Here is a 144,179-nt window from a genome sequence, read left to right on the forward strand (position 1 = left end):
TTCTCTATCTTTTGAAGGTGTATCTTTGAGAAAGACTTTTAGTCACATTTTTCACAATAAATCTGCCAATTCTCTCTGAAGATCAAAAATCTCTGGCCTTGGTATTGAGACTGTTAGATTTGGGGGTCTCTAGGTAGCAGAGGTAGGTACCTTTGACCAAATAGGGACCCTTGCGTCTAGTCAGGGTAAGGGGGTACACTCCCAAAATAACCCCTGCTCACCCCCTTGGTAGCTTGGCACGAGCAGACAGGCTTATCTCAGAGGCAGTGTGCAAAGCATTTGTGAACATATACAGTAACCCAGTGACAACACTACAGATGGACACCACACAAGTTGTAGTATAAAAATAAGTATTCTTTATATAGTTTTAACACAAGACCATAATCGACGAAAATCCACAATACTGTACTTAAAATGGTAGAATTAGCTTAGTTCTCTTTAGATGTTAAAATGCGACACTTTGAGTTCAATCATGTACCTTTGGATGCGTAACACTATACAACGAAAATGTTACAAGGAAGGTGATGCGCCGGTTCCTTACACGCAGGAACTGTGATGCATCAGTTTCTTACTGCGCTTCCGTGATGGTGTGACCCGCAACGCCGTGATGCGATGAAGATCCGGTGCGATGAAACAAAGATGGCGTCTTCTTCTTGATGTGACACGATGCGTGCATGCCCGACGGCCGTGCGGCAACTCAACGATTCTTCTGAGCCGCGACAGGCCCTGCGACACTCTTCTCCGGTGATGCGGGATGCTTCGGTGATGCGATGCAACAGCTGCAGCGGCAACACCCTTCTTCAGTGATGCAAAGACAGCGGCTCCAGCAGCGATACTATTCTCCGGTGATGTGAGACGCTTCTGCGATGTGATGCGACAGCTGCAGTGGCGACACCCTTCTTCAGTGATGCGACAACAGCGGGTGCGGCGGCGACATGCTTCTCTGGTGATGCGAGACGCTTCTGTGATGCGATGCAACAGCTGCAGTGGCGGCACCCTTCTGCAGTGATGCGACGACAGCGGCTGCGGCGGCGACATGCTTCTTCGGTGGTACTGGAAATTTCTGATATCCCTCCACCTGGACCTGGGATCAAGGGTGTGCTCACCCTCTCCAGAAATGCCATATTTTTTTACTGATGTGGTACTTAGTGCACTACATTTGGGAATAGTGTCCATAAGAGAATTTTGAGTCGTGGCCAGCCAATCAGGCCACTAAGATTTTGCAGATCCAGTTTTCATTCCCCGAATACTAAATGGACAATGAGGAAACAGCTCTCTCATTCAATGGTGTTTTTTTTATTTTCCAAACAGATTAATTGATCCTTCAAAGAAACTCAAACAAGTGGAATATCCGCAAATTAACAATTTAGATATAGTTGTGAATTAACCCTGACACGCTTTTGTGACAAAATTATTTCAAAAACTACTGAATGGATTTACATCAAACTAAGGCCCAGCTTCTCAAAGGTTTAGCATTGGGTTAGCATTACTTTTATAACCCAAATCTGATGCTTAACCTGTTTTCAGATTAACAAACAAACGCAAATTGATATTTGCATTGGTTTGTATGGAAAAGTAACGCAAATGCTGCTTTGCATTACTTTGTGTTATAGGGGCGTTACATGGGCATTCTCATGCAACCACCCATGCTTTTTGATGCTAAACACTATCCACTAACATTGGCAGACAGGGTTTAGTGCTGAAAAGTAACGAGGCTGGACTTTGCATGTGTGCTGTACTGTGCAACACACATACTAAGTAGCAAAAGCTTTGAAGTGTGTCTACGCATAGTACTTTGAAATGGAAGGGTACCCTTCAGTACAAAACCTATGGTAGATTCAGCCATCCACCCCTAGGGCTATGGCGCTAGGGTGTGTGCCTTGTACACGGCAGCTTAAATCAGTGCAGTCGCTAGGGAGAGTGCCATCTCTCTGTGAATATGGTGCTCTCCTGCTCTCTCACTGTCACGGAATGCTGCTGAGCCTTTTTTCGGTGCTGCAGTGCATTGCCTGACAGCTATGAGAATTTGGGCCTAAAAATAGGCACACCCCTGAGAAAAGTTGGGGATTCATTCCAAGTTTGGTTTAATTCGATGCCACGCTTTTTACTGGAGCGTATCGTCTTATGGGAGTTAAGGAAAACACTCCTTTATTTTCCCCCAGAGAGATCTACATGAAACGTCACATGCCAAAGCAGCACTTGCGCTGTTTAAGGTTTTGTGCAGATTAGTCAAACAGCACCAACATTGAAGAAACCAAAAACACCTTTTGAATGGAAATTAGACTTAACCATAACAACCCAATACCACAACGTTTGTAATTTTCTCAATGTGCTTTTACCTCCCCATTCAGAGTTTCTCAGATTGAAATTGACAATCTAGTGGTAAAGCTGCATGTTTGCTCACGGTTACAGATGACCAAATACACAAATGTAGACACTGGGCGATGGGCCTCACTTCGGCGACAACAGATCAAAATAATATTGATTTGATCTTGAAAGAAAATTACTGTCAAGCTTTCTTAAATATTCTTTCCAAAAGATAGAAAAAAATTAATCAACTCAAAGAAACGAAAACTTTAGATTAAAGACTCTATAGAGAAAATACTTCATTAATCTAATGTACCCATTAACAACTTAAAAGTACATAAACCAGAGACATCAAATTCACATAACAGTTTGCCGCTTAAAAGGTCACCTTCTGGCAGCTGTCACTTTGTACAAATATCTGGTTCATTGGGTATTAGGAGATAATTTTCAGGGGGCCCCCGAAATTTCTACTCCCTATGGGCCTCCACTGGGTTTAACCCGGCACTGTTGCTCATTCGAAGTTGTAAAACTTACATGATTACGTTTTTTTTGCCTTCAAAACTTCATCAAATTTTACCTGATAAAATGTATGAGCCAAAAATCTGTGTGAAATTTGCACAGACATTCTAATGTTATTTTCAGTACAAACACCCATTTGCTCCTGAGACAGGGTTCCTAACCTAAATGATATGAAGGACTAATGTTCTTCAGCACCTAGTTTAGCTATTCAACAGTGAAAGCTCTAGTACTACTTTTACCACTTCCTTAAGTGAAAGAATCTGAATTCCCAACAAGTACTAGTTAGAAAATGTAAAATATTTCATACAATAGCAATTTGCGTCCCTTTCCTCTGACAAATTATTTTTCTCCAAAACACAGCATCCATCAAACTTTGGGGTATATTCACAAGAACGTGTAATAACTACTGCAAGAGTAGCTTAACGCAACTCTCAACATCGCAGCCTATCGCGGGAAAATTACGACGTGCCAACCAAGTATACACAATGTGGCGGTAGCATGCAATAGTCACCAGATAACGTGTCAAATGGCAGCACAAAAATCAACGCCACGCCGCAAAAAGGCAAAACGCGAACGCAAAAAATCATGCGATGAGGCCAATCGAGGCACAAAAAGTAGCAAAAAACAGCCACAGGCCTGCAAAGCCCACGCGTCTGGCGGGAAAATGCACCATAAAAACCACAGTAACAACACGCCAGAAACAAGCCAAAGCACATAGCAACATGGATGCATACTGACCGAGCGCAGAGGCCAACGCGAACCCCACAACCCCCACAGACCACCAGCAAGGAACAACAGGGACGGGAACGGCAGAGGAGAAGAGGGAGAGGAAGACGGGGTGCAGTCCGCAGCAAAACCAGATCAGCGTCATGGAGGTGACAGAACACTACCAGCAACTGGAATGCAGTCGGAGTGCCAAGGAGGCCAATCGAGGAGGCCAAGAGGCGCTGGCATGATGTGACAACCTAAACCAGGCACAAACCCACTGCCAACAGGAAGGCTGCAACGGCGACAGGAGGTGGCAGTTCTGCGCCACAGGAGGAGCTGAAGGAAACCAAGGCCACAGCCATCACTGTGGAGACGGTGCAAGGAGTAGGGAGTACGGACACAGCTCGAGAGGACCTGACACAACATCAACAGGGTGAGTAATGACCAGGGACTGGTGGGACGGGGACAGATGGGCACAATAGCACAATGAGGTGTAGCACACTGCACACCCACAATTACCCTGGATCATGTCCCTCATCCCCTTGGCACACTGCAGAACACACACATAGCAAGAACAGCACACCCACATTGACGACAACGTGGTACAATGCGCAAAGCCGACACTGCAGAACAGAGGACACAACTGGCTCCGCACATGCACAGAAACATGCCTACTACATTTGACAGAGCAGGAAACTGTGAAATGGAAACGTACGCGTACAACCTCACATCCGTCCTGTAGTCCAAATGTACACTGTCCCACAGCAGTATTCAGCAAATCCCAAACAGTCACAATGTACATTGTCATACAGTCTGCATGTAGCCCAGAACAATGCGCCAACATACATGTCAACACAATGTCAACATGCATCTCCCCTTCACATTGCAGAGGGGCACACAACACCTCCAGCAGAGCACAGAAGACAACACATCTGTGATGCCAGAGAGGACCATCACACCTTCGACATCGACGCCCTACAACAGCCCATGGACATCCCACGCAGCCCACAACCAGGACCCGGACAGCCAAGCTACTTAGAGGAGAACACAGGGCCTGTAACAGACCACACAGCAGGAAGCACCCGCAAGCACAGCTGGCTCACGACACTTCACCCACCCACACATGGCACCCCAATGCCATGTGTCAGCACACCAAAAGGAGGTGACCAAACAGGTGTGGGGGGGCTCCGGACCCATGGAAGGCGCACTAGATCACATAACTTGGTGTCAATTACCCTTCTGGGACCACCTACACGCCACCCTGCCATAGAGACACATGCAGATGCACATTCCCAGTACACAACCACGCCCATGGGCCCGCACATATCAGTCACACACCCAGGTTGGCTGTGCGTACGACGGCCCAGGCCACTCCCCTTACGAATTGAGTGGGTGACAACAAGGCTACATGTCCAAGCTCAAACACGATGCCTGCGGTGACATGCCTGCACCCGCTGTACACATCACAATGTAATGTCGTAGGGCCCTGGGCCCTCATGCATACAACAAGACCACAGGGATACATGCATATATTATGTTGAACTGGCTACGGGCACGTGCACCCGGCCCCTTTATTGGCAGGGCCACATGTACAGTGACACCTGTGCTGGATGTGTGTGGGGTGGGTGCAAGCCAGCCCTCAGGTAGTTGTTGGTGCTGGCAAAAAATACAACAGTTAACACAATGAATATGTAAACAGACAACGCCAGCATCACAGGGACAACTGTGGAGCATCATGGAGGTAGCCTGAGCAAGTCCAGAGGGCACACAATGAGCAAACAGAAGTGTCCGTAAGTTGTAGTGCACTGAGGTTGCAAAAGTCTCCGATTGTGTCCCTTCGAGATTTTCCTGATTCAGGTGCAGTGGGATGTGTTACACCTGCATCCTCTTCCTCATCAACGTCCCAGGTCTCCCACACTGCTTGAGGTGACATCACTGCACAACCTCTCCACAGCACATAACTCAATCAGTAACGGACGATGGCTTGCGGTGCACTGAGTCAGTGGCACCTGGAGTGCCTAGCAGGATATCAGTCTGATGATGGCATCTACGACAGGTGTGAGCAACACCATAAGTCTGTCAGGACCACCGTTTCGACTCTTGCAGATGGCGGTTGGAGGTGGTCCTGGCGGTGGTGGCATGTGCCTCCTGCGGTGATGCGACATCCGGGCCGGTCAGGACTCGATTTGTTGTGCGAGCCCTGGTGGACCGCAGTTGAAGCCGGAGGCAGCGGACAGCGCAGGGCCACAGACACATGGCGTTGATGACCCTAAGGCCATCACCTCAGAGGCCATCCAATACCTCAGAAGAAGGGGTCCCGGACATGACCAGCACAGAGTTGGTGGCCCCGGATGCACTGCGGCCGGCACAGGCACCCAGCCACAGGACGGTGACTTGCGGTGCAGTCAGATTGGCCATGCGACCATGATGGCGAGGACAACCCAAAGTCCATGGACTCAGTCGCCACCAAAGTCCAACCAGAAAGTGACCATGTGTCTCGGGGAATAGACATAGTGGCACCAGGGCTGAAAGGGGATGCAGTCTGCATTTTGGCCTGTACAATGACATCAAGTGAGCCATAAATAAATCAAGGCTGAATTCAAAATTGTGTGTGACCTATTCGACCGCAGTGTAGGCCAGGGACAGCGGTCAGCAAGGGCCCACAGCCACATGTCATTGGGATGCTATGCACATGGTTGCTGCCACTTGACCAAAGGGAGTACAGTGAAGTAGACTATATATGTAGAGAAGGATTCCCCTAATTACTTATAGGCCCAAAAGGAGGGGAGAAAGTGAATACATAGAAAAAACCTCTTATCTGACCTTTCCAATTTTCAATAGTAATAACTTATATATAGACAAACCCCAGAACAGTATTACATTGCAGAAACAACTTTCCTCTTCATTTTTCTATTGTTATATTTTTTACAAAAACATTCATATAATATTTTTTACATATGAGTTGTACACCATTTTTAGATATTTTTATAAAGATATTTCCACATGGAGTTGAGTTCAAACAATCAATGAAATTGAGAAGCAAGAGAGTGCTCAGCTCCTTAATTTAGAAAAACAGTTTAAAGAAACTCACTTTTAGACAAAAACACATTTGAAATAACCCCAAAAGAAAAACACCATCACACTGTCATTCTCACCTATCATACTACTCATACATGCCATCAATCACACCACATAGGAAAAAAGCTTAAAACTACATTGGGTATGAGATCCTGCTGAAGATTTTTTTAGTACATAGATTTAAAAGTCTGAAGTGAGCAATGAATTTCTTTTTCAGTATGTTAGCAGATGGTTCTTCTATGGATCTCCCAGATGTGGAGTCACTGGTCTACGCACGTTTCGGAGACTAAATGCAAATTACGTGTCTCCTTCTTCAGGACCAATAGTTAAGGAATTTCTTTATCTTCTGTGCAGCAATGAACAGGGGTTCTCTGCAATAATGTAATAATAATTCATATAAGTCTGGGGATGTCAATTAAACATTTTTGACTACAACTTTGTATATTGGGGCTCATGATTAGAAAAGGCCCATACAATCAAGAGTCTGTATGTATGGGTAACATCATCTTATCATCTCCAACGAAAATATTGCCAAGATCTAAAACCAAAAGAGTATAGTACCCAAGATTTTAGTAACCCGAATGTGCTCTGAAAAAGGTTTACGGTGTACAGATCCAATTTTTTAGTAATGTGCTCAGTGACCAATAGAGGCTGGTTTGACAATCACTGATAGATTCTCAAAATGGAGCAAACAGAGTTAAAAGAGAAAGGAAGATAAGAGATATTTTAAAAAGAATTTTTCCTACATGGAGGGATGCTGTCTCGTTCAAAATAGACTGATCTGTGTTTCAGGCTCGTGTCATCCAATACAAATATTCTTCTAATCTGATTCTGTTTTCAAGAATAGAGATATGGTTTGGTTATCAATACACAATCTTGTGTTTTTCTAGAAAGATAAGAATTATTATATCTTAAGCTCTATTGAGTTAGCCTATAGAGGGAACAGTGTGTCATAACCAATTGAACATCCAGTTTTTTCTTTCTTTAAATGGAAGTAGCTTCGCTTTCTATGAGAGTATCATAATTCCATCTGTAACAGACAATTTCAACAGTGTTTTTATCAGAGATCAAATGTGTATAGATCATTGGATGTTAAGTATTCTAAGTTCTTACAGAGTTCTTACCTATATGGTTTAGACATAAAATTCCACAGAGAGTATGGGTAGAGGCTTCCTATTTTCTCCTATAAGGATTCCTGTTATATAGGGATTTCAGTACAGGAGATTTCATTCTATAATAGGAAGATCATAATAACGATCAAACAGACTTAGAATCCAGCAAAATAGTGTGGCTCAATGTCAATAAACTTTCTTTCAAGTTATTTACCAGAAAATGCTTCAGTGTTAGAGTGCAGACTTACTGAAACAAATATTGTGTTTGTTTCTTATTTCATGTAGTGAATGGCACAGTGCTAGTCACAAATCTCACAGGAACAGTTTGTTTCAGATATATATCTGTAGATATAAGGTAGATCAGTCTAAGTAAAATAATATGGTTATAGGTTCAATTAATTGAGGCTCTGACAAGGATGTTCACTTCTAAACACACTAGATTGGGCATAAAGCATATGGGGGCACTAGACTGATGTTGTGCAACGATGGTTACGTCTCCCACACAAATTGTCTATCACTTGTCCCCTTATAATTTGGGCGCATCTCATATTTTTATTTTTATTTTACGATCCTGCAGTGTGTATGGGTAGACTGCAAGTTAACAAGAAAAAGAGGTACACTAGTACCTCAAATGGCAGAATCCTTATCCGATGTTAGGCGGGGATGGCCACAGAAGGATGAAACCGGGACTTAAGACATGGACAAAAAACGTGCATGTTCTTTGTGGTTTTCTATGATGTGTGTCTTAGTCTCACTCATAATGAGATATCTATTGGTGTGTAGGCTTCTATCATGAGAGCTTTGCATGAGGATCATATGGAAATGGTGCCATCCAAATAGAGCCCATACGCATTTGATCTATATGGTCCACTATGACAGTGGTACTCGCGGTGTCATATCTATCGGTGCACAGGCTTCCATTAATAAGAAATTTAGTGAGCGGTTGTCATTTTCAAATGGTACATGGCAAACTGCCCTGAAGTAACATATGGTTATGGGTCTCTTAACTGTCAATAAAAGCCGAATACCTTGTATTCGTGTAGGAGTGCAAGTACTACTATATCTGAGGGTCTAGCCAACAGTTAGACTGTGTGGAAAAGAAGGGGGCTGTATCCCATATAGAAGGCGAGGTGAAAGATTAGCCTATGGGGCTGAAAAAGTTTATATGGCTGGATATTTCCTTACCTAGTAAATTTCAAAGAGATAACGCCATCCAAGTGTTGCCAGGTCGAGAAAGCCAGACCACTATCCCGCCTGCGTTTTTTATATATAATGAGATCGCGTGCAAACACGTCACGTTCGCGATACGGGGGTAGTTGTCGGCACATGCGCAGCAAACGGAAAACTGTTTCTGTGGTCGCCATCTTTGAATGGTAACCGGAATGGTCTTAGTGAGTCTAAGAGATCCATATGCATGGCTCAAGAATAGTTCTACTGAATCTTTAAGCCAAAAGTTTTATGTTTTAGTAGGCAGGTTCTTCAAATGTACATGAGCTAGCTCGTATGTATTTTTTGTGTGTAAATCTACAAAACGCTGCTGATGTGTTAGTTGACATAAAATTGCAGTAGACATACAGTAAAACACTATAGAATGATGAGAGACAGAAGTGTATTCAAATGTATATATACTATCGCTTGTGTGTTTTTGTGTGTGCATTGCGTACAGCTATGTCACGTTCGCGATACGGGAGTAGTTGTCGGCATGTGCGCAGCAGACAAAGAGCTGTTTCTATGGTCGCCATCTTTGAATGGTACCCGAATTAGTGTTAGTGAATCTAAGAACTCCATATATATGGCTCAAAATCAATTGAACTTGATCTTAACCCAAAGTTTTTTTATAGGCAAGTTCTTCAAATATACATGAGCTAGCTTGTATGTATTTTTAGTGTATATATCTACATGGCATTGCCGACGTCTTGGTTGATGTCAGATCGCAGTTAGCCTGCAGCAAAACACTAAAATGTTGGTAGGAGACAAAAATATTTTCAAATGTATACATACTGTAACATGTGTGTTTTTGGGTGTGCCTCGTTCAAAATCTAGCACCTACGGTGGGGATAAGACAACACATCTGTGATGCCAGAGAGGACCATCACACCTTCGACACCGATGCCCTACAACAGCCCATGGATATCCCACGCAGCCCACCACCAGGACCCGGACAGCCAAGCTACTTAGAGGAGAACACAGAGCCTGTAACAGACCCCACAGCAGGAAGCACCCACAAGCACAGCTGGCTCACGACACTTCACCCACCCACACATGGCACCCCAATGCCATGTGTCAGCACGCCAAAAGGAGGTGGCCAAACAGGTGTGGGGGGCTCCGAACCCATGGAAGGCGAACTAGATCACTTACCTTGGTGTCAATTACCCTTCTGGGACCACCTACACCCCACACTGCCATAGAGACACATGCAGATGCACATTCCCAGTACACAACCACGCCCAGGGGCCCGCACATATCAGTCACACACCCAGCTTGGCCCTGCGTACGACGGCCCAGGCCACTCCCCTTACGAATTGAGTGGGTGACAACATAGCTACATGTCCAAGCTCAAACACGATGCCTGCGGTGACATGCCTGCATCCGCTGTACACATCACAATGTAATGTCGTAGGGCCCTGAGCCCTCATGCATACAACAAGACCACAGGGATACATGCAGATATTATGTTGAACTGGCTACGGGCACGTGCACCCGGCCCCTTTATTGGCAGGGCCACATGTACAGTGACGCCTGTGCTGGATGTGTGTGGGGTGGGTGCAAGCCAGCCCTCGGGGAGTTGTTGGTGCTGGCAACAAATACAACAGTTAATACAATGAATATGTAAATAGACAACACCAGCATCACAGGGACAACTGTGGAGCATCATGGCGGTAGCCTGAGCAAGTCCAGAGGGCACACAATGAGCAAACAGAAGTGTGCGTGAGTTGCAGTGCACTGAGGTTGGGGCACTACAGCTGAGCGTGCCCATGTGAAGAAAAAGTCTCCGATTGTGTCCCTTTGAGATTTTCCTGATGCAGATGCAGTGGGGTGTGTTACACCTGCATCATCTTCCTCATCAACGTCCCAGGTCTCCCACACTGCTTGAGGTGACATCACTGCGCAACCTCTCCACAGCACAAAACTCAATCAGTAACGGACGATGGCTTGCGGTGCACTGAATCAGTGGCACCTGGAGTGCCTAGCAGGGTATCAGTCTGATGATGGCATCTACGACAGGTGTGAGCAACTCCATAAGTCTGTCAGGACCACCGTTTCGACTCCGGCAGATGGCGGTTGGAGGTGGTCCTGGTGGTGGTGGCATGTGCCTCCTGCGGTGATGCGACGTCCGGGCCGGTCAGGACTCGATTTGTTGTGCGAGCCCTGGTGGACCGCAGTTGAAGCCGGAGGCAGCGGACAGCGCAGGGCCACAGACACATGGCGTTGATGACCCTAAGGCCATCACCTCAGAGGCCATCCAATATCTCAGAAGAAGGGGTCCCGGACATGACCAGCACAGAGTTGGTGGCCCCGGATGCACTGCGGCCGGCACAGGCACCCAGCCACAGGACGGTGACTTGCGGTGCAGTCAGATTGGCCATGCGACCATGATGGCGAGGACAACCCAAAGTCCATGGACTCAGTCGCCACCAAAGTCCAACCAGAAAGTGACCATGTGTCTCGGGGAATAGACATAGTGGCACCAGGGCTGAAAGGGGATGCAGTCTGCATTGAGGCCTGTACAATGACATCAAGTGAGCCATAAATAAATCAAGGCTGAATTCAAAATTGTGTGTGACCTATTCGACCACAGTGTAGGCCGGGGGCAGCGGTCAGCAAGGGCCCACAGCCACATGTCATTGGGATGCTATGCACATGGTTGCTGCCACTTGACCAAAGGGAGTACAGTGAAGTAGAATCTTCCTTTATGTGCGTACACGGACAATGTATGATCAAGACTCAGTTCCAAATGTGTGACATACTTGTCCGTAGTAATGGCCGAAGGCAGTAGTCAGCAGGGGACCACACACACCTGTCGCTGGCTCACGATGCACAGAGTTAGTGACCCCAGGGCAGTTGTCGGTAGTGTACGATCACCTCCGTAACGATGATCCTATTCACTCCGGACTGCAACGCGTCATCCTCTTCTGCCTCTCCTTGCGTGTGATGATATGTATTCTGCCTTTGAATAATCTGTGCCCTACTCGTGCGCAGCGTAGGCTGAGGGCAGTAGTCCGCGTAGGCCTACAGACACGTGTGGTTGTAATGCTATGCATAGACTTGGTGGCACCACATCGAAGGGAGTATAGTGACATGAACTCTGCCTTAAATGATGTTCACTGCCATGGTGTAATCAAGATACAGTTCCAAATGTGTGACCTACTTGACCGTGGTGTAGGCCGGAGGCGGCAGTAGGGTACGTCAACGAGAAAGGACTAAAGCGGGCCTGTGTCGTGGAGGCCGTGATACTCTGAGGAGCCTGCCAAGGTCGCGGGCCTCGGGCTTGCAGTTTGGGCACGCACGTGGTGGGCCCTCCTTGACACACGTCGGTGTCGGAAGGTGATCAGTACGGCCTGGCTGCGCAGGGGTGGGCTTGATGGGTTTGGGCTCCAGCTGGCCGGAGTACGGCAGGCGCACAGGATCGCAGGCAACTCCGCTCACAAGGATGGCGTCGGCCTCGTGGCGTGGTGAGAGGCGCCACCCTGGCAGAGACGTTTGGCTTTCTGGAAGAGGACCACACCCAGGACTACGTGCTTTTTATTCACACCCCTACGCTGGCCTCGCGTACGCCGGGCCATTCCACTCACGGTACGTGGGGGACGTAACTGGCAACATTTCCGCAAACTCCCCCACTGGCTGGGGTGACATGGTTGCTTCCACTGTCCACTACACTCCATACGCCAGAGGTGTATGTCGCAATGGATATGGGTGTGTTCTGCATACTGCAGTCTGTCCAGCACATCTCCGCCACTCTTGGCATTGTGTACTTTCCCAATCATGGTTCTCCTGCATCCTTCACACATGCCTGGTTGCCACCTCTCCCCACATTGGGCTATTGTGTGGCTGAGGTGCCATGCCGTTGATGGCTCATGTTCACCGCTTGCCCAGGTTACCATTGTGAGTTGTTCTGTCGTGTCTGGTGGGTGAGCATGTTGTTTTGCATGTTGGTTTTGATTTTGTGATGTGTGCATTGCCAGAGATGTGAGTTGCATGGTTGTGGAGTTGAGGTGAGCAGGGTGTTCATTTGGAACTTGCCAAGGGGCTGTGTATTTCCCTTGGTGCCATCCTGGGAACGCTGGTTGCTATTGGACTGTGGGAGGATGAAGGAATCATGCACACTGGCTGGGTATTTGTAGGCGACATTGGTGGAGGTTCCACGGTGTTGAGATGTTGCCTGCACATTGATGTGAGACGTGTCCTTTCTGTTGCGATAGTTGTGTGCTGTGTCACCAGGGGGCACAGGTATGACATGTGTGCTGTGGATTGCCCCCAACACGTGCGTGCATCCAGCTATGGCGTATGGTCCTTGCTTGGTCCCCAGCGGATCCTGCACATTGTGTTGGACGTATAGGGACTGGGGTACCAGGCTGATGGTGAGGTCCAGGACAGGTGTGAGGAAGTTGGATGTGGATGGCTGTGAGACTCATTCGACTCTGGCGGGTGTTGGTTGGGGGGTGCCAGGGGCCAACAGGTGCAGCACAGCCAGCAGCTTTGTGTGGGGTGGGATATTGGTTGTCTGCTGTGTTGGTGCCGTCGGCCTGTTGGGCGATGTTGGCCAGGATGTGTACGATGGTTGTCCTTTTGTGCCTGTAGTGGGCAATGACACTGTCAGGTGTTGGGTCTGTGAGGCTGGTGCGTTTCCTAGGGGTCCGCTGTCTTTGCCTGTGCAGCCTCTGTGGTGGTCTGGGGGGGGTTCCGGGTGGGTGTTGGGGTCCTGGGGTGGTGGCGGTTGGTGTTGTGGCCCTCTTGGGTGTCCGGACCGCATGACCAGTGGCTCCATGGCATCTGTTGCCCTTCTGATGTGGCTGTGGGCTGGGCTTCCTTTTGTGGTGCAGGCTGTGGTCCGCCTTTGCACCAGGTCAGAACAGGTGTTATTTTCCTGCTGCTAACGCGCCTTATCGCCTGTTTTGTGTTTTTATCGCAGTTCTGGCTGGTCGTTGTGAATTTTGTGGAGTGGTGTTGTCGTGGCTTTTTGCACGGGTACGCCTACTCTGCATCTCATTAGCGAAAGTTGCCGGGGTCATCCATAGCGATGTTTTTTGCAGCTGCTATCGTGGGTAAACTAGTGCTGTGGGCTGTTAACACCAGCTTGTGATTGGGGCGATAAGTTTATCGCAACTTTGGCTGCGATAAAGTGCCGTTAACTCCGCGATAGAGCCTTGTGAGTATCCCCCTTTATTGTATTTTGCTTCAGCCGCAATGTGCCTTGGGGGACACAGTTGGTATTTATGTGAAATATTTTTCCTGTATAGGCATTAAACTTCTTCAAAGATTTCATGTTTCTATTATTTTCGGTGTAAGAGTATAGATGTTTATTTCTTTGACAAACTCAACGTGTTTGGGTTCTGCAAAGTCTGTTATCAAATATTAATTCCTTTTCTCTTTCTCGGAAATGTGTTATTTAGTAGCAGTTATCTTGTGAGTAACAATACTAAATTGCAGCTGATCTCTAATGGATTCTGCACAGTGTATTCTGGTTTAAATAGCTATAATAAAACTCGAAGTCATTGTGGCAACTTGTTATTGTCACACATTGGCAGTCAAAATGAGGAAAACTATTTAGCCAACATTCCATGAAGAAAAAAAAAGTCAGTTTGTAAAGTGACGTCATCCGTTATGATTATATCTTTTTCTGTAATTAACGTAAGGCCACCTAATGTAAACTGTAGAGTCTACTTGCTGTATGTTCTCATTAGTAAACTTCCTTTGTTTTGCTGTAGAGGAAATAGCTCAACCATGACTAACAAAGTTATGCACTGTCATTGTCATATCAGAGTTCAGCATCTATTTGCATTTTAAGTGAAGATATCAACTTAATTTCCAGCAAACCTTTCAACATGCCAAACTCTCACACGCTAAAAAATGAAAACTTCACTTGCTTGACCTTGAAAGTACAGCTTTATTTACTTAAAGTTTCGAGAATGGGACAATCACTCAAGCAACTGCCAGCCAGCACACAAGGCTGGATGGAAGCTATCTCTATTGTACTGTAATTAGCAGGATTATTACATGAGCTAGAGGAGATTCGATGTTGGTAAATTGCAGGTTATGAACATCAAAGGAGGAAAGATTATGATCTTTGATAAGGTGTGGGCAATTTGCAGAAATACAATAACAGAGGGTAATGCACACAGGCACATACCTTCTAGTAGCTGGGCAAGGTTTCCTCCTACCAAATAGGTCAACGCCTCTCCAGAGTTCGATGTCGCTAAACGAATTCAAATAAAGTGGTACACTCCCCCTTCGTCGACAACTGCTGTACTTCAGTCAACCCTCTCTGCCTTTGTCGTCTTGTTGGTAGAACTCGGTTTGGATGGAGAGGTGAATCCCTGCCCAGCCTCGATGGACATGTAGAAGCCCTGTTGACCTTCACCTTATAAGTTTCTCCAAGCTAGGTTGACAAATGTGCCTGTGTGATCTAATGAATAAGACCAGAGACTGTTTCAAGTCCCCTGAAAGTATGTGCAGTAATTCAGAGCTATTCACTCGCCCGTTAAAGAAGAAAAGGGTATGCTTCCATGCAGGCCTGCCCACAATTCTATATCTGAGGCACTGAAAAATAACCAAGGGGAAGGGGGCATGAACATGTAAGTGAAGACAGTGCGGAAGAACCAATTAAATCAGGGTTTAGGGAAATTCATTTGTTCAATGTTTGTTCAAAAGGGTTGCGCTTTTTCTCTGCTGATTTTGGGGCAGATTTACAAGCCCCTTGCGCCTCATTTACGCCATCATTGCGTCACTTTTGTGACGCAGCGGCGGCGCAAATCCTGCGCCATGGTGTGGGGTACTTACAACGTGACGCATCTGGGAGATGCGTCACGTTGTAAAGCCCTGCGCCACATGTAGGCGTTCCTGCGCAGGGGGGGGCGTTCCGGCGCAGGAACGCCTCCTAAAAGTGGCTGAGTGAAATCTACAAGATTTCACTCAGTCACTTTTAGGCCCATGCTGCGTCAAAACCCTGCGCCTGCCTGAAGCAGGCGTAAGGATTGACGCAGCATTAGCAAGATAGGGCCCCCCAGAGCATTGCTGGAGCTGCGTCGCGCTTGCGACGCAACTCCAGCAATGCGCCACATTTACGGCACAGATGCGTCACTCATCTGTGCCGTTTTTGCCCCATGGTGCGCCGCATTGTAAATGCGGCGCATCCATGTTGGTGGAGCTGTGGCGCACATTAACTGGCGCATCTCTGCTGATATGCAGGGATGCACCAGTTATTGTAAATATGCCCCTTTCTGTTTTTTTACTTTAAAATAACTGTGAAACCAAGTGCACCTATAAACATCCTTTACGTTGCAATGATGCCAGAGAGTGGTACTGACCTATTCAAGGTCTTGGACAAGGCCCAGTGTCTGCTGGGAACAATCATGCTTAGTTAGTCGAGTACACAATGCCCACCGTGGCCGGGTGCAGGCTGTGCTCAGGGAGTCCACCGTGGCCGGGTGCAGGCTGTGCTCAGGGAGTACAGAAGGCAGGAGTAAGGCATACAACACATGTCTGATGATTATGAGTAGTCAATGTGTGATTCTTATGTTTGCTTAGCCGATCATAACTGATGTAGCTTTGCACATTTTAGGATTTAAGATTTTTAAGCAAAACCAATGATGTCCCTTCAACTACAGATTACTTCAGAGAATAAGTATCTGTTCAATATAAAACTTGATGTTATGAGATGTTGTTAGACCTGTTAGCCTTGGGATGGTCTTTCCCCAAGCTTTTTACCTGCTTATCTCCTCTTTTTGCTGATTCTTTTGTTGGCCGTAGGACTCTGAGCACTTTATCACTGCTGAGCTGTGCTAAAGTGCATCTGATTCTCCTCTAAACATGATAACATTGGTGTATACACAACTGGCATATTTAATTTACTTGTAAGTCCCTTGCAAAGTGGTAAACCATATACCCAGGGCCTGTAAATGAAATGTCACTATTGGGGCTGCAACACTGATTGTACCACCCACACCAGTAGCCCTGTAAACATGTCTTAGGCCTGCCCCTGCAGAGCCTGCGTTTGCCGTTTAATTGTCACTTTGACTTGGCAATTAAAACCCTTTGTCTAGCCTTAAACTCCTCTTTAATCACACATAGGTCACCTCCAGGTAGATCCTAGGTAGCCCATAGGGCAGGGTGCCGTGTAAGTAAAAGGTGGGACATGTATTTTTAAGTTTTGCATGTGCTGGTAGTGATAAAACCCTAAATTTGTTTTTCACTACTGTAAGGCCTATTCCTCTTATCGTTTAACATTGGGAATTCCTTAAAACTGTAATTCCTGATTAGAAAGGAGTAGCTGTGTCTTCTTTTATATCTTTGGAATGGTAATGATTAATCCTCTTTAATGGTAAAGTTGGATTTAACATTACTATTTAAGAAATGCCACTTTTAAGAAGTGTCACCACAAAAGGGGTTAGGCCCATAAGGCCCAAAGCTTATGCTGTTTTACTTTAGAGCACCAATCAAACAATTGCCTTTTCTGTTTGAATGTTTTTTTTAATTTAACCATGCCTTTTTAAATTATTTTCATATATTTTAAAGGGATTTCAAATGAAAAGAAAAGGAAACACAAATTTTCAAATCACTTCAACAGATAATACATTTAAACAATTCACGAAAGACATTCATAGACAAACAATGAAGTACTTCATTGTGTGCAATAATTCAAAAAGCACCATTTTATATACACCAAATCATTTAACAAAAAAGGCAAATCATGGAACTAGCTGATGTTTCACACCAAAGAAATGCCTGACACAGGGAACAAATGTATACGTGCAAGCTGGGAATAATTTTTCAGTCCATTTACTTCAAACAATGATGTTTATTAATTCACAGTTCCTCCGTGCTTAAAGATGCAGCATCTTTAAGCACGGAGGAACTGTGAAATATCCCCAGCTTGCACTTATAAATTTGTTGGGCTCCTGACCTGGAAGACTTGCTTTTCTGTTGTGCTGCCCTGCAGCCTGCTGCTCTCTGACCCTGCTAAGGGAGAGATGGACTCTTCCTTGCACCCCATAGTGTTCTCCAATGTCTTTTTGGCTTGCCTCCTATTGTTGAGACTCAGGGAGATCAAAGTCTCTACCTCTGCTCCTTCCTGTGCCAGGTTCACTAGAAATGAACCCAGATACTTGCACCAGAGAAATCGCCTCATCTCCAGTCTGCTTGGAGCAGAGCCTGCACATTGACCCTGTTGTGGTCTGACTGACACATCACCTCGACTGCAAGCTCGACATCAACGCATCACTCGTCTGCACTCCGCATCTCTCTGTTGTGACCAGGATCAAGTTATTCTGTTCATCGGGCCAGCGAAGATCTTGTTCCCGGCTTGCGCTCTATTGCAGTCAGCCTACACTGTTGACTGTGCCCCGGTCCACGTTGACTAGATAACACTCAAAGACGCTTAATGCTTGTAAGCACTGGAATGCTTTTTATTCCTAATAAATTCATAACTCAAGGTCTACTAATTGGATTTTTTTCATTTTGTTCTTTATTTAATTATAAAATTCTTGTCTATTTTTCATAACCAGTGTGGAGTTTTTTTGGGGTGTTTTCATTGTGTTGCTGTGTGTGTGTGGGGGTGCGTGGGGGTGCTGCACAAATACTTTACACATTGCCTCTTGAGATAAGCCTGACTGCTCTGTGCCACCCTACCAGAGGATGAGCACTGGTTATCTAAAGTGTGTAACTGGCGTACCCTGACTATGATGATGTTCCCTATTTGGACAGGGTGCATACCTCTGCCAACTAGAGAACCCATTTCTAACAGATGTTGTGGCTGAGATAAACTTTCAGTTTGTAATCCTCTAAACTGGGCAAGATATGGTTATCAGTGCCAACTTCACCCTAACAGACTCCATAACAAAAGCTCTTGTCATTTAAGATTGACTGTGGGTGAATTATGGCTCTAACAGTGCTGCTAACCATAGCTTGCCATTTCAGGGTCTTATTCACTAAAATAAGTTTGCACGTGTAGATCTACTCATGTGTAGATCTACTTCTAAAACTAAGTGTAATTTTCCACTAACACATCAATTGTCAGGTCCCGCGTAGGCCTCTCAGGATCGGTTCGTTGCTCAATGGGGGCCCCCCTATTGACAACCTTAATTCCGAATAGCCGTAAAGGCACGGAAGCTTAAGGGGGTCAATCGAGGGGAAGGAAAGGATGGGAACAGCGGGGAGGGAGATCTGTAAAGGAAGCACAGGTTTGGTTAGACGGATCGCCTGTAGCTGAAAGGTCTTTACACCCACTTGACTCACATAAACAATTCAGTCTACCTGTAAAGAAAAATAACCAGTTCTAGCTGTGACAGCAGAAGGGCGATTAAATATCGTCAAGGCCGCTTCAACGCCAGCTAGCTGCAGTGTGCACAGGGACGTCGCTATTCTGTATAGGTATTCACAGGACACGACTGTAGATACACAACATCACATAAGAACCCCCCCCTTGTTTTATAACAGCAGCAGAATATACCTTTTTTGCCAATATAGGGTATCACCATATACCCACCAAAGAGGGTGTGCAGGTAGGCCTCACTGAGGAAGGAAGGTCTTACACTGTAGCCTAGCTGCCCCTCTACAAACCCCCAGCTAGAAGACAACACAACACACACACAGTTCATCAATACATGTTCAGCGGTGACTTCAGGAAAGGCAAAACATTGTTGTATAAAGAAATTTCACAGCGTGGTATTTAGGGTCATACCACCTGGTAAAGGTCAAGCGTTAATGTCGAGCGCTCCACGCACTCACTCAAGTTCTCTTAAATGCCTGTCACAAAGTCTCACAAGCTTATTCGTTTTTTGGCAGTCTTTGGTATCACGTAGCACGGAAACAAAAACGGAAGCACAAACGTGTGCCCTAAAGGACTCTTGGCGGTGTCACTGACACCCTTACCGCACCCGGGGAACTCCACCACGAGATCTGCAACACGGTCAGGTCAGGCTCCAGGATAATCTGCGAGCAGTTCTCCGCGGTTCCTGACTAAATGGATTCCCGTCTTTTGCGCCGCGTCACTTCCTGTGCGCGCGCGTCGGGCCTAGAGGCTGCTGGGAAGCATAGTTCCTTGGCAGCTTTGGTAGTCTCCCAGAAGCCTCGCATTGCGCGGACATGGTTCGCGGCCCGAGTCCAACGGCCCACTTCTTCCCTGAGGGACAGCGAGAGGGCAGAGGTCAGGTGAGTTTTCATGACAGCACATCCCTCTCCCCGCGACCTCTGCCAGGAGCCAGGTTTGTCGGGATATTTCGCATGGAAGGCTTTTACACACCGAGGAGCATGTACCCCCCTGGCAGGTTCCCAAGAATCTTCTTCCCATCCGTATCCTTTCCAAGATACCAGGTACCAGAGTCTGGACCCCCGCATTTCTGAGTCGAGGATGGCCCTGACTTCGTACTCCGGTTCATTGTCTATCCAGACAGGAGAAGGATTCTTCTTCACCGGGGTGTAGGAAGGTTTCAGCAGCGACACGTGAAATACTGGATGTATTTTTAGAGATTTTGGTAGCGCTAGCATCATAGCCCTCGGGGAGATAACTTTCTTTATCTTGTATGGCCCGATGTACCTTGGGTTGAATATGCTGTATTTCCGGAACCGTATGTTTCTGGTAGATAACCATACTACATCATCCTTCTGATAAGGAGGATTAGGTTTCCGGTGTTTATCTGCCTGGTCTTTGTACACTATTTTAGCTTTAGCCAAGTTTTTGTATGTACTCAGTAGGACTTTTCGAATGTTTTTGGTTCGGGTACCAACTTCCGGGACCACCGGCCCGCTCACTGGTTGGATCAAAGAGGTAAAACGAGGATGGAAGCCATAGTTGCTATAATAGGGTGAGTACTGTGTTGATTGATGTTTGGCGATATTGTAAGCCACTTCGGCCAAACAGAGCCATTCAACCCAGGAATCCGAATTGTCTGCCACATAGCATCGTAGGTACTGCTTAAGATTCTGGTTTAGTCGCTCCGTTTGCCCGTCCGACTGGGGGTGGAAGCTAGTTGATTTGGAGGACTTCATGTGTAACGCCTTACACCACTCCTTCCAGAACTTAGCTGTAAATTGAGGGCCTCGGTCCGAAACGATATTGGCCGGGAGTCCGTGTACTCTTATAATGTGGACCAGAAGTAACTGGGCTAACTGCCCTGCAGTGGGTTCTTTGGCACATGCGATAAAATGTCCCATCTTGGTGAGGCTGTCTACCACTACCACGATGGTTGTACAACCTTGGTCCTTTGGAAGACCCACTATAAAATCAATAGAGATGGTTTCCCATGGTTTCAACGGTGTGGGTAGAGGTTGCAAAAGACCCTGAGTCTTCCCATGGTCCGTTTTGACTTTAGCGCAAGTTTCACAGTGCCGTACCATGTTCGTGGTGTCTTTCACCACTGAGGGCCACCAGAATTGTCTTGCTATTCTTTCAAGAGTTTTTCTGACCCCATTATGGCCAGCGCTGGGCGTGGAGTGACACATCTGCCATACTTCCTCCCGCAATGACTTCGTTGGTACCAGCAATTGATTGCCTTTCATCGGCAGACCTTGGTGTAGCTTCCATTGCGGATGTGCTTTCAACCATTGTCTCCAGTAAGTGGTCTTGATTCCTACGAGTATCCTTTGAAGAAAGTCATCCGTATGTAAAACTCCAATGACCTTCTTTGGTTCCAAAATAGCCTGCTGTTCTTCTGTCGTATGTTCAAGGGGGGTAGTCTGCCTTGATAAGGCATCTGCCTTTCTGTTCTCTGTCCCGGGTCGATATGTCACTATAAAGTGGAAGTCCGAGAAAAACAACATCCATCGCAACTGCCTAGGAGATAACATGCGAGTTGAGCGCATGAACTGCAGGTTGCGATGATCTGTATAGACCGTGACTACATGTTTGGCTCCTGATAACCAGTGCCTCCAATCCATGAAGGCTTCTTTAATGGATAAGAGCTCTTTTTCCGCTATAGTGTATCTGGTCTCAGCAGGGTTTAGCTTCCGGGATAGGTAGGCAACTGGATGTAATTGTCCGGTAACCGCATGTCTCTGTGAAAGAATAGCCCCTATGGCTACATCAGAGGCGTCCGCCTCTACAATGTAAGGACGCTCAGGGTCAGGGTGAGCCAACACCGGAGCGGTAACAAAGGCATCTTTCAAACGTTGAAAGGAATGTTCGGCTTCAGCCGACCAATTAAACTTTACGTTCTTTCGTAATAGGGCTGTAATGGGTGCCACCATGTTTGAGAATCCATTAATAAATCTGCGATAAAAGTTCGCGAATCCAAGGAAACATTGGACGTCCCTCACTGTGGCAGGTTGGGGCCAGGTTTTTACCGCCAAGATTTTCCTGTCAGACATTTCTTGCCCGTTGGGTGTCAGTATTACTCCTAGAAACTCCACCTTATCCACGTGGAACTCGCACTTGCTGAGTTTACAATACAAGTTGTTTCTTCGTTACGCCTCAAATACTTGACAGACATGCGCCCAATGCTCCTCAACCGAGGAAGAGTAAATGAGGATGTCATCTATGTATGCCACTACGAACCTGTCCAAGAACTCCCGCAACACCTCATTCACGAAGTATTGAAAGGCAGCGGGAGCGTTGCACAGGCCGAAGGGCATTACTGTATATTCATACAGCCCATACCGTGTCCTAAAGGCTGTCTTCCATTCGTCCCCCTCTCTTACCCTTACTAGGTGATATGCCCCCTTTAAATCAAGCCGCGTGTATATGACTGCTGTTTTGACTTGTTCTAAAAGTACTGGGATTAAAGGTAAGGGGTATCTATTTTTTATGGTGATATCGTTTAGGGCGCGAAAGTCTATACAAGCCCTCTTTTCTCCGTTGGCTTTAGGGATAAAAAAGAGGGGAGAGGCCGCCGGAGATCTGGAAGGACGGATAAATCCATTCTTTAGGTATTTGTCCAAGTATTCACGTAAGTGGGTGTTCTCGGCTTCGGTCAAAGCATATAAGCGCCCACATGGTATCAAGGCCCCCGGAACCAGATCTATGCGGCAATCGTAATGCCTATGAGGGGGTAATGTGTCAGCCAGCTTTTCACAAAAAACGTCCTGATATTCCGAATACCAAGACGGAAGCTGTACATCCGTTTCTGCTGCCATCGCTACGCTATAGGACGAAATCAAGGCTCTCTCTTTGTCCGTACCCCGGCCTGTACAATGAGCTTTGCACCAGGCCCCACTAAACCTCACCTTTCCTTCTTTCCAATCTATATCAGGGTTATGCTTTCTTAACCATGGGAGCCCCAATATTACTCCGTATTGCGGAGCGTGGAGGATGTTGAACTGCACCGTCTCGGTATGGTCCTGCTCGCATTGCATGAGCAAGGTTTTAGTATTAGATTCAATGGGGCCAGTACTTAATTTCTTTCCATCTACCGCCAGAACCTCTTCGGGATGGTCTTTCCTTACTAACACGAGTCCCAAGCTGAAAGCCACTTCCCGGTCCATGAATAGCCCGGTGGCACCGGAATCAACCATGGCTTCTATAGGTTGCCATCCCTTGGGGGTCTTGAGGTGTATAGGAAGAAAAAGATGGTGTGTAGTATACCCCGTCTGTTTAGATAACGAAGGGACATGAATACCACTCAAGGAGTTCCCTTCAGCGTTCCCTGAGTGTATTAGTTTCCCTGTTTATCTTCCGTTGTGCGTCCGGAGGTTTTAGCCGCTCCAAATCCAGTCTTGGGTTTGGCCAAACATTCCCTAACAAAGTGGCCTTTCTTACCACAGTACATGCAAAGCCCCTCTTTGCGTCTATTGTCTCTCTCAGCTGGTGTGAGCGGTGCCCGTACGGCCCCTATATCCATAGGTTCTACGTGAGCTCCAGCCCCCGCACCTAGGCCTCTGTTGCGGTCAAAGCGCAGAGGGGGTCTGTCTACTTTTTTCCTATCCCCTCTACGTTCTCCTAGCCTATAGTCTAATCTCAAGGCCAGATTTATTAAGTCTATGCACGTGGAGGGTTGGGGGTCAATTTGAGCTATTACGTCCTTCAGGTCGTCTTTTAACCCTTGATAGAATAGCGCCCCTTTCTTGTCCCCGGGCCACTGGGTTTCGGCCACTAGTCTCTGAAGGGTGTTAACATAGGTAACTATATCCTTGGTACCCTGTCTTAGTTCTAGCAGCTCTCTATCTGCTGTAAATGATGCCGCTCGGCGATCAAAGACTGTTTCGAATTCTTTCTTGAACTCATCCCAATCATATAACAGGTGGTCATCTCTCCGAACATACGGCACGGCACGGCCCATTGAGCGGCTTCCCCCGTTAAGTATGATATCATAAAGGCCACTCTGGCCTGATTTGTGGGAAAGGCCTTCGGTTTGCACGAAAAATGTAGCAATACCTGTGTCATAAAGACTTGGACCTTAGTGGCATCACCCTGAAAATGTTCAGGGGCGGCCAAGGGAATGGGAGTAGGAAGCTCTACGGTTACTGGGGTGGTTGTAGAGGGGGTTCCAAACTGGAACATACCCCCGACTGCTCCACGCCCTACCTGGGCATCAAAGGGGTTTCGCTGTAACCGGTTTACTGAGTCCTGTAGAGCGGCCGTCTCAGCCCTAGAGGCTGCTACCTCATGTCGGGAATCAGCTACCTCTTGTTGAAGATTTACTAAGGTGGCCAATACATCCTCTAGGGTGGTCATGGTGACAATGAACCGACCGGGAGAGGTATATTAAGTTTAAGGCAGATTATTCTGTCAGGTCCCGCGTAGGCCTCTCAGGATCGGTTCGTTGCTCAATGGGGGCCCCCCTATTGACAACCTTAATTCCGAATAGCCGTAAAGGCACGGAAGCTTAAGGGGGTCAATCGAGGGGAAGGAAAGGATGGGAACAGCGGGGAGGGAGATCTGTAAAGGAAGCACAGGTTTGGTTAGACGGATCGCCTGTAGCTGAAAGGTCTTTACACCCACTTGACTCACATAAACAATTCAGTCTACCTGTAAAGAAAAATAACCAGTTCTAGCTGTGACAGCAGAAGGGCGATTAAATATCGTCAAGGCCGCTTCAACGCCAGCTAGCTGCAGTGTGCACAGGGACGTCGCTATTCTGTATAGGTATTCACAGGACACGACTGTAGATACACAACAACACATAAGAACCCCCCCCTTGTTTTATAACAGCAGCAGAATATACCTTTTTTGCCAATATAGGGTATCACCATATACCCACCAAAGAGGGTGTGCAGGTAGGCCTCACTGAGGAAGGAAGGTCTTACGCTGTAGCCTAGCTGCCCCTCTACAAACCCCCAGCTAGAAGACAACACAACACACACACAGTTCATCAATACATGTTCAGCGGTGACTTCAGGAAAGGCAAAACATTGTTGTATAAAGAAATTTCACAGCGTGGTATTTAGGGTCATACCACCTGGTAAAGGTCAAGCGTTAATGTCGAGCGCTCCACGCACTCACTCAAGTTCTCTTAAATGCCTGTCACAAAGTCTCACAAGCTTATTCGTTTTTTGGCAGTCTTTGGTATCACGTAGCACGGAAACACAAACGGAAGCACAAACGTGTGCCCTAAAGGACTCTTGGCGGTGTCACTGACACCCTTACCGCACCCGGGGAACTCCACCACGAGATCTGCAACACGGTCAGGTCAGGCTCCAGGATAATCTGCGAGCAGTTCTCCGCGGTTCCTGACTAAATGGATTCCCGTCTTTTGCGCCGCGTCACTTCCTGTGCGCGCGCGTCGGGCCTAGAGGCTGCTGGGAAGCGTAGTTCCTTGGCAGCTTTGGTAGTCTCCCAGAAGCCTCGCATTGCGCGGACATGGTTCGCGGCCCGAGTCCAACGGCCCGCTTCTTCCCTGAGGGACGGCGAGAGGGCAGAGGTCAGGTGAGTTTTCATGACATCAATTGACATCATTTGTCACAAAAATGTGCATGGCAGAGGGGCAAGTTATTGTTAGTATTGTCTAGTTAGCGAGCTGAAAAGTGTGTGCAAGAGGTGCGCTACTTAAAATATTTTGAAGGTGGTGGATAAATTGCAAATTAAAGTTATAATTATATGTTTAGATTTAACGTTTGTGTTGTTTAAGTTTGATATATATAGGGAACTATATTTTTTCTTTTTTGTAAAGTTAGCAGCCCTGGGAAATAGGGTCCTTTTCAAAGGTTGGGAAGGGGGCCATGCAGCCCCACCCCCTTGTTGGTGAATTTCAGCACTGGGGGCGGGCTCTCCAAGGCCTATAATGACTCCGGGAGGGGGGCTGTGAAGACCCCTCTACTTCTTTGATGGATTTCTGCCCCAGAGGTGGGCTCTTCCAGGGCCTACAATTGCTCGGAGGAGGGGGGCGGCATGACCCCCTCCTTTTTAATTTAAGTTTGTTGGTCCCCAGTGCCTTCTCAAGGTTCGGGGAGGGGGGCCCCCCTTCCATTAAGAAATACTTTGGGCCCGGGGGATGGGGTCTCTGGGGCAAAATACTGCTTCCCCTCATAATATATAAATTGGGTTGGGATGTCATCCAAGGGGTCAATAATGGCTCGGGGAGGGGAGCAAGGCACCCCTCCCCTAACTAAGTAAATTGGGATCCGGGAGGGGGGGCACACCCATCTCCCCCAAATGTGTACTTTGGCCCCTGGGAGATGTGGTCCCGGCGCCAAAATTGGCTTGGGGGAGGAAGCCATGCGGACTCCTTCCCTTTTATTTACATTTTGGCCCCAGGGGATGGGGTCTCTGCACCCCAATTAGGCTCAGTGAGTAGGGGCCACATGCTCCCCTCCCTTTAATATTTACTTTGCCCCGGGGGAAGGGGTTCCTGGAGCCTAATACCACTCAGGGAGGGAAGCCGAGTGGCCCCCTCTCCTTTTTAATGAAATATTGCCCAGGGGATGGGGCCCTTGGCACCTAATAAAGCTTGGGAGAGGGGCCACACTGCCCTCTTCCCCTTTATAATGTAACTCTGCTTTGGGGGATAGTGTCCCTGTAACCTAACAGGACTAGGGAGGGAGACCACACAGCCCCTTCCCCGTTATAATGTGAAGAGGCCCAGGAATATAGTGTTCCCGGGGCTAATAAAGCTAGGGGAGGGGGACCATGAAGCCCTCCTCCCCTGTTCAAAAACGGACGTCCGCTGGGGTGGGTTCCCCAGGGCTAAAATAGGCTTGGGGCGTGTGGAGGGGGGCTGAATGCCCACCTCCTCTGTTTAGTTGTATTTGGCCCTGGCGAATAGGGTTCCTGGGGCATTTAATGGCTTGGGGAAGAAGGTCATACTGCCCTGCTACCCTTTTTACTGGAACTGCTTATAGGGATTGGGCCACCGGGGCCATTAAGGGGTCAGGGAGGGGGCTTCATGGCCCCTCCCCTGAATATTTATGTTTTGCCCCAGGGGCCTGAAAGCCAACCCCCCGCTGCACATGCCAAAGGCTGTACGTGGTGTGGGGTTAGCAGCCTGCTAGGCATTTGGCCACATGGCCTGGTGGCGGTCCAAGCCCTGTGTCCAACACTCCTCAGCACATGGCCAAAGGCTGCGCGCAGCATGCGATTACCTGCCTCTGGGGAGTTCAATACAAGGCCTTGCTGCAAACCAGGCCCTGCGGACAAGCCAACTCTGCATGCAACAAAATGCTGTGCACAGTGTGGAATTGGCTGTCTGTGCTGTAGCCAACCCCCAGACTTGCACTGCTAAAGGCCATGCTCTGCTGTAGGTTATGTTATGAGTTACTCCTTCCACTCGTCTCTGGTTTTCAAAGTATATATTTTTTTAAGTTTTGAAGTACAAAACATAATGGTTCCTGTCAATATGCATTCAACATCTTTACAGTACACTGACCAGTTTCACAATGGCTGGCAATCAACCTCTAACTACATTCCAACATTACAACACTCTCTCTCTCGTGCCATTCTTGTGCCTCATACACAATATCTGCTAACATAAGGTGACAAATATAACAATATAGATTTGCAAATGTAATTGAAAATTCAATGTAATACTAGATAACATCTCCTCCCTTTATAACAAAAACAAAAAACACACAAAAAACATTCTTTTAATAAGTGTAGAAATCCTAGTTGTGACACCTACTACTTCACTTTGAATACTACTTTCCATTAAGCTCTCATCCTGATCACCGCTGGATTCATATGACATTGACACAACAGCATTGTATTCACCTGACTTTGAATCAACATTGTGAACTTTCCCATAATCATTTGAAGATATAGAAACATCAACATAATTACTTTGTAAATCACTTTGTAAATTACTACAATTGCCTTCTGTGCTATTTTGTTCATTGTGTTCATGTTTGTCAGCAATTGTTGAATAAACTTGTAAATCTCCAGAAACCTGCATCTTTCTTTTAACAATTTCTTTCTGAAAATCTTCCAATGGAACCAGGTTTCAAATAGCCCACCTTCTCCTATCAGCAAGCTTTACTTAACATTTGTTTACCTGAACAACTTTGTATTGTCTCCAAAAATGGAACTCATTCTTTCTGCCTTTTCTACCCATCTTTTTCAAATTGACCCACATACCACTTTTCAACTTAGCAGTAAACAGTCTCCTATTAGCAACATGTCGAGCCTTCTTTTTCTATTGAGACTCTTTCACTCTGGATTTCACTACTGCATAATTTAAACAATCTTCTGTCAACATGCTTGTCTTGTTCTCCAACCAACTAGAAATAAGTTTGGAATAAGGACATTGTATTGTATTGTATTGTATTGTATTGTATACGTTTTTGTATAGCGCATCTGCCACCCTACGGGTATCCTGGCGCTGAGAGACTGTGATGACATGAAGCAAGCAGAACGAATAGCCAGTGGTCAGGATCGATGCCACCTATTCCTGGCGAAAAAACCATGTCTTAAGTTCTTTCCTGAAGGCCAGAAGCGTTTTGGCCTGGCGCAGCTTTTGGGGAATCTTATTCTAGAGGCGGGCTGCCGCCGTACTAAAAGCCCTGCCACCCATCCTGGCAAGTTCTACTCTGGCGACAGATACCAGGCTTTGGCTAGTGGACCGGAGGAGTTTCTTTGGTTCATATCAGGAGAAACGTTCGCGCAATGGTAACGGGCCAGTGTTGTGTAGGGCTTTGTAATCCGTGACCAGCGACTTGAAATTGATTCTATCTTTAACAGGCAGCCAGTTGAGGTCCCTTAGTGCCAGCGTTACAGATGAATCACGCTGTCTCCTGAGGGCCAGTTTGGCTGCCATAGACTGTATTCTTTGTAAACCCTGTACAATGTAGTGGGGAGCACCCAGGTACAGTGAATTACAATAGTCCAGTCTGCTCAGGATCACACTCTGGACCACCAGGGACCTGGCCTCGTTAGGGAGTAGTGGGAGAATTTGGCAAAGAGCTCTCATCAGGGCAATACAGGTACCGATTGTTTTGTTAGCCTGAGATTGCAGCTGAAGGTCTTTGTCCACCATGACCCCCAAATTACGGACTGTTTTTGCTGCAGCTATGGGGGCGTCCTCCGGTCTGAGCCGGAACTCGCTCAGAAAATGTTTGGACATTTTGGCTGCACAGCAGTGCAGTAGCTCCATTTTCCCAGCATTCAGCTGCAATGAATTGGCCTTCAGCCAGTCAGAGACCTTCCTCATACATGCCTGAAAAGAGCTCAGAGAGACTGCGTGCTCTCCTTCCGTGGAGAACATCAGCTGAATGTCGTCCGCGTAGTTAACCACTTCGATCCCATGAGATTTTATTAAAGGGATCAGGGGCCCTAAATAGACATTAAAGAGGATTGGGCTAATTGCTGAGCCCTGAGGCACTCCATGGTATACCGAGGACCAGGGGGAGACAAATGGTGTCAAGGTCACTGCCTGTTGACGGTCAGTCAAATAGGATTGTAACCATTCCAAGGCACGGCCTGTCACCCCCAAACCTTCCAATCTTGCCAGCAAAACCGCGTGACTAACCGTGTCGAAAGCGGCCGACATGTCCAACAGCACCAACACTGAGGAGCTGCCACTGTCGGCTCGCATTCGAAGTTTGTCCAGGACGGTCGTCAACGCGGTTTCCGTCCCATGCCCTGACCGAAACCCAAACTGGTCCCTATCAAAGAGCAGATTTTCTTCCAGGAAATTAGACAGGGACTTGCTGACCAATTTTTCCAAGATTTTAACTGGAAATGGTAGGAGGGATATGGGACGGAAGTTGGCTGGCAGCGATGGATCTAAGGAAGGTTTTTTCAATAGGGGGGTGACTATCGCCTGCTTCCAACCACTTGGTACAATTCCTTCATTCAGGGATTGACAGCAGATTTGCCACAGATCCGGGAATAGGTCGGGGCCAAATTCCTTCCAGATCTTATGAGGAAGGGGGTCAAGGGGTGACCCAGATGATATCTCCCGCGCTATGCTGTTGAAGGAGTCCTCCGTGGGGGGTTGGAAATAGCTCAAAGAGTTATCTCTCCTGATATTTACGATAGTCGGGGGGATCTCGATGACACTCTGATCAAACCCACCCACAATATTATTGACTTTATCAATAAAAAATGTGGCAATTTCATTGCACAGGATTTGTGATGGCTGAACTGTGCTAGCCAGACACCCAGGATTACTAAGGTCTCTTAAGATGTTGAAGAGGGCCTTAGTTCCATTAGATGCCTGCAGAATGGAACTAGCGTAGAATTGCGACTTGGCCTCCCTAATAGCCATCTTATATTGAGCTTGTATTATTTTTAGAGCTTTTGTGTCTGTTTCTAAGTACAACCTGCGCCAGCTTCATTCGGCCTGTCGGCGAGCTGAACGCAGCACTTTAAGCTCCTCGCTAACCCAAGGGGCCGACGGAGTTCTACGCATTCTGAGATTTTTGTTTGGTATATATCCCTCCAACACTTGGTTAATGGAGTTACAATATCTATTATAGTTCTCTCCAGGCACCTCCTCTGGATCAAACAGGTTCCGTCTTGAGAAAAGAGGGGCTGTGCCCTTTTTGGAGAGCTTAGCCCAGTCCCTCCCCCACCTATAGTTAGCTTGATTTTTCCCTACCGGTTTGTCTCCTTGTAAAGTCATCCTGAACTGTATTAAGAAATGATCAGTCCAGTTTAGTGGAGAAATGCTGAGTACCTCTGTTTCAGACGGGTTGGCAAACACCAAGTCGAGCGTATGGCCTCCTTTATGCGTAGGTTGTTGAATAAGCTGGTGGAGGCCACAGTTCTCACAGGTATGACTCAGGGCTTGTAAGTGATTCCCTAGGTTTCCTGTCTCCCAGAGATTAAAATCCCCCAGAAGCAGCAGTCTAGAGTGTGTAGAGGCCAAGGCGACAATAGTGTCAAATAGGGCCTGATGATTAGAGTCCATGCCCGGGGGCCTATAACAGACCATACCAGTCAGTATTCTCCCCTTGATCTCCTGTAGGGAAAAGCCCAGGATCTCATATCCTGCTATGTCTTTAATCGGTAGTGGGGCACAGTCCCACTTCTTCTTGAAGATTATCCCTACCCCACCTCCTCTCCCCGTCAAGCGTGGTTTCTGAAGAATCTTGTAGCCGACAGGGCATGCAAGTCCTAGCTCCACCGAGGAGTCCGGGTTTACATCTTCCTCTTAGCAACATAAAAGGAGATACTCCTGTAACAGAATGGCAGGTGTTGTGATATACCCACATTTTCTCTCTGACAAATTCAATTTTATCCATGCCACAAGTTAAAGCAGTTTGTATTCCCTCCTTTAGCAACCGTTCGCTGTCTCAATAGCTCTATTCGACCAGGGACTATATAATGAGACAGTGTAACGTTTAACCTAATTTGTTTCCAGAAGCAACTCCATTTTGTCTGAAACTTACTGCACCCCACTATCTGTAACCAATGCCAATGGTGCAACTTCTACAGCAAACACATTAGCCAAAGACTTTACCGCCACCTGAGTAATCATACTACCATACCATATCATACAGTGCTTTGATACCTAATAAAAATGTCAAGGGTTTGTGATCTGTACATAAAGTGAAATATGTTCCTCACTCGTAGGTCTTGGATTTGTTAATGTCACATGCACATGCTAATGCTTCCCTCTCAATAGTGCTTTATCTTCTTTCGGCTTCTTTGAGTGCTCTTGATGCAAGTGCAATGGTACGTTCCACCCCATCCACAGTTTGACATTAAACAGCACCAATGCCACTTACACTCACATCTACTGTAATAGTGCATCCAACCCCCCTCATGTATGCATTTAAGGCTGCAACATTCATCAATATGTTTTTTATATCCTCACAGCCTTTTCCTCAACTTCACCCCACACAAATGTATCTCTTTTTTTCAACATTTTCTTGAGAGGCTCCATAATAATATCAAACCCCTTCACAAACCTGGAATAATAATCCCACAAAGGATTTCAATTCAACGCTATCCTTAGGGGCAGGTGCTTCCCTTAATGCTCTCAGAAGATTCATTTTGGGTATGATTCCCTTCGAGGTTATCTTGTGAACAAGATATTGAACTGAATTTGTGAGACATTTTTGTGATACATTTACACTTAATTTTGGACAATCACAGCCCTTTCTTTTAAATGCTTAATACTTTGCCAAGGATCAAATAATGTTATTTTTCTTTTTTGGCATATATTAAGATATCGTCCAGGAATGCCTGTATCACAATAATATCGTTAAATAGGCAAAATATGAGCTTCTGAAGAATGATAGCCACTGAGGGTAGCCTGAACAGTAACCTCAGAAACTTTTATATACCAAACAGAGTAATAACTGCAGTCAAGATTTGAGACTTCTTCTCTAATGTAACTTGGTGGTATGTTGTCTTCAAGTTTATATTACTAAAGAACTTAGCTCCTCCTGACATTATCAGTAGTTCCTGCATTTAGTATGTAATTCTACCACTATGTTGTTATTCAATGAACGTAAGTCTGCACACAGTCATTTCAATTTCAAATCTTTATTCGACATTTACCATAAAAGTCATAAAAACAACAATATGTACAAATACATATATGATAAAATTGCAAGTGGTCTCTCAGGTCATCAGGTCTACAACAGTCAAAATTCAAAGGCTAGCAGAAATCATGATTACATCATATATATACCTCGTCAATTGTGTCATGATTATTAAGACTGTCTTAATGAAATTTAACACTGCATAACAGATCTCTAATATAGAAAGTTGCTGCAATAATTCCCCTCCCAGCTGTGCTGTCTCCTGTTTGACCTATGTAAAACATGAACAATAAAGGAGGACTGAGGTTCCGAATAAAACAATATAGTGACTTGTGCTCGGTTTAGAGGTGTTGTTACAATGACACAGGGCTAAGTCATGCTGCCAAGCATTTTGTAATTGTAAGGCAGCCTTAAAATGCACAGCATTCAATCTAAAATAGGTAATGTAAAAGTGGTGTGTTGGGTTGATGATCCACAATTAATACGGTTCGAAAGTCCTGGTGACTGACACCAATGAATATCTCATAACCATCTGCAATATCTGGGCTTTCACCAGCCTGATTTCCACACAATATTCAAGATAACCCCGCCTTGCAGTGATCTTTTGTGGGGTGGTATACACTTATATTTCTCAAATGTTCTTTTCAAATATGCAAACCAGAGTATCTGTTTAACCTTATCAAGAAGTAGACAATCAAAAAGGCAAGATCTCACTAGAGCATCCTCCAGGTTCCCCCAGCACTTACTCCACAATAAGAGTGGGCTAAACCAATCAGGTCCTCCACATAGGGTAATCCCAATTCCTCATGGCATATAAATGGGGAGGTACTTTTAGGGACTGCAAGCAATCTGCGGATGAAACTATTATCTATTCGTTGAAGGGCCCCCACATTACAGATCCCCACACATGCTTTTGCACAAATCTAATAACTGCTCAATATTCCTACCTAGTTGTTGTGATCTCATGGTAAGAAGAGATTCCCAAAGAAGCTAGGAACTAAAAATAATCTCTAAATAATTAAAATTAGTTGCCTTCTCCAGGGATATTCCTCCTATGTCAAACTGCTTTTTTGGTATTAGGATGCCCACAGGTCATAACGTATGGTTTAAAGTGATTTACTTTTAAGTCTAGGTAATTCTTATAAGACAAAATATAATCTAATAACACTTGCAGGCCATTGCAGTACGGGCAATCAATACCACATCATCTGCGTAAAGCCGAGTGGGTATAAATTGATTTCTCATCCTGGGCATGTCCTTTCCCATCCCTATCAGATATTTGCTAATCTCATTTATGTATAACACGAAAAGAATGGGGGCTAAAATACACCCTTGTCTCAAACCCCGCTTGGAACTAATTTGAGAGGTGTTTTCGCCATGTAGGCCAATTCAAACTGTTACTGTTAGATCATAGTGGAAGTGTTTTATAGGCTCAAGGAGTACAAAATCGACCCCATCACCTCCATTATTGACCATAGTTTTGATCTATTAACTAGGTTGAATGCACTTGTTAATTCAATAAATGCCATATGCAAATCTCCATTCTTGGCTGTGACATATTTCCCTGCTATTAGATAAAGATTTAAAGATTGTTCCACTGTGCCAATTCCTGGCATAAAACCAAATTGAATATCAGACAAGATCTTGTTTTACTCATCCCAGGCCTATAGCAAGTGGGTGAGGCTCTATCTTCTTTTTTAAAGATGGGGATAACAATGGTGGACATTCAAGTTCCTTGAATAGAGCCCGCCACAACAGTCCTTAATACTTTTGTGAGCATAGGCGCCCATAAATGCACATTGGATTTATAAAGGCTCACAGGGACCCCATCTGGACCTGAAGCTTTACCTGCAGTGCATTTATTTATAGCCAATAGCCGATACAACTTCACCTATTTCTATTGGGATAGTGAGGACATTCGGGTTCTGGTTCAAAGTATTCCCACTATCAGAAATATCAGGAGTTTGTAGCAACTCCAATCCAATCCAATTCAAACAAGCTTTATTCGACATATTAGTCATAAAAGCACAATACGAAAATATTTCATAAAACACCGAATAAAATAGAATACAAAGCCCGAATGGGAAATTAAATTGAACCACAATAAAAACTGTTATTAGCAAAAACATTTAAAAATTTCATTAAAAACTTGGATAGTAAAAATCATCAGCATTTTTTAGGTTTCACTATAAAAGGGGAAAAATATCAGGCAACATTTAGTTAATTCAGACACTTGATTCTACCTAATATCTACTACATTTACTAGATAGATTATATCTTTCCTAGTTCATATGCGGAAGCACAAAATCTTATTCAACCTTATTTGGAACGAAGGGAATGTAATCTTATGGCCCACGACCACCCCAAGGATTTTGCCAGTGCTATAACAATAGGAGTAGACGAGTCAGTATGTAATATTCTTTCTGCTTCGTTACACCTCCTGGTGCCTAGTAGTTTGCAAATGGCACCAGCCAGGCACGACGTGGGGCAACATATCCTGCACAGGCGAACAATAAGTGTGCCAACGACTCTTTGTTAGCCTGGCATACAAGTTATCACCAGATTTAGCCCATCTAGCAGTAAAAGCGCTTAATGGCAATGAGCCTAACCTGAACTGGAAGTATAACTTCCGGTCGAATGGTTTTGTAATTAAATCCCAATATGGCTCTAAACTGGGGGTTAGTTTAGTTTCCAGGAAAATTCCAGTTAGTGAAGATGACTCACTGTTTCTCAATGTATTGTTCATGACCATTTCCCAATTTTTTCTTTTAAAATCTTCTTCGGGGTAAAGAGGGAACTTGTTGGGTCATTCCACAGTGCTATCATGCCAATACTTGTTAAGGTGTCTCTAACCTCCCGTAGCCATTTTCTTTGATGAAAATTGTCTGCCTCTATTATATCTTTGAAACCAGCAGCATACAATTCCAATTCTGGTGTAGTCCACATTCTACGCCAGTATAATAGAGGGCGTAATTTTGCACTGTCTGCAACTGATTTCATACCCAGGTCATAGAGTAGGGGACACACTGGGGTACTTTGTGGGAGATTGGGAATTTTTCTTAGGAATCTATTTTCTACTATAGTGAGCTTAGACAGTTTCTCACAGCCCATAGCTCTGCCCCGTAAAGGGTTGAGCTGATGACTTTCATGTTATATATCTGGAGTACCGGACTGATTGGTTTTGTGAGTGAGGTGTTCTATTAAGAATATGAGTATAAATATAGGGGAAGACCCAATAAACCCTTGAGGGCTTGGGCAACAAATTGGAAAGGTCAGAGTGCCAACAAGGGATTTTGTTTCAGACAAACTATCTAATTATATAATTCAAAGAAAGTTAATTAACAGGTGTATTTGAAAGTTGACACCAATCTACGATATCAATTGTCTCATTCAATCATATAATGTAAAGAGCAAACCACACGGGAAGTCTTTTTTTGTGAGATAAACACAAAATGTTTTTATGTATAAATCAAGTTAAAAGGAGTACATGAAAACTGTTGGTTGAGCAATAGATCATGAACAAAGGGTCAAATCATATCCACATTTCATGAAAAAAACATCTATTCCAATACATTAAACAGAGATATATCTCATTCTTGAGAAAATAATCAACTGTGTATAACCAATATTGTGAAAATAGATGACGGAGTCGACGTTTCGGTCTTGGGTGGCATCACTCCATCGGACCATCTTCAGGACAGTAATATAATAACAGTAATTATGTAAACATAATACAATCAGTTACAATAATGTCAACATAATTGTGCTTTCAGCATTTAATATACATCTAAATTAGACAACCCGTGTGAAAGGAATGGTCCTATTGTTTTTTTCTTTTTAATCTTTTAGCCCTGCATTACAATTACTTGTCTACAGGCTGCTTGTCATTTATTATAGAAGAGACAATTATTTACAAAATAAAGCAAACATTTGGTATAACAGTAAGAAAAACATGCTTACTTCAACAGTTATAGATGATCTCGCACAGTATTTTTTTTACGACACTTATTCTAGTATGGTACGTGCGTTTCTTGCTGTTGCTGCAAACAAAACAAATACACAGCAAGTGGTAAAATTAGTCCCTTATATCTCATTGGTAGTTGTTTACTTTCTAAAGGGATTATCCAAAATTAAAGTCATGCCTACCAGATTTTCTTTGTATTTTCTGACAGCAAGACCATATAGAGGGGAGAATCCTTCCTCACTTGTTTACAGAGACTGCATAACAAGGCGAAGATACAAAGACATTGATATGTGGCTTATATATAGGATATCTCAAAATAAGCCATCTTATCTAAATATCTACAGCGTTAGCAGTCAAAAGATGCAGAACAATTGCTATATGTAATGTTACCAAAGTGCAATTGGTATAGTCCTATCACATTTCAGTAATTAAACTTACTGCTGGTGATGACTTGAATTTTGTTATCGTTTGTAGTCAATTGGTAACAGCACAAACGATCATTTTAAAGAGGCCAAGCTAGAGCCACATCTTATTTGAACTTGTTGTGGGACTCATGTCGTATTAGTGCCCGTAAAACTGATGCATCACTACAATGCTTCTAGTCACTTAGTATAATTCATACCAAAACACAACCTTAGTTGTTTTAATATTTTAAAGGGCTAAAAGTGAACCAATTTCATGCAGGATCTTAAATTTAATGATTCTGTGGAGAACACGAACCCGTTTTAAATGGAAACGTCGCGTTCTCAAAGGGCTGATACAGATGGCGGCCATCTTTGAATGTTTAACTGCAGTTAAAACATCTCATTTGGTGCATAATGAACTCCTATTGCATGTCTAAAAAACATGATCTGCCCAATAAAATTATTCAGTCTTTAACAGGTCTATACCAAAGGATATCTCCAAAATATGTTAAAATCGGTGTACCGAGCAAAACACGGATTAATCCTAATGGAAAGGACTGTACTAACGACTTTTCCTACTTACATGTCTTAGTCCGAAATGGAAGCGCACAGGTCTATTCGGGAAGAAACAGCCTAACATGACTGAAGATTGTTCGACGTTTATAAAGCATAAACTAAGGGGGACGAGGCTTTCCTAATTGAAACCGGAAGCACCTCGGGTTAGAAACTCGGTGTAACTTGGCGGCCATCTTTAACTGCTTAGTTTCGTATGATTAGTGATACGTTCAATCGAAGTGTAGATCACATGAGGGCCTTTTAGAAATATTTCCTAACATAACTAAAAGTCGTTAGGAACACATCGTATAACTATTCAATGTGATAAGGCGGACAGTCCCATTGTCTCACTTAGTTTGACTAATAGTACGTGCGATCAAGATGTTAATTGTAGGGGGGTCTCGTTAAAATATTTTAAGACTCCCAGTTGGTTTAGTTTCATCTCGGAAGATATTCAGAAGTTAAATAATGAAGTTCTGGTTATTTGATATACCAAAAATCCAATATCGAGCTTGATGTTGTTTCATTTGATGGTGTTTACATTTAACACGATTTTTAGGTGATCCGTAGCGACTAATGGGATTTCAACCATGTCAATGTTAAAAAGTCATATCTTTTGTATTAATGGATAACAGTATACCAACATCGAATTTGCAATAAGGTTGACAATACAATTTTGCAAACAATAATATCTTTCATGAACATTACCCACAATAGAATGTTGAGTATAATCATGGCCTCTCTAAGATCCTGCCATCTTTTGTCATCCCATGTTTTCTTGGCCTTTTTCTGGGTACTCCTTTATGTTTGCCTAGCTACTCTCACTGCAACTGGATCACTTACTTAAATAGCTAGCCCTATTGCTTCAGTGCCACTCTACATTCCTTATTAAACCAGTGACTGGCTTTCTGGTTTAGAGCCTCTTTAGGCTTGCCCTGCTTAATAAAGTGTGTGCGCAAAAGGGCAAAGAATGTATTATGGGTGTGGATGGAAAGCTCGGGAGCCGCTTTGTTTACTGCACTAACCTCAAGCTCCGTTATGGCACAGTCCTTATCCTTAGTGATACTAACTAAGAGTTTGGGCATCTCCAATGTCTTCACCCATTTCAAGCATATCATATCATTAGAAGGGACCATATCGCTTGAGGACAGTTCACTACCTGTTTGAGCATATGCCTTATATCTTATTAGTCCCAGGGTCACACACAGAGGGTTCCGATCGCTTTCTAGCCGGTCCCTAACAATCATGTCTCCAAGGGTGTGCCATAGTTTCAGCTAATTAGTAAGTAATCTATTTGACTAGCACTGTGCCCAGTATTAAATGTGTTAATCCCGAATCTATCTGATAGCTATGTTCCATTTGCCGCCCGCAAACCCTTTTCCAGACAGATAGAATTAATTTGAATGGCCACATCCGTCCACTTTTTTATGGGTGCAAGCTCCAGCTTTGGAATGCCCCACTTGGCATCTTCCTCTTCTACAAGATAGCACTTCTCAATGGCAAGGGGCTCAAACAACGAGTTAAAGTCGCCGGCAATTAGGACATTGGATTCTTCTGAAAATAGGTCAAGAAGATCGTCGAGAACCGCTAAAACGTGCGACTTCTTCCCTCTAGTTCCTCTCACGTAAACATTATAAATGTCTATATTCCCTTGTGAACCCATAGTCAATCTAATCACCTGGATGTCATAACTCGGGGTCGAGAGCACCTGGATGTTAAAGCCTAATACCTGACGCACCCAAATTGTGTCAATCCCCCTGATGGACACCCTTTTGCTCCTCTAATGGCTGGAATGTAATAATTTAGGTAGGCTGGACAGAAGAGGGGGGGCTCTGACCAGGTTTCCTGAAAGAGGCCGGTATCATAGCACTCAATAAAGGCATGCCACTTGGGAGAAGTAGTCTTCAAGCTCAACCCAGCGATGTTCCAGGACAACAGGGATTCCCTTAGAGGAGTAGGACAAGGTGACAACAGCCCACTAAATCTAATAGGAGATATGCAGCCAGCCTCCCTCAGGCCCTCTGTCGAAGGTGGAGATACAGATGCGGTGTTCGGAGACCGAACCGGACCTGTGTTAAAAAGCTTGGTACTGGGGGGACTACCCGTAATGATTGTATTGGCTATAGGGGATCCTTGTTGCTTTTGTGGCGGCACTCTCTTGAGTCAATCATTATTGTCCAATGTGGAGCTTCCCGGCTGACTGGTGAGCGACTGCCTGGGGGGATATGTAATCTGGCTATGCGGAGAAGATCATTTAAACTGAATGGATGATGATCCTGGAGAACTAGTTCGAAACTCCAGAGCAAAAAGATTTTCAGCTAAATTTGCCCTGGTCAGGGTAAGCTCAATACCGTCTGACTGGTGGGCTGGAGAAGTGAGCCTAAGTGCCTTGACAATGTCTTCCCTTATCACTGAACGACATTACCAGACATACTGTATCCAATGAATGGCTTTGTTAGTCAGGGAATCTGCATTCTCTTTGCCTTTATTTGTGTCATACATTCACCATATAGATTCTGTGGCTACGGGGCGGGTTGGAGGTGTTCTGTTCGGACAACCTGGTTTGGGAACTATACTGAGGATGTTGAGTATGAGGGGGAGTGCTTCTGCTGTACAATGTCTGGTCCCTCGATGATGCTACCCTATGAAAATTATTGGAATTGCTTACATCAGGATGTGGTAGGCGCTTAATCATAGATGATGGTGTCATTAGCTTTTGCATCTTAGCCGTACCAGAAAGAGAGGGAAGGCCATTAGAGTTAGTGTTAGTGCCCGTGGCAGGGGGAACTGGTGGTCTTCCAGAATTGATGGCCTGGCAGCTCGAGAGAGGATGACTTGCCATAGTGTTAACACTCTCTATTCAAGAGAAATCCTGTTGCGATAGAAGCTTAACCATAGAGGTTAAGTCCTCAATCATAGTTTTCATGGTCCTTACTTCAAGCCGGATTATGTTGACTAGTTGAATCATGTCCTGATACTGGTGGATAGTACCTAGAACTACCTCTTTACTGTTAGCTGAAGGTAACTGTGGTAACTGGGCAGTCTGGGGCCTTTCTTCCCTTTCTGTGTTAGTCAGATCCGACAAGGGCAAAAATCTGTGTGTACGTATGATTGTGGGGTCTATTTGTTGAGGGTTAGACCCAGGCGAGCTGGTAGTCAAGGTTTTTGCTCTCGTTGTGTCACACTTTCCCTCAACATTAGAAATAGCTGGCCCTTTTCTGAGTGGTTTACAAAACATAGCAGGGATAGCTTTATGACAATTTGGGCTTCCATTAAAGGGTTGGGTAGATCTAGGGGGGGACTTATCACAGGCAGTTTGAGCATTAGGCGCTGCCTCTAATATATGCTCTCACTCACTCATGAGGGTGTCAATACGGTCTAAAACACAATTACTACCTCCATGCTTGTTTAACTTTCTGGCCTTTTCCCCTTTGTTACCCTGTCCAGTTACACCACCGACACCCTCGCCCCCATCCCCGCTTCCTTCCATAGCCGTGCTTTTCCCCGTACGTCTTGGTTGTACAACCCAACCAAAACAGCTACAAATGCTTTCAAAACTAAGCCAGATCCAGGGTTATAGTCAGAATAAAATTTAACATGTGTGCACTCAACAGAATGGGACAGTACAAGACGCTTGAAATCAAAAGTTCAGCACAGCTCCTCCGCCAGAGATTATAGTTAGTAGGCAATGAATATGATCAGATAATCAGTATCTCAAAGTCCAGAAAGGGTCCATGGGACAATCCAACTACCAGGCAGCAGGCGAAAGAGAGGTGGCCCTGCCCTAGCTTTTCCTGCCAATGACGGGCAAGGACAGGCCCGCCCTTGGCCCGGGCCCTGCCTGCGCACGTCCCGCGCACGTCCCGTGCATGTCCCACACAGAGAGATGCCCGTGCTGGTTATAAGCGCCTCGGGGTGCTTGCAGGCTGACGTGGGGCCTCCCTGGCGCAATGCTTCCTGGGGGCTGAAGTCCCCCTGTTGCTGTGAGCAGGTCAGTGGCAGAAAGGACGGATTTTTGACCCAGATGAAAAAGTTGTGTATAATGGAACATCGAGTAGTCTGACAAAATCAGAGATTACATTTTCAGAACATCTAGATCTGAAAACAAATGGGTGGTTTACTACTTCCCAAAACGTAGAATTGTCCCTTACCCTTCCTGCCACTAAAAGGTCTTCCCATGCTTTGGTCCTGATCTTTTTTTCCCTCTCCTCAAGCATGATTGTATATAAGCGCCTAGCGTTTCTCTCAACGTATACTGACCACAGTTTAGATTTGAGAGCAGCCTTCAAGATTGTATAGGCATCAGTGCAGACTTTATTGAACCATCTATGTGGCATGGTTTCTGAAAAAACATAACTTTTGGTTAAAAGACTCCGGGTTAACGTTGACCCATTTAGTTCTCAGAACTCTACTTTTTATAGGCTATATTCATAGATCTCTTTTTTGTATGACATTTTAAAAAGTAATGGTGAGGGGATTAGGATTGCTGGAACACTTTGGGACAACTTTAACATTAGACAAAAAAGATGAGAATTCGGCTGATAAGTGCTACTTGTTAAACTTCCAATAAAAGTAGAGCCACTATTTATCTCCCTAGAGAATATATAACTGCTACAAATTAGGTCATACTTCAATATAAGGGTGTTTAATGCTTCATCATAAACCATGGGCTTACAGTGTGACCTATTTTCATCATTACCATCAAACAAACTAAAGAGATGTCTTCCACCAAGATGGCATAAATGGATATTAAAATCACAAACCCACACTAAGATAACCTTAAGTTTCAACTGCTGGTAAAAGCCTTCCTAGATTAAAAAATATTATAATACAAATTTATCAACCACATTTCAGGCTCCATACAAAAAGATAACAAAGATACCAGAAAAAAAGAGAACACCATACTAGTGAATTTTGACTGGGAATTGAACAGATGCAAAAGTGGCCAGGCCTTCCTTGGCTCTTCCAGCCAATGATGGAGTGGCTGTTTGTGCCAGGGCGTAGTAACAATCAATGTGGAATGCCTCTATTATCCAAGTTTCTTAGCAACAAATAATATCGAACTAGTCACAAAACCTAACCAATCTGGAATATTTATCTCTGAGCGTGCACCTGCTATGTTCCAAGAAATTAAGGTATGGCCCATTTGAAACTGTAGGAGTTCTGACCCTTTACTAGACTCCCCAGCAACCATATCAGACAGGATTGCCTGTATTGTAAGTGAGAGATAGGCAAGTCTTCCCTTTCCCCATCTTGGATAATCTTGTTACCCGGTGGTTGCAGTCAATCAGTCATGAATAGATCACTCATTAGTTCAAAGAGGTTACTCACAGGGACATTAAACTAATGCTGTTTGTGAAAAAAGGGATATTGCACATTCTAGGCATTTAAGTGTGTATGTGCACAAAGAGACATAGTTTTATAGAAAAAAACAAGTAGAAGGGCTAAAATTCTAGCATGATTTCTGGCCAGGTGATTTATAACAAATTATGAACAAGCTCTGAATATCTTAAATTAATTGGCATACAATTCCCTATTGAAGTCTTAATTGTTTGTCCAATCCAGCTCACCCTTTGGGTATAACGGATTTTCTTATTTAGGTCATCACAGAGCCCAGTTTTGGACCATAACCAATCTGCAGTCTTTCGTTTTAGCACCTTATCACCTTCAATCACCCCAGGGCATAGCGCTGGTATATTTTCTAATATAATCACATAAGGGAGGCATTTGTGTGGCAATTGCAGTGGCCTTCCATCAATGCATTCTGTCTCATAGGTTCCATTAATAATATCTTTTTAGTTAGTCCCAGCTCTCCTGTATATTTGCACAAGTTACTCTTTCACCAGACAAAAAGGTGGTCCTTGGGGCAGAATTACCGATTACTTCAGCTGCACCCGCTCTAATACTAGCAGATTGTGTGGCACAATTAAGAGGGAAAGACTGCGACAATGCTTGTTCCAACTTGAGTTTGATTAGTTTTTTTATCTTAGATTCAAGCTTTTTACAAAAATTGCCCAGCTTAGACTCAGTTTTCATCCTAAACTGTTCAAGTAAGTCTCTGATTCATTTGTCGGTCTCTTTTATAGCATTCCCATTCTGGGGAGATTGTTCCAAGCCCTCAGTTTTGGGCACTTTATTCCCAGTTCGATCCTTTATTGCTGGTGGTATATTTTGTGTGTTTCTTCTCTTTTTGAGGCGGGGAGGCTCTCTAACACAGAGACCTCTGCATCTATAGGTTTCTCATCATTAGTTAACACATATAGGGAGACATGGGGGTACTTTTTTAGATAAATCAGCCCCATGATCAACTTTCTGAATGTCGCCATGTCCAGGTGTAGAAGCTGGTAATATAGGTCCATCATTATTAATGATAACCACCTTTATTTCCTGGGGTGGGTTTTGGGTCTATTTCTGTGCTGTGTCAATTCCCTCCTCCACCTGCTCAAGCTATGATGTAATTACCCCCAATTCTATAGGCAGATAATTAGTGAAGGATGACCTTGGAGGGGGGTGGCCTTTTCCTTGTCTATTGGATGAGACAACCTTTCTTTTTCACATATTTTTACAGCACTATCAGGCCTAACTTGGTTCCAGATGACAAAGTCCGTAAATGATTTCCCTAGAGGCTTGCGCCAAGAGGGTATAGAGAATCTCATTATTTATGTCATCACAAAGTCCTGTTTTGGTCCATAACCAATGTGCAGTCTTTCACTTTAGCACCTCATCACCTTCAATCACCACAGGGCATAGCGCTGGTATGTTTTCTAATATACTCACATAAGCCCAGCCTTTTCCAGGCAATGAAGGGAAAGGACAGGCCCGCCCCTGGCACATGTGGCAGGAGAGAGCGCAACACTTTGTAGTGCCTCGGTGGCAGGTGGTCCTCCACTGGCATGTGCTGATGCCTCCTGGCATGGGTGCTTCTGGGCTGGAAGTCCATAACAACTTTGACCCAAAAGATGGCATCCTGCATCTCGGCAGAGAGTGCAATACTTTGTAGCACCTCGGTGGCAAGCTCTGCTCCCCTGGGATATACTGATAGTTCCTGGCATGGATGCCTCTGGGGCTGGAAGGCCGCAACAACTGCGGCCCAAAACATGGGGTCCCATGTGGTGCCAGAGAGTGGGGCATTGCAGCGCCTCAGTGGCAAGTGCTCCTCCCTTGGGATGTGCTGACTCCTCCTGGCATGGATGCTTCTGGGGCTGGAAGTCCTCAACAACTGCGGCCCAAAAGATTGCGTCACGCACAGTCTTAAATGACCTCCTTTTTTCTTAGCTATCACAATTGCACTGACCCATTCTGCTACATTTACTAGTTAAAAAACTTTACTTTCACATAACTCTTCTAAGTGTTTTCTTAAATAATTTCTTACACACAAAGGCACACTTCGTACTTTATGGGCCACAGGCACAGCATTCTCTTTCAATACAATTTGATGCTCATATCCTTTCACTTCCCAAATCTTGTTACAAGATACTTCAGGTTACTACAACAAAATGCTTTCAAGATCTTTTGACTTATTTTCAACATTACCGGGGTATCAGTACCAGGCCGTAAAGCAATTCTATCTTTCCTGGTCCAAGCAACCCATAATATCCTTTGCTTTTACGGCTATGCATATATTTATAAATATCACTCTCCCTGCAAAATTCAAAGTGTCTTTAGAGAAACCCAAAGTTTCTGTTTCTGACTCTCCATTAGCCACGGGGTCTGCTTGTTTGAGATTTTTGATGTATCAATGAATTTTAAATTAGCTTTCCGATAATATTGTAACTGGAGACCCAGAATCAGCAATTATTTTTATCTCCTTAATACCAATCGTGACTGGACAAAAATGACCTTTTTTGCTAGAAATACCTCCTTCTACATCAGTTTCTTTGTGTCCTTCCACACTAACTGTCAAAACAACTTTTCTCACTCACATCAGAGTAGTGTACATAATTAATTTTCACAGAATTTCCACCTTTAAATACTCGTATGTAATGTCCAATTGGTTTGCATTTATTGCATTTTTTATCCTGGGTCGGACAATTCACATTGTTCCCTTATATGTGTATTGTGTATCTGACCCACACCTAAAACAAACTTCAATGAATGTTTTGCTGGTTTTACTTCTAATATCCTGCTCATTCGCTTTATTCACAACATTCACACTCATGTTATCATTGCTCTTACCAGCAGTCAACTTAACAGATTCTACCAATCTTTCAAGCCCTTTAGCTATCTTAATTGTTTCTTCTAACATTCGAGTGGTACAACGTAGCAAATGTTATTGCATTTTCTTCAACATGCAACTTAAAACAACTTGATCTCTTATGTGCTGCTCTAGAGATTTCTCAAAATTAAATGTACTTGTTAGAATTCTTAGTGCTGCCACATATTGGTCAACACTTTCCACGGCACATTGCTTTCTAAAATAAAAATTCAACTGTTCTAACACAATACTGGGTTCATCTGCAAAACGCTTCCCAAGACCTTTGACAGTCAATGTGAACATTCCAATTTCCAGCGTCTCTAGATTCCATTTCTGTGGTTCTCAACTTTGATAAATTGTCCAAAGGTTTCTGTGCCTCTAACCCCAAATAATTGAATAACAGTGCAATATTTCTGGCTGGTGTAAAATTCGCTCCATCAGTAGCCACTATATAAGTTTGAAAAACTCTGTACCAATGTTTCCACTTTTGAAAAATATCCATGGATTCTGCAGAAAATATACTGGTTGTTGTATACTACTAATAGTAGTCCTGTTACTAAGTGTAGCCGCATTTATTACCTCTATAGATTGCTGACTGAATAAAATTAGTCACCTGAACAGAACAAAACAATCACAAAAATGCTCTTTTTGGCTTGAATTCTGCCAGTAGGGATAAAATACGCTTACTGCTGGATAATACTTGGATATGTCAGAGGGAAAGCCTCCTCCCGGCAGTCGGAATCTCCTTGACTGCGTCAGGGCCCTTCCAACTGACCGAGTCGGTTTACATTCCGAACGTCAGATGTCATCATTGATGTGAAGAGTGATGTCACTGACCATGTCATGAGTGATGTAATATGTGACGTCATCAGCAGTTTATTGTGGGCGCGCAAGTTATAGTTACCTGATCTAACTATAACGTGGAATTTCATTGGTTTATTACGAGTGAAATGTACAGCTAACTATAACATGTGTGAAACCTATGGTTTTTTCAGTGAATATATATATATATATATATATATATATATATATATATATATATATATATAGATATATATTACCTACTGGCAGTCGCCAGTAGGTAGTTATAGTTAGGACCAAGTTTCCATAGGAAGAGCATTTTTTGTTTTGCTTATAACTTTGGCGTTGTTTGATGAAACTTCATGAAATTTTCCAAACTAATTCTTTGTTCATATCAGCTCCTATCTGGGAAGTTTGGGGGTGATTCGTAAAGGGGGGTCAAGAAAAAAGGGGGGTCCCATAACGTGTTTTCTCCATGTTAACTTTTTATAGGAAACTTTAGACAAGGCTACAGGTCGAACGGGTGAACGAAATTACCTTAAATTTGGCAGAGAGAAGGGTGTTGGTCTAGAAAGCATGCTTTTGTTTATTTGGTGTAAATCTGTTCAGTAGTTTTTGAGAAATATTGAAATTTACTGACTGCGATATTTGGGATTTATGCCATCTGATTGCCTGAAGCGGTACAAAAGGGGGTGGTGATGGACGGAGCATCAGAACCAATCAAACACTCACACCCAGTCAACAGATCTGGGTTTGATCCATCACCGTTCTTTAGCCCACTCTGCCATCCCAGTTCAGACATGGCCATATGCAAATCAGTCTGACCCTGTGCCTCATGGGAACAGTCCAGCCCGAACTGCCAAGCCATGCCTTCCCTGGACCGGAAACAAGCGTCCTAGGACCGGTTTCTGGCATTTCAGCCGTCTTCAGCCAGGCCTGCTTGAATCCAGTGGCAAAGTGAGCAAGGGACTCACGTCTGAGCATACCCTGCCAACTTATGGCGAACAAAGCGGTACAAAAGGGGGTGGTGATGGACGGAGCATCAGAACTGTTGACTGGGTGTGCGTTGTTGATTGGTTCTGATGCTCCGTCCATCACCACCCCCTTTTGTACTGCTTTGTTCGCCACAAGTTGGCAGGGTATGCTCTGTTTTCAAAGTAGGTATTGAAGGCCAAGTTGAACTTTGGGAGTTACTTTGTGTGGGTGGGAATAGAGATTGCCAGAGGAAGTTATCCGGTTTGAAACAGTAAGGACGTACGGTATGCCAGCTCACATTGCGTATCAGTCCATGTTATTAAGCAGCAGATAAATGCCGTTAGAAATCTGTGTGAATGTTGGCCTGATAGTGGGAGTTGGCGTGCTTTTAAGAAAGCACGCACGATTGGGGGCTGTAAGCTTAGAAGCGTCGTGCAGTTGGACATTCTTGCATAGTAATGAATGATTGACATTGGGGTCCCACTTTTCACCTGTGAGAAAAACTTCGGTATCCTCTTTAAGACAGCAATATGTAAATGGGAGAAACCACTGCTCGTGAATAAACATGCTACCTTATATAATCACATACAACATGACAAGCAACATGTACACTTAGCAGACACAACGACACTACGTACTGTAGGAACCGTGGCTAGCCATGTACAGAAACCAAACATAGCACCTCTGCCAAACAATGCAGAATGCGGGGAGAGATGGGAGCAAAGTATGTGCGAAGGTGGCAAGTGATTCTCGATTATAAAAGTATACAATGCAAAGTGTTGAGGGGATGTGCCGGACAGACTTGAGTATGCAGAGCACAGACATTTACATGTCAACATACACTGTCGATAGTGGACTCAACCATGATAGTACAGTTAGTAGGGAAGATTACAAAAACATAGAGCGTACGTGCCCCCTCCCCCATCCCAAATCTTTAGCGTAGTGGGATGGCTCGGCGTACGCAAGGCTAGCATAGGTGTATGAATAAAAGGCACGTTTCTCTGGGTGTGGTTCTCTTCTGGAATGGCGAACATGTCAGTCAGGTCTGCGCAGCTTACACCGCCACGAGGCTGACACCGTGAGCGAAGGTGGCTGCGGGAATAATGCTCTCAGCCTGCTGCTACCCAGAAACCGTTATGGCCGCTGCGACGCACATATGCCCCACAGTTCACCTTTCAACACCGTCGTATGTGAAAGAGGGCCCACCACGTGCAGACGGGAGCTTTTGGGCCGAGGTCTGCGAGCTGGGAAGGCTCACGAGATCAGCGCTGGCTACCGCGACACAGGCAGACAGCGCCCAGCCTGAGGCTCAGCACCGTGAAGTGCTCTGTATACTACTAACACAGTAGTCGAAGAGGTACCAACAGTGGAACGGTGTCTTGATCCCACAATGGACGATGTTAGAACTGCATCTGAGAGTGCAGATGAAGGTACTCCTTTCGACCAGCTGTAACCAACTCTAGGTCCCAACAGTGGAACGGTGTCTTGATCCCACAATGGATAATGTTAGAACTACATCTGAGAGTGGAGATGAAGGTACTTCCTTCGACCAGGTGCAAGCAACTCTAGGTCCCAACAGAGGAATGGTGTCTTGATCCCAAAATGGACGATGTCCGATATTACCTGCTGCTTGTGAATTTTTACAGAAGTCTCTGCGTTAACTTGCATCAGACTCTGTGCTTCCGTAGCTAAGTGCTAAGTGCTGCACATGATTATTGTGCTTGGTTGACACCAGTCGGTGGAGTACACCGCGTTACAGCTGGTCTGAACAGTGGAACGGGGTCTTGATCCCAAAATGGACGATGTACGATATTACGTGCTGCTTGGTTTTCACAGAACTCCCTCCGTTGAGGTGCATCAGACTCTGTGCTTCCATAGCTAATTGTTGCACATGATTATTGAGGTTGGGTGACTGCAGTCAGTGGAGTACACCGCGGTACAGCAGGTCCGAACAGTGGAACGGGGTCTTGATCCCACAATGGACGATGTTAGAACTGTATCTGAGAGTGGAGATGAAGGTACTCCCTGCGACCAGGTGCAAGCAACTCTAGGTCCCAACAGTGGAATGGTGTCTTGATCCCACAATGGACGATGTTAGAACTGTATCTGAGAGTGGAGATGAAGGTAGTCCCTTTGACCAGGTGCAACCAACTCTAGGTTCCAACAGTGGAACGGTGTCTTGATCCCAAAAAGGACGATGTCCGATATTACTTGCTGCTTGGTTTTGACAGAACTCCCTCCGTTGAGGTGCATCAGACTCTGTGCTTCCGTAGCTAACTGCTGCACATGATTATTGGGCTTGGTTGACTGCAGTCGGTGGAGTACACCGTGGTACAGCGGGTCGGAACAGTGAAACGGGGTCTTGATTCTGTGATTGAGGATGTCAGAAGTTAAAGTTTGTGATGATTTCTGTGTACCCACTCCGATCAGGTGCAACCAACTGCATGCTTCCAAATCCAACGGCACGTGGCTGTGAGGCATTAATGACCACTGCCTCTGGCCTACAGTGCGGTCAGCAGGGCTCACAATTCAGATGGAGTGGCGATTGTTTAACTACAGAATCCAGTGGGCAACTAACTACAACGTCTATTGAAATATACATAATAGCCTTTTAGTATACTTGCTTAAAGAAGTTTTTTAAGATGACATAGGTCTAGTACAATGACCAAATTCTTTTTTGTAGTGGTAAAGAACACTGAATAACAGTGTACACAGTGGACAGCAGAGATCGCAATTCGAATTGTTTTTATTTATTTATTGCAGAGTTTTGTGTAATTTATGTTGTTGTATTTTGTGAAGAGGACGTGAGAAAAAGTATTCATGGAAGACTGTGCTCACTACTGCCTTCAATTTACACTGCAGACAGCAGTGTTCACAATTTAGATCGAGTCGCTATTGTAGATGACGCAGTCCTGTAGGCAAAAGACATTGCTCCTGGGCGCTCTGTCCGCACCACGCATACGCATCATCACAGGGTCCGCACACGGTTTTTGTTGCTTTGCGTACGGCAAACTGGGCAGCTCAAGTCAACGCCACGTGGCTGTGGGCCCTTGCTGGCCGCTCTCTGGCCTACACTGCAGACAGCAGTGTTTACAATTCTGATCGAGTCGCTATTGCAGATGATGTAGTTTTGTAGGCAACAGACATTGCTCCTAGTACGGCCCGCCCGCAGCACGCATCATCGCTGGCTGTGCACATGCTGAATGCTTTTGATGTCACTATCTAAGTGCACTAGACCTGATGGACCCTTTATGATACAATCTTTTTGTGTATTATTTCAGATCTACTACATGTATCTTAGCATACCACAAGTTATGGTTGTTTTACGATAGAATCTTTTCTGTATTATTTCACATCTAGTGTCCCTACCTTACTGCAGTACAAACTATTGACCCTTTCATTATTGAATCTCTGTGTGTGATCCAATTATTACTATTGTAGTTGATGCTAGCAGCAACCATTCCCTGGGGGCTGGTTTACACTCACCGCACACGCACCCAGCACAAACGTCACTGGAAATGTGACCCTGGTAATAAAAAGGAGTTGAGCACACGTGCCCGTACCCACTTCCACTATCTATCTGTGTCAGTGTTTTCATTATCTATGCATGATACTGCCCCTGGGCCGTACCACATTAGATTGTGCTGTGGACAGCGTATGCAACCATGTTACCTCTGGCAGTGGGGAAAAGTTCCGTTATGTAGCTTTTAGATGCATGGCTATCACAGATGAACTGTGTAGTCCCCTGTTCGCACTGTGCAAGATGCCGCTTTCAATGATTGCACAGTGCGGAAAAGCATCCGGCACTGTGCAATCATTGAAAACAGCATCTTGCACAGTGCGAGCTGTAGTTTTCTGCCGCTTGAGTAGATTTTTACTTGAGCTGCAGCTTTCTCAATGCGGACTGGTAGTTTCTCATCGTGAGCGGTTGTGAGCATACGCGACCACTCGCAATGAGAAACCTGACCTCTCGCCGGGAGGTTTATTTTCCATGCTCGCGATTGCCAACTTGATGTTGCTGATCGCGAATGAGGAAAAAGTCTCGCCGGGATGTCATTTTGCTTGCTCGCGGTCGGCAACTTGACGTTGAGGACCGCGAGCAAGCAAAAAATGACCGCTGCACTACGCAACGCTACGCTGCGTGTGTTTGCACTGTGCTACGTGCAATTCACATAGTGCGAAGTAGCGCAAACTTCGCAAACTACGCGAGCGTAGCGTAGTGTTTTGCCCAGGCTTAGTGTACTGTCAGATATGTGTACATTGCAAAAAGGTTTCAAAAAAGCTCTGTAAGCAGAAGAGGAGTCTCTCATCAAACGCTGTAGAGAGAATGGCGAAAATGGGTGGGGTCCTCCAACTGTTACATTGGGAAATGTTATGACCCAATCAAATGCTTTTCTTTAAGGTCACATGTGAATCGCGTAGCGAGCGCGCAAAGAGGCCGCACCCGACGCGATTTTGAGAAAATATTTCCATAATAAAAGTTTATTACAGTTAGAAATATATAAATGTTTAAAATATTTTAGATTATAGCTTGTTCTCATATACACTTTAAACTTATTTAGATATAATTTTGAGACGAACAAAAAAATGAGGGAATTGCGTTCCCGGCACGACACCATACGTCTATGACGTAACACAGGGCCTGGCAGCGTGCCCTCTTGCATCTTGCATACGCAACACGCAGCGGGCGTGATCCCATACGTACATGATGTAAGGCGCGGCTTGGTACTGCGTACCCATCGTATACCAAAGTAGCAGCTGGCACGACCACATACCCGTCGGATATGAAATGCGCATCCTTTACGTGTTTAGCAATATGGCGGATAGGATTTGCGTGCTGACGGAGCTTGGTACACTACCGGTACGGGACTTCAGTTTTCTAAAAAAAAAAACCCGATATACATACTTTTTTTTGAAGATATAAAACATTACATATTTTTCAAATTAAAAACAAAAAAGGATAATAGAGTTCCAAAATATTACAAAAAAATAGAAAAAATATAGGTTTCATAAAGATTAAAATATGAAATTAACATTTAACCATAGGTTTCAGGGACGTTATAGTTAGTTGGACATTTGACTCATAGAGAACCAGAGAAATTCGCCCATTATAGTTAGTTGAGCTAACTATAACTCGCACGCCCGCAATGCCCTGGTGATGACGTCACATATTACATCATATCATGGTCAGTGACATCACTGATGACATCACTGATGACATCTCAAAGGCCAGAAGACAAACCAATTCCACGCAACAACAATAAAAAACGCGGGTGGGGTTGGTGGAACCGCCAATAAATGCATTGGAGGAAAGTAAAATAACAGTTATTAATCTGTCAGAAGCAGTCCTTAATCAAGCGGAAACCCAAATCCTGGCCCTATGCTTATCATACTGTGCAGAATCGAATTTTAATCATCCAAATACAAGAATGGACATTTACAAATTTGTGCGAAAACTAAAACTTCAAAAATGTCATGCTATGAAGAAATCAAAAGCTGGTACCGATACTAATCATCTAAGTGATTTAGAGACTGAGGAAATCTCACAACCCATGCCGTCAGCTGACCAATCTTTGTTGCAAGTATTGACTGAATTACATCAGGAAATTCAAAGTATGGAAGTTGATGAATTTTCTCCCACTTTAGCCAGGAACATTTCAGCCTCACAGGAAGCCCCCGGGAGGGGTACCCCATTCAAAAAGAAATCAAAATTTACCCCAATACTAGCAAGAGATGGTATTGACATATTCAGTGAAAATGTAATTAGTGAAATCAAACAATTAAATCACAAAACTCTGAACACCAAAAAGAAAACGAACAATAAAAATAAACAATACTACTCTTTAATCAACAAACTACAAAAGGAAAAAAACGTCTTAGTCAGAAACTCCGATAAAGGAGGAAATGTAGTTTTGTGGGCAAGAAAAGACTATATATCGAAGAAGCTCTGTCACATTTAAATGACAGATCATATTATAGGCTCAGCAATTCAGTGGCCCTAAGGGAGACATCCAAGGATTGGAAAGGTATGGGATTGTTAACCATGGACCAGTATCAGTTTAATAGAAATGACCATCCAACCGTCCCTAACATCTATTTTATCCCAAAGATCCAGAAAAATGCCACCAAGCCCCCAGGCAGGCCAATCATATCGGCCAGATGCAGCCTATTAAAAAATGCTTCCAAACATATAGACTTTTTTCTTTAGATGTGTCTTCCCTATACACCTGTATCAATCATACGGACGGTCTACGTGCTATTGAATTTTATCTGAATAAGAACAAGGCTACCTTGCCCCAGCACAATATTATGTTGCTAAGCATGATCAGCTTCTGCTTAAACAATAATATATTCTTGTTTGACAAAATGTATTATCAGCAAATGTGAGGTGTCGTAATGGGAGCCTGCTTCTCCCCCAGCTATGCCTGTTTATTTATGGGCTGGTGGGAGGAGCAGGTTGTCAGGGACAGTCACAAAAAGTATATGGGTGATCATGTCAAACTGTATTACAGATATATTGATGATTTATTCATTGTTTGGGAGGGATCCAAAGAGCAAGCCTTGAACTTTGTTTCAGAGATTAATGAGAATGGTGTCAATCTGAGTTTCAGATCAACTATTATCAACATCAGCATACATTTTTTAGATGTGGAAATATATGTTAAGGGAAACAACCTTGAAACTAGGTTATACAGAAAGGAGACTGCCGGCAATGCCGTACTACATTTCTCTAGTTTCCACCCTCGACACCTAGTACGTAGCATCCCTTATGGGGAAATGCTACTTCTTAAAAGGATTTGCAGCAACCCAGAGGACCTCGCTACAGCCCAACATAAAAGTAAGATGAGATTTTTATCTAGGGGTCACCCTATCAATATCATACAAGAGGCCATTAACAAAACACAAAATCTGGTAAGAAATGAACTACTAATTCCCAAAAAAGCCAGAATAGCGACTCAAACAAAAAATGAAAACCCCGATGAGTTGAGACTTATTATCACCTATAATGCTCAAGAGAAATCCATAAAGAAAATCATACATAGAAACTGGGCCATTGTTATAAATGACCCTGTAATAGGTCATGAGCTCTCAATGAAACCTAGAATTACTTACAAAAGAGCGCCTTCTATGAATAACAGTCTTGCTTCCAGCAGTCCAGAATCATCCAATACCATCAATTGGTTGACTGTTCCAAATGGATTTACCAAATGCAAGACATGTAAGGCATGTCAATATGGCACAAATAGAAACAGCTATTGCACCGCATTTTGCGATAAGGAGGTTAAAATCAACAAACCCCTTCATTGCAAAACTGAATATGCACTATACGTGCTAGAATGTACATGCCAACTCAGGTACATAGGTAGCACCATGCTACCGGTGAGCAAAAGAATCTTGCAACACATTAGGGCTATCAACAACTGTGACCCTACCTACCCTGTCGCCAGACATTTTCGAGAAGCCCACAACAATGATTTAAAAGACTTCTCGTATTTCGTAATAGATGCCATACCAAAAACCAAAAGAGGCGGCGACAGGGATCACCATCTTAGAAAACTTGAGACACGTTACATTCTTAATTTAGATAGTAAGTCACCAGGAGGGTTAAATAATACAGAAGATTTATACACCTGTTTGTAAATATGTCCTACCCATCCCCAGACATCGCGTATCCTTTTTCACGAAATAATAAAACTTTATTATTCTTTTCGTTTTTATAGATCAGCATAACTCTATTCTCGAGTCTTCCCATTTCCATTTTTTTTTTGATCTAACTGAAATGCAACGTAGAAATATAATAGCAATGTATGGGAAATACACTTATGACACATGTGAAGGCTGCCAAACCACCCTAACCAGTCAATATTCTTGTTTTTAATAAGCTACACCTAGATGCACTTTATTGTTTAGCACTTAAGTTTTTTATATTCATCTGTGATGAGTAGGATGATGGGGGTATTTTGATACATTTTAGGTAGTACATAGCACTTTTTTGTTTAATAGAACAGAAAATTAATTTATTCAAATTTAATCTATGATACACATATTGCATTTAAGCAAATATTGTATTATGTCAAATCGGGCATTGATCCCAGAATTGTTTACATGTAAATACCTTTATATTATGTCTCTCAGGAAAATATGCAGTTTTTAGAAAACCTTTTAAACTTTGACAAGTATTTATACTTTTTTTATTAAGTTTGAACATATTAATTATTTATTCAATCAGGAATGTTTCTATACGCTATTTTTTACTAAAATTATCAATTGTGATTGTTCCGTGAATTTTAGATTAGTTTTTAACTAAGAGAGATGGTATATATTGTCTTACTTTTCACCTCATATTTATGATCTTGACAAAGTGAGGATTTGACTTGTGTATTGAAGGTTGATGAATATTTCTTCCAGTTTTATTGCATTTCATCTATCACGTGTTAAAATGTAGCACTTTAAATGGTCTACTGATACTTACAGGGTTGTCATGTGATCAAGGTCTGTTCGGGACTGAAACGCATAATGGCCGACATTAGAATGCAAATCTAAGCATGCAACTATGGGTCCGTGTCTGCTTTGCTGAAGAAAATTCTGTGGGAGGCGAGAAGCATCTGTCTCTGAGAGATATACATATATATATATATATATATATCATCCAAAAGTTGTCCAACAAGTAGAAATGCACTCGAAACCAGGCGGGTCCCGCATTGCAACAGGACTCTTTATGTAAACAGGAACCGGCTTACGCGCTAGGATATTGCTATCTGCCGTACGCATTTCGGAGATCCTGCTCCTTGTTCACGGGCATGTTGATGGCTGAAACAGTGAGAACAGAGTCCTGTGTTAGTTCTTTTATTACGCCCTCAGATGGGACAATGGCATCTTGGGACTTGTAGTGTTCGCACACGATATCTCCTTAGTGGATTCAGTCTCATTAACATATCAATATACAATTTCTAAGCTCATGTGAGCTTCCAAGAAGCGGCGACGGCGCATTACAGTTAAAACCTGAGCTTCTGCCATAACGCTGTCAGTGTATCTTCAAGCGACAGTCCACCTTACATTGTAGTGGTGGTGCACCTCCTTCGACCTTGGACAGGTCGTATTAAATCATCCAAAAGTTGTCCAACAAGTAGAAATGCACTTGAAGCCAGGCGGGTCCCGCATTGCAACAGGACTCTTTATTTAAACAGGAACCGGCTTACGCGCTTGGATATTGCTATCTGCCCTACGCGTTTCGGAGCTCCTTGTTCAAGGGCAGATACCCAACTAAGTCAATTTTATGACCGGGGCACACTCCGGGTTCTACATCAGGAACAATCAGTTTCTATTTGGTCATTTGTCCTCACAATGTCTTGTGCAATAATTGTATACCATGCACAAGAATCTACTAATAGTCGCAATCCTACATCATCAATAGTAATCACACATGAGGGAAATTTGCTAGTTCCTTCGATCAACAAATGATAAGAACAGTGTTAATTTCATGTTCATAGCTATCATACACATTATCACAATCATCATGACAGTGTATCATAGCTACTCTTCTGGGAATTGACCCACAAACTCTGCTGAAATATCCTTTCTTACCACATCTTGAACATATCTTGTCAGTGGCAGGCCATGTCTCAGCATTACCTAAATGCCCACTGCTTCCACATCTGTAACATAAGGGAGCATTTCTTCTGCTCTCCAGTTTCGTCCCTTTGTACGTTTCATCAGATTTTTGTATACACTCAATCTTTGCGTGGATGTCTTCTTTGACTTATCAACCTTTCTAGAAACACTAAATACTTCACTTTTTTCTTTACCCCTTATTTCTTGAACAAACTTCTCAGAATGCTCAATAGACCTGGCTATATGAATTACAGCACTTAAAGACATATCTGACGTAGTCCACAATCTTTCCTGTATTTTTTTGTCATGAGTCCTCATTAAGGGGCAAATTACGATGGCGGACTGATCGCCACCGCCATCGTAATGAGATTTACCCACCGCCATATTAGGATGGTGGTGGGTATTGCAGCGGACACAAAGTCCGTCTGCTGCTTTTCCGCCGGTGGCAATCATTACGATTGCCTGCCGGGTGAAGTAGGGCCACTAATATGGTGGCAGTGCCTAGCAAGCACCGTCCGCCATATTAGGATGGTGGAATAGACAGGCCTTTCCATGGCGGCGATGCCGCCATGGAAAGGCTGGCAGAGTTGGGGGCCCGTTGTGGGCCCCCTCTGTGGGGGGTGCACTGGGGGACTGCAGTTCCATGAACCAAGTGGCAGGCACCACGTGGTGCCTGTCACGTGGTGAAGGGAAATGCTGTGCATGCTCTTTTACCAATGCGGACGGTGCTGCAGCCAGCAGCACCATCCGCAATGGTAAAAGGCCAGGAGCGGGCGCATTCTAATTGCACTGGTGGGACCGCCGCACGTCTGGTGGGCGGTCCCATCACCGTTATGATAACGGGCACCCGCCATCATAATGAGCCTCTAAGATCTTGTCTCTTCGAACATGCTCATAAGAAATACGTTCAAAGCCACACTTAACCGCAAGAAACCTAAACGCTGATACAAAATCATCAATGGATTCCTCAAGTTGTTGCTTTCTTGAATAGAAAATAAATCTTTCCACGACAATGTTCTTCTTTTTGCCATACCGTAGGTTTAATTGCTTAGAGGCATACTGTTATGCATTACTATTACCAGGATTAACGAAAGCAGGTAAATTCCTTCAAACCCATTCCACCTAAACAGTATATAAAAGAGCTACTTTTCTCTCCGGTTCACATTCCTCCCCCTCTAACACTTCAACATATGCTAAAAAACAGTTTTCCATATTTCCCAATCAATTGATTGTCCCCCTGGTGAAATGAGGGAGGAGGTGAGATACCAGACATTATCCCAACTGTAATATCACACAAAGTTACTAGGAAAAGGAAAAGAAATGGAGATAATGAAGCAAATAAATAAAATAATAAAAGTGGTCACCATTGTTACTCAGTCTGGAAAGTTCACAGTGTGCACATCACAGTAGTATGTGCATGCAAACCAATATGTAAAAAAAATGCTGCAGCTCCACGACAAGCCACCAGGAAACCAAAAGAGGTTATATCCTCCAAGATAATAAGCAAAGAAATAAGCAATTACTGTTAGTTCTAATGGATGGAGAGAGAAACGTTTGAATGAGCCAAATCCTTGCCAGGGCTTGGGAGTTAGAAATGGATGTAAATAATAAACCTCACTGTTGCTTCCAGTAGCAACCTGAGACGTTGGCTGGCAACACGTAGATGCAAATAGCGTTTAAGCAAACCACTCAAGGGTCATGACCCAATGCTTGGCATGCAGAAATTGTAAATCCACACAGTCCAATGGGATTCAAAAAGACAGACAAAATCTGGCGTATAATTCATCCCTGTAAACCCATACTCTCCAAGGAAACGCAAAAAGACGTCCTCGCAACCAATGAAGGTGATAATCCTTGCTTGAAGATAAATAAATAAATAACTGAGCATGGCAGCACCGGACTTTGTTGTAATTTAACTTGAACATAATCTTCTGTTGCGAACTGTAATGTCTGCCACTGTACTCGTGACAGACAGGAGAGTGCACGGCAGTCAATTAATGGCAATCTGGCGGTGCCCTGCAAATCGGCTCTACGTGGGCCGCTTATATAACGAGAGGAGACAGGATGCTGTTTCGCGTGTGCCGGTGCACGGGTGGCTCTCCTGCCATTCGCGCACGTGCACAACTATTTATTAACACATCCACGCAGCGCTGGTTAAACCAATAAACTTATGTAGCAGGTGGTTAACCACTTTCACCCCGGGCCCACGGTATGGTCAAATGGGCTTGCCCAATACAAGTATCGCATCGCGATGCAACATTCCTCCCCAAAACACAATAGGCATCAAACTTTAATAATAACACCACTGGTGGACACACCAAACCTGCTTCTGATGACCCTAGTCCTTGGACATGTCTGGCTAGCAGTGGAAATCTTTCAGCCGTCTGGAAGGTTCGGGATTGCTTCTCAAACCATATCGGCTGTGACCTCCTTGGACCCCGACACTAGTGTCAGGCGCGGCAATATTTTCAGGGGCAGCTCGAGCCGGATCCAATATTGGCCTCGGACTTCAGACTGGTCCCGGGGGCATTCTCCTGCAGGCTCATCCTTCCAGTCTAATTCGCATACAGTCCCATAGGACTGACTCACAACAACATCCTAGTTCCCGTAGAATTTCTTGAAGGCTGACACATTTCAGGTTATCTGCTCCATGCCTCTTTTTGCTGTTATTTGTGTCCCACAGATCTGAGTGATGCTCCACGTATCCTTTTCAAACCTGAGTCGGAACTTGTGCCAAGATGCCTGTCCTGGACTAACACCAGGTCTCGTAGCTGCAATCTGGAATTTTCCGCTCGACGGTTGGCATTGACTTCATCATTTGCTCTTTGTCGCCGCCTGTGTACCTCTGGTTCATCCACCCCTTCCGGGATCCACTGTGGGTGGTGTGGGATGGAGTCTGTTAGACCTGTCAGCCCTAGGGTGGTCTTACCCCGTTTTTTTGGCCCCTGGCACCTCATTTTTGCCACCGTCTTTTGTTGGACCTAGGTCTCTGGGCACCTTACCACTGCCAAACAGTGCTGAGGTGCAGGTGCTCTCTCCTAATAACATGGCTGCCACAGGCCCCTGCTACTGCGGAGTGGCCATTGAATACACGCACCAGTAGTTAGGAGCAGGCTGGGACATCTTGATATTGTATCTTTGCCTTCCCGCCTTTTTGTCCCATAGACAGACATGTAGAAGCTCCTGGAACATTCCAGCCCTGGGAGGGGTTATGCTTTGCCGCCTTTACAGGAGGGTCACCTGACCTAGGGGTATAAGAGGAAAGGAAGGAAACTGAACTAGTCAGTTGGGGCACCACTGGACCTGGGGCAACCTCTGCCGGAGTATAGGCGGTTGGGCCTAGGGGAGGAACCTACACTACTGGGACTGACTGAGCTTAGGCCCTGCTGTACCCAAGTTAGATGAGTGACTCTGCCAGCCTGCTGATCTTGCCCAGTGAGGGGGAAACCCAGGGGACCAACTCCAGTGTGCTGCAGGGAACCATCCTGCCTCTGATGCCTGCCAACTCAACCCCCTTCTTCCCCTCAAAAACCTGCAACTAAGACCTGCCATCGGCCCCCGAGACAAGTGCTGAACTGAAGTAGGGGACTGCCTGCTGTGAACACTGCTGGGGGATCAACCAGGCAATCAGCGCTGTGTCACCCTGAAGCTCTACCTTGCCTAGGACTTGTAATGACTGCTGCTGCAGGAACTGTGCCCCCAGCACTGTGCCCACTCAGCGCTCTACTGCTAGAGCTGTGCCCACCTAGCGCTATTTTGCTGGAACGGTGCCCCCCCCACGCTATGGAGGAATAATCCGCCTATGCTGCCCAGCGCTGAGCCCTTTGAGCGGTAATCGCCCCAGATCGCCGCCGCAGCCCAGGTAGGTGCAATCTAGCGCGGTGTCAGGACGTGCGCTATCTGCCGAAATCACTGCCGCAGCCCTGGCGCCGTGAAGTCCAGAGCGCAGCCCGCGCCTCAAGCCTGGGTGTGCCGTCCCCTGAGGCGCTGTCTCCGAACGGGTCTTGGGCCCAGAAATCACCGCCGCGGTGCCGGAGTAGGCCGCGCTGGGCCGGAGGAGGGCGAAGAGAGCATCGTCACGTGACGGGGGCACCGGCCGCGTCATCGGCCTCGCCCCCCTCAAGTCGCACACCCATTGGCGGGTGCGGCCGCGCCCCCAGGAAGCCGCAAACCAATTGGTTCTCGGGCTCCGACTGACATCGGGGAGGAAGGCCTGGGAGTCCCCCAGGCCACTGAACGTAAGAGGAGTGAGCCGTCCCCCCCCAGCCAGGCCCTGAGGAAGAGAGTAGTGGCAGGCTGACTGAGGGTAGGGGCATCCCGCGCCTGCAAGGACTGGCGCGGAGGCAGCCTTGGAGACTTCCCGCCTCCCGGACTCTGTGGTGAGTGGAGAGGTCTGGGGCCTACGCTTGGGGAGGAGGCCCCTGTTACCGGCAGCTGGGACAGCCCCAAAGGGAATCAGGGGCCTGGACCGGGCAGTGCAGTACCCTGAGGCGCCGGCCGACCCTGCCTGAGGCTGGTTCTTTTGCCCCTGCTGCTGGGCCCCCTGGAACTGCTGGGAGCTAGGGCCTAAATTGGATAGGGAACTGCTCTTAACAAGGCTGAGAACTGGTATGCACCATAAGCCCCAAGAGATAGGTTGTTGACGTTATATGCATGCCCCGGGAGTGTTACCTTGAGGACCATGCTCACAGGAGGTCCTACCTTTATGAGATGAGAACCACATAAATGTTGTGCATGTTACCTTGATGTCCCCCTATCTAGGAAATGTTTTGATGTTATATTCACGCCCTGATGCCCCTAAATGAATTTGCACCTGTTTTGGGCTGGAATGAATTTACTGTTGCCCAGAGATTATCTGCTCTATTTACTTGAATGAATTTACTGTTGCCCTGAGATTATCTGCTCTATTTACTTGAATGAATTTACTGTTGCCCTGAGATTATCGGCTCTATTACTGAAATGAATTTATTTGCCATGACCTGAATGAGATAAAGGGTCTTGTTTTACAAATCAGCCTATTGTGGTGTCTCTTCATTGTATGCGCATTATTGAGTCCGGGTGGGTGAGTGCTGCACAACTGCTTTACACGTTGCCTTCGGGTGCCTTCCTGCCTCGCGACAAGCTATGGTGTCGGAATTGGTGACCCCGGTTCTAACAGAGTCCCTCACTACTCTCCCCATTGATAAGTGCCCCGGGGCTCTCCCTGTAGTGGCATGTGGAGTATGGCGGTAGTCTATGAGAAACGAATAGATGGATTGTTCCACTGACTCCCCATTGGCGACAGCGATTCTGATCACCTCATTCAGCGTTCTCATAAAGCGTTCCGCTTCACCATTGGCCTGGGGCCACTTGGGGGTTATCTTCCGTTGCCGAATCCCTTGAGATGACAGATAGGATGCCAGCTCTTGACCCTGAAACGGAGGGCCATTGTCACTCCTAAGTTCTCTGATGAGCCCATGGGAGACTATCACTTTCTCCAGCTTGGTGATGCCATCTCCTGCACTTAGAGACGAGATAATCTCTACTTCGGGGTACTTTGAGTAATCATCAATGATCACCATGGAGTGTCTTTCGTCGGGGAGACTTCCAAAATCCATGCTGGCGCTCATCCATGGGCCATCAGGTCGTCGTTCAGTAATGATGGGTGCCAGAGGATTCGGCTTCCTGGTGGCAGGACACCACTGACATGATCTTACAGTTTCTTCCACCTTAGCGTCCAGCAGGGGCAACCAGACCTTGGTCCTCAACCGACTCTTGGTTTTTACCATGGCCTGATGACCGACATGTGCAAGTCCCACTACTCTGCCACCAGAGTGGATGGAATAACCAGTCTATGTCCTTGGAGGAGACATCCAAGGGGTTCAACGCTCAGTTCATGCCACACAAGATACAGGCTGTCCAGGATTCTTCGTGTTTCCGGAGTGAAGGTGACTCCGTGGTTTCGGAGGTGGTGCCACTGGTTATTTCTTACTGCCTCCACTGCCTTCTGCAGGCATTCGTCCTGGGCCATCGCTTGGCATACTTCACCCAGAGAGAGTGGTAGCGGGTGCGATCTTTCCGCGATGTATTGGACGTACTCTTCCGTCTCCTTCCATTTCACTGATAGTTTCTTTTCTGGGATGGCGTGAGAGATAGTCCACTGGGTTACTTGTTCCTAGCTGGTACTCGATCTTACAGTTATACTCCTGCAACTGCAGCATCCATTTTTCGATGCACGGTGGAGTTTTTGACGCCATCCCAGTGAACAGCAGGATCAACGGCTTGTGGTCAGTGGTGACGAGAAATGGTTTGCCGTAGACATACAAATGGAAGTGCCTGCACCCCCAGTGTACAGCGATGGCCTCCTTCTCAATCTCAGAGTATCTTTGCTCTGTAGCAGTCAATGATCGGCTCGCAAATGCCATAGGAGCCCACTCACCTTCTTCCTTTTGTCTCTGGAGAAGCACTGCCCCTAGTCCTTGGGGACCCGCATTGACAAAATATTGCAGCGTCATGTTACGGGAGTAGGCGTCTTTGGTGGCTTGAAAAGCGACCTCCTGTTCTGGACCCCACGACCATGGGGTGGATGCTTTGGTGAGTTCTCTCAGGGGGGTGGTGAGCAAGGAGAGATCCTTGATAAACCTACCGCAGTAGTTTACCATTCCCAGAAAACTGCGCATTTCTGTTATGTTGGTGAGAGCTGGGGCCTCTTTAATGTCTCGGACTTTGTCCGGATCGGGAGCAACTCCTTCTGCGGAGAAGACTTGCCAAAATAATTGCAGCTTCCTTTGAACAAACTCACACTTCTCTTTGTGCAAGGTAAGTCCTGATTCTTGAATTCTCTGGAGCACCGGTCGAAGTCGAGCATTGTGTTCATCTACAGACTTGGCATGGACCAGAATATCGTTGCTCACATTGACAACTCCTGGGAGGTCCGCAAGGAGCTCATGGATCGTGTTCTGAAACACTTCCGCAGCGCTGGATATTCTGAAGCTCAAACGCTTATAGTGCGTCAGTCCGACATGTGTGGAGAATGTTGTTATGTATCGGGACTGTTTGTCAAGGACTAACTGGTAATACCCCGCTCTTAGATCAAGTTTAGAAAACCAGCTGGCTCCGCTCAGTTCCCCGATCAGGTCATCTATGGTGGGCGTCAGGAGTCTCTCCCTCTTGATGGCAGAGTGTGGTATTCTCATATCCACACATATACTGACTTCCCCTGGCTGTTTTAGCTTTCTTGCGACCACTATCGGAGACACCCAGGGTGTCAGACCGTGTACCTTCTTGATGATTCCAGCTTCTTCCAGCTTGCACAGCTCCTTTCCGATTAGTGGTCTTAGATGAAAAGCGACCCTCCTGTGCCGAAGAGCCACTGGTTGTACCAAGGGATCAATGTTCAGGTGTATTTGTTTGTCGCGCAGGCACCCGATACATCAAATAATTGCGTAAATTCATCCAGTATCTGGCTCACGCCCTCTTGATGGATGCCAAAAGCAAAAGTGACAATCCCTAAAGATTCAGCTGACTTGCAGCCCAGCAGCATGCCATGCCCCTGTTCAGTCAAATACACCAGAGCGTCCACCTTGTGCTGGTCAGACACTACTGTGGTTTAAAATTTTCCTTTTATGACTAGAGGCTTTGTTTGGCCATATGCAAACACCTTCACCTTGGCCGGCGTCAATGCTGGAGGAGACAGCATTTCTCTGTATGCTTCCCAGGACATAATGTTTATGGTGGCACCCGTGTCAATTATTTCTGCTGCTGGGCGCCCAGCCACCAGGATTTGGCATTGTGGGAGGCACGTCTGGGTGTCAGCTGCAGACCCCATCGTGAACACTAGGTGCACAGTGTGTTCCTCTCGGGCATCGTCGTCCATGTCACTGCCTTGTTCCTGAGACTCAGGAATCATGATGACTTGAGACCTTCCTGCTCGCCCCCTGCTGGATCGGCAAACCTTCATAAAATGGTTGAACTTTCCGCAGGCCGTACATTTCTTCCCTCTTGCCGGGCAATCAGATGGTCGGTGTGACGGCTCTCCACAGTACCCACATGACTTGACCTTGATGCTTCTTGTGTGAGCCATCAATTCTGTGGTGGTGGGGCTTCTTGAGCAAGCCACCGTTCCAGTGGCAATGCTGGCAACTGCGTTGACCGGGTCTGTTTTGATTGGAGTTTGAAGAGCGGCCTCCATATGTGCTGCCCAGGCTTTCGACAGTTCTTTGGTTCTCCCCAGGGTGAGTATGTCTACCAGTGACTTTCTCGATTCTTCCAGTATTCTTTCCCTTAGTTTTGCTGATAAACACCTGTATGATCTGGCCCCAGATTTCCTGGGTCTCATCTTGAAAATCACATGTTCCTGCCAGCTCTTTTAGACATGCGTAGAATATATCCAGGGACTCATCAGGCTTTTGCCGTGCTTGTCTGAAAATAAAACATTTGTAGTCCCGGTTAGCCATTGGTTCAAAATAGGCATTCAGGGCCGCAATAAGTGTGAGATGGGTCTTCCGCGCTGCCTCCGCTACTGTTTTCACTATGCTCTGAACGTCCTTTCCTCCTAAATGAAGCAGCATGGCACGCTTCTGTGCGTTGTCCACCTTAGTCGCCTCAAAGAATACAAGCACTCGCTCCACCCACTCCTTCCATCTAGGGGCCTGAGCAGAGGGGACCCCCTCCACTATGAAAGGTTCAACAGCCGATATGTGGGCCATGGTGCACACCCTGACGTGGACTTGATGTGACCCAACACAGAAATGAGCGTGGAGACAGTGTGGGAGGTCTAAGGAAAAATCTTGTTGCCTTCAGAAACCCCACTCACAGTTTTAGGGCCCACCAGGGGTGCTGGCTATGTCACCTTACGAGCTCAGGTGTTTGGAGCACAGACCTGCAGTACTAAATGCCACCAGGAGGGACCACAGCTTCACCAACGAGTTTCCAGCAGACCACGTGGAGATCAGGCAGCACGAACACCGAGCACACCAGACCGTATGCGCAGCCGCCACCACAGCGTCACACAGGCCAAAACACCCTCGTCGCCAATGTAATGTCTGCCACTGCACTCGTGACAGACAAGAGAGTGCGTAGCAGTAAATTATTGCCAATCTGGCAGTGCCCTGCAAATCGGTGCTACGTAGGCTGCTTAAGTACCGAGAGGAGACAGAGATGCTGTTTCGTGTGTGCCGGTGCGTGGTCGGCTCTCCTGTCGTTCGCGCACCCACACAACTATTTATTTATGCACCCATGCAGCGTGGGTTAAACCAATAAACTTACGTGGCCGGGGGTTAACCACTTGAACCCTGGGCCCACGGTATTGTCAAATGGGCTCGCCCAACACAAGTATCGCATCGCGATACAACACGAGCCTTCATGCCCGCTCATCGCAAGTGTAATACGATAAAGGGGTTATCTTATTAAGAAGAAAAATACAGACTCAATAGTCTCCTTGCAGATCTATGTTTAACCCATGCCAGCATCCAGCTCCTTCTTAAGAAGTGACCAGTAACGAATAGCGCCAACCGTTATATTCCTCTATATATGTATACATCCGACAACAACTTAAACATATATACCCCACTCCACGAGACAGGCTTGTTATCCCTTGAAAGTGCAATGTATGAAGTAGGCATGAGGGCACCACAACAGTTTCCCGCTCGTGTCTATTTCACATCTTGCCACACTCCTTGACCTCATCCTTTTTTGGGGCTAGTTAGCCTATGTGGAGTCTGGCTTCTCGGTTTGTGCATCTCCAGTCATCTACTGTGTCTCTCCCTAGCCAGTGTCCTTGTGTTGTTTACTCCGCCAGCCTGGTTACTAGCCTTTTATAGAAGGAACATATCATAATAGAGACCTACCAATGTGTTATAATTACATTACTCTTCTGTGGGGGATACCAAGTGTTTGCAGGCTCAAAGGGGAACATGGAAAGGCACGGAGGAGGTTCAATTTCTTTATGGTTCTAATTTCCATGTCACTAAAACTGGTCTAGCCATCAACTTTCACCAGTGGCCCCTTTATTGCTTTAATACCACCTCAACAGTGTTCTCGCTTGTGCTATTCTGCTTTGGTGGCCACCATGTGCAGGCTGTGCTGTGAGAACCCTAGACCTTGTTGTCATAAGTGTTCCATTGACAGAGTTGTCAGACTTTGAAACTAGCCATAGACACGCGATCTGAGGCTTCCAGTAGGTGGTGAGCAATGTGTTATAAATTCCTGAACATAGAAAAATATTTAATTGTTCTCATCTATGATTTAAAATATTATACATTCGCTTAGTCCCCTCAATACATTTAGTCTGCATGGAGCTACCCCAAATTTAATTGCAAAAGGATTTCCCTGGGCCACACCCACATGTCAGTGTCTGACCCTCTCCTCCATTCTAGAGGTTTAAGGAGAAACCGTCTCCCTAATGCTGAAGTCTGTTCAAAATAATGTCATACTCATAACATATACACCCCTAATACGCTTGTATTAGTTCGTAAGTTGTGACCTGGCCAGCCATACATTCAGCCCACGCCAACAGAGCATTAATAAGGAGAACGTTCTAACATGCCTTAATGCAAGCAAGGAAAAGATTCGTCGGGCCGCTAGTTTTGTGGTGAACTTCTGCTATAATTGAGCTGCAGAGGGCTCCTCACACCCCTAGGCCAAGGTGCCAGTGCATCCGCTGCGCCCATCATAACTAGGCCCCTGCCCATGGGATGGAACAAAAGTGGAATTTTGCTTTTACTTTTCAGCTACCGCATTGCATGCCTAACCTATAAAATTGTGTTGAAAAATTATAACATGTGTTGTATATCTGCATTGACTTTGCAGCAGACAGTTGCCTCGAGAATAAACACTTGATATGAAACTGGCAACAGAACTGCATTTAAATTGCAGCTGGAAGATTTGAGATAACCAGATTAATGTGTCTCCCATCAGATTAATGCTGAAGTTGATGAACGCCATACTGATACTAGGCAAATTACCGAGAGGCCTTTCCTTTACTTCAATGTGATGGCACGCGGTAATTGCATCAATTATAGAACTGTCCACGGTGAGTGTGCTGAATTTGTATTATTTAAACACCTAATAAGGATTCCTTCTGACACTGACCTTTTGTAGCATCGGGCAGCAACAGGAGATTGGATAAAATCCAAGGAGATACAGGCAAATTGAAATGCCAGGCCTTGACAAGCCCATTATCAGCTGTTTATATCAATTACAGTGCAACAGATCACATTAACTTGAAGTGATTTGTGTGCTCCTTTTCATTAAAACATGTAGGCAAGCAGAGGAGACCGGCGCTGTGTGAGCGAAGGAGTTCTCTGTCTCCTCAAACAGTTCTAAAGAAGTGGCCATGGAACAGCTGGGATCATTCATCCCTTCGATATAGTTTGGTAGCAAAGCTCTACCTCAATATTCCATTGGTAGGTTCACAAGAATACAATTCAATGTAGATATCATGGTGCCCTACTTAAAGTTTGGCAGATAGATTACTCTGTTTTAATGACGAGGGATTATCCTGTCTACCAAATGTTTTGAGCTGCCTGCCTTCTTTTGTGTTTGGCGGTCCACTAGGTTTTTGTCAATGGAGTAATATTTACTCCATCTCTGTAAACCTTCCTCCGACTGTGCAAGGGAGTATGGGCCGTCAGAAGTAAAGTCATCCAACTGTTGGCGTTACTTAGAATGGGCAGGAAGATGGCTTTTTTTGACTGCTCATCAGTACCAGAAATATCCTGGCTGTGAGGGACAGTAAAAATAAAAACAAGCTTTGGCAATGCCAAGCATTTTGGCTTATGATTGCACTGTCAAGCTAGACCTAAACATCCATGAAAATTAATTACTGCCCTCCTCCCAGTTGTGCTGCTGCCAGAGAAAAACACCATCATTTATCCAGTTATCTAAGACATTTTAACAGCATTACACAGGCATGTGTGTACCTCTGAAAGTTTAAGCTCAGGCAGCAGGATAAATAAACAAAATGATCAAAGTTGTGTGGAGGGCAAACACTTTTTTGGTGGAAGCACACATCTTCTGCCCAATCAAAAGATGTACTCCTGGCTCCCAACATGTGCGCATAGCCAAAGCCCCTCTCCTAGTGATTCTTACATAATTGTCTGTCTGCAGTTATCCCATCATGTGAGTGGAGCCAAAGCCCCTCTCCTGGGGGTTCTCACATAACTGTCTGGTGGCAGTTGCACCCACATGTGACAACAGTTCCTTAACATGAATAAAGTTATCCGCAGGAAAGGTGGCAGACGAAAGATATTGTAATATGAAGACAAACTCTAATGCGAGAAAGGGCTTCGATCACTAAGCACTTGTTAGACCTGACAGCCTTAAGGTGGTCTTGCCCCCCAACTTTTTGCCTTCCTCCTCCACTGTTTCTGACATCGTTTTTGCTGGCCTTAGGACTCTGACCACTTTACCACTGCTCAGAAGTACTAAAATGCATTTCATCTCTTCCTAAAACATGGTATTATTGGCTGATCCCCAATTGGCATATTTAATTAACATATAAGTTCCTAGAAAATACACTATATGTGCCCAAGGCCTGTACATTAAATGATACTAGTGGGTCTGCAGCACTTATTATGCCTCCCATTTAAGTAGTCCTTTGACCATGGATCAAGCCTGTCATTGCAGAGCCTGTGTGTGCAGTTTACACTGCCACTTTGACCTGGCAAGATAAGACTCCCTAAATCACCACTAAGGTAGGCCCTGGACAACCCAGAGGGCAGGGTGAAATGTATTTTAAAGGCAGGGTATGTACCTTTAAAATTTACATGTCCTGGTAGTGAAAAACTCTCAAATTCGTTTTTCACTACTGCAAGGCCTATCTCTCCCACAGGATAATATTGGGATTAATTTATTACATTTTATAAGTATAATTCCCAATTGTGAAGTGTCAGAAACTGGGTTTCTGATTGGCAGATGTATGTACCCTGTCTAAGCAGGAATCACAGTCCTAGTCAGGGTAAATCACAACACACCCTAAATTATCCTATGCTCACCCTCTGGTAGCTTGGCACAGAGCAGTCAGGCTTAACTTAGGAGTCAATGTGTAAAGAATTTGTGCAACACTTCAAACAGTAACACAGTGAAAACACCACATAAAGACTCCACGCCAGGTTAGAAAAATAGAGCTTAACTATATAAATAAAATAAGACCAAAACAACAAAAATCCAACAAGTTGAAGCAGAGGTTTGAATTTTCACAGGATAAATGTAAAAAAGTGCTTAGAGGCAATTAGTGCTTTAAATGAGTTATCTGGTCGTACTGGGCTGGGCAAAGTCAAAAGTTGAGGCTGACCACAATCTGAAGTTTCAAGGACATAAAAGACATCCAGCTTACCTGCTTCTGCACCTGAACTCTGCCATCTGTGAGTCTGTCCTGCCAAGTGATGTCACCTCAGTACTGGACCCTTAGACGTGAGGCCTAAGGTGCTTGCTTCAGCAAAACTCATGCATCCTCTGTCGAACCGGTGCATCAGTGTCATTGCGTGGATCAGAACCGGTGCACCACCCCTGTTGTGTGGATCAGAACTGATGCATTGCTCCTGTTGGGTGGATCAGAACCTGCGCAATGCTCATGTTGCGTGACCAGAATTGCCTCTGCTGCGTGGAGCAGCCCGACACATTGTCTGCAGAACCACCACTGCACAAGGCCTTGACATCTCCGTCAATGGCATCCTCGACTATGATGGCGAATCTCTGCATTGCAGCATAGGGGCTGATGCATTGTCGCTGCTGCACGGATCTTGACCGTCGCATCACCCTCACAGCATGGATTATCACCGATGCATCGCATTGCTTCAGCTGCGGCCCGCCTCTTCTATATCAACGCAGCCAGGATCACGGTACTTTTGTTCAGTGGGCCCGTCTGGATCCCTGCATCTGACCCACACTCCATCATAGTCATCCTGAACTTTTGACTTTGTCCCAGTCCGGTGCAACCAGATTTCCCATGTACGCACGTATTGTTTCTAAGTGCTATTTTACAGTTTATTCTTTAAAAATTCATATCTCAACTTCTACTTTTTGGATTGTTGTCCTTTTGGTCTTGTTTTATAAATTAAATTTAGTTTTATTGTTCTGAACTGGTGTGGAATCTTTTTGTGTGGTGTTTTTACTGTTTTACTGTTTGAAGTGTTGCACAAATACTTTACACATTGGCTGAGGGTGAGCACAAGTTAATTGAGGGTTTGCGTTCTTCTTACTATAACTAGGATTGTGTTTGCTGCCTTACTTGTGCTCATACCCTAGTAAACCAATAACCCAATTACCAACAGTACTCTTTAATAAAAGTACTCTAGGTGGCTCTGTTGAAACACATAACAGCTAAGCAACCTGTCAATACAGGCCCACGCAAGTCAACCTCAGGAGGGTTTTTGTCCCACCGTCCATACGTATGGGCTAACTTCATCAGGCACTGACCCAACTCACCAGAGAGAGGTCAATGCTGGTCTCTTTCACTGTTCTATGCATGGCTGAATCATTCACTACCAAAGACCTCAAGTTGAGGTGGGCATGCTATAAAATAAAAGAATAAAAATAAATAATATATATATATATATATATATTACCTACTGGCGGTCGCCAGTAGGTAGTTATAGTTAGGACCACGTTTCCATAGGAAATCCGCAACATTCTATTTTGAATAACTTTGGCGCCGGTCGACGAATCCTCGCGAATTTTTCAAAATAGGTGGGGCGCTACGCTCCGCTCCTACCCTGAAAGTCTCAGGGGGATTCGTCAAGCGGGGCTGAGATAAAAGGGGGGTCCCAAAACGCGTTTTTCCCATGCATTTTTCCATAGGACCTTTAGACAGGGCTACAGCCCGAACGGCTGAACAGAATTTAATGAAATTTGGCAGAGAGGTAGTCCCCAGGTCAAGGAAGTGCCTTTTGTAGGTTTGGTGTAAATCTGTTCATTAGATTCTGAGAAAATAGCCTTTAAATCAATATATATATCTGTGGCAGCTTACGGTGCGCTTACCGTGCACTTACCGTAAGCTTACCGTACGCGTACGGTGGCGTGCGCGAGCGCGATTCTGATTGGCTCTTAGATCTTAGTAAACATTCGAATCAGTAGAAACCAGGAAGCGGCGGCCGCCATTTTCTCTCTCGCTTCCTGAGTTGGGCAGCAAAAACGAACCCCAAAAATGTGTAAAGAGGCAGTTTCATGAGATCCTAACCACCCAGCATTGATACAGGGGTCCCCAAACCACCCCCAAGCCCAAAAAAAAATAAAAAATTTTTTTCGGAAAATCGCCGATTACGCTTACCGTACGCGTACGGAAAAAAATTGTAAAAAAAAAAAAATTATCCACATTCTCCCCACCCCGTGTGCAAATGGTGCCCGAAGGGCACCATTTGTGCATGACATATAACATCTAAGAAGTTAACAAAGAATACATTTCACAAAGATGCGCAAAATATGTCCCCCATGTGCGCACGGTGCGCGAAGCGCATCGTGCGTACATGGCCCATCCCGCTTAACGTGGGCACGCGATGCGCGCAGCGCACCGCGTGACCACTGTGCGTGCACGGCACTAACTGCGTAAAGTGGGCGCGCGGTGCGCGAAGCGCACCGTGCGCGCACGGAACGAACTGCGTTAACTGGGCGCGCACGCCACGAATGGCGTAAAGTAACTTAGCATTTAAAAAACCTTGCAAATTCACTGAAAAAACCATAGGTTTCACACATGTTATAGTTAGCTGGACATTTTACTGATAAAAAACCAATGAAATTCCCCCGTTATAGTTACTGCAGGCAACTATAACTCACGCGACCGCAATCTTCTGCTGATGACATATGTGTCTTTATGAAAAAAAAATATTTGTAATATATGTAAAGCTAAAATTTAATGGAAGAAGACATGGGCAAATAAGTGTCTAAATACAGTATTAGCATCAGCAGAGGATTGCGGTCGCGTGAGTTATAGTTGCCTGCAGTAACTATAACGGGGGAATTTCATTGGTTTTTTATCAGTAAAATGTCCAGCTAACTATAACATGTGTGAAACCTATGGTTTTTTCAGTGAATATATATATATATATATATATATATATATATGTGTATTTACAATTTGAGGAGCACAGAATGGCTAATTTAAACCATGCTATGTTTTGTTATGTAACATTTTTTGAATGGCACAGCATTCAGTAATATCCTGGGCTCTTAGTACTATAGGTTTTTGGGCTGTCTGAGATTTTGGAATTCTCTGTAGGACTGTCTCCAATAGAAGGCAGTGTCCAGACTATTTATTTGCTCTCGCCCTATAATTGAGAATTGAGACAGATCTGACTTTTTCGCCCCCTGCTTCTCATGGCTTCCATTATTCTCAATTTCCTGCTCTGATGTCACACTACACTATATCACCTAGTCTGGCGAAGCTCATGGTCTAATGTTAGAATGTTCCCAACACTCTGCCTGAAAAAGCTCCAATGCCAGTCTCATCATGGCCATTGCCCTTCATAGGTAGATTGATGTGCCTATCTCATGTTTGGAACAAGAACAGTGGTGAGGGTGCACTACTAATGGTTTTACCTTCTTGTCCTCTCACAGGAGGTGAGGGCTTGTGAGGGAAAGGCAACCTCATGGTATCAGGGAAAAGTGCTCCCCAGAGTGCTGAAATACAGACTCTGACACTCAATAACCCCAGCACAGCCTGGGCCTGATTCTAGGCTACTGGGGAGTCTGCACTGGAAAGACCCTCAATGGATATGTCTTTCCAGGACAGTGGCCTGCGTTGTGAGTGTCTTTTCACTTGGAAGACTTCAGCAGGTGTGATCTGCCAAAATTCATCAGGGGAGAATTGCGAGGTTGCCGTTTTCACCACACAATTAATTATTCTAATCCCTGCACATACAGGGGTTTGAGCAGGAATCACATATAAAGGTCCATTTGAAATTGAGGCAGAAATCCAGGCAGAGTTTAATCAATGAACATGTGACAGTAGTTGTGAAAATTGTCAAATTTGTCTATTGAGCAGACACTGTAAGAAAATGGGATATCAATTGGAGTAGATGTGAGTCCGCCACAAGAAATAAGACCACAAATGTGCTAAGGATAAAGCACATTTCATTAAATTAAACCTAGGCTCATCACCCTGGTAGCTATGGAATGGAGCAGATAGGCTTAACTTAGGAAAATTGGTAAAGCATTTAGTAGTAACATAACAGTTTAAAAGTCAACACTCAGCCATAAAATTCCCACATACAATTTATAAACATAGAGAGAACTTTAATGAGTGAAATGGCACCATAAGGAAAATAATCTAATAAGGGGAGTTAGAAATATGGATTTTTAAAGCTGCAAGGCTAAAAGTTCCAGGAAACAGGAAAGACCCAATCAGTAGTCACTGTTCATATTTGATGGTGTCTGAGGCACCATTTCAGACTGACCACAATGGAGCACAGGTTGGATGCCCCACGCAGGTCATCCCGATTTTACCCCTTAACATATTCTCAGAAATGAAAGTCAAAATCCAGTGTGGTAAACCTGAAGCTGTATTTGATGAAGTCCATTCAAAATCGCACATCCTTGCAGTGGGTTCCCTCTGACACTCTGGAGGTCTTGGCAGTGCAACCATGTTTTAAATCCCAACTTTTCAGTGTTTTTGGAGTATTTCCTATTGGTTACTTTTAAGGCTTCAAGACCTCAGGGACAGCCCTTAGGGACAGGGCTTAGATGTCAAGACTCACTCCACACTCCAGCATAGGCCACCAGCAGGGTTCAATCAAGGTGCAGTTGCTACTGGTAAGATGGGAACTTCCAGAAAAAGGCCTCTTGAAGCTTGTTATGTCCCTGTAGTCACAAAGGAGGTCAGACAACTGACTCTTGGGGGCATATTTACAAGGGCATTGCGCCAACAGGGTGTTTCTTTTTAGGACATGCCAGTGGCACAATGCCCTGCTCCATATTTACAAAGCGCTGTTAAGCCATGCTGCTTTGTCAATATTGTACCCTTTTACACAGGTATCTGCGTGAAGGGGGCGTGCAATGGGTGTTGCTGTGGGCGTTCTACTACAACACCCATTGCTTTTGACACTGCCCCAGATTTTTAAGGATGTGGAAATCTGAGGCAGTGGCAAAAACTACTGCCACTGAATAGCAGGCATCAGATTGGTGCAACGAGGATAAATACATTTATTTCTCCTCATTTGTGCTCTTTCTATGTGTGCTGCAATATTCATAGAAGAAGCAAATTGCTGTCCTGCACATAAACAAATATATCTGCAATGCAGGCACCCTTGCACCATGCGCAAGGGTTTCTGTGTTGGCGGTAGTCAGCTTTTTTTAGCGCCAGCTCAAGGAAACACAGAGATGCACTGTATTCTTGTAAATACTGCGCATCTGTGCAATTTTTAAATTACGCTGATGGAACAAGGATTCGAAGAAAATAAACTTGCTCGGATCAACCTCACTTTAACAGGTACTAACAAATAGAAATAGTAGATAAAAGAAAATGAACATGCACACGACATCCGTACACGGGGAAAAGGCTTTATGCTTGCTTAAATAACAAAAAATAATTTGCTACGTAACTGAAATCCCGCTTGAAACCAAAAATCGTCTTGCACGTGCGAACCAGTACCGCGCAAATAACCATCTGATTAACCAATGTGAGAGGGAAACTCTCACACATGCGCAAGGAGTTACTAACTGTAGGTCTTGAGGCACCGTGTGCCTGGCCTATGCTTGCCTGAATTTAAAAAGAGCTGACGCTGCTAATGCATTAGCTTAACAAAGAAGAAAATAACATGGGATAGAGTAGAAGTGGGTGGGGAACAGTGATACTAACATATTTGAGAATATAACATCTGTTTATGATTCCTTTATTAACCCCTTCGCCACGGGGGTAATTCCCCTGCGGCGCGGGGGGAGGAGGGCGGCGGCGCTGTGCTTGTGACGAGCCCAGCTCGTCATGAGGCACAGTGGAGCTGTGCTCATGACGAGCTGAGCTCGTCATGACTCCCCCCACTAATTGATTCTCCCGCACAGGCGGGGAATCAATCGCGCGTGGGCGGAGTGCGACCATTATGACGAGCCCAGCTTGTCATGAGCACAGCTCCACTGTGCCTCATGACGAGCTGGGCTCGTCATAAGCACACAAGGGGTTAATAGCGTGCGTTTGGGCCTGATTGCTAAGCCAATGGAAAAGATGGCGGTTGAAACGTAACACAAGTTGAGTCTGTGCACTGACGTTTTGAAGTGACCTGATGACCGGATCATTGACAGGCTGCCAAGAACCAAGGACAGATGCCTGGGGATGCTCTTCAACTGTAGAATTATATAACATTTGTATCCAATTTGTTTTGTGAATGTGCGTGAAAGGAAATGGTATTGAAAAATGAATAAATTAAATGGGCAGGTTTACTAAACAAAGAATTAGTTAAGAAATCAAGAATGATAGCATGAGGTGATGACACCTCTCCTGCCCGTGCCCAATCACAGTCTATAATTCACGAATACTTGCAACTTTTGAGGGTGGGAAATGCAGAATTAAAGAGTATAACTTGAGTGGCTAAAAGTTAAGAGGAGAGACTTCGATGCTGAATGAGGAGTGGGTGAGAGCTGCTGATGGAGAAGAACAGACTGGGAAGATTCAATACTGAAAGACAGCGTGATTAGGTTGAAGATTTGCGGAAGAATACCGAGGAGGGAGAGAGTGTAAGAGAGGGATGCGCTCCGGTGCATCGGGTTCTAGAGAAGTGTAGTAAGTATAATCCTATCTTGCACCTGTCTCCTGACTCTTTATCAGGTGACCTCCACCAATCCTTTTGGCCAGGGGTTGGGTTTCCCCATTTCACCACTCAGTAAATATATTTCTGTCTTGAATTTGCATATCTTTTGCAAAGTATGAGTTACTGTGTCTATTGTCTCTTCATCTATCACTCCTAATACATTAAAGTTGTTGAATGCGTCTGTATATTTGAATGTAATTTGATAAATGAACTTTTCTCTCCCAGGAAAGTTGATGGAATCTGCACTGTGAATCTGTACAAATGAGCGTTCATTTTGAATGTGTTATTAGATAAAATGTATTGAATCTACTTGGAGTCTTTGATTATTTTATTGAACGTTATGAGATAGATTAGTGAATGTGTTAATATCACCATCAACTATTCGGCTAATGGTCCATTGACCAAAGGAAGAGTGTTGATCCGTGAAGGTTAGTTGGACATTGACTAATTCAGATCAAAAGTAAAATAAAACCTGACCCCCAGCAAAACAGTCAGGAAACTTGAATGTGAATATGGGCCCATTTTGAGTAATTGTTGATTGTGAAATATTCATCTTGGCCTTTCACTAGATCAGTTTTTCTGGTAGCAGAGTGATGGTTATTATCGATTAGTTTGGTGATTATTGATCATTGATTATTGACTATTGTTCTGACTAATTGACTATATGTTTAACACTAAGAGTTAGTGTCGCGTTTTATGTTGTCTGGAAGCACAGATACAGAGATACCTGGGAATCCCGGGAATGGAATTTAGAAGAGTGTGGTAAATGGAAATCACACTTCAGAAGGTTACTCGTCTGTTGGCATAATACTGAGAAGCTATGCAGGGCTGGTAGTATTATATTAGGGACTATATTGTATAAGAGTAGAGTATGAATGACAGCAGAGGGCCTGCCTGTGAAACTTTGGCCTTACCCAAAGGAGGAGTTTCCCTAGAGGAGTAGCAGGCCCTCCCCAAGCTTAAGTGAAGGGTAAACAGTGGGTTTTACTCACAGTGACAGAAAGGAATTTTTCTCTTTGTAGCGTGTGAACAAACTATCTTTGGTTTAGTGGGGCAGGCAGAGTAGCGCTGTTTTTACATTGTTACTAACAAGAATTTTATAACGAAATACGGAAAAGACATTGTTGTATTACCTTGTGAAGGGAGGGTCAGTAGCAGGAGCCCTACTAAGGTCAAAGAGAGACGCGCTGGTATTGGTCAGACAAGTGGGTGTGTTGAAAGGTCTGATTGGTCAATAGACTGGTAGCGTGCTGCTATTGGGTGGAGAAGGAAATACTTAGTCAGCTCTAATTGGTTTGTTGGTGTGAATCGCCCAAGCATTGGACGAGTGTTGAATAATAGGTTTAGTGAAAACACGGAAGAGTTTTGGGATTTTGTCGAGTGAATTAAATAAGCGAACGGAAAAAAAAAATGAAGTTGATTAATAAGATCAAAAATGTCTTTAAGAAGGACAAGCGCATAATAACTAGGGAGGGAATTCTTATGCCACCTCCTAATACACCGGCTTCCTATATGATGATGGAAAGGGGATATCATACGTGTGTATGGTTGGAAAATTGGGTGGAGTATACAAGAGATGATGGTGTCTTAGCTTTCCCTGAACATGGTACATTTAATGTAAGCATTCTTCAGAATTTGAGAAACAGGATGAATACATTAGAACCAAATCCCAGGTTAACACAGTATGAGGCTTTGGAAGACTGGGAAGTTGAGGCATTTGAGCGTGAGAAATACAGAGGAGGCATGAGAATTAATAGAGGATTTTTCCAAGATACCCATTTGACACGTGAGGAGATCAAATGAAAAGATGGAGAAGGGCTGTAGTAACAGAGGGTTTTGTCTCCAGTATTGGTGGCTAATGATCAAGAAGGGAGCAAATGTAAGGAGAAAACAAAACACATAGGTGTGGCAGGGATAGGGTGTAATGTATCTGATGATGAGTTATTAGAAGGCATTTTGATAAAGAGACCTCCGCCTTATCTGTAAAGTGCTTGAAATACAACTCCAAGTGCCCCCATGATGGGAACTCCATTGGTTCCACAAGTTCTATATGATCCAACAGTCATTCGAGCATCACAGGAGAAAGAAAGGGATGCATTGAACAAAACCAAAGAAGATATAATTCAGAAAATAAATCAGTTAGGCTTAAATGCGGAAGTAACAATTGGTCCTGTTATTCCATTGTATGGTGATAAGCGAGGTACACCAAATTCACAAACTGTGGTAGCTTCACAGAATAGTGCTAGAAAGGAGATAGTCATGGTAGATGATCAAGTTAGAGAGTGTGAGTCGAATGTTTAATTAATAGATCCCCCAAATATTGAGGCTGTGATTGAAACCCCAAAGAGAATTTCACCCATGATTGCGAAAAGAAAAGTACCAGCTATCACTCCAGTGGCAGGAGGTTCTGCTGGATTTTCTCCTGAAGATCTGAAGGAATGGGCAAAAGGATTAGAAAAGAAGAAACACAAAACTATAGATGTAAGCAAGTTAAGGGTGGATTTAGAAGAAATGATCATTGGTACAATAAGTCTTGATAGACTAGGTTCATATGAAGATGAAGAGTTGTTGTTTCTGTCCAAGAGTATAACCTGGAGGACAAAGAATTTGCATGAGAAGTAGCATTAGAATTTGGAGTAGATATAGAAAAGTCAAAAGAACTACAATAACACTATAGAGCATAATTTACTGAAAAAGACGTAGAAAGCTTGAATGCGTCAGGAAGGAGATTGCAAATGAAGGAATTGATACATCTTTTGAAGAAATGGGAAGATGTAGATCGATGGAGAAGTCGATGGACAAAGAAAAGAGAGGAGGCAGTTGCCAAAGAGGTATCCTCATTTCCTTTGAGAGAAGTAGAAATGGTTGAAAAGATGTGCCCAATGAGAGAAGTTCCAGGTGATGGATATGTTCATGTTCCGCGGAGCAGGCAGGATATTTTCTCTTTTACAAATGATTTCCCTAGGTTGAGAGAGAAACTCATTGTCAATTTCTCAAAGGTTTTGTTAAAGGATTTGGATGGTCTGTTGGATATAGTGGTACCAAAAGATTTGTGGACAGAATGTAAGATTACAGTTGATTGGCCCACCGAAGAATATCCTAGAAATGCAAGAACAGGTGCACCTTCAGAGGAAGTAATGAAGAAATATAAGCAAGTAATTACTTTTCTGAAAGGGAAAACTCCCCCTAAAGAAACTGAGTGGGTTAAAATAGACAGAACAACTCAAGAACCTAAGGAGTCACTGAATGCATATTATGAAAGGTTACTACAGGTGTTTAAACAATATAGTGGATTTGAAAACATTGGTGATAAAGATATGGGACATTTTGTATATATATTTGTCTATCGACTAGGATGAGAAGTTAGTCAGATGATTCAGCAGCATATGCTTTGTTGGCAAAGCAAGCCGATTGATGATATTCTGCATGATATTCTGAAGTATGCAAAATACCGCAGTGATGACATTGATGCAAAGCATAAAAAGTTAAAAGAAACAATGATGTGGGCAAAAGTGAAGATAGCAGAACGCCAAGAAGCAAATTCAGGTTCTCAAATTGATAATCAAATGAATGGACAGAAAGGAAGAATGAGTAGAGAAGAAGCGAGAAAGAAATATCCTTGTCATGGGTGTGGAAAGTTTGGACAATGGAAGAACGAGTGTAAAAACATTCAACAGAATAATGGGGTAAATCAAATTTTAAATCCACAGATGCAGAATGGGGTGGTTGTGAATCCACAGCAACAGCAGCAGACAGTTACTCCTCAGTCACATGTGCCTCAAGCCCCTTTGCCCAACAATGTGAATGTGCAGGTGCAGAGATACAGTGTGAACACCGGATTCCGAGGAGAAAGTGTTAAGAATCCATAGACTGTTCAACAATATTGGATGCAGAGTGATGCGGCTGAAACAGGGATGTCCCAATGACGGTGCCTGAGGGGGGAGGAGGAGTGCGTACTTGGTGCATCCTTGGCGGTAGATCAGTCAGGTCCATTTATTGATGGGAAGGTCGAAGGCAATGATATTACTTTTCTAGTGGATACTGGCGCTACCCGTTCTACTGTAAGAACAGCTAAAATCCCAAACCTACACCTCTCGGGAGAAACTATCCAAGTTGTAGGAGTCTCAAATAAGCAGATTAGGACCCCGATCACAAAACCAATAGAAGTGAATATTTGAAATTTCAGAGACATGCATCGATTTGTGGTATGTGACTCGAGTCCAGTAAACCTATTAGGTAGGGACTTGTTGTGCAAGATGAATTGCACCATCTTTTATATGCCTGATGGTGTGGCCATCCAAACGCCGGATGAAGATGTAGCTTTCAAAATGATGCTAACTAAACAGGGAACAGAAGTTGATGAGATGTTTTCACTTCTTATTGAAAATGATTTACCTGATGAATTAAGAGATACAGTGAGGTCAGATGTGTGGGATTTTTCAGGAAAAGAAATTGGTCTAACGGCAAAGCTAGACCCCTCAAAGTTATGGTAAAGGAAGGTGCAATATACCCAAATACACCACAATACAGAATGAGCCCGGAAGTAAAAGCAGGAGTTGCCCTAGTAATTGACCAAATGATTGAACAGAGAATTTTAAAAGAAATATTGGGCAGTCCTTGTAATTCGCCAATCATGGGACTTAAGAAGCCTAGTGGAAAATATAGAATAGTGCAAGATTTGAGGAAAATCAATAACATAGTAGTACCCTGTTATTCTGTAGTACCAAACCCTGCAGTGATTCTTTATCAGATAACATGAGATGCTCATTGGTATACTGTGATTGATTTGTGGCAAGCATTCTTTTCAATTGCACTACATCCGGATAGCCAATATCTTTTTGCTTTCCAGTTTGGAGACCGTGTTTTGGCATGGTGCCGAGTCCCTCAAGGCTACACAGAAAATCCGTCGATATTCAATCAGACATTGGTAATGCCAGGAAACTCAGTCTTGGTTCAGAACATTGATGGCCTATTGGTGGCATCAAAGACAAGAGAAGCTTGTGTCACTGACACAATAGCTTTACTGAACCATTTGTCAGAAGGAGGACACAAGGTGTCCCCAGAGAAAATATACTTTTGTAAACAAGAAGTTCAATATCTTGGACATAAGATAGAGAAAGGAGTCAGAAAGGTGACACCAGAAAGAATAAAAGTGATTCGACAAAAGAGTAAGCATAAAACTAAAAAGGAAGTGCAAATGTTTTTGGGAGTGGTTGGATACTGTCGTCACTGGATAAGTGGATTTTCACTGCTGGCAAAACCTTTAATAAGGTTGACACGAAAAGAGATGAAAGATCCGATTGAGTGGGATGATGAAAGTGAGGAAGCATTCATAAAACTGAAAAGTTGTTTGTGTCAGGCCCCAGCTTTAGGAATGCTAGACTATACGAAAGAATTTGCATTGTTCTGGTGTGAAAGAGAAGAGTGTGCACTTTCAGTGTTAACACAGAGACATGGATTGTCTCAACGTCCCTTAGCATACTTTTCTGCTACTCTTGATCTAGTGGCTGCAGCATTACCTGGCTGTTTAAAAGCAGTAGCTGATAATTGCGTGAGTCTGGATCAGGGTGAATCGATTGTGATGGGACATCCTGTGAAAGTGTATGTGACACATTCAGTTGACATCCTTTAAACAAGAACTCGTACTCAACATTTGACCCCTAGTCGGCTGACTAAGTATGAAAGAGTAATCTTGGGTACTGAAAATGTAAGTGTGACAAGATGTACCATGGTGAATCCAGCAATCTTGTTGCCCGATTTCTATTGTGAGGAAGTGAAAGAGGAAGTTGATCATGATTGTTTGGATGTGACAGAAATGTGTACAAAGCCAAGGCTTGACCTCCTTGACGTTCCACTGGAAGAGTCAGAGTTTTTACTGTTTGTTGATGGGTCATGTTTTAGAAGGGAAAATGGAGAACTGATGTCTGGCTATGCTGTATGTACTGTGTCGGGTATCATACCTGTCTAAGAGGAGTCAAGTCTGCCCAAATAGGTGAATTGTTTGCATTGACGAGGGCTTGTAAACTTGGGAAAAAATCGAGAGTAACCATATTTACGGACAGTCAATATGGTTTCTTGATTGTGCATGATTTCAGCCAATTGTGGCTACAGATGGGATTTCTGACTTCTTCAGGATCTACCATAAGAAATTGCAAAGATGTGAAAGAACTATTGGAAACATTATGATTGCCAAGAGAAATTGCAGTGATCAAAAGTGGCGCACATAAGTCAGGACATGATTATGTGACATTGGGTAATCGATACGCAGATCAAGTGGCACAATTTTGTGGAGGAAATACAATGTCTTTGAACAGAGGGATGGAAAAAGAAGTTACCAATTGCCAACAAATGTTTTTATCTGCTTTTTAAACATGGGATGAAGTTAGGCAATTACAGGATGAGGCAGACATGAAAGAAAAGAAACGCTTGATCAAAACAGGTTGCACAAGAAGGGCTGACGATGAAGTGTGGGAGTGTCCAGATGGTAGAGCGATAATGCCAGATAGCTTGTTGTCACAAATGGCTAGGGTATATCATGGAATTGCACACGTCAGGAGGGATGCCATGATCAGACATTTCAGACAGATGTGGTTTAATCCCCAGTTCAGGATTGTTGCAGAGAGTATCTGCCAAAGATGTTCGACCTGCCAACTGCAAAACCCGGGAAGGGAAACAGTGGTTAGTTGGGGAAAAATTGGAAAAGCAGAGGGACCATTCACAAGATTGCAACTAGACGTCACTGAGTTGTCACCGAGCAATGGTTTGAAGTATGTCCTTTTCATTGTTTGTCTGTTTTCTCGATGGGTAGAAGCCTATCCCACGAGGAGGAATGACAGCCTCACAGTTGCTAAATTACTGTTAAGAGAGCTTATCCCGAGATTTGGATTTCCAGTCACTTTGGAATCAGATAGAAGACCTCATTTTAATAATGAGATAATTAAACTAATTATTGATGCTTTCAAAATTGAACAGAAGTTACATTGTGCCTACCAACCAGAAGTCTCTAGAGTGGTTGAGCAGCTCAATGGCACAATAAAATCCAGGTTAGGAAAAGTGTGTGCATCCACTTCACTGAAATGGCCTGATGCTTTGCCTATTGTATTGATGAGCCTGAGAAGCATTCCTGATCGAAGACCAGGATTAAGTCCACATGAAATCCTCATGGGAGGAGCAATGAGACAAGCATTTATATCTGGAAACAAATTGATGAATATAACTGATGATTTAATATTGAACTATTGCAAAGGGTTGGCTGATCTGGTACGTTCTGTGTCTCACCAGGTTGGAGAAGATCCGAACACAGCACAGCCAAATCAAGCTCATGATTTGTGTCCTGGAGACTGGGTCGTGATAAAGAAGCATACGAGGAAGTCGTGCCTGGAACCCAGGTGGAAAGGACCTCATCAAGTCATATTGGTCACAACAACAGCAGTGAAGTATGCCGGGGGTCTGAATTGGATACACACCAGTCATACTCAAAGAGTCCCTAGTCCACCTGATTGACCAGAGCAGCAACTGGTAGAACAAAGAAAAGAACCAGAAGCTGAGACTTGTGAAGTCAAAGAAATTAGAGAAACAGACTGTGAAGAACGCATTGATGACGAACAGCCAAGTACAAGTCAAGTTGAGTGGGCACCAGTTACTGGGACTGAAGAGACTACTGTAAAGACCAGAGAAGAGCTTGAACTTGAAATACCAGAACGAAGTAAGTAAAATCCAGAAGAAACCGTTACAGAAATCCCAGATTTAGCCCAGTCAGAAATAGAAGAAGAACTCATTGCAGAAAACTTAGATCAAATTCAGTTATAAGAACAAAAGGAAGGGAAGTCTATTGCAGAAACTTCAAATTCAGTACAGTTAAAAAAGGGGAAAGAATCAGCTGAAGAAAATTTAGATCAGAGGCAGTCAGAAGAAGAAAAGAGAGGAGTAGAAAGTCAGGGACAAAAACAAACAACAGAAGAAGAAAAAGTAGGGAATTCAGAACAAAACCAACAAAAGGAAAGACAAAATAAAAGGACACTTGAAACAGGCAAAGAAGGTGAAAGGGCAGTACAGACAAAAAGAGTTAGAAAGGAAGATCGCTGGCCAAGTTGAGTGAAAAGATTGAGATACATTCTAAGAAGAAAAACAGGGAGAGAACTAGAGCAAGTAGATGAGGTATCAAGGCAGGCTGAACAAGAACAAACAAGAAGAAGATCATTAAGGTTGTCAAAAAGAGTGGCGGTTCCAAGTAGAAAGTATAAGGCTCCAGAGTGGACATACATCATCCTTGAGGATTTTGAAAATCTTGATCTAAATGAAGAAACAAAAAGTGACACTTTTGAAGGGTCTGATGAAAGGGAATTGAAACCACCTTAAAAAAAGACTTTTACCTTTTTTTTTGCATAAAAGGTAGATTCTATTGAGAAGAAATTGCAGTGATCAAAAGTGGGGCACATAAGTCAGGACATGATTATGTGACATTGGGTAATCGATACGCAGATCAAGTGGCACAATTTTGTGGAGGAAATACAATGTCTTTGAACAGAGGGATGGAAAAAGAAGTTACCAATTGCCAACAAATGTTTTTATCTGCTTTTTAAACATGGGATGAAGTTAGGCAATTACAGGATGAGGCAGACATGAAAGAAAAGAAACGCTTGATCAAAACAGGTTGCACAAGAAGGGCTGACGATGAAGTGTGGGAGTGTCCAGATGGTAGAGCGATAATGCCAGATAGCTTGTTGTCACAAATGGCTAGGGTATATCATGGAATTGCATACGTCGGGAGGGATGCCATGATCAGACATTTCAGACAGATGTGGTTTAATCCCCAGTTCAGGATTGTTGCAGAGAGTATCTGCCAAAGATGCTCGACCTGCCAACTGCAAAACCCGGGAAGGGAAACAGTGGTTAGTTGGGGAAAAATTGGAAAAGCAGAGGGACCATTCACAAGATTGCAACTAGACGTCACTGAGTTGCCACCGAGCAATGGTTTGAAGTATGTCCTTTTCATTGTTTGTCTGTTTTCTCGATGGGTAGAAGCCTATCCCACGAGGAGGAATGACAGCCTCACAGTTGCTAAATTACTGTTAAGAGAGCTTATCCCGAGATTTGGATTTCCAGTCACTTTGGAATCAGATAGAAGACCTCATTTTAATAATGAGATAATTAAACTAATTTGTGATGCTTTCAAAATTGAACAGAAGTTACATTGTGCCTACCAACCAGAAGTCTCTAGAGTGGTTGAGCAGCTCAATGGCACAATAAAATCCAGGTTAGGAAAAGTATGTGCATCCACTTCACTGAAATGGCCTGATGCTTTGCCTATTGTATTGATGAGCCTGAGAAGCATTCCTGATCGAAGAACAGGATTAAGTCCACATGAAATCCTCATGGGAGGAGCAATGAGACAAGCATTTATATCTGGAAACAAATTGATGAATATAACTGATGATTTAGTATTGAACTATTGCAAAGGGTTGGCTGATCTGGTACGTTCTGTGTCTCACCAGGTTGGAGAAGATCCGAACACAGCACAGCCAAATCAAGCTCATGATTTGTGTCCTGGAGACTGGGTCATGATAAAAAAGCACACGAGGAAGTCGTGCCTGGAACCCAGGTGGAAAGGACCTCATCATGTCATATTGGTCACAACAACAGCAGTGAAGTATGCCGGGGTTCTGAATTGGGTACAATCCAGTCATACTCAAAGAGTCCCTAGTCCACCTCATTGACCAGAGCAGCAACTGGTAGAACAAAGAAAAGAACCAGAAGCTGAGACTTGTGAAGTCAAAGAAATTAGAGAAACAGACTGTGAAGAACGCATTGATGACGAACAGCCAGGTACAAGTCAAGTTGAGTGGGCACCAGTTACTGGGACTGAAGAGACTACTGTAAAGACCAGAGAAGAGCTTGAACTTGAAATACCAGAACGAAGTAAGTAAAATCCAGAAGAAACCGTCACAGAAATCCCAGATTTAGCCCAGTCAGAAATAGAAGAGGAACTCATTGCAGAAAACTTAGATCAAATTCAGTTATAAGAAGAAAAGGAAGGGAAGTCTATTGCAGAAACTTCAAATTCAGCACAGTTAAAAAAGGGGAAAGAATCAGCTGAAGAAAATTTAGATCAGAGGCAGTCAGAAGAAGAAAAGAGAGGAGTAGAAAGTCAGGGACAAAAAGAAACAACAGAAGAAGAAAAAGTAGGGAATTCAGAACAAAACCAACAAAAGGAAAGACAAAATAAAAGGACACTTGAAATAGGCGAAGAAGGTGAAAGGGCAGTACAGACAAAAAGAGTTAGAAAGGAAGATCGCTGGCCAAGTTGAGTGAAAAGATTGAGATACATTCTAAGAAGAAAAACAGGGAGAGAACTAGAGCAAGTAGATGAGGTATCAAGGCAGGCTGAACAAGAACAAACAAGAAGAAGATCATTAAGGTTGTCAAAAAGAGTGGCGCTTCCAAGTAGAAAGTATAAGGCTCCAGAGTGGACATACATCATCCTTGAGGATTTTGAAAATCTTGATCTAAATGAAGAAACAAAAAGTGACACTTTTGAAGGGTCTGATGAAAGGGAATTGAAACCACCTTAAAAAAAGACTTTTTACCTTTTTGTTTTGCATAAAAGGTAGATTCTATTGAGAAGAAATTGCAGTGATCAAAAGTGGCGCACATAAGTCAGGACATGATTATGTGACATTTGGGTAATCGATACGCAGATCAAGTGGCACAATTTTGTGGAGGAAATACAATGTCTTTGAACAGAGGGATGGAAAAAGAAGTTACCAATTGCCAACAAATGTTTTTATCTGCTTTTTAAACATGGGATGAAGTTAGGCAATTACAGGATGAGGCAGACATGAAAGAAAAGAAACGCTTGATCAAAACAGGTTGCACAAGAAGGGCTGACGATGAAGTGTGGGAGTGTCCAAATGGTAGAGCGATAATGCCAGATAGCTTGTTGTCACAAATGACTAGGGTATATCATGGAATTGCACACGTCGGGAGGGATGCCATGATCAGACATTTCAGACAGATGTGGTTTAATCCCCAGTTCAGGATTGTTGCAGAGAGTATCTGCCAAAGATGCTCGACCTGCCAACTGCAAAACCCGGGAAGGGAAACAGTGGTTAGTTGGGGAAAAATTGGAAAAGCAGAGGGACCATTCACAAGATTGCAACTAGACGTCACTGAGTTGCCACCGAGCAATGGTTTGAAGTATGTCCTTTTCATTGTTTGTCTGTTTTCTCGATGGGTAGAAGCCTATCCCACGAGGAGGAATGACAGCCTCACAGTTGCTAAATTACTGTTAAGAGAGCTTATCCCGAGATTTGGATTTCCAGTCACTTTGGAATCAGATAGAAGACCTCATTTTAATAATGAGATAATTAAACTAATTTGTGATGCTTTCAAAATTGAACAGAAGTTACATTGTGCCTACCAACCAGAAGTCTCTAGAGTGGTTGAGCAGCTCAATGGCACAATAAAATCCAGGTTAGGAAAAGTGTGTGCATCCACTTCACTGAAATGGCCTGATGCTTTGCCTATTGTATTGATGAGCCTGAGAAGCATTCCTGATCGAAGAACAGGATTAAGTCCACATGAAATCCTCATGGGAGGAGCAATGAGACAAGCATTTATATCTGGAAACAAATTGATGAATATAACTGATGATTTAATATTGAACTATTGCAAAGGGTTGGCTGATCTGGTACGTTCTGTGTCTCACCAGGTTGGAGAAGATCCAAACACAGCACAGCCAAATCAAGCTCATGATTTGTGTCCTGGAGCCTGGGTCGTGATAAAGAAGCATACGAGGAAGTCGTGCCTGGAACCCAGGTGGAAAGGACCTCATCAAGTCATATTGGTCACAACAACAGCAGTGAAGTATGCTGGGGTTCTGAATTGGATACACACCAGTCATACTCAAAGAGTCCCTAGTCCACCTGATTGACCAGAGCAGCAACTGGTAGAACAAAGAAAAGAACTAGAAGCTGAGACTTGTGAAGTCAAAGAAATTAGAGAAACAGACTGTGAAGAACGCATTGATGATGAACAGCCAAGTACAAGTCAAGTTGAGTGGGCACCAGTTACTGGGACTGAAGAGACTACTGTAAAGACCAGAGAAGAGCTTGAACTTGAAATACCAGAACGAAGTAAGTAAAATCCAGAAGAAACCGTTACAGAAATCCCAGATTTAGCCCAGTCAGAAATAGAAGAAGAACTCATTGCAGAAAACTTAGATCAAATTCAGTTATAAGAAGAAAAGGAAGGGAAGTCTATTGCAGAAACTTCAAATTCAGTACAGTTAAAAAAGGGGAAAGAATCAGCTGAAGAAAATTTAGATCAGAGGCAGTCAGAAGAAGAAAAGAGAGGAGTAGAAAGTCAGGGACAAAACCAAACAACAGAAGAAGAAAAAGTAGGGAATTCAGAACAAAACCAACAAAACGAAAGACAAAATAAAAGGACACTTGAAATAGGCAAAGAAGATGAAAGGGCAGTATAGACAAAAAGAGTTAGAAAGGAAGATCGCTGGCCAAGTTGAGGGAAAAGATTGAGATACATTCTAAGAAGAAAAACAGGGAGAGAACTAGAGCAAGTATATGAGGTATCAAGGCAGGCTGAACAAGAACAAACAAGAAGAAGATCATTAAGGTTGTCAAAAAGAGTGGCGGTTCCAAGTAGAAAGTATAAGGCTCCAGAGTGGACATACATCATCCTTGAGGATTTTGAAAATCTTGATCTAAATGAAGAATCAAAAAGTGACACTTTTGAAGGGTCTGATGAAAGGGAATTGAAACCACTTTAAAAAAAGACTTTTTACCTTTTTGTTATGCATAAAAGGTAGATTCTATTGAGAAGATGATGAAACAAGGACCCTAAAAGAAAGGTTAACTAAAGCGGAAAGCTTTTGAAGTGTGGGATCACACAAAGATTTTACATATTTTATTTTTAGAAAGAAAGTAAATTTAGAACTAACTTTAGAAACAAAAAATGGCAGAAGTAAAAGTGACTGAACATCCAAAATCTAACTTAAAACGACGATGTGTTAAATGTTGTCTATGTAGTATTACAATATTAATATTGATGTGGTTGTTATTAACACTTGTGATACCTGTCCCAATAATAACTAATAATCAGAATAACACAAATGTAAGTGAGAGAGTAAGTGTGGTTACTAAGAGAACTACTACTACAGAATTAACACAAGTGGATAAAAGCATGTATTTTCATGATAAATCAAATAGTGATTTGTCATTAAATGTATTCACTAAACTCCTTTATCATTATGTGGAGACAATGGATGTGAATGACTGTTATGTTTGCCTGAATACTACCTACTTCTGTCTCGGAGGGTGTGACATATCACCATCTTCCATTAACTTATGGTGTGTCTTGTAGTGGTGTAACTAGTTTGTTTTACATTACTGGTAAGTTGCAATATTATTATAGTAACATTGATTTAGTATTTTCAGAAATTCCTATTAGAAGAAATATGAATCTAGTACTTAGTGCTAGAAATGCAGAGTTCATGGGACAATTATTTTTAACAACGCATCCCATAGACATAACACATGCACATAGAAATATTTTAAAATGCCTTTTGCGTGATGAAGAAAAAGATTTTTTAAATTTAGTAGAAGAAAAAAGGCCAGATTTTCAAAAGAAAGCGATTGAGCAAAAGACTCATATACCTCCCTGGGCTGCTTTAGAAGGGGAGTATAAGAAAGGCGAGACTGATGCTGCAATGTCCCTGGACTTGTCAAAATTGGGGAAATTCTGTCTTCATAGATTAAAAACTGAAAATAATAGTATATTCATTGGTACTAGCGAATGTGAACATACCTTCCTAATAATGGGGGGATGGGGACTAAAAGGAGCCAAGTGGAGTAAAAAGATTGAGATACATTCTAAGAACTGATCCTGTATTTCACGGAGTTTATTATGTGTGCGGTAAAAATGCCTATTATAGGTTACCTGCACGATGGTATGGCAGTTGCTACATTGCCATTGTATTTCCGAAGGTAAATCACATTACTAAGAACAATGAAATGAATGACATAAGCAAAGGAATAACAAGAAATAGAAGAGCAAGTTTTACAGAAATAGTAGGTGATATATTTAGTGCATTGATACCATCAGTTGGAGTCACGTTAAATTCTCATAAGATACGTCTATTGTCCACTGTAGTTGACCGTTTATCAACAGATACTGCTGGAGGATTTTTAATGATCAATACTTAAATGGTTGCGATCAGATCTATGGTTTTACAAAATAGACTTGCCCTTGATATTCTTTTGGCAAAAGAGGGTGGAGTCTGTGGCGTGTGGAAAGTTCAACACTGCTGTACATATATCCCATATAAAAGTAACGGTATTGAGGGATATATCAAGAATATTACGAAGATTCATAATGATTTGACCCAACTGGAGGTTGACGGTGCATGGGAAAAATTTAGTGAAAGTCTTTATAAAATAGGTAACTGTTTTTCCACTTTTGGAAGTAGTTTATTAGGAAAAATATTAATCCCTATGATTTCAATAGCACTAGTGATATTAATTATAGTAATGACCTATAAATGTTGTAAGGGAAAATTGAGAACAAGGTCAATGATTGAAATGAAGAACAAAAGAATGGGAAGAAAGGGGAAATGGGAGGAGACAGAGCTACAAGAAATGACAGACAATCTGTATGGTAAAATGAAAGAAATGAACATAAAAGAGAAAAATAAAGAATGTGTAAAAACCAACGAAGACATTAAGATATAATGATAAGGTTGGCAATTGGTAATGATGGGTATTTTATGCCATCAGAGGGAGGATTGATGGAGCAGGGATTCGAGGAAAAGAAACTTGCTCGGATCAACCTCTCGTTAACAGGTACTAACAAATAGAAATAGTAGATAAAAGAAAATTAACATACACACAACATCCATACATGGGGAAAAGGCTTTATGATTGCTTAAATAACAAAGAATAATTTGCTACGTAACTGAAATCCCGCTTGAAACCGAAAATCGTCTTGCGCATGTGCGAACCATTACTGCGCAAATAACCATGTGATTAACCAATGTGAGAGGGAAACTCTCACACATGCACAAGGAGTTACTAACTGTAGGTCTCGAGGCACCGCATGCCTGGCATACGCTTGCCTGAATTTAAAAAGGGCTGTCGCTGCTAATGCGTTTGCTTAACAAAGAAGAAAATAACATGGGATAGAGTAGAAGTGGGTGGGGAACAGTGATAATAACATATTTGAGAAAATAACATCTGTTTATGATTCCTTTATTAATGGTGTGCGTTTGGGCCTGATGTGCTAAGCCAAGGGAAAAGATGGCGGTTGAAACGTAACACAAGTTGAGGATGCGTCCTGAGGTTTTGAAGTGACCTGATGACCGGATCATTGACAGGCTGCAAGAACCAAGGACAGATGCCTGGGAATGCTCTTCAACTGTAGAATTATATCAAATTTGTATCCAATTTGTTTTGTGAATGTGTGTGAAAGGAAATGGTATTGAAAAATGAATAAATTAAATGGGAATGGTTTACTGACACCTCGCCTGCCCGTGCCAATTCACAGTCCATGATTCACGAATACTTGCAACTTTTGAGGGTGGGACATGCAGAATTAAAGAGTATAACTTGAGTGACAAACAGTTAACAGGAGAGACGTAGATGCTGAGTGAGGAGTGGGCGAGAGCTGCTGCTGGAGAAGAACATACTGGGAAGATTCAATACTGAAAGACAGGCTGATTAGATTGAAGATTTGCGGAAGAATATTGAGGAGGGAGAGAGTGTAAGAGAGGGATGAGCTCCGGTGCGTCGGGTTATAGAGAAGTGTGGTAAGTATAATCCTATCCTGCACCTGTTTATAGTATTTGTCTCCTGACTCTTTATCAGGTGCCCCCCCCAATCCTTTTGCCAGGGGTTGGGTTTCCCCATTTCACCACTTGGTAAATATATTTCTGTCTTGAATTTGCATAACTTTTGCAAAGTATGAGTTACTGTGCCTACTGTCTCTCAATCTATCCCTCCTAATGCATTAAAGTTGTTGAATGCGTCTGTATATTTGAATGTAATTTGATAAATGAATTTTTCTCTCCCATGAAGGTTGATAGAGTCTGCACTGTGAATCTGTACAAATGAGTGTTCATTTTTAATGAGTTATTAGATAACATTTATTGAATCTACTTGGAGTCTGTGATTATTTTATTGAAAGTTATCAGATAGATTAGTGAATTAGTTAATATCACCATCAACTACTCGACTAATGGTTCATTGATCAATGGAAGAGTGTTGATCTCTGAAGGTTAGTTAGACATTGACTAATTCAGATCAAAAGTGAAATAAAACTTGACCCCCAGCAAAACAGTCAGGAAACTTGAATGTGAATATGGGCCCATTTTGAGTAATTGTTGATTGTGAAATGTTCATCTTGGCCTTTCGTTGGATCAACGCAGTGCAGATAAATTGCTTGCAGTGCTACGCCACACCGTTTCTTTGTAAATATACTCCTTGGAGTACAAGAGTACATGTGGGAGCAGCTCCAGCACTTCAAGTATCCAAATAGTTCACAGACAGCAGATCCAGTCCTTTTCAATTCATCATCAAGTCCAAATGTGTTCTGATAAGCTGTGGATGAGGTGCCAACTTTGTAGTGCTCCCTAGCCAGTGAGTTGGGGTGACTCGTGAATGCTCCCTAACCAATGAGGAAAAAGTTCCTACTTGCAAATCTTCCAACATTTACAGCACATCCTGTTTGCCCTAATGGAAACTATCCCACAATGCACGATTCTAAGTAAAATCCCAGATCGTGCAGACTTTCTACCCTTAGAGGTGGCTTGTGTTCAGACCAGGGGTGTATTTAGGGAGAACTAGCATTCCACTCCTCAACTACACCAAACTGGTTCTGAGACAATCTCTTCCTCCCATGCAGCTGGTGTCAAGCAGGCTTCAGAAGGACCTGGACACAAAAGGATTCTCTTCCCCATGTGTCCCTTTACACTTAATGAATGGACAGGCCTCATCCTGGTCCCTTTCAAGTTAATGAAGTTCCTGAACCCTCCCTAAGTACGATTCTTGAGCTGACAAGCGTCTAGCACCTCACAACCTGGCCTTCCTGCCAAAAGGCCTAAGCCGTTGTTTCCTTCTTTGGGAGCAGTTTTCACACCTCATGAAAGGGAAGCACTAACAGGTCAGCTGTTGGCAGGCAAAAGCTATTTAGTCTAATGGAGGTTCAGGCACACAAACTCAAACTTTTCAACTGTCAACGTTTCCTAATTAGTTATTTAAAATCCAACTTCACCACTGAATTGGATTTTTAAAAAACATTACAAATAGTGTGTGGTATTTTGTCCAAATCCATCCTTCTTCTTTTATTCTGAACTTTATTTTTTTCTCATAGGACAGCTACATCCAGCTACCGCCCTGCACATACCAACACTAAATTCTCGCATATACTGCTTTTAAATACTAGACAATCTACCTTGTGGACTACCAGACCTACTTAGTGGTAACTTAATATCTAAAAGTAGATTTCATTCCTGTCAAAAAGAGTTATTTTGTCAGGTGCACCTGCAGGTGTAAATGCTGTAGGAGTCAGGTCACAAGGGTAGATATATGTGCTGCAGTTCACAGATGACATTTAACTTTCCCAAGCCATTGGTATATTTTCTCACACTATATACTATGTCCCTACGGAAAGGTAAGGAGGTCAGTTAGGATGTAGCCAATGTTACTATGTTTCAAGAGTCAGAGCCCATACAATGTGGTCTGGTCAGCACTTACCCAATGTAGAGAGTTAAAAGCACAGCAATACCAGTCAGCAAAAAATGGGTGTGACCACAGAAAAAAGAAGCACTTTCTCACAATACTAGGAGATCTTGAAAATAGTAAAAGAAGGTGGCCCTAATAGGCTCCTAATTAAAAAATAGATCTAATTAGAAAAGTTTGGATGAAATATCCAAAAAGTCTCAGAGCTCTGCTAAGAAAAAAGGGATCATTTTAGAGAACCTGGCCGATACAAAATACTTTCTACCCTCATTCTTACTGGATGTTGGTTATGACCTTGGCCTTCAATGTTCCATTATGTGTGTGTCGTGACTTCCAAATGACAACATGTTTAGTGACTTTTTGGGCATTTTTGTATGGGGAGGAAGACAGGGGCTGATCTGGGTGAGAGTACAGTTCATGTCAATGTAATGATGCTACAGGATCATTGTTTTGGTACCATTATATACAGTGCACATAGTTCATTTGTGTTTGTGTCTCCACACAGTCAATTTCTGTCCTTTGTAGGTAGTTGGACCATTTCACTAATCAGTCAGAATAACTTTATTCAGTTCAGTGGACCATAAGATTATTAACATACATACCTAAAACTTTAAAAGAAATTTCAAGTCCGGTTTATACAATGATTTGAATAAAATCACTAAGACCCGCAAACTAGATCCACATGCTCAATGCCCTGGACTACAGGGTTTGATATCCATTATCAAATTCCATCATATCAGTACTTATGGTATAAAAGTTTAAAAACACATAAAAACACCCATCTATCTACTGTGACTCATAGCGTTTTCTTATTGTCAATGCCATTCGAATATAGTTAGAAACAGCAGTACAAGTAGGAACGGTGGACAGAGAGTGTAAAACATTAAAACCATCCATGTAGGTACAGGGGCAGATTTCTCTTAAGACTGGAGTTAAAAATCGTGCCTGTGGTTCCTTATAAAGTGTGCAAAACAGCATAAAGTGCAAAGGTTTCTGTGCTGCCAAGTTGTCGCATGGACAAGCGGTAAGTTTATCGCTCCAACCTGACTGTTTGGGGAAGGCCACTAGAAAATGCAAAGTGCATAGGCGAAATCTGGTCATAAAAAACTAGTCTGTGCATGAATAGTGAAAGATAGATAAAATTGCTGTTGTATGGGAGGCAGGCCTGGGTGACATTGCAATCCCAAATGCCGGCAGCACATATTGACCTCAGCGTAATGTGCTTCTTTCATAATGGTTATCATATTTGTATGGATGCTAGCAGGGTTGTCATAGTAGTGCCCCAAACCAATCGCATTGAATTTTTCTCTAACAAATAGAAGCCATGGGATCGCCTTGATAACTTCCCTTGAGAACATTAGGTCTTCAGACATCCACATTTTAACCCAGAGAAGCAATGGGGAAATATTAATTTAGTCCTCTATGTACTCCAGCTCTACCTCAGAGTGACAAAAAACTGTGGGGCACTATTTGGGGTCATCAATAGTCTTTTTATGAATTTAGTTTCTAAGAACTGTAACTGGCTGCATTTATGATGTCCCCACACTGGCCCCGTAAGCTGCGACAGATAAACATTTTGCTTTATATAAGGTAATCAACTCTGTTACCGGCTTGTGGCCTAATTTACAGGCGAAGCGGAATAGGCCCTCCACTACCCGGCTGGTATGCTGTGCCCTTGACTAATTTTAGCTTATACTTAAATGTGGTGTTTTGTGGATGGGTATAAGTTTCATAATGAATACTGAGTGAAGTGCGTTTGAATATGCCATGGTGACTGGATTTTGGGGTTTGGCTTCTGTTTGACAAAGATTATCTTCCCATTTGCTGGATGGTCTTAGACTAACATTTTTAAGAGCCCTAATTTTTGATTATAACTTTGGTGGCAACTGTTGACTAAAATCTAGCTTGTGATTTCTAAATGTAGGAAAGAGTTACTTTTTTAATTTTGAGATACATTTTTTATGATTCATTTGAATGTTTACATCCCAACATCTTCAGATGCTTTGGGACTTGGATAAAATCAAACATTGAGGGCCTACAGTGAGTGGGCTTTGAGTCAATAGCTTGCTTATTGTTGGATAGTTTGGAGTTTATCTCAGTTGCTTGCTCTTGATGCAATGGATTGCTTTCATATTCTTGTGTTTGTCTCAACCAGGAGTGATCTGATTGGATGAGTTGTATTCTTCCACTGCACGGTATTGCGTGTCTCCTTACTTTCTCCTTTTTTCATCTTTATCTCCCACTCAAGAGTTCTCTTTTCGCTTCTCCCAGCTCCCATCCCTGCTCCCCATCCTACACCAAATCCTAGTGGTCTGTGTTAAATTAAAAACATTGTAATTCCTATTTTTATCTAATGAGTTTGCAAAGTGTTACCAGAATGATCATTTCCTTTTTTGCACTTCACATGTCTTCTTTTCGTTTTTTTTTTTTACATTATACTTTACCGTTCTAACATGGTTATCCACCATGTTAGAACAGTAAATTAAAAATGACTGCTATGCCTCACAATGCAGGCACAAGCAAGCATCTCTAATATGTGTGTATTGGCGGCCATCTTGGAATGGGTTTTCTTTGATATAAAACCAATTGCAAGATTGCCGTCCACGCATGCACATGCTCTTGATGCCCTTTCAGAGACCTGGCCTGTTGGCTTTGCCAGACCTTTGTTTATTATTTTAACTAGGACAAATGCAGCAGTTCACACAGTTCCTCGTCCTACATCTTCCCAGGATGCTTGTTTCCGGTTTAGGTAAGACCTGGCTTGGCAGTTCGGGCTGGACTGTTGCCATGAGGCACAGGGTCAAGACTGATTTGCATATAGCTGGGTCTGAACTGAGGTGGCGAAGTGAGCTAAAGAATGATGATAGATTCAACCCAGATCTGTGACTGGGGGTGAGTGTCTCTGAAAAGTTTCAGCGCTCCGTCCATCATCTCCTTGTGTTTGCTTTGTTCGCCCTAAGTTGACAGGGTATGCCCAGACGTGGGTCCCTTGCCCACTTTGCCACTGGATTAAAGCTAGCCTGGTTGATGAAGGGTGTTACCCCGAAACCGGTCCCAGGATGCTTGTGTGTGATCCATGGAAGACCTGGCTTGGCAGTTCGGGCTGGACTGCTCCCATGAGGAACAGAGTCAAGACTGATTTGCATATGGCTGGGTCTGAGCTGGGGTGGCAAAGTGAGCTAAATAACGATGATGGATTCAACCCAGATCTAATAGTGACTGGGGGTGAGTGTCTGAAAAGTTTCAGCGCTCTGTCCATCACCTCCTTGTGTTTGCTTTGTTTGCCCTAAGTTGGAAGGGTATGCCCAGACGTGGGCCCTTGCTTACTTTGCCACTGGATTCAAACTAGCCTGGCTGATGAGGGGTGTTTCCCCGGAACCGGTCCCAGGATACTTTTTTCCGGTCCAGGAAAGAGCTGTCTTGGCAGTTTGGGATGGACTGTTCCCATGAGGAACAGAGACAAGACTGATTTGCATATGGCTGGGTCTAAGCTGGGGTGGCGAAATGAGATAAAGAATGATGATGGATTCAACCAAGAATGGAATGCAATAACATTCACATCTCAGATTTGAAGGAAGACGTCTGAAGTTCTGTCACGCAAGGAAGACTGCTCTCTTGTTCTTGTACTTGTAAGCTTTCTCAAGATAACATCAATTTCTCTTTCCTAGTCTCTGTCAACCACATCTCCAGAGCTGACATTGCTGCCTGCTAATCAGCAACCACAAGTTAGTCACAGGTAAATCCACCCTTTGCAAGGCTTTTCAATCTTTCTAATTTGTCTTTGGCTATCGCATGGTTGAATGATTCCGGTTTGACACTGACTCTATGAACCTTCATTCAATTCACCTCGTTTAACATGAGAGGCCGTGCACCTGCATTGCCAGCTTCTCACCTCTGCCTCCAATCAAAGCACTCTGATGCTACCAAAAGCAGCGTCCGGCACTGAGAAAAGTGCTGAAGAAAAAATGCTATATCACTCAATATATTAATAAAACATGTATCATCATTGCTTTCTGTCTGTGTAGTTCGTGGGCATTTGGTTGCTAAAAACTGACTAGCAAGGCTTTGTTATGAACAGGAAGAAAATAAAGCCAAATTATATTATAAACTCTTTTCACAAACGGACACTTCCAAACCTGGCCAAGATATATATTGTTGCAAGACTTCATTATTCCAGAAGGCAACATTTACTGTGTATTAAGCGTTTTATAAGCAGACCTGAAAAGCATAACATTGCATTCCCGGAAAGCCCGCAAGCCCACAAACCCACACCTTTCTTTGCCCCTAGGTGCTCTGAATTTCACTGACCGGGAGCGGTGTAGTCTCGATATGGATTGCAGTGCTGCCCAATGAGCCAATCTCTCTTGTAAATAGAAATTCAATAGTGCCTTGTTATTCAATAAAAATGGAGCCTCAAAAGGACAGAGAAGAAAGTCTCAAGTAAAAGGTTTGCTTAGAAAATATTCAAAGTGCAGAGGCACAAATTGCAGTTTTGGAACCACAACAAAGGAAACTTGATGACCTGATAACTTGTGTCACGACATTTACTCCAGAATCAAACACCATTCAGAGAATTATTCGTAAACATTGGAAAATTCTCTCTACAGGGACACTCTCTGTTCCATTTCCAAGGTTCGCTAACAAACGGACAAGCAACCTACGTGACATACTTGTTCACACCCGTCCGAAAATCAAGCAGAAGGATGCACAAGGAACTCTATAGAACACCACCCCAGTACATGGTCACTATCCTTGTGGTCAATGTGGAGTCTGTGCACTAACAAAAACAACTAAGGAACTCCACTTGGAAGATGGTAAAATTTGGACCCAAAGAACAAACACAAACTGCAATTCAAAGAATTGCATATATCTTATTAAATGTCCCTGTAACCTCCAGTATGTGGGGATGACCACACGCCCTGTGAAGACAAGGATCATGGAACACCGCAGTAACATACGGTGTGGAAAAACTGTAACAAAAATGAGTACACACTTCATCTCGCACCCACATGGGGTGGACGAGATGTCATGGACAGTGATTGAAAGTGATACCAGCTGGTCGGAAAAGAAACTGTTCGAAACAGAGCAGAGATGGATTTTTCGCTTATCTACACAAAAAGTGGGCCTGAACGACGTATCCCATGGTCTGAAATTTAAGTTGTACACGGTACAGTCCACTGTTACCACAAACATAAAATACCTATGACACCTTTTACCAATTCCAAACTAACACATGTAAGGGCTCCGATGTTTAGTCTCTTATCCAATACCCCACTACACACAGTCTCTCTGGAGTCCTATATTTTGCACCTTTTGGTACAACCTGCCTTGGTTTTATCCATTTTATCGTTTTTGTGTCCCTCGTTTCGCATCTTCCCACACCTACTGAACATCCAGTACTGTGATACGATTCTGCTATATATTGGGTACTAGTAGTCCCCTTCGTGACAACGATTTTCAAATAGGATATCGGGAGGTATTTCACCATATTATTGCCTCTTTTATGCTTCACTTATTCCCTGTTTGGTTTTCTGCCCCTCTACCTGTACATTATATGTGTTACACATTCCCCTTCTCTGTATAATATCTGACATCGACATTTACGACGTGCACTTGGTACCCCACCGGGACCGAGTCTGTCTACACATAGTCAGGCAGAGTCTTTTCGGACAAGATGGCGCCGACGTTAACCACGTCCACGTTCCCGCGGACACTGCGCGGGTTGCCGGAAGCCTGAATCTCTTCAAATACAAGCTTCGCGGGTTACCGGGTTAACATTCGGAAGCGGGTGAGGTTTCAGACTACAGGCACTGCCCTCCTGGGAACAGGTAAGTGTGGCAAATCCCCGCATCCCATCCTAACGCGATACGCGTTATTTCTTGATTAACCTATTTATGTGATGGTTCGTCTGACACGCCAATTTGCATGTCCGTTTCCTTGTAACTCTAGTAGAATGGCAATAGATATACAATTGTAGTTTTAGAAGTTACATCCGTGAGGAGTCCTATCTTGGACCGCCTCAGTCTCTCTCTGTACTCCACCGGGCTTTACTTTTATTTTTATTCCCGGGTGGAGATTGTCGACAGTATGATATTTTTCTCCATTAGTAACCGTTCTAAATATGGATTTGATCAGTATTGCCACTCCGATTCCTGGATTGCACTCTCACGTTCAATGCTACGTTGTAGAATCTCCCTGCGGGGCCCGTGTCGAGCACACTTATAGTATCACTTACAATGGTTGTGGTGCTGCCCATTCCTTTATTATTGCCACTGTGTTACCTGCACTGCACGTCCACGTCTAGCCTACTATGTAGAATCCTCTTCTGGGGCTGCTGTCATACACACATGTATTAGTACTACAAGCGTTTGTGTTGCCTTTTGTTTCCTTCCTTTCTCCCTCCAGCTGTCTACCCCTTTAATTCGAGGGCTGACTTCCCCCTTCCATGTAGTGGGACTCTCTACCAAGTAAGGTAAGCGTTCCTACAGCATTTTTATGTACTGTTCCATATGCCTGTGGAACAACCTCTGTGGTTGGGTCAGTTGCTTTTGTTAGACAACACACATGATTTACAGTTTTAAAATGTACTTTTTCTTTGTATATACAGTTGGACTTTCTTCTTAGTGTGGGGACGAGTGTTGGTCACTTTGTTGAATTAATGCTCGATATATACACACAACTATGGATAGCTCACACTATCTACTTAATGTGCGTGTTACTGTTCCCTATTCGCACTTGACTGAGTCCACTTATGTCGCTTCTTATGCCCTCTACATTTGTTTTTCTGTTTCCCCTTCTACTTCTCTATCTATTTAGGTGGAGAGGCTAGGCGGAGTCCCGCCTAGGGGATATACATCCACTCCCATAATCCGAGAGCGGATATTTATTCTATTTTCTGTGTTCACCATTTGGGTTCACCCTCACCTCCATAGGTCCTGAAGAAGTGTCGCTCGAATATGGGGCATATTTGACACGAAACATGTCGACCTTATAGATTCACTAGCAACCTAGGCACTTTATGTCCTGTTGGCGGCTCCATTGTTTTTACTTAGTCCCAGATCTACATTGTGAATTAAAATATGGTTAGATCTGTAACCTATTTTATACTCACTCATGTAAGTTACTTCACACACAGCACTTGTTGCCCACATACACCCTTCACATACGTCATTCTCAGATCTGAAGAACTCCGCCAAAGCAGCCACCAGGCCCATTGGACACTGCAGCGCCGGTCCGACGAGGAACGCCCTATGATGAAGCATGACATCCTAACAGGTGTGAGGGCATTATGATCTGAAATTCAGATCTCCCAGCGATAATACTACAGGCATACAGTGACACCCTTCACATACATGCCCTAAGAGAGGAACTGTTCACCCAGAGTGCCTTTTACAAATTGCAGCTAGTCAGATAGAAATTCAATAAAAGTACTAAGGGCCATATGTATCAAACATCAAATTTGCGATTTTCAATTTGCGATTTTTAGCGAATCGCAATTTGAGAATCGCAAATCGGTATGTAAATAAAACTTTGCAAATATATACAGATTCCCGAAAATTCGTATTTTGAATTGCGAGTACCCCAATAGCGATTCCTTATTTGCGTATTTGCTAATTTTGCGAACTCGCACATTAGGAATCGCAAATCTGCTATTCGGAAACTCAGGTGCTTGATGACATCACAACCAGGAAGTGTGACTACCCTTGCTGCACCTGAGTTTCAGAAGCAGAGTGAGAGGCTGGGAGGAGAGTTCAGGCACCACTGCACTGCTAGTGTGAGAGGAAACATGGCCAGCCAGTAGATGCAGAAGGGGGAAACAAGGAAGCGAAAAACACAAGTTTTCTGAAAGGGAGCTGGAGGTCTTGATACAGGAGATGTTTGTGAGCCATGAGCTGCTCTTCGGGAAGAAATTCCTGCGTGTGCCAGAGATACGCAAAAGAAGGATATGGGCTGACATACAGGAGAAGGTAAACTCCATTGGCGTCACCCACTGCAGCGATGAGGATTTGCGAAAACGCTGGTATGACATGCGCCAGCGCTCGAAGGAGATGGTTGCTGCCAGGCTGGAGGGGGCTAACCACTTCCACGCCACTTGAGGAAATGGTCGAGGGGACCCTGCTACCGGAGAGTGTGAAGGGCATGGCAGATCTTGACAGCTCCGACCACCCAGACCCAAGACAAGGTAAGAAGCATGCCATCACACCCCTGATACCTCCCTACCTCTCCCACACACCCAGGAGAGACCCAGGCACACAACATAAAAGCAAGTCCAGTGCAGTCACACAAGCACACACATCAATGCATTATGGGAGGTGTAGTCACATGCACCTAACATTGGAGCAGTGACACCCAGCCAGGGTCAACCAGTATGTGTGCATCAGGAAAGGCAAAATACAGACAGTCAGGACCCATGTAACTACTAACAGTGTAATTCATTGCATGAGAAATGCAAGGCAGGATACCAAATTAATGTGTGCATTTACATCCACAGCACCAATAGAAACACAGGGACCAATGAGTGGAGGGGAGATTGAATCCCACAGCGCAGAGGGGTCAGGGCAAGTGGAGGAGGAGGAGGAGGGCAGCCCAGTCATCCCTGCAAAACGCCCCTGCTGCATCGCAGTGCCACCATTGCCACACTGACGATGATGATGCCCACCAAGTCCAGGGACAGTCGGAGTCACAACACAGAGCTCAATCACTTCCATTGGTATACAACCTTTACAACGCAACTTTTACAACGCACTACACTTACAACGCATTTTTTACAACGCAACATCCACTACAACGCATTCCATTACATCGCAGGACACTACAACGCATTTTTAAAAACTACCTTTACAACGCATTCCATTACATCGCATACTACCTTTACAACGCATACCATTACAACGCATAATATTACATTAAAACCCCTACACTATCCAACACTTACCCTACTGTTGCACCCCCTGGAGTTAGAATAGTAATTTTTACCCCTATACTATCCAACACTTACCCTACTGTTGCACCCTCTGGAGTTAGAATAGTAATTTTTACCCCTATACTATCCAACACTTACCCTACTGTTGCACCCCCTGGAGTTAGAATAGTAATTTTTACCCCTATACTATCCAACACTTACCCTACTGTTGCACCCTCTGGAGTTAGAATAGTAATTTTTACCCCTATACTATCCAACACTTACCCTACTGTTGCACCCCCTGGAGTTAGAATAGTAATTTTTACCCCTATACTATCCAACACTTACCCTACTGTTGCACCCCCTGGAGTAAGAATAGTAATTTTTACCCCTATACTATCCAACACTTACCCTACTGTTGCACCCCCTGGAGTAAGAATAGTAATTTTTTCCCCTATATTATCCAACAATTACTCTACTGTTGCATCCCCTGGAGTAAGATTAGTAATTGTTACCCCTATACTATCCAATACTTACCTTAAATGCAATGTAATATTATGCGTTGTAATGGTATGCGTTGTAAAGGTAGTATGCGATGTAATGGAATGCGTTGTAAAGGTAGTTTTTAAAAATGCGTTGTAGTGTCCTGCGATGTAATGGAATGCGTTGTAGTGGATGTTGCGTTGTAAAAAATGCGTTGTAAGTGCATGCGTTGTAAAAGTGTGCGTTGTAACGACATACATCCCTTCCAACTCCCATTCCAGTGATACCATCCAGGCGCAGGGCACGTCCATCCACGAGTGTACCTGCCACAGGAGAGGAGACAGTCTTCAGAGGGCTTGAGGGGCAGATGCTTGAAGTGCAGCGCCTGCAGGGAAAAAGCATAAGAGCCATTCAGAGACAAATTAGGGTGGACTTCATGGGCCTGACGGGTGCCCTGGAGGACCGTGCTGCTAGGCGCAGGGAGAGGCAGCACCTCCACACACGCCTTGACTTATACACAAGGGCTTGCAACTGTCTGGCCTCAGCCACCTCAGTGCTGTCACGGCGCTGCATCAGCCTGCAGCATGAGGCGGCACACTGCAGCCAGGACGTGGCCAGGGGACTAGTCCAGGTCACATGTGCTGTGGACCAGCTGCGAGCAGCTGTCACTGCTGGAACATGAGTCCTCAGTCCACTGGAGGAGGACACCCAATCAAGCAGGAGCAGCATCACTCCACCGCTCACACAGGATAGGTGCCGTAGTGTGCGTCATGGCAGGGCTGCAGATACTTTTGAAGAGGGCACTGTGCACTCAGGGCGAGGAGCTATGAGTCATCAGCACCGGCGTTGAGGTGCCCTGACTACCAAATGGCAATGGGTGTAGCAACCCATTGCACACAGACACTTGTTAAGTATTGTTTCTTCGCACTGTGTGACCAACATGTGCAGGACATGTAGAACTACATTGTGTGCTACACAGGCTGTGTGACGTAATATATCCTGAACTTAAGGAAATAAGTTCAGTCTTGCATAAATATATAGCATTGTGTCATCATTTCTCACCTAGAAATAGTTCTGTGTGATCTCATCTCGCCTCTGGCACCCTGCAGCTGCACCAATAACACAGGCTGGCCTGCATCCTGGAGCTGGCTACTCCACTCCTGATGATTCCGAATCGGTGAGCTCCACTGGGGTGCCTTTCCTGGTGGCGATGTTGTGCAGCATGGCACACGCAACCACAATCTTGCAACAGGTCTCGGGGCTGTATTGTAGTGCCCCTCCACTCTTATGTAGGCAGCGGAAACGGCTCTTGAGTATTCGAAAGGTCCGCTCAATGGTACAGCGGGTGGCTGTTTGGGCACAGTTGTGCCTCCGCTCCCCAGCGTTGGCAGGATTCAGGTACGGAGTCATTATGTAGTCACAGACAGCATACGCACTGTCACCTGTGGGAAGAGAGGAATCAGGCTAAACACTGTCCTGCCACTGCTGTACTTTACTAGTGTGTCCTTGTTTCCAATGCAATTACCTAGTAGGTAGCCCTCACCAAACTCCCCATTTGTGAGTCGACGGTGCATCCCACTGTGGCGGAAGATGAATGAGTCGTGGGTGCTGCCTGGGTATTTCGCTACGATGTCAGTGATAATATGCTTGGCATTGCACACCACCTGCATATTCAGGGAATGGTAGGACTTGTGATTCCTGAACACATACTCGTTCTGGGAGGGGGGGGATAGAGCGACATGGGTCCCATCTATGTAGCCGATGACGTGGGGAAATTGTGCGATTTGATAGAACTCCTGCTTGGTCTGGTCTAGTGCCTGTGGTGTGCTGGGGAAGGGGATGTGGTGATGCAGCCCCTGTACCATTGCATCAAGGAACACGGGGAAAAAGCGCGAAAGTGCTCTCTGTGAGACCCTTCCTGCTGTGGCTCTCACCCCCTGGAAGCTCCCTGATGCCAAGAGGTGCATTGAGCACAGGACCTGTATATGGGTGGGGATGGTGTGTGTCCTGCGTGTGGGGTGTTAAAGTATAGGTTTGAGCTCCTCTATTAAGTCCAGGATACTCTCTTCATCCAGCCTGTAGTTAATATGGATCTCCTCCTCAGTCCGCTGGAACAGGGTGATGTGCGCTCTAAAGATCCTTTCCTGGCGTCTCCTTCTCTGTGCAGCCGCTCTGAGTCACAGCCTTCTGGCTATTACATACAGCCCAGCAATTGTGGGAAAATACTGTGGCATTGTGGGCCTCTTTAAATAGGTTGCACCTGGTTACCACCTGTTCAGAATTGGTGGTAATTGCGATTAGCAAAATTGCGATTTTCGAGTATTCGCAATTTGCGATTTTTTCATGCATTCTGTTTAGCGAATTCGCAATATGGGAAGTCCACAATTGCGATTTTTGATGTTGAAGTGTAGCAGTTTGTGAATTTCCAATAATATTTGCAGATTCCATCTGTCGCAATATTGCTAATCTCTACTTTAGCGATTAGCAATTTTGCGATCAGGATGTCTCTCATACATAGCGGAGCTGTGTTTTGCGATCGCAAACACCATTTTTTATGCGATTCGCAGTGTTTGCGATCGCAAAACAGCTTCATACAAATGGCCCTAAGTACAAATCACAGAAAATCATGAATTTAGGAGAGTTCAGAGACAAAACTGACAGAGATTTGCCTTTTAAGAATGGGGAAAGGATTTCTGTGGAAAGGTTCTTACATTCTCTACATTAGTGCATGGGTCTCAAGCTCCTAGCCAATAGAAATCAAGCAAAGGGAAACATTTGCAACAGAAGACACTTGAGGATTTTCTCACAATTACATATAATGGTTATATAGTATGTTATTCAGTCTGAGACTGCTTAATTCAGCCTTGAGAAAACCTCAATTCATTCAGAATATTAAGCAAAGTGTTCCACTTTCCTCCGTGGAGCTGAGTCATTTTTGTTTTTACTTTAGCAGAGCAACGTTACTCTTGTGGTGTAGTATAACGTCACGTCAAAGATGGACGACAGACGCTAAGTTAGCCTAATTCACTTAAATCACAATTTCTGCAGTTATAGACAATAAACTTCTACAGTTGGGTATCCTCAAAACAGTTTGCCTTAGTGATCAATAAAGGAGAACCATTGCATGGATAATGTGAAACCGTCTTTTTTTTTTTTTATTGAAGTACTTTAGTGACATTAAAGGATTGCTGATCAACAATACATAGGATCAAATTCGACGAAAACAGGTTCAACCTAAAATACAGCCAAATAATGAAGTTTAACATCGTCAACCAAATAGAAATCAATCAAAATCAAAATAAGGTCCCCAAATGTTATCAAATTTGAATGTGAAACCGTCTTGGCTGCTTTGTGTGTTAAAAATCACTGCAGCCTCCCTGACAATCAGTTTTCATTCTGCAGCACCAGGTGGTCCATAAGTTTTCCTTATTTTTTTTGCCTTGTCGAAAAGACTTTCAACACAATCTGTCTTGCATTATGAAGCTTTTGTGCATGGCGAAACTAGAGTAAATGATCTGAGTTATTGTTCCCCACACTGTGGGAGCGGAAGCATTGCAGCTAGGATCTGCTTGAACATCCTCAAACATATGACACATGCAGGACACCAGAGAAGCACAAAGAGAGAGATTCATGGGCCCCCTGGAAGTCTACACTTGCAAAAGCAAACGCTCTTCTGATTAAATGTTTAATCATTCCAACCATATCTATTCCCTTCTGATTGTTATATACCTTGAAAGACAATTGCTCAACATAGTTCTTGCTTTTATTTAAATCTGTGTGCTGCCAATTGGGTAATGGAGAACAGTTCAATTGCAACACAACTTTATGAAGTGTGATACTGAAGTCTGGGGGAAAACTGTGAAGGGTGGAGGGGCAAAGGTTCAGCTAGAAAGAGCAAAATGCCCAGTAAAATCGAATGAGGGTTTGTTTTATCAAAATTCAAAACATTTTCTTGCCTGCTCCACAGCATAAAGCAAACTGAGATACATGGATAAATGCTGATTGGTCCATGGGTACCCAATTTGGTCAATTTGATGTTGACATTTAAATCCAGGCATTTCAGTTCTAACTCGGCAATTTAACCTAAAGGTCACATCGTTCCTCAAAGTCATTATCACCAGCTCCCAGCCTTCAACAGTGAAAGAACCTTTAAGGAACCATTCACAGAACAATAGCCACAAAGTCTTAATTTTCTCTTTTTTGTAAGGTGGCGCTTGGTGTGACAATCTTTGTGCCCTCCTTCTCTACGGCTTCCATCAGTGCCACCCTTCAATTGTGCCCATCATCTCTCCAAACCCTTTCTCTCACATGTATTTCATTTCTTTCATAGCGCTACTCACACCGATGTAGGGAGTCTGAGCGCTTTACATCACAAACATATTATACAGAGACAATGAATTATGCACGTGAAGATCAGTGTGTAGGAAATGTAACATAATACAATGGGGACTACAAAGTGTGGGAGTTCATGCTATTCTTACTGGTAGGTATTACATTTTGAGAGTGTTTGATTTGTAGAAGCACAAACTTAAGATTTAAAACGTAACGCACTGGTTGGGGTTGGCTTTACTGAAGCAAAATATTTCTACACAAACCCTCGTTAGCAACCTTATGATAATGAAAAACTGGGGGGAAAACATGTTTCTGGCCCATGTTTTGCAATTTGCATTTATCACTTTGATGGTAGTTCGTAGCTCACTGTGCTACACTAGGTTTCTGAATTTTGAACTGCAAGAAACAAAATGATCTCTGTGACAAAAACAATAAACCACAGAGCTATCTACATAAAAAACAATTCTGTGATCTTCATTGTACAAGTGCTTTGCAGCAGGCACATTAACCCTCTGCACTACTTAGACAAAATCGATCTCCCCCCAGCAGGTACATTAATCACCAGAGTTATCTTGACATTTTTATTATTGCCTGGATATTGTTGGGTGCTCAAGGAACTCTAATGGAACTCGAGCAGACATTTTAAAATAGAGCTCCCCTCTGAGCTCGGTTCCTGGTGTGATGGCACCGGTTGCACTGCCCTGATGCCGGCCCTGGTGGCAAGTAATTAATTCCTTTTGATATTCAAATTCTGTCAAAGACACTGGATTCAAAAGTGGTGGATTATCAATATTTCTTCCAAAGAGCTGCACAATCCTAATAATATTTGTATGTAGTACTTCCTGCTGCAGTGTTGCTGTTTGACAGGGGTGCACTATATTTCAGCAGCAAGCGTTCACCGAGCAAGAGTACCCTTGATAGGTAAATATTTAGTGTCATTGATTTTTTAATTTGGGCTTTGTTGCTCTTTACGGGGTAACATTTTGACAAAGTGCTTCTTTAATAAATATTACCTCCTATCTACAACTTGCTTCTCAAATATTCTCCTTCAGTAACTTCTTAATCTAGAGAAACTGCATTAGTTATAGAAGCGAAACATTTAACAAACAACACAGAGAGTGTATAGAAATTATTTAAAATGATTGCTGTGCCAGCTACTCTTTAACTAAAAATAAATAACAGTGATTTATAATCATGATCTAAAAATGCACCAAGTTGTCACTTCAGTGCCTCTGAAATCCTGTTTTGTCTGAAAACTCTCAGTACGGGATCAAGTTCTGCTGCGGTAATTCTGCATATTTTAAAGTGGGAGATCCATTCGATCATACCTGGAGGACTTTGACATCAGTAAATTGATTGAAATTACGGGTTTACAAGCCGAAATTGGTGTGGAAAGTCTGTTTCCTGCATGTACTAAACCATTTCATAGCAGGTACAGGTGTACAACTTCTTAACCTGTGGGAATACTGTGACCTTCTGTGAGGGATACTGCCGGTATTGATAACACTGGTCGCAGTATTAATGCCCCATATCACCAGTCCCTCCAATAATAGGGACATATATGTGAGCAACTTGAGTGACTATGAACAGTATACACAATACTTCATTGTTTCAAACAGATTAGACCAGGATGAATGAAGTGAAAGCGACTACCTGGGAGCCCAGCTTGTCACCTGCCTGTGGCCTCCAGTTCCTGCTTGTTCCAGCCTGATCCAGTGACACCGCCGCTGCCCGGGTTTTATTGACCAGATTTTGGCGCTCACCGTTCTTCCCACTCACAAAAGCCCCACCCACCAGAGGGCCTACTTAATGCAGGCCACTGCACGACCATTTAGTGAACGCGCTGCTGGTGCACAAAAGACCAGCCTGTCTGTGCCTGTCCACTCGTGGACCGCACCCAGCGCCACGACCCCTGGCCCTCCCGCCTTCACAGATACACCATCGCCAAGCTCTACACCCTCGATGCCGCAAAAAACACCGCCACTGTGCTGACCCATGCTCTGCGGTAGGACCTTTCACCAGTACCCACTGCCACTTCACCTACCATTGCACAGACAACAGCCCTCCTGCCACTCCCACCCTGAATACACCACAGACACCACCTGAACAAAACACCAACTCGCATGCGCCCATCTCAACACACGCTTACTATGCAAACATACAGATTTAGGACATCATCTCCACCCTCACACGAGACGTCCTTTTCATCACGGAGACCTAGCTCAACCCTGCTTCCACACCTGACATCGCTACTGCAAAAACCCAAAGGATACAAGATCCCCCACTGCGACCGCATCAACAAGCCTGGAGGAGGAATCGCCATCATACACAAGGAATCCAAACAAAGCACCACCACAAATGACATCACTCCGGCCATGCAACACCACAACTTCCAACTCCAAACAGACAGCAAAACCATAGTCAAGGGCATCCTTGCTTACCATCCTCTAGGACCATGTCCGGCCTTCTGCAACTTCATCGCCGACCTCATCTCGCCATAGACTCCAACAACTACATTTTCCTCAGTGACCTCAACTTAGATCTTGACTAACGCAATGACATCAACACTACCAATCTCCTTGACAGCATGAACAACATTGGACTCACCCAACTGATCCAGACCCCACGTACACCCCAGGCCACACTTTAAACCCCATCTTCACCTCCAGCGACCGCATGAGGTACAAGCACACCACAGAACTCACCTGGACAGACCACTCCATCATCCACTTCAACATCACCAGCTAACAGACCTTCGTCCCCAGTCTGCACAACACCCCTTGCCACCCCTTGCCACAGCTGGAGCAAAGTCTCAAAGTACACAGGATCAACGCCCTCAAAACCAATCACCGGATCTCCTCCAACAACTTAGACCAAAACGTCAGAAACTTCAACAGTTGGATCACCAACTGGGCTGACAGCGTATCTTCTGTCCGCAACGACACCCAGAGAAGGTCCACCACACAGGCAGTGTAAACAACTGGAAAGTAGATGGTACACCAGCAAGTAAACAACTGAAAAGACTGCCTTCAAGACATTCCTCAACCTCTACCACAGACAGTTGATAGAATCAAAGAAAAAGACTCTAGCCACACACAAGCTCCAATAACAGGACACAACTCTTCAACATCATCAAGGTATTCTCCAACCCCTCGGCTGCAACAAAAATCATTACCCCCTCTCAGGAACTCTGCAACAACCTTGCAACCTTCTTCCATGACAAGATCGCCAACATCTACAGAAACTACAATTCCGAGCCCAAGGCCACTAGCTTCTTCAAGTAACACAACGACCCTGATACCACCACAGACATGCAACTAGCTGAATGGAGCCACCTCTCCCCACAGGACCCGCCTGCTCAGTCCACTCAGGGGCTGCATCTGACCCACACACTCACCACATCTTCAACCTAGGCGAAGCCAGAATCAGCCACACACTCGCAACCTTGTTCAACACCTCAATTACCACGGCCACCTTCCCCATGGACTAGAAACATGCAGAAGTCAACACCCTACAAAAGAAACCATGGGTAGACCCCAGCAAACTCAACAATTATCAACCGATCTCCCTGATCCTATTCTTAGCCAATGTATTAGAAAAAGCCATCAACCAACAACCCTCCTCAAATATGGGATGGAACCTCCTACTTTACTACTCCCAATCCAGATTCTGCATCAACCACAGCACTGAGCCAGCTAATGACTACATCCAAGCCCTACTCGACTGAGGAGAGACTGCGCCTCTGATTCTTCTAGATTTCCCAGCAGTCTTCGATACGGTCTCCCGCACAACACTCATCACAAGGCTGCATAACAAAGGTATCCAATGAGCCACTCTCAGATGGATCGCCTCTTTCTTCACTGGGAGAATGCAAAATATCTGCCTTCCCCCTTCACCTCTGAGGCCAAGGAAATCATCTGTGGAGCAGCCCAAGGATCCTTGGTGAGCCCCACCCTCTTCAACACTTATAAGACACCTCTGTCCCTCATCGCCAAAACCCACACACTCAACGTTATATTCTAAGCCAACAACACACAACTCATCCTCTACCTTTCGGAAGACACCACCAATACCAAGACCAGCTTCCACAATTGCATGGCAGATGTTGCCAACTGGATGAAGGGCAACTACCTGTCTTTAAACTCAAGCAAAACAGAGGTACTGATTTTATGAAAGAAAAGCTCCCCATGGGACGCATTCTGGTTTCCCTCAGAACTCGGACCTACTCCTACCCCTACTGACCACGCAAGAAATTTAGGCATCATTCTGGACAACAAGCTAACCTTGATGACTCAGGTTAATTCTGTCTCCTCCTCCTGATTCTTCATTCTCCGCATGCTTCTTAAGATATTCAAATGGAAACCCAAAGCTCATGACGCACCATCACCCAGGCCCTCATCTCCAGCCGACTGGGCTATGGCAACGTTGTCTATGCTGGGATCGCAGCTCACCTCCTCCGTTGACTGCAGACCATACAGAATCCAGCAGTCAGACTCATCCTGGATCTCCCTAGATGAACCCAGATCACCCCCTACCTTGGAGAACTCGACTGGCTTCCTCGACAGAAAAGATGCCAGTTCAAACTCCTGACCCATATATACAAGGCCCTACACAACTGTGGACGTGCCTTCTTGAACTACTGCTCGAAATTCCATCAGCTGACCATACACCTCCACTCCACATTCCTTTCTCTAACCCTCATCTCCTGCATCCGATGTGGCAGTTGTGGAAGTCTCTCCTTCTCCTACCTAGCAGCCAAGACCTGAAATTAGGTACGCTTTCATCTATGGACTTGCTCATGTCTTTCAGAGATCGTAAAGCCCCTGATGACCTGGCTATTTGGCTAATGAACTGGACCCTGTCAGTGCCTGGATACCCTCATGGATGACAAGAAGCACTCTACAAATCTACTGATTGATTCAATACCAATTAATTCTGGCCTGCACTACAAACTGCAAAAAAGTTTGAGTCTTGAGCCCCAAAATACACTGGTGCCCAGGGCTCCTTGGGCACTATACGGTCATGCCTAAGGACCCTGAAAAGTGCTGCTAGATACGCACAGCAGCCACATTATAGGTGGAGCCTGTCAGTTCAGGGCATCTCAAGTGTGTTCTACGTTTTACCCTGGTCCGTTGATCACACTCTGCTGCCTTTAGGGCTTAATTTGTAATAAAAAAGTAATGCCCAGACCCTCCTCAGGAGACCACTGCAGCTTGCACCACCCATTGCCCTGCCAGTGCTCCCAATGAAAGTACCAACCTAACTACTAATCATCACTATTTCAGGCTACCTAAAGCTGTAAGAATGACTTGAGCTGCAGGTATTATTGATTTTTAATGTACACTGTTATTGTGCTCATCTGTATATTAGACAGACAGTGTTACCCCATGGTGGACTAGCATTAGTGCCAGTGCAGATAATTAAATGCTGGTGCTGAGCACTGGAAACCACCGACTGAAATTAAGAACTGGCTGAGTTTCTTCCTGAAAAAAAGAGCAGACCCTTTAAAGCTATAGGGACTGTGTGTTCAGGAGGTGACCTTATATCAGGTCCAATCAAACCAAAATCCGAACAATGAAATGTGGTTTTACTTGAAGGCTGATTTTAAAACAAAAAAATATATATACAGACACTTGCTCCCTTAAATAAAGAGCAGTGGAACGTCCTTTCCATCGACGTCTGATAAAAGGATGTAAAGAAGGAATGAGTCGAAAGATTGATGTTCCATGACTTTAACTTATGCACGTTGTTTTTTAAATTACATTTTCTATTGCAGAGAGTTCAACAGTCACATTGTTAACATAATTGACATCATAAATATTAAATAAATATATATAGAAGGAGAAAGAGAAATTCATTAAAAAAAACAAGAGAGTACTAAAGCCATGTTCTTAACAATTCCAAGTGATACATAATGCTAACAAATATTGCACATTGCATTTTGCACATTGCCACATTGCCCTTCAGATCTCCAAGATTAATATATTTGATATTTCATTCTAGCTCCTTTTCCTCTTCTTACAAAAAAACTGCCACAACAGTTTGTACTTAGAATAAGATCCTGATCTTAAAGCATATTTTATTCCCGTTCCCCAACACTGCACATTTTGTAACTTCTGTTCTGCAATTTGAAAGATCTAGCAACTCATGCAATAATAAATAGCAGTTTCTCATGTAAACGGCTAATGTTCATGTCAGGAGAATATCACAGATCAACAGTCTGAGCATCTATGACCAACCACAGATCCAAATTATGAGAACAATATCTCTCGATATTGTCCCAATTCTTTTTTTTTTTGGGGGACAATCCCAAACAAAATGAGTCCAGTTGCCCCCCTCCTACTAAGCACCGAAAGCATATATAGGGTATCAGAGGGCATATTTTGTGCATAAAATTGCATTCTTCTCAAATTAGCCCCTTTTAGTAGAGTGACATTAAACTTATTGATCTTATTCCAAGCTGCAACTGAGAACTGGATATTCTCTTTAGTCTGCCACTTATCCAGAGCCTTCTCGTATGTTTTCATAATAATTTTGCTTCTAAGGATAGATATCCAGCAGCTAATAGATCTACGTGTACTTGATTCTTACAAGTCCTCCATAAGGTTCAGCCTTGAAACAAGCTTAGTTGACTCTATGTCCTTTAGGAAATGCCCGATTTGTATATAAGATCACCGCAGTGCATTCATATAGGGGCCGATTCGGATCCTGGAAAAATTTCCCCCGTCCGAATTGAATCTGGACTTTTTTCCGTCCGAATCGTACAAGTAGCGTACAAACTGCCAAGTACGATTCGCATGGGAAAAACTCGATACGAATCACATCCGGAAAATTTCCCCACACGTCCTCGGGTCGGAAATTGTGTCCGACACATCGCCGGACGATTTACCGTACGAATCGGAAAAATGAAGTCCGACCGCGCAAGTACGATCACTCCCGTCCTTTCGATTTCACAACTGTATGGAAAAAACACCGTACGGACCGAACTCCCATAACAAGCATGGAGACACGTACCCGCACACGCGCCGAACACCCCAACACAGACCCCGTATGTACGCGCAAAATGCCCCCCGGCCGCGGATGCACGTGCCGAACCCCCAACAGTGTATGCATGGAGCGTACCCCCACCCATGTATGCATGGAGCGTACCAACTCCCCACCCGTGTATGTACGGACCGTACTCCCACCCCACCAGTGTATGTACGGACCGTACCCCCACCCCACCAGTGTATGTACGGACCGTACCCCCACCCGTGTATGTACGGACCGTACCCCCACCCGTGTATGCATGCAGCGTACCAACTCCCCACCCGTGTATGTACGGACCGTACCTCCGCCCCACCAGTGTATGTACGGACCGTACATCCACCCGTGTATGTACGGACCGTACCCCCACCCCACCAGTGTATGTACGGACCGTGTATGCATGCAGCGTACCAACTCCCCACCCGTGTATGTACGGACCGTACCCCCACCCCACCAGTGTATGTACGGACCGTACCCCCACCCCACCAGTGTATGTACGGACCGTACCCCCACCCGTGTATGTACGGACCGTACGCCCACCCCACCAGTGTATGTACGGACCGTACCCCCACCCGTGTATGCATGCAGCATACCAACTCCCCACCCGTGTATGTACGGACCGTACTCCCACCCCACCAGTGTATGTACGGACCGTACCCCCACCCCACCAGTGTATGTACGGACCGTACCCCCACCCGTGTATGTACGGACCGTACCCCCACCCGTGTATGCATGCAGCGTACCAACTCCCCACCCGTGTATGTACGGACCGTACCCCCACCCCACCAGTGTATGTACAGACCGTACCCCCACCCGTGTATGTACAGACCGTACCCCCACCCCACCAGTGTATGTACGGACCGTAACCCCACCTGTGTATGCATGCAGCGTACCAACTCCCCACCCGTGTATGTACGGACCGTACCCCCACCCCACCAGTGTATGTACGGACCGTACCCCCACCCCACCAGTGTATGTACGGACCGTACCCCCACCCGTGTATGTACGGACCGTACCCCCACCCCACCAGTGTATGTACATACCGTAACCCCACCCGTGTATGTACGGACCGTACCCCCACCCCACCAGTGTATGTACGGACCGTACCACCACCCGTGTATGCATGCAGCGTACCAACTCCCCACCCGTGTATGTACGGACCGTACCCCCACCCCACCAGTGTATGTACGGACCGTACCCCCACCCCACCAGTGTATGTACGGACCGTACCCCCACCCGTGTATGTACGGACCGTACCCCCACCCCACCAGTGTATGTATGGACCGCACCCCCACCTGTGTATGCATGCAGCGTACCAACTCCCCACCCGTGTATGTACGGACCGTACTCCCACCCCACCAGTGTATGTACGGACCGTACCCCCACCCCACCAGTGTATGTACGGACCGTACCCCCACGAGTGTATGTACGGACCGTACCCCCACCCCACCGGTGTATGTACAGACCGTACCCCCACCCGTGTATGTATGGACCGTACCCCCACCCCACCAGTGTATGTGCGGACCGTACCCCCACCTGTGTATGCATGGAGCGTACCCCCACCCCACCCGTGTATGTACGGACCCTACACCCAGCCCCCCCTGTATGTACGGTGCGAAACACCACCACCGATGGACGGTGTGGACCAACACCCTGCCTGAGTTCGTACGCACCCTACCCCAGGCCCACACACCAGCACCCTCACCCAACATCGGGCATGTACGAGTCGTACTAAGCCATAGCAAAGGACAGCACTGTACAACAACATGGCCCATGTAAGCACCGTACAGAGGCTAAAAACACTCCTACTGAACCAGGACAAACCAAAAAAACACAAGGACAGTCAATCCGAGGCACACAACACCACAAAACATATCCAACAAGGCCAAATACATCCTATACACTGACCTGCAACTGACAAACAGATAAACAGAGGCCCAAACCACTACCACTCCTTATAACACACCCACCCAAAGTTCAAACACAGCCACACCCACAAATGGACCAATAAAAAGGCCCAACACACACAAACCATGATCCTTTGCAACAGATCCACTGCTGCCAGACCCCAGAGACAACTAACTGCACCATACTTCAACCATCAATACACCTTACACTTGCACTCCTTCACACAACCACCATCACAAACACACCCTCATCACATTCACACACACACACACCTGCACACCCACAACCATCCACACCCACACCCCACACCATGCCCACCAACAAGAATCCGAAGTTCACAAAGGACGAACTGGAGTCCCTTGTCGACGAAATCATCAGAGTCGAGCCACAGCTCTTTGGAACATTGGTCAGACGGACCAGCATATCAGAAAAAACTGCCATGTGGGAGAGGATAGTCAATTCCGTGAATGCTGTTGGGGCCACCAGAAGGACCCGGCATGAGTGCCTAGCCAGGTGGTACGATCTGCGGAGGACGGTCCGCCGCAAAATGACGGACGAGCACAACATCACTGGAGGAGGGCCGCCCCGCAGACCGGTACACTACCATCCCTGGGAGGAGAAGGTGATGGCCATGCTGCCGCCGTTGGCAGTAGACGGACTAGAAGGAGTCCGAGAGCCTGGTGAGTAGACAAACAACTCACCTCACATGGGGGAACGCCATATACAACCCAAATACCAATCATGCACACAACCCCCCCAAAGCCAGCACCGGACACAACCACACTCCAAAAACACACACATGCCACTAGCGCCTCCATGCCCCATGCCCCAAGCACGGCCATGCCAAGTCACAGGCCACACAAAACACGAACACAAGACAGGATGTCCCTGATGCCGGGAGGGTGGGCCTCAAAACTAACATAGAGCAACTCTGAAGCACACAACAATGCCCTCAGCCCATATGGCTTAGGGCACAGCCATACCAACAGTGTGTCCCCACACAGTACTGTTTTGCCTGCTAATGGTGGCCGCGTTGCAGGACGACATGGGTATGAAGGCACAATTTGCACATAACAGTAGCCAATGAAGACGCAGCACACTGAAAGAGTGTCAGCACACACCGCCACAGCAGCAGCGCAGACTCAGACACTCCGCCCTATGGGTGCCCGCAGAGAAGAAACAAACCCACATGAACAAGCCAATGGCCTTTGCAAGACCTGCAAACTGTGTGTGCCCAGGAAGCTGAGCTGAGGTGACAGAGGGTGACACACAGAGGGAGGGAGAGGGGCAGAGAGAGGGACAGAGACAGAGGTGGACACAGGGAGACAGACAGAGGGAGGGAGGAGGCTGACAGAGGGAGGGAGAAGGTGAGACAGAGGGAGACGGACAGAGGGAGGAGGCTGACAGAGGGAGGGAGAAAGGGAGACGGACAGAGGGAGGAGGCTGACAGAGGGAGGGAGAAGGGGAGACAGAGGGAGACGGACAGAGGGAGGAGGCTGACAGAGGGAGGGAGAAAGGGAGACGGACAGAGGGAGGAGGCTGATAGAGGGAGGGAGAAAGGGAGACGGACAGAGGGAGGAGGCTGATAGAGGGAGGGAGAAAGGGAGACAGAGGGAGACGGACAGAGGGAGGAGGCTGACAGAGAGAGGGAGAAAGGGAGACGGACAGAGGGAGGAGGCTGACAGAGGGAGGGAGGGAGAAAGGGAGACGGACAGGGGGAGGAGGCTGATAGAGGGAGGGAGAAAGGGAGACGGACAGAGGGAGGAGGCTGACAGAGGGAGGGAGAAAGGGAGATAGAGGGAGACCAAATCACCCTTGGGTGGTGTGGCCATGTCCGCTCGTCAGCAGGTGGACTGTGTGCATGTAGACAAGGATTGGCAGTGCGTTAACCCCCTCTTCAACCTTTGATAAACACTAGGCCATGTGTCAGTCTGTGCACGAGTACATCCGTGCTGCAGGCACAAACAGAACCTTACACCCAGTATACCTACCCACTGTGTTCATCAGAACCCTGTCACAAATTGTTAAGTTACCTACCTGCATTCTCAAATAGCATGGAATAAACACCATTTGGCCACGTACAGTGCAACACGTAAGGCGGCTCTGCATGGCTTGCTACGCCCGCTCACTACACTGCAGACTGCGTTCCCAAAATATGCATCAACTAAGATTGTGTCACACATAGGTAAAGTGTCGAAAGCTGTGGCCAAGGGACATACCCATGCACAAGTGCACTGTGTGAGGAATGCTAGCCAAATCCAACCACCCAGAGGAACTGCGCCAAATCAAAAAAGAATGAAACATGGATGTCGCATGCAACACAATTAACACTGTCTCTCTCACACACAGGTCAACGTCATCGATCTCCCCCCAACACTGGGGGGGGAAGACTCACAGGACCAGGCTCTGCGTGAAGAGGACCCCACCAGCAGCGACGACTCTCACCACTCCGTGGATGACCCAGACCAACCTGGTCCCTCTGGTGTCCAACCACCTGCAGCACCTGCGTCAGGTACAACTGTGCCAACCACCACCCCCATTCCTGCCACATCCCAGGAGACACCCAGGAGCCCTGCCCGCATACAACAACACAGCCAGTCTGTCCAGGAGGGACAAGGTTCTCCGGGCACCCAGGAGGAGGCAGGCGACACCGCAAATGCCATCCCTCAGGGGTCCCGGAGACCCGATGTGCCCACAACGGCAGGCCAGGCGCAAGTGGGCAGGGGTGGTGGGAGTGGAGGACGGCGGAGGCGCGAACCTGCCCAGTTGGCTCAGGACCCGGCTATGGCACACGTCAGAACCATCCTGGACGCATACCGGCGTGACTCCAGAGGCATCGCCTAGGTAGTGAGGACCCTCAATGAGATGAAGACCCTGCAGGTTGAGCATCATGCCAGGATGGAGGCAAGACTGGCAGAACTCTTGGCGGTGCACAGGGACGTGAGCCAATCCCTCCATCAGATCGCCCAAAGCCTGGCAAACCCTCCCTGTGCCACCAGGCGTAGAGCAGCACCAGACACAGGGAGGGAGGAGGAGGAGGATTCATCTGACGGAGCGTCCCTTGCATCGTCAAGGCAGGCGTCTGAGGGTCCCCGCAGGAAGGTGGGTCGTCCACGAAAAAGACCGTGAGAGTCAGCGGAACATCACCATCTCCCAGGTCACCTGGCCTGGCACCTGGCCCTCTGGCCCAACAGCAGCACAGCAGCAAAGGACATTCTCTGCCACATGGCCTTGCTGGTCACTGTCTGACCAATGTTGACAAAGACTGTGGCACAGACTCTGATGACTGTCAATGGCAAGGACACCAACTCCCCCTGTGAACTTTGGATTCCACACTCCCGCCAAGCACCTCTTGTCACCCCCCCAAACACGTACCCCAGCACTAATAAAATTCATCACAATCACAAGATGATGCCGTCATTTTGCATTATTCCACTACATGTGTGTGTTGTAAAGTCAAACCATGCCTGATTTCTAAATTAACTCCAAACATCCATACCCTGGGGTCTGAGTCTGGCACAGGGCACACATGGGTCACAACGTACCATCCAAGACAGACATGGAGCACCGTACTCACCCGTGATGGGCCCAACCAGCTGAGGGGGTGCCCGCACAACTGTGCCTACAGACCTATTTAGAAGAGCAACAGTCATGCGCAGAGGTCAGGGATCATGTGGAGTGTCCTGGGGTGGGAGTCCCAGGTATGTGTAGACACGTGGCAGAACCATGTCCTGCATGCTTGAGTCAGGTGGATGCGGAGAATGGTGGGCCAGCCAAGGTTGGATGCATGGAGATGGCACAATTGGGTGTTGGATCACAGTGACACAAGGTTGTGTTGTGGTTGTGGGCTGCATCCTGAGTGTGTGCGTGGATTGAGAAGGTCATCCTGCAGCTGGCAGTGATCCACTCCCCCCATCTCTGTTGGACGTTGATGTGGCCTGGTCGCCGGATGTAGTAGCAGAGCTGTGCAGATGCACCCTGAATGTGGACAAGCATCATGGGATTTCTAACGCACATGTCCGTAGAGTGCAGGGTAGGATTAGACACGGATGTCGTAGTTGACCTGGGGGATGGTCTCCCTCTTGCCTTGAGGTGGATGGAACTGGGGATCTTGTGCATAATGCAGAGTGTGCTGCCGCATGAGGCACAGATGCTGCTGATCAGCATAGCACATGTCAGCAAGCAATCCATGATGAACACCAGCTCGTTTGCGTGGACACTGGGTGCCCTTGCAGCAGGGCCTGCAGCAGCATGCGCCATGTCAAGGAAACAATGCCACAAGTAGCACACAAGGACAAGGATCTCAGGAAGGAACCATGCAAAAGGTGTATGTCAAGGAAGGAATGTCTGGTTCAACATGGCACACACACACACACAATGGATTCACATGCAGCACAGTGGCCGTCCTGGAGACTGACATGCCACAATACCTACACAGCCATGGACATCATGCACAATACAGAATCTAATCCCTGACAAACAGCTTGCATCTTGCTACTCTACACATAGATTCATATGCACCATCTCTGAGAACAATGCCAGACATGCCGCATGCACAGTGGCAACAGACCACCATTGACAGAGATGAGGCACCTTGGAGGCAGAGGGACACCTTTATTACTCATGTGTGTCGGAATGCAACTCTGTCAACACATACACAGGTCATGTGGATGAACACGTGGGACCAACACTGGCACCCCCCTTACCACCACAGATGCTGGAAATCCATGGCACTGGCACACAAGTGACGGGTTACAGATAAACACCCCCTGCTGCTCACGGAGAGCCTGCTATACACCATTGAGCACCTAATGGGGAATTCACACACCATGTCAACCCGGTGCAACCCGTATGTTTCCGAGGCCAGTGTTACACACATTGATGGCTCCATCACAATCCCATTACAGATGACTGTCACCAAGTCTGACCATCAATTCAGGTGAATTCTGCTCCAGGTCATGTGCCCCATGGAGAATCTACATGTATGTAAAGTATCCAAACATGAACAGGAGCAGTGCACACACATTCAAAACAAATACCACTCCCAAAAAGCCGTGCTGCATCCCTTACCCGAAGGAGATTTTCGAACTTGTCCGTGCATGTAACGCTGATTCAGCACATGTTGCTGTGTTCATGAGGAATAGCAGGAGCACAACAATGCCACCAGCAGACAGCATGCGCAAGTACCTGTGGATGGGAGACACACCAGAAGTCAGCCAAAAGAAGCACATCCGCATGCATGTGCATGTACTCGACACGTATTAGGTTGTCAACATGCGAGGTGACAATGATGACTCTGGAAAAACATTCTTCTAGTGCACCATCACTCAAGTGACACATCCAAACACACCTCTGACTCACTTGGAAGACATGCAGATGGACACACACATTGCAACACATGCCACACACAGCCAAATGCGTGCACACTCAGACACTGGAACTCACCACTAAGCAAAGAAGTTGCGTATGAGCCGACTCCGCATGTCCTCTACCGCCTCCTCCTCCTCCACATCACTTGCCTCGTGCCCAAGCCCTTCATCCTCCACGGGTGGATGGTCCTGCTCATCTGGATCCAGGATGAGTGGCACAGCTTTCTCCACTGCCATGTTGTGCAGCATGCAGCACACGAGGAATATCTTGCAGACCTTCACCGGTGCATATGGGAGTGCGCCACCGGTCTTGTGGAGACAACGGAATCGGCTCTTCAGGAGGCCAAACGTCCTCTCTATCACTCGCCTGGTCCGCCCATGGGCGTTGTTGTAGCGGTGATCGGCAGCCGTGCTGGGGTTGCGGAGAGGCGTGATCAGCCATGGCATGTTGGGATAGCCAGCGTCCCCTACATGGAAACATCATGGACAAGAGTGGGTCAGGAGGAGCAGTAAGACAGGAAGATGATGTTAAATAGGACTGCCAGAGTATACCCACCAACAATACATGCTCGTTCGTTGCGCAGCTGCAGCATCATTTCAGGCACCCTGCTATGCCTCATGATGTACGCATCGTGTGCTGATCCTGGAAAACGAGCACAGACATGTGAAATCACCATGTTGGCAAGACACACCGCAAGGGCATTAATGGAGTGGTAATGCTTGCGGTTACGGAAGGCTACCTCCTGTGCCTGTGGTGGTACCAAAGCCACATGTGTGCTATCTATGGACCCAATGACATGGGGCATCCCTCCCAGGGCATAGAACTCACGCTTGACAGCTGTCAACTGCTCAGGAGTTGGGAATTTAATGAACTCATCAAGGTGCTCCAACATGACCTCTAAAAAATCATGCAGAACACGGCTGAACATGGTTTGGGACATCCCACCGACATGGGCAATGGTATGTTGAAAGGTACCCGTGGCCAAGAAATGTAGGGCTGCCATCACCTTCATCTTGGGTGTCAGTGCACCAGGATACCTGTGTAGCGGTTGGAGGTGTGCTGCCAGCCGTGTCGTCAAGTCCTCAATCAAACGTTGGGGGAAGCGGTAGCGGCGTATACAGTCATTTTCCCGCATGTCAGCCAAGTCCGGAATTGGTCGAAGGAGAGGCGGAGCCCTGCAGTGAATTAGAAGGGACAACGAAGAGTGAGTACAGTACACCACCAATGTCAATGTACAGAGCACATGCTCAACAGGCAATACACAGATGCCACATACAGAGTCAGGTCTGTGCAATATGCCCTGGACACGTATGCCAGGCATGTGACACTCCTACCAAGAGCCAGCTACAAACGTTGATTCTCAACCTCATTATGCCATGCCATGAAACTAGCTGTGGGCCAGTGTAAGTGAGCAGGCAGACGCATTACAGGAGTTACAGACATCCAAATATGTGCAGAAGAAGGATGTTTATTGTACAGACAGGTTGCGGAACACTAGAGGCACAGGTCACATGTCATAGAAAAAGGACAGACCACACACCTTGCCATGAAGGATTACATGTCAAGACTGATCACACATACATTGAGAGTATGCAGATATGTCCTTGTTTTGAAACTCCGTGTCGATGCAAACATACACACCTTACGTCGGATTACACATGTGTGCTGGTGTGCGTAACAGTGTGCCATGCCCATCTACACACAGACACATGTTGGTTGCAGCAACAGCAGATGCATTTGACCAAACACCTACAGCAAACCGATGGGAACACATGACACACACATGACATAGCTACAGCGTGCAACGCGGGCATTCACTTGTCAGGGGTAACATTCCGTGTACCTGGCATCAGGGGACATTTGCGGGTGTCAGTGACTGTGCCATGCCAGTGACGCATGGCCCACCAAGTCAGTACTACATGCACACATGTCAGAGGAGTGAAGGGGATGTGTGGCACATAGGGCACCATCACACGTGACATGTGTACACAGCCCATCATATTGTAATTAGCTTCACACCTCAGGAGTATGGTGCCACATCACAGCCTGACCCACCTGTGCCCGACACATGTAGTACTGCACAGACGATGCCTTGATGTCCAGCCTTGGCCATGTATGACAGCTCAATTCATTCCTGTGTGCCGCCTGTCACCACTGTCAGGTGTGAATCCCACCGTACATACGCTCCGAGGGTGTGTGTGGGGTCCCTATCACTATGGTGGTGCTGGCGTATGCGTACGCCATAGTGATACGGACCGTACACGCGTGTGTACGGTCCCTATCACTATGGTGGTGCTGGCGTATGCGTACGCCATAGTGATACGGACCGTACACACGCGTGTACGGTCCCTATCACTATGGCGTACGCATACGCCAGCACCACCATAGTGATACGGACCGTACACACGCGTGTGTACGGTCCGGACCACTATGGCGTACACGTACGCGAGCACCCCCATAGTGATAGGGACCGTACACGCGTGTGTATGGTCCGGACTACTATGGCGTACACGTACGCGAGCACCCCCATAGTAGTCCGGACCGTACACACGCATGTACGGTCCCTATCACTATGGGGGTGCTCGCGTATGTGTACGCAGTAGTAGTCCGGACCGTACACGCGTGTGTACGGTCCTGACTACTATGGCGTACACGTATGCGAGCACCCCCATAGTGATAGGGACCGTACACACGTGTGTGTACGGTCCGGACTACTAAGGCGTACGCATACGCCAGCACCACCATAGTTATATGGACCGTACACACGCGTTTACGGTCCGTTGCAATGCATTTGGGGTGCCCTAGGGCTGTGGGACGCACCGTACCTGTGTTCTGACATAGGATTGCCATAGGGGACACATGAGGGACAAGTATAGGGGCCTAAATGCATGCTGGTTGTCATGGAGACCCAGTTTCAGGTTTGAATTCAGCATCATGTGGCCATCAGAAGTCGGTTGGAGACAATTATCTTTGTTGCAATGTGGTTGTTGACATTACATCATGCTCAATTTTAAAACCATGCATAGCCTGTCACTGGGGTAGTTTTAAATTGATTGGAGGACACGTAGGATGCAAATGTGACTGAGCCAATCACTCTGTACTCCTGTAAATGAAACAGGCCAGCAAGGAAGATATAAGGCAGCCAGGTCCCTTGAGAGAGCACTTGCCTGCACATCCCTTCATTCCACAACACTGCTGCTGCTTGTCATTCCTCTGGCACCATGTCCAGGTCTGTGGAGACCATGTCCAGGTCTGTGGAGAGGGCCCAGCCATTCACCATGGAGGAGAATATGGCGTTGCTGGATGTGATCCTCCCACAGTACACCATGCTGTATGGTCGACCAGGGGAGCAGGTGAGTGCAGACCCCACTAGCTTAAACTGTGCCCCTCATTTTTACTGTGACTTCTGGCATTGTGTCCAGGTGTGACAGACATGCAGGGTTCTTCATAGTGGTTCCCAGGGGGGGGGGAAGGGCTCATGTCTCCCATGCAGAGCATGCTATAGTTCCTGTGTGCACAACGCACTAGCATGGTGCTTACTGTGACGATCACTGCATGGTGCATGCCGCTTTCGGACTGCCTAATCCTCCTGGAAATGTTGTTCCTACAGTCCTGATGTGAGTCTGTGCTCCCCTCAGGGTGACAGGTGCCAGGACCCACAGATGTGTGTCTGTTCAGTGTACCTGTGGTGAGAGTGTCCAAATGATGTGTCCGTCCCCTGGACATTGGTGTGTGTGTGTGAGTCCCCTGTCATGTGGGTGTGTGCATGTGTGGAGTGTTGCACCCCAGCTGCATGTGAGATGGATACACCCTGGCCATCTGATGTGAGCAGGGAGCTGTGCTGGATGTCTACTGTGCTGAGACAGCCCCACATCTGTGACACCCCCAGTCTAGTGGCACATGTGCAGAGTGAGGTTTGTAGTGGCAGTTGCCAATGCCAGGTGATTGTTCAGTGTGTGTCTGTTAACTCTGCTGAGGTGGCGTAAGTGGGCTGGGGCATGTGACTGCTTAGGGGTACTGTTCAGATTCCTGTTGTAGCTTGGGATGCACAGTGTGAGCCTGCATCATTGATTGTGTTGCACCCCTCATGCCACCTGTGTACTTTCAATGGCACCTACTGCATTTGCCCATTCCCAGGAGGATGATGTCACTATGACAAAGGTGCAATGAGTTGGCTGCATACTGTGGCCAGTTCAAACATGCATGATTTGTAATATGTGTGTCTCTGTATCATTGATAAGGTGGATTGATGTATTGTCACTTTTGCATCCTCACAGGTAGGCGTCTGTGCCAAGGGGGAGATCTGGAAGCAAGCCGTCAGTGCCGTGAGGAGGACGGATGGTCGGAAGCGGCGCCTAGCCCAGGTGAGGAAACGCTGGCAGGACATCCGGTGCTGGACGCGGAGGATCGCACGGGTCCTGCTGGGGGACTCACCTGAGAGCCACAAAAACCGTGGGCGCCGCCGTCTGACCCACATCCATAAGCGTGTGCTGGCGGTGGTCTTCCCTGACTTGGATAGGCGCCTAGCGGAGAAGCAGCGGCAGGAAGGGGGTAGGTACATGTGTGTTTGTTGTGTGTGACCAGCTTTTGGAAGTGCCCAGTTGCATGGATACACTGCCAGGGTTTAAATGTGCAGTACATATCCTGTTCCCCAAAGTAAAGCTGTGCTGTTCTTCCTCCCTTCCCCTCCTTGCCATGTGTTCCCTGGTCTGTGTGTAGTCACTCTTGCACAAGGTCATCTAGGCTGGCAGTAACTCCAAGTGCCCAATGCTTGTAGCATCATGTGTGGGGGTGGTGTGTAACAGGTTTTTGCACGTTGCCTGTGCCCTGGCCAGTTCAGTCATTGTGGGGTCCATGTTAGTTGGCACTGATGCTGAGTCCCGACATGGGAGTATGTGTTTCATGTGTACTGCCTTACTGCCTGCATGTTGAATGTTGTGCCCTCTGACATGATGTGTGCTTGAGTGTGAGATGTGCATAGTGCAGGGATGGTGGCTTGTGTTCCAGTCATATCCATCCAGGGCCATGGAGTAGTGTGGCCACTACAGTCCCCTGGGGCACCTTTTCCTAGGTATCATGTGTGTCATCAGACAATGTGGACATTCTCTGTGTCTTCAGCATAGTTTGGGCCCTGTGGCATGGTACCATGGCCTCATTAGAATTCACGTATACTGTGCTACATGTGTCCACTGTACAGTGTGACCTAAATTAGCTGGTGCATACTCACAGGGGCCAGTGTCTGTGTGTCTTGGTACAACTATCTGATGATGGTTGTTTGTCAGTGATATGTGTGGACAGGCGCACCAGGGGTAGTTTGTGTGCGATCAGGATTAATTGCAGGCCATGTGTTTTCATCCCAGACTAAGAGGTGTAAGTACTTCCTCTGTCTCAATCACATTATCTCAGGTGGGGGGGGGGGGGTTGGTGCGGGCAAGGCCTACATGTCCAAACCTGAAGTCTCCTTGCTCGGTCTGGCCAGTGTGTGATGTTTGTGTGGCCAAACACTCAAGGTGCAGTGCCCCAGTCATGTTGGCCATGGTTTTCAGTATTACCTTTGCATCATGGCCCAAGAGTTGCTAGACATGGTTCCTGCTCATCCCTTTCTTGGCTACGCTGTGTGTCGCTGATGCTGTGCTAGATTGTCCCCAGAGCCTGGCTCCTCTGTACAATTTGATATCAAGTTATTTGCTATTGTGTCATGCTCTCCATATTTTAACAGTGGCATGGTGGGTCAACAAACTGTGTGTTGCAGGGACTACATATGTACCTTGTATTGTAGATGTTACTCTTGTAGCTTTTCAGGCTATGCACTGTGACCTATGTAGAGTTGACTCATGTGACATATGTATACAGGTGTCTGATTTCTCCTGTGTCTTCACCTTGCCCACAGCATCGTCGGGGGACTACGAGGGAGACACTGGCACGGACCGTGAGGAGGGAGCGAGCACCAGTGCCAGCAGTGCAGAGTTGTCTGGCACATCGAGTGGCATGGAGGCCGACGGGAGTGCAGCGGAGGACCTGTCCAGTCAAACCACCACCGACTATGACGCAGACGGGTCTGAGGCTGAGCACTCCGAGGGGGCGGAGGCTGCTCCCACAGCTGACACCAGCACTCCATCGCTACCCGCCCCCTCCATTCCGCTCACCGGCCTCCCACTTGCTTGTGTCCCTTCCCGCCGTGCTAGGTCACCACGTGTCTCCTTCTTGCCAGGCACCGCACCCCCTGCCCCTGTCTCCACTGCTGCCACCAATGCCGAGTCTGTGGACATCCTGCGGCAGTTGCAGGTTGGTCAGACTGCGATGCTTAATGTCCTCCATGGCCACAGCCAAGTACTCAACCAGATGGAGGCATACATGGAGGGCATTTCAGCTGCGCAGTCTGACCAACGCAACTTGCTAGGGTCCATAGACTCGACACTGACTGCAGCATTGGGTCTCCTGCAGCGCTACGTCCCCCCCTACCCCTGCAGCATCCACACTTCCCACTCCCATGCCTGTCCACAGCACACCCAGATGTAGCCATGCACGCACACCACCAGACACAGGCACCACACCGCCAGGGAAGGCAAAGCGCACACCTCCTGGCACGCACACACAGGGTGAAGTAGGCACACCCACTGGGTAGGGGGGGAAACGGAAGACACGCAGCCAGAGTGGGAGTCCACATTCCTCACGACCACCACCCTCCAAATCCACTCCCCTCAGCTCTCCTGGCCAGGATTCCACCAAAGACTCCTTCATGGCCGCTCTGTCCCTGAGCCCCACAGTGACACCACCCCGCAAGCGGTCAAAGGAGTCCCCGGTCAGGGTGGTTGAGTCCCCCCCTGTCCACACCCTCCCCGGGTAGCGCTCCGACCCATCCCTACGACCCCCCCCCCTCCTTGGGGCCTGTGGTTCCTTCGGGTGCAGGGGAGACGCTGGGCGACCTGGCAGTAGTGTGCAGCGCCGTGCTCCAATCCACCTTTGGCTCTGCCCCACCCCCTGTGTTGGAGTCGTCCGTCCCTGCACCCACAACACCTACCCTTGCCCCTCCTGTCCCTGCGGTGCCTGGTCCTTCCCCCCCACATGATGCCCCCCCCCCTGTGGATGACAAGGTAGTCTGAACTGTGCAGGCAAGCTAGGGGACACGCATCTCAATGTGTCCCCCACCTGGATTGGAACTATGGACTGCCCTATGGGACTTGTGCATTTTGAACTCTTCGTACAATTCATTTTAGAACATTGCTGAATAAAGCTATTTTATTTTCCTTGGCACACTACTGCTTTCTGGCATTGCTGTTGGTGGTGCTGCTCCATGATTTGGGGTGGCGATAATGTGTTAGGTGTCTGGGATATGTTGTAGTGTGCTGTTCGTGGGGTGGACCCTGTTATCTGTGTGCCATCACACGGTATTTGCTATCAAACTTTGCTCATGTTAGCTGTTACTGCATGGTGACATTGTCCCAAGGTGTGTACCTTCCTCTGTGGACCCTGACATCTTCCCTGCAGGGTGTTGTGAAGACATTTGTGCAGTGCTGTGTCTACATTTGCTGGGTGTGTGACGGACCCCTTCAACTTTGGCCATGCATGCTGGCCAAGGTCTCCACCTGCATCATTTGTGTCATCCTTGGGGGTCACTGTACTTGTGACTGGAGTATATTGACAGGACTTCATGTGTACATGTTCCCTTTTCCGCACTATGCATGTGTGTACTACCAGCCTCGCACACATGTGTTTCGTGTTCTGCTGGGTCTTTGTGCACCTGACTGACAATTGTGGGCATTGTATCTGTGTGTACTCAACCCCTTTCTTTCCATGGGCACAGCTGGGGGACTCTGCACCCACCCCTCCTGTGTCTAGGCACTGCTGGGAGGACTCTGCACACACCCCTCCTGCATCTGGGCACTGCTGGGAGGACTCTGCACACACCCCTCCTGTGTCTGGGCACTGCTGGGAGGACTCTGCACACACCCCTCCTGTGTCTGGGCACTGCTGGGAGGACTCTGCACACACCCCTCCTATCTCTGGGCACTGCTGGGAGTGATAGGCACACACCCCTCCTGTGTCTGGGCACTGCTGGGAGGACTCTGCACACCCCCCTCCTGTGTCTGGGCACTCCTGGGAGGACTCTGCACACACCCCTCCTGTGTCTGGGCACTGCTGGGAGGACTCTGCGCACACCCCTCCTATGTCTGGGCACTGCTGGGAGTGATAGGCACACACCCCTCCTGTGTCTGGGCACTGCTGGGAGGACTCTGCACACACCCCTCCTGTGTCTGGGCACTGCTGGGAGGACTCTGCACACACCCCTCCTATGTCTGGGCACTGCTGGCAGGACTCTGCACACACCCCTCCTGTGTCTGGGCACTGCTGGGAGGACTCTGCACACACCCCTCCTATGTCTGGGCACTGCTGGGAGTGATAGGCACCCACCCCTCCTATGTCTGGGCACTGCTGGAAGGACTCTGCACACACCCCTCCTGTGTCTGGGCACTGCTGGGAGGACTCTGCACACACCCCTCCTATGTCTGGGCACTGCTGGGAGGACTCTGCACACACCCCTCCTATGTCTGGGCACTGCTGGGAGTGATAGGCACACACTCCTCCTGTGTCTGGGCACTGCTGGGAGAACTCTGCACACACCCCTCCTATGTCTGAGCACTGCTGGGAGTGATGGGCACACACCCCTCCTATGTCTGGGCATGTACGGTCGGGACATACACGGGTATGGGTACGCTCCATTCATACACGGGTGTGGGTACGCTCCATTCATACACGGCTGTGGGTACGCTCCATTCATACACGGCTGTGGGTACGCTCCGTACATACACTGGTGGGGTGGGGGTACGGTCCATACATACACGGGTGGGGAGTTGGTACGCTGCATGCATACACGGGTGGGGGTATGCTCCATTCATACACGGGTGTGGGTACGCTCCGTACATACACTGGTGGGGTGGGGGTACGGTCCATACATACACTGGTGGGGTGGGGGTACGCTCCATTCATACACTGGTCGGGGTACGCTCCATTCATACACGGGTGTGGGTACGCTCCGTACATACACTGGTGGGGTGGGGGTACGGTCCGTACATACACTGGTGGGGTGGGGGTACGCTCCATTCATACACGGGTGGGGGTACGCTCCATTCATACACGGGTGTGGGTACGCTCCGTACATACACTGGTGGTGTGTGGGTATGCTCCATTCATACACGGGTGGGGGTACGCTCCGTACATACACTGGTGGGGTGGGGGTACGGTCCGTACATACACGGGTGGGGAGTTGGTACGCTGCATGCATACACGGGTGGGGTACGGTCCGTACATACACTGGTGGGGTGGGGGTACGGTCCGTACATACACTGGTGGGGTGGGGGTACGCTCCATTCATACACGGGTGGGGGTACGCTCCGTACATTCCCGTACCCACGGTTTGCAGGCCTGGGCACGTACCGTCCCCAGGCCTTAAGAGCGTGGGTACGGGCCGTACCATGCCCACCACTACGTCACCCCGACAATGGCGGTACGGCCCGTACCCACGTTCGAATGGCCTGGGTACAGGCCGTACCAGCATTGTTGGGGTGATGTGGGGGTACGCGTGGTACGACCCGTACCAACGCTCTGAGGGCCTGGGTACGGTGCAGACCCCCAATGGGGTGCTGTAGGGGTACGCACCGTCCCCAGCCCTTCAGAGCGTGGGTACGGGTCGTACCACGCGTACCCCTACATCACCCCAACAATGCTGGTACAGCCCGTCCCCAGGCCTTTAGTACGTCGGTACGGGCCGTACCGCCATTTTTGGGGTGACGTAGTGGTGGGCGTGGTACGGCCCGTACCCACGCACTTAAGGCCTGGGGACGGTACGTACCGGTATTGTTGTGTTGCCGGTTCGCGTCAACATCCACTTCCGTTGTGGCGGACGCTTGCGTTGCTGGACACGCCCCCACCCCCTCGAGGTGACCAGGTCCTGCAGGTCAGGTATGTCCAGGGCATGTGTGATTTGTGACTTGTGTGGGGGTTATGTGTCCTGCCCCTGCCCCCCCCTTTGCCCCTGGGTGTCATTCTGACCTTCTGCGGCATCTGCGTCGGTGCCTGTAGAGCAGGTGGACTGCTATGAGGGCTGGGATGACACGTAGGTTCGGGTCCATGGCTGTCCGTCGCGTACAGGTGCTCCTTGTGCGCGTCGTCCTGATTTCCCGGCAGTTTTTGGCAGCCGGAAAATATAATCCGTGCGGGGTGACGTCGGTGCGGATCGTACTTCCTGGTTCGTGAACCGCAGCCTGCATGCGTCCCGACGTCACGTCGGAGAATTCCCGGATCACATTCGTATGTATATTTTCGTTGGTCGATGTTTTTTACGATTCGTACGGAAATGGTGTTTCCGTGGGAATCGTACTTCCAGGTTTGTAATGTTTATTTCCCGGGTACGAGTCGGACGGAGAATACGCTCCGACCGACGGTTCGTACCCGGTTTCTCCAGGATCCGAATCGGAACCATAATTTCTCAATACTGGGCTCAATCTCGCTCCAACTTTTCCAAGAATCTTTATTAATAAAATCAAAAACCGTGGAATAGCTATTTCTTGCCCACTTTTGTATAGTACTTTTCTCTATCAAGACCTGGTCCCTTACATAAATATTTACCAGGCGCGTAGAGCCATTGACAAGCGGTATATTATAATACTTATACATTTGTGCTTTCTCTTTCAAAATCCATGGCAGTATCTTATATCTGCCTTTCTTGTGGTTTCTTGTAAGTCTTCAAAATTCTAAATTTTTGTATTCTTTGAAAAACGTTACTGTTAAAAATCTATCTATACAGGGTAATTCAGGGGATCAAATAGATCTATGGGCATAGGTGCAAATTTCGCATAGTAGTGTTCCCTCACATTGGGGAGAGCCAGACCTCTTTCCATAATTGGTCTCTACATGGGTGCCAATTACGATCCTGGAAAAACCGGGTACGAACCGTCGGTCGGAGCGTTTTCTCCGTCCGACTCGTACCCGGTTGTAAAACTTTACAAACATGGAAGTACGATTCGCACGGAAACACCATTTCCGTACGAATCGTAAAAAACACCGACCGACGAAAATATACATACGAATGTGATCCGGGAATGCTCCGACGTGACGTCGGGACGCTTTCAGGCAGCGTTTCACGACCCAGGAAGTACGATTCGAACCGACAGCAGTCCGGACGGCAATATTTTCACGGCACCCAAAAAGTGCCGGAAAAGCGAAGTACGCCGCGAAACGACCAGATTAGGGGGCCCGGTACGTGCCGTACCCCCCCCAGCCCCCGTGAGTACGCGCAGAACCCCCCGTGTATGTACACCCGTGTACGTATGAGTCGAACCCCCACCCATGTATGTACACCCGTGTACGTACGAGTCGAACCCCCCCGTGTATGTTCACCCGTGTACGTACGAGTCAAACCCCCACCCGTGTATGTACACCAGTGTACGTACGAGTCGAACCCCCACCCGTGTATGTACACCCGTGTACGTACGAGTCGAACCCCCACCCGTGTATGTACGGTGCGTACCCCCAGCGCTACTCGTATGTACACGGGTGGGGGTTCGACTCGTACGTACACGGGTGTACATACACGGGTGGGGTTTCGACTCGTACGTACACGGGTGTACATACACGGGGGTTCGACTCCTATATACACGGGTGGGGGTTCGACTCGTACGTACACGGGTGGGGGTTCGACTCGTACGTACACGGGTGGGGGTTCGACTCGTACATACACGGGTGTACATACACGGGTGGGGGTTCGACTCGTACGTACACGGGTGTACATACACGGGGGGTTCGACTCGTACGTACACGGGTGGGGGTTCGACTCGTACGTACACGGGTGTACATACATGGGGGTTCGGAGCGTACTCACGGGGGCTGGGGGGGGTTCGGCGCGTATGCGGGCACATGTCTCCATGGTTGCTATGGGAGTTCGGTCCGTACGGTGCATTTTCCATACGGTTGTAACATCGGATGCACGGGATGGATCGTACTTGCGCGCTCGGACTTCACTTTTCACATTTGTACGTAAAATCGTCCGGGGATGTGTCGGACACTTTTTCCGACCCGAGGACGTGTGGGGAAATTTTCCGAATGCAATTCGTATGGACTTTTTCCCATACGAATCGTACTTGGCAGTTTGTACGCTACTTGTACGATTCGTACGGTAAAAAGACCGGATACGAGTCGTACGGGGAAAATTTCTCCAGGATCGGAATCGGCACCAAAGTGTCTAGTGTCAGTGTAGGTGTTTAATTTGCCCCAAAAAAGTCAAAAACAAACCCTCTAACTCTTTAAGAAAAGTCATCTGTAAAGCATATGGGATAGCAGAGAACAAGCAATTGCATAAAGGCATAATAGACACACCAAATCAGGCAACACGTCCCACTAATGAAAGTGGCAGACATGTCCATTTTGCCGATAGTAACCTAATCTTGTGGATTAATGGAACACAATTCAGTGCATACAGATCATTAATATTCTCAGAAACATGAATCCCTCGGTAGTGTTTGGGTCTTACATTGATTGAATGATGAAATTCAGGTAATAATGTGTCCTGTGTCACATAATAAAATTTCAGTTTTTAACTTATCTTGAATCCACCTAGTTCTTGAAACTCTTGGAAAATACCAGAAACGTTCTCCTGGATGCCTATCTCAGGTTTAAGGAATAGAGCAATATCATCAGCATATAATTTAATATTAGACATCCCATTTATTTGTACCACTGCGTTTACATTGGTTTTGATGCCTATTGCCAGCAGTTTTAAAACAGAGCAAAGAGTATTGGCGACAGGGGGCAACCCTGTCGTGTGCCCCTGTTTACTTTGCAAGTACCATATTCCTGGAATTATTAATTACTTGCACAGTGGCTCCCTTATATAGACATGTTATTATATGACTCAAGTTTTTGGGAAACCCAAATTCCGAGAGGATCGTGAAAAGGCTTTCCCAGCATACTAAATCTAAAGCCTTATCAGTATCTAAATACCTCACTTGGATGGGCACTTTATTTTGTGTCAAAAAATCTAAGGCTTCTATTAAAAAAATTGTGTTAGAGAATAGCTGCCTTCCTGCCACAAAGCTGCATTGATCGGTATGAATAATGGATCCTATAATACTACTCATTCGATTAGCTAAACGTTTGGAAAAATTCTTCTAGTCTACATTTAGTAAACAAATAGGCCTATAAGATTTAATATTTTCTTGTTTTAATGTTCTTTTAAAAAATAACTACAACTTCAATATCAAAGGATGGCAGTATCTCCCTTTCTTCCAGTACATGAGTTGCAAGTTTTAACATTTCCATATTTAAAATCGGTGCAAATTTGTTATATAGGTCAGTTGGAATACCATCTTCCACAGCCGATTTACCATTAGCAAAGGATTTTGCCACCCTATCTACTTCTTCTAAAAAAATAATTAGCTGCCAAATTTTGTGCTTGGTCATTTTTCAGCCGTGGGTTGGGGAGCTTGAGCCGTGTGATATCCACTGGTTGCTGCACATTATATTTAATTTCATAATGTTTGAGAAAGGCACGCTGAATATCTAGTGGTTCTGTTAAGTGGGCCTAGGTTTCTACATTTATTAGGTATGTATTTCTTGCTTGTCATTCTCAAGACTGCCATGCCAAAAATCAACCCGCGTATTCACTTTCTTCGTATATTCTTTGGAGATATGCTGTATTGGCAGTGTACCCTAGTGCATAGTAATATACTTGCATGCATGTTTTTGCCTGTCTAAATAATGCAGCAGTTTTAGTTTGCATAAGTATTATTCTTGCCTGGTGTAGCTCAGTCTCCAGCCCATCCTTTGCAAAGATGCCACTTTTCTTTGCTGAATTCCTTAAGTGGTATAATATCCACGAATAGTTGCCTTAAAGGCCTCCCAAACTTTCTCTATTCGAGAGGTACCAGTATTTACCCTAAAATAATTTGAAATCTCATTATATACCTCTGTGCACCATTCCTCATCTTCTAAGTTGACTTTATTAAAAACCCTACTTCCTACTTGTCTCACTATAATAATTCTTGTCACTTCCATTTTAACCATGGCGTGACCTGTAAAAGTATTCCGTATATGCTCATATTTAGTTGAATTCAAGCTATGTGTGGAGAGAAAATAATCTAATCTGGAAGCAGAATTGTGTTTAGCTGAAAAACATGAAAATTCATGCGTTTTTATTTTGCCAGAGATCTATTAGATCTAAATCTCTCATACAATTTACTAATGCTTTGGCCATTCATGGCCTATTTTGTTAATGAGCAGCGTAAGATGTATCTAATTTTGGGTTTTGGATACAAATTGAAATACCCTCCTTTAATCACCAGTCCTGGTTTTATTTAATATGCCGCTAGGAAGCACTTCCGTATCAGCCTGTGTGAAATTTACTTGAAAGGGTAGGTGCTTATTAACGTATATCGCCACGCCCCTATGAGTGCCACTCACATTTGATGAACACTGAAAAACAGCCCAATGTTAAGGATTTTAAGCATACTGTCTTTTATGTTTGTGAAGTGTGTTTCTTGGATAAACACAATGGTGCCAATTACGATCCGGTAAAAACCGGGTACGAACCGTCGGACGGAGCATATTCTCCGTCCGACGCGTACCCGGTCGTCAAAATTTACAAACATGGAATTACGATTCGCACGGGAACACCATTTCCGTACGAATCGTAAAAAACCCCGACCGAACAAAATAAACCTACAAATGCGATCCGGGAAAGCGCCGACCTGACGTCGGGACGCTCGCAGCCTGCCATTCACGAACCAGGAATTACGATTCGCACCGACGTCATCCCGCACGGTGAATATTTTCCGGCTGCCAAAAACTGCCGGGAAATCAGGACGACGCGAACAAGGACTACCAGTACGCGACGGACAGACAGGACGACGCGAACAAGGAGGACCAGTACGCGACGGACAGACAGGACGACGCGAACAAGGAGTACCAGTACGCGACGGACAGACAGGACGACGCGAACAAGGAGGACCAGTACGCGACGGACAGACAGGACGACGTGAACAAGGAGGACCCGTACGCGACAGACAGACATGGACCTGAACCTACGTGTCATCCCGGCCCTCATAGTAGTCGACCTCCTCTACAGGTTCGGACGCAGACGCCACAGAAGGTCAGAACAACTAAGGGAGGGGGGAAGGTGGGGTGGGGGTGGCAGGACCAGGGCAGGCCACAAACCCCCCACCAAAGTCACACAGCACACATGCCCTGGACATACCTGACTCCCATGCCCTGGTCACTACGAGGGGGTGGGGGCGTGTCCAGCTAAGCCAGCGACCGCCACAACGGAAGTCCGTCACGACGCGAACCGGCAACACAACCACACAGGTACGTCCCGTACCCACGCCTGAAGAGCGTGGGTACGAGTCGTACCACGCCCACACCCACGTCACCCCAACAATGGCGGGACGGCTCGTACCCACGTGGCAAAGGCCTGGGTACGGGCCGCACAAGCATCACATGGCGTGGGGACGGATATGTACGGACCCTACCCCCACCCCGTATGCATGGAGCGTACCCCCACCCCAACAGTGTACGTATGACCCGTACCCACACCCGCGTACGTATGGAGCGTACCCCCACCCCAACAGTGTAAGTACGACCCGTACCCCCACCCGCGTACGTATGGAGCGTACCCCCACCCCAACAGTGTAAGTACGACACGTACCCCCACCCGCATACGTATGGAGCGTACCCCCACCCCAACAGTGTAAGTATGACCCCATAGGGTGGGGGCCTATCACTCCCAGCAGTGCCCAGAGACAGGAGGGGTGGGGGCCTATCACTCCCAGCAGTGCCCTGAGACAGGAGGGGTGGGGGCCTATCACTCCCAGCAGTGCCCAGAGACAGGAGGGGTGTGTGCAGCGTCCTCCCAGCAGTGCCCATGGAACGCAAAGGGTGGAGTAGTCACAGATACCATACCCACAAATGTCAGTCAGGTGCACAAAGACCCTGCAGTACATGTACCACATGTGTGCGAGGCTGGGAGTATACGCATGCATAGCGCAGAAAAGAAAACATGTACACATGAAGTAATGTCAATAGGCCACATACACAAGTACAATGACTACCAAGGATGCCACGAATGATGCAGGTGGAGACATCGCTCAGCATGCATGTGCAAAGGTGAAGGACTACGTCACACACCCAGCTAATGGACACACAGCTCTGTGCCAAAGTCAGGGGACACCCTGCAGGGAAGAAGTCAGGGTACACAGAGGAAGGAATACACCTTGGGACAATTGCAACATGCAGCAACTGCTCACATGAATGGAGAAAGGTAGCTAACACCGTGTGATGGCACACAGATCCCAGGGTCCCCCCTATGAGCAGCACACTACTACATTTCCCACACACCCAACACATGACCAACACCCACAACCATGTAGCAGCCCCACCAACAGCAATGCCAGCAATGCAGGAGTGTTCCAAGGGCAAAAAATAAATAGCTTTATTCAGCATGAGCAAAACACTGGTATGACGTAAGTCCAATGTTAACAAAGGCCATAGGGCAGTCCAGGAGTCCCAGCTGGATGGGGGACACAGTGGGATGCGTGTCCCCTAGCTTGCCTGCACAGTTACAATCCGTTGTCTTCCACAGGGGTCAGGGCATCATGTGGGGGGGAAGAAACAGGCACCGCAGGGACAGGAGGGTGAAGGGTAGGCGTTGTGGGTGCAGGGATGGAGGACTCCACCACAGGGGGTGGGGCAGGGCCAAAGGCGGAGGCCAGGATCTCGCTGCACACCTTAGCAAGGTCCTCCAGGGACTCCCCTGCACCCGAAGGAACCACAGGCCCCAAGGAGGGGGGGGGTCAGAGGGATGGGTCGCAGCGCCACTGGGGGAGGGTGTGGACAGGGGGGGGACTCAACCACCCTGACCGAGGACTTCCTTGACCGCTTGCGTGGTGGCGTCACTGTGGGGCTCAGGGACAGAGCGGCCATGAAGGAGTCTTTGGGGGAGATGTGGCCAGGAGAGCTGAGGGGAGGGGATTTGGAGGGAGTGGATTGGGTGGAATGCGGACTCCCACTCTGGCTGCGTGTCACACGTTTGCCCCCCGACCCAGTGGGTGTGCCTACTGCACCCTGTGTGTGCGTGTCAGGAGGTTTGCGGCGGACCTTCCCTGCTGGTGTGGTGCCTGTGTCTGTTGTGGTGGGTGCATGCTTACGTCTGGGTGTATGTGGGACAGGCATGGGAGTGGGAATTGTGGAAGGAGCAGGGGTAGGGGGTGGGACGTAGCGCTGCAGGAGACCCACTGCTGCAGTCAGTGTGGAGTCTATGGACCTCAGCAAGTTTCGTTGGTCAGCCTGCGATGAATGAATGCCCTCCAAGTATGCCTCCATGTTGTTGAGGACCTGGCTGTGGCCATGGAGGACATTAAGGATCGCAGTCTGACCAATCTGAAACTGCCGCTGGATGTCCACAGACTCAGCATTGGCGGCAGCAGTGGAGACAGGGGCAGGGGGTGCGGTGCCTGGCAGGAAGGAGACATGTGGTGACCGGGCACGTTGGGAAGGGACACGAGCAAGTGGGAGGCGGCTGATGCCAATGGAGGGGGCGGTGCCAGATGTAGGGCTGCTGTCAGATGGTGGTGCAGCCACCGCCCACTCGGAGAGATCATCCTCGGACCCGTCAGCTTCATACTCTGTTGTGCCAGTCGACAGGTCCCCGGGTTCACTCTCCTCCGCCTCTGTCCCACTCGAAGTGCCAGCCCCGATGTCACCGCTGGCACTGGTGCTCGGTCCCTCCGCGCCGTCTGTGTCCATGTCTCCCTCCGTGTCCCCCGACGATGCTGTGGGCAGGGTGAAGAGACAGAAATTAATCATACACCTGTATACATATGTGACATGAGTCAAATCTACGTAGGTTACAGTGCATAGCCTGAAACAAAGGATGAGTTACAACTACAAAACAAGGTACATACGTAGGCCCTGCAAGACACAGTTGTGTGACCCACCATGCCATGGAAAAACTATGGAGAGCATGACATAATAGCAAATGAGATGACATGGTATTCTGACTGAGGAGCAAGGCCCTGGGGACAATACAGCACTGCATCTGCACCACACAGCGTGGCAGGAAATTGGGATGAGCAGGGACCAAAGCCAGGAACTAGAGGCAGATGCAGCATAGGTAATACTGAGAACATGCCCACCCTGACTGGCACGCTGCACCTTGAGTGTATGTCCAGACAAACATCACACACTGGCCAGTGCGAGCAAGGAGATGACAGGTCTTGACATTTAGGCCATGGCCGCCCCACCCACCCCCTACATGAGACAAATCTGTGGAGACACAGGAAGCACTTACATCTCTTAGTCTGGGTGAAATACACATGGGATGCAACAATTCAAGATTGCACACCAAATACCCAAGGTGCGCCTGTCCTAATAATAATCTACAAATGGGCATCATCAGATGATTGCAACAAGACACACAGGCAATGGCCACCGTGAGTATGTACTTTGAAAATCAGGTCAGGCTGGACAGTGGACACTTGTAATACATCTCACGTCAAGAAATATGGTGCCAGGGGACAATGGCACAGAGCACAACCTATGCTGTAGACACAGAGATTGTCGACATTCTCGGATTACACACATGATACCTAGGAAAAGATGCCCCTGGGGACAGTAGTGGCCACACAACTCCATGCTCCTGAATGGGAATGACTGCAACACACGCTAACATCCCTGCACTATGCCTAACGCACACTCATGCACATCATGTCACAGGCCACCACATGGGACATGCCTGCTGGAAGGCCTGGCACTCGAGAGATTAACTCCCATGTCTGGACTCAGCATTAGTGCCAACTTACATGGAACCCACAAGTCCAGAACTGGACAGGGCACAGGCAAGGTCACAAAACCTGTTACACACCACCCCCACCCATGATGCTGCAGGCATTGTACACTTGGAGAAGGTGTCAGGCTACATAACCTTGTGATGGAGTGACTACACACAGACCAGGGAACACATTGCAAGGAGGGGAAGGGAGGCAGGAGAGCACTGCAATACTGTGGGGAACAGGATCTGCACAGCACCATAAACCCTGGAAGTGTATCCATGGAACAGTGCACTTACAAATGCTGGTGAAACACAACGAACACACACATGTACCTACCCCCTTCCGGCTGCTGCATGTCCTGTAGACGCCTGTCCAAGTCAGGAAAGACCACCGCCAGCACATGTTTCTGGATGTGGGAGAGACGGCGGCGCCCGCGGTTCTTGTGGCTCTCAGGTGAGTCCCCCAGCAGGACCCGTGCGATCCTTCGCGTCCAGCACCGGATATCCTGCCAGCGTTTCCTCACCTGGGACAGGCGCCGCTTCCGACCATCCGCACTCCTCACGGCGCTGACGGCGTCCAGCCATATCTGCCCCTTGGCAGAGGCGTCTACCTGTGAGGATGAACAAGTGGCACTACATCAATACACCTTGCACATGTCACGGGGACACAGATTAGAACACATTTGCTGTTTACAACAATGCATAGTGTGCATCCAACGCATTGCAACTTTTTCATAGGGACATGATCCTGTGGGGGAAGGCCAAAAGCAGTACGTGCCATTGAAAGGACACAGGTGGAATGAGGGCAACTACACAATCAATGAGCCAGGCTCACACTGTGCATCACACCCACCCCTCCTGTCTCAGGGCACTGCTGGGAGTGATAGGCCCCCACCCCTCCTGTCTCAGGGCACTGCTGGGAGGACTCTGCACCCACCCCTCCTGTCTCAGGGCACTGCTGGGAGGACTCTGCACCCACCCCTCCTGTCTCAGGGCACTGCTGGGAGTGATAGGCCCCCACCCCTCCTGTCTCAGGGCACTGCTGGGAGACATCAGGCATTCCCCCCCCCTGGGACCCCCCCCTACAGTACATAGCATGTGTGTCACGCCTGGACACAATGGCAGAAGTCACAGTCACAAAAAACGGACACAGTCTGTGGCAGTGGACACTGCACTCACCTGATAACCTGGTCGCCCATACAGCATGGGGTACCGTGGGAGGATCACATCCACCAAAGCCATGATCTCCTCCAGGGTGAATGGCTGTGACCTCTCCACAGCCCTTGACTTGGTTCCAGGGAATCAGTAGCAGCAGCTGGGTCGTGGAATACAGAGATGTGCAGGCAAGTGCTCCCTCATGGGACCTGGCTGCCTTATATCTGCCTTGCTGGCCCATCTCATGCACAGGAGTACAGAGTGATTGGTCACTCACATTAGCATCTTATGTTGCCTCCAATCCCTTCAAACCTAGCAGTCTGTGGGTTCTCTATCGGTTTCATTCTCCTGCATGATGTCAGCCCCACAAACACATTGCAACAAAGTAGAAGAATTCCAACTGACTTCTGCTGTGCACCTTCCAGAACATAATCGAAATTTGAACTTGGTCTCCATGACAATCAGCATGCATGTAGGCCTTAATACTTGTCCCTCATGTGTCCCCTATGTAATTTGGAGCTTCACACACAGGTACGGTGCGTTCCGGGGCCCTAGGGCACCCCAAATGCATTGCAACGGCCCGTACACGCGTGCCTATGTTCACTATCACTATGGGTGTCCTCGCGTATGCGTACTCGTAGTGGTACGGGCCGTACACACGCATGTACGCTCACTATCACTACGAGTACGCATACGCGAGGACACCCACAGTGATAGGGAGCGTACAGGCGTGTGTACGGCCCGTACCACTACGAGTACGCATACGCGAGGACACCCATAGTGATATGGAGCGTACAGGCGTGTGTACGGCCCTACCACTATGGGTGTTCTTGCGTATGCGTACTCGTTGTGGTACGGACCGTACAAATGCCTGTACGCTCGCCATCACGATGGGTACACATACGGCAGCACTCCCATAGTGATATGGGAACGTACACAGGCCCTCTTAGCAGCAGTACGGCGGTTTTCACACATCACAGTGGTGATAGGCGGCACACAGGTAGGAATAGGGCGGACATACTTGTCCATGGATGGACATACTTGTCCATGGATGGACATACTTGTCCATGAATGGACATACTTGTCCATGAATGGACATACTTGTCCATGAATGGACATCAAGGCATCGTCTGTGCAGTACTACATGTGTGGGGCACAGGTGTGACAGGCTGTGATGTGGAACATTACTCCTTAGTGGAGAAGGCACCAGATGTATGATGAGATGTGTACAGATGTACTGTGTGACGGTGCAATGTGTGCCAGGCATGCCCTTGACTTCTTTGACATGTGTGCATGTCGTACTGCACACTTGGGGTGAGCGTCACTGGCATGGCACGGACACCAACACACGGAAGTGTCCCCTGATGCCCGGTACAGGGGTTACCACACCTGCCTTGTCACTACCCACGGTGCACAATGTGACAATGTCATGTATGTGTGGGGGCTTCCCATCAGGTTGATGTTGGAGCACCCTCAAAAGCTGC

The sequence above is a fragment of the Triturus cristatus genome, chromosome 12 (assembly GCF_964204655.1).
Source record: "Triturus cristatus chromosome 12, aTriCri1.1, whole genome shotgun sequence".
In the NCBI taxonomy this organism is placed as follows: domain Eukaryota; kingdom Metazoa; phylum Chordata; class Amphibia; order Caudata; family Salamandridae; genus Triturus; species Triturus cristatus.